Raw genomic sequence first — 121,896 nt, 5'->3', positions numbered from 1 at the left:
GACCTTGGTCAAGTCATGCCATCTATCCAGTGTCTCAATTCTCCAACTGTAAAAAGGAGATAAGACTTGCCAACCCCACAGGGTTGCAGTGAAGATAAAAATCCATTCGTAACTGTGGGGCGTTCAAATGATACAGTGATGAGGACTATATAAGCACCTAGACAGACGGGGGCAGAAAGGGGTGGCAATATAAGTTTCTCGGATCTTGGGGATGGGCTTTTAAGCAGCTTCTTTTGTGGGTCACTCCCTCCGCCTGACACTGCGCTTCCCAGAGAGCATGTTGTGGTGGGACAGAGTGAGAGAACATGTCAAGAAGATTTCCTGTTCAGACTCCCACTGGTGCATTGTTGTATCGCTGAGGAGCCAGCCTAGCCCAAATCCTGGGGCTTTCTGGGTGTAACTTTTCCCACTTTCTTTATATTTATACCCACACCACAGCTGCAAAATGTGAGGCTCTTGAGCCTGATGCTGACTTTACCACTTTCACTCCACTGAGTTCAACTGAATGACTTGTTGTTGACACATGTGAGATCAGAATCTGGCCCCTGGTGTCTCTCTCTGAAAAGAATCTGACAAGAACAGGAGTTAGTCTTCAAATCTCATTTCCTCTGATAACTGTAAAGCTTTTGGCTCTTCTGGTGCACTAATTTCAGTATGTTAAACCCCATATCACTCTGTCCAAAGCTCAGTCGGTCTGTTTGGGGAATTCATATAAAAATATGAGCAATTACTTTCAAAAGAAACCTGACTCATTTCTCCAGCAGTGATTCAGACCTAGACGAATGGTTTTCACTATTCTCTCAGAGTGTTTGGTAGTATTCCAGAAGATTCCCTGGTCCAACAGATGTTATAAAAGAGTGCACTACTGACTGATTTGAGCCACTGGCTTATATAACAATATTTATCTACATCTTCTAGAACTGAATACTGTCCTCATGGTGGGAACTGATAATTGATTGGAAATAGCAATTACAATTGCAGACACTATAGAAACCTCTAAATCAGATAGCCAGATCAGCTCTTTGATCTCCTAGTTTTTACCCAAAAGTTTCTAACCTGCCCCTCTGCCCTTTTACTGAAACATTTTCCTGCCCCCTTCCCAATTCTATTTCCAGTTATTAAATGTCAAGCATTTTCATCTGAAGAATGGAGTAAATCAGAAACTATTTATACTGTTTTGGCTGAATGCTAATTCAATCATGTATTTATATGTTTAGCCTAGTCCCCTGCCCAGACTAAAAATCTGAGCAGTTTTTTGAATTCTCCACAAGAACAATATATTTGCAATTTTTTCCAGTGGCCAAAGCATCATGAAACCATAAAGGTCACTTACAGTCACCTTTGTAGCTCTCTTCTTCCCTGAACTCCAAGCTGCACTTAGCTCCAAACAGGCTGCCCTGAAGATCTGGGAACCATCTAGTCCCTGCAAGTCGTAGTTTTCAATGATTTGCTCACATCATTTGTTGTGTGCCTTTGTTTCTATAGTCTCACCTTTCTGAAGTAACAATGAGGGATTGGAACTGTGCTACTGCTTTTAAAATTACATGTATTTGTTGATATTCCACAGATGTAAATATCCCCATATAGTAGTTGTCTTGGTAAATGTAATAGCATTTGTGTAAACTAGGATAACTGTCACCCATGATCTTCACATTGGTGTAAAACCACTTTTCCTTTCTTGTACCTCACATTTCCTTACAGCCATATGTTGCCTTCATCCTGGTCTGGGAACTCCCATTGTTAACAATGGGACCTTTGCACAAAGAATGGGGATGGAATGATGACCTTCAATATTTTGGTGTGTGCAGAGAAAGTGATGTTAGAAGTTATTCCTCTGGGCATCAGAGTACTTCTGCTATTGCATTGCACTCCAAGGAAATTCAGATGATACTGACAATCATATCCAATAATATGGATTCACCAAGGGCAAGTCATGCCTGACTATTCTAATTGCCTTCTATGACGAGATAACTGGCTCTGTGGATCAGGGGAAAGCAGTGGACGTGTTGTTCCTTGACTTTAGCAAAGCTTTTGACTCAGTCTCCCAGAGGATTCTTGCCAGTAAATTAAAGAAGTGTGGGCTGGATGAATGGACTATAAGGTGGATAGAAAGCTGGCTAGATTATCTGGCTTAATGGGTAGTGATCAATGGCTCCATGTCTAGTTGGCAGTCAGTATCAAGTGGAGTGCCCCAGGGGTCGGTCCTGGGGCCAGTTTTGTTCGATACCTTCATTAATGATCTGGAGGATGGTGTGGACTGCACCCTCAGCAATTATGCAGATGACACTAAACTGGGAGAAGAGGTAGATACCCTGGAGGGTAGGGATAGGATATAAAGGGACCTAGACAAATTAGAGGATTGGGTCAAAAGAAATCTGATGAGGTTCAACAAGTGCAGAGTCCTGCACTTAGGACGGAAGAATCCCACGCACCACTACAGACTAGGGACTGAATGGCTAGGCAGCAGTTCTGCAGAAAAGGACCTAGGGGAGACAGTGGACGAGAAGCTGGTTATGAGTCAACAGTGTGCCCTTGTTGCCAAGAAGGCCAATGGCATTTTGGGATGTATAAGTAGGGGCATTGCCAGCAGATCGAGGGACGTGATCGTTCCCCTCTATTCGACATTGGTGAGGCTTCATCTGGAGTACTGTGTCCAGTTTTGGGCCCCACACGACAAGAAGGATGTGGAAAAATTGGAAAGAGTCCAGCGGAGGGCAACAAAAATGATTAGGGGACTGGAACACATGACTTATGAGGAGAGGCTGAGGGAACTGGGATTGTTTAGTCTACGGAAGAGAAGAATGAGGGGGGATTTGATAGGTGTTTTCAACTACCTGAAAGGGGGTTCCAAAGAGGGTGGATCTAGACTGTTCTCAGTGGTAGCAGATGGCAGAACAAGGAGTAATGGTCTCAAGTTGCAGTGGGGGAGGTTTAGGTTGGATATTAGGAAAAACTTTTTCACTAGGAGGGTGGTGAAACACTGGAATGCATTACCTAGGGAGGTGGTGGAATCTCCTTTCTTAGAAGTTTAAGGTCAGGCTTGACAAAGCCCTGGCTGGGATGATTTAGTTGGGGGTTGGACTAGATGACCTCCTGAGGTCCCTTCCAACCCTGATATTCTATGATTCTATGATGTGTAACCCAAAATATTTCTTAGTATTTAATGAAGTCCTATGAATATTCAGGTTTCTCAATCTCTGTAATAGTGAGTACTTTCTTTTGAGCATTTACTCACTCTAATTGACAGTGTTGCTAGAGAAATGCACAAGATGTTCTGGTTTAATTATTTTTCTTTATTTGTAAACCTGATTGTATCTCATATGCAAGAACATTACAATACAGAATAACATGTTTGTATATTCTGGCACCACCATTAAAAAAGCAATCCAGTACAAAATAATCCGGAGGTTTATAAATGACTAGATAGGTAATAGTAACAAAGGGCCTTAGAGCTATACTGATCCATCATGATGTTGATCAGGTGATCAGGTGATCCTCCTTTACAACTTCTGATGTGCTGCAACTTCACATGTGGCTTTTTTACTTTTTGCATGCCATGTCAACTTAGGCCACAGTATCCAGAAGCCAGTCAAATGTAAAAGATGGCCAACTGTAAATGATAACTTGTGATGGATCAGTGTGTGTGCAATGACATTATCTCTTGGTAATGCAGAAGCTAGTGTGTCACTGCTGGAGGAGCAATTTGAATGGTGGGCCACCGAGTGGTGATAATTACATAGGGTCTCCATGTCTGCAAGCAGCTCATTATCACACCATATGTATATTTTTCTTATAAAAAATGGTAGCACTTTACCTAGATTTCTTTCTTATCATTGTGTCAGTCCTTGGAATTCAGATGCCGTGTAATCTTAAAAAGAAAAACATCCTTTTTTGGAGGAAAGGCAATCTTTTAGTATATAAATAGTCTTAAAAGTAGTAGTAACAAACATACATATGCAATCTATAACCTCTGTTCAATCTATTAGCTTTATTGTAATAGAGATTTTAAATTTAAAATGACTGTCCAAGTTTCCCTTGGTCCAATACTTTAACATTTTTTTCCTCCAGTGTTTTTCCATGATTTATATCCTCCAGCTATTTTTTAAGAATTGAGGAATTCAAACCAATCTTTGGCAAAATGTATCTAATTATTATATTGGCTTGTGCTGGCTCAACTAATAAAAAAGAGTTAAATTCCCAGCTTATGGAACATGATTTAAATCCGTTGACTTTGATTATGTTGTCCCTTGTTATGTCAGTGGTGAATTTGGCCCAATAAACTTACTACAGTTTGCATTGTCAATATGTACTAGCTATTTATGTAGTAATGTAGGAATACATTCAACAGTTTATTGGCTGCTGAAGTGGTGGGCAGTAACTTCAATACGTGACTTGTTTTTAGAGGAAAGAGAGCTTTTATATTATTAAGGAGATACTCCAGGTAGTTCAGACCCCAAACCTAGATTTTAGTTTAAAATAAAATGTGAGCAAAATATCATAAATTACTTTTTCAATATTTCCCTGTGGCATTTGCCATAGTGCAGCATTGTTCTAGTGCAAGAGAACCAGAAAGTGAAACTGAGTAGAAATCATTGAGTCTACCACTACTGGAGTGATATGCAAAAATGGTGGAAAAATGAGAATATTTCCATTTTTTGTCAATGATTCATTGACTTTTATTGTTTTTAGTCCAGCATGAATCAGTAACCTAGTGCCGAATACAGCCAAGCACATACACCAGTATGGATTGCTTGGTAAGGCCAGGGGCATACATATAAGAATAATGAATGTAGGTCACTCTTACAAGATGGGGGACTGTGTCCTGGAGTACAGTGACACTAGGAAGGACTTAGAGGTAGAGAGTCGACTGAACATGAGCTTCCAGTGTGATGATATAGCTAAGAGGGGGTGAACACGATGCTGGGATGCATAAGCAAGGGAATATCAAGTAGGAGTAGGGATGTGGTATTACCTTATTATACAGAATTAGTGTGACTCCTGCTGGAATAACATTTTCTTATCTGGTGTCCACATTTCAAAAAAGATGTTGAAAAATTGGAATGGTTCAGAAAAGAACTATATGCATGATTACAAGTCTGGAAAAATACCTCCTAGTGGAAGACTTAAGAAGCTCGATCAATTTAGCGTATTCAAGAGAAGATTAAGAGGTGACTTGATTACAGTCTACAAGCACCTATATGAGAATGAGACTATAATGGCAGAGAGCTCTTTGATCTAGCCAAAAAAAAAAGAAAGCTGTTACAAGATCTAATAGTTGGCAGCTAGACAAATTCATTCTAGCAATAAATCACAGATTTTACACTGTGAGGGGTAATTAATCATTAGACCAGATTGCCTTGAGACATGATGGATTCTCCATTACTGGAAATCTTTAAGGATATCCTTCTAGAAGATATAATATAGCTCAAACAGACAATACTGGCTTATTAGGGTCTATGGCTTGTATTATCATAAAAATATAGGGCTGCAAGGGACCTTGAGATATCATCAAATCCAGCCCCCTGAGTTGAGGCAAGACCAAATAAACCTAGATCATCCCAACAGGTATTTGTCCAACCTATTGTTAAAAACAGTCAATGATGGGGATTCCACAACCTCCCTTGGAAGCCTATTCCAGAGCTTATTTACTCTTATAATTAAAATGTTTCTTCTAATATCTAACCTAAATCTCCCTTACTGCAAATTAAGCCCACTACTTTTTGTCCTACCTTCAGTGGACCCAGAGATCAGTTGATCACAGTGCACTTTATAACAGCCCTTAACATATTGGAAGACTGTTATCAGGTCGTGCCCCTCATGTTCTTTTCTCTTGCATGTTTAGTATGTTCTTGTAGACTTTCCTCATAAATCTGGTTTTCTACATCTTTTAATCTTTTTTGTTGCTCTCTTCTGCACTCTCCAAAGTCTGGCATCCAGAATACTCCTGCTTAGGCCTCACCAATGTCCTGTAGAGTAGGACAATTACCTCTCAGGTCTCACATATGACATTCCTGTTAGGACACTCCAGAGTAAGTTTTTGTAAGTGCATCTTATTGTTGACTCATTCAATTTGTGATCCACTACTTCCACCAGATCCTTTCCGGCGGTACTATCACCGACCTAGTTATTCCCCATTTTGTAGTTGTGCATCTGATTTTTCCTTCCTAAGTGTAGTACTTTGCACTTACTTTATTGAATTTCATAATGTTGATTTCACACCAATTCTCCAATATGTCAAGGATGTTTTCACCTGTAATCCTGTCCTCCAAACTGTTAGTAACTGCTCCGAGGTTGGTGTCTTCTGTAAATTTAATAAGTGTACTCTCCACTCCATTATCCATGTCTTTAAGCTGGAGGTCAGACTAGATGATCATAATGTTCCCTTCTGCATTTGTCTGTACAGCACTTAGAAAAATGGGGTGTTGATCTCTGATTAGGGCCTCAAGGTGCTGTTGTTTTCCAGATCACTGGATAGTAGCATGTTAGCAATATTCATTGGGAGTCCCAGGCCTACATGCATACACACTCTGGGTACCATAATATATAAAAATAATTAGAAAAGGGTTGGGGTAAGGTCTTATGGTAGCAGATACAAGGAGTGTGTGAAATGGAGTATCATATTTCTCTTCAGCTTTATGATGAGCCTTTTCTTTTTGCTGTTCTTAGTATTTAAAAAGTTTATGAATAAAGCAGAATGTGCCATGAATATTTGATCATTTTTCACAGAATTCTCTCTCCTCATGGAAGGTCTTTTATGTTCATTGTAATAAATATAAGCATATTCAGCATCACAGTTGACACCCTGGCACCCCAATATTTACCACTATCGTGTAATTACGATATGTTTGTACAAAGTATGCTTTATGAGGTATCATTCTAAAAGTCTTGATCTGCTAGACATTAATATCTCATTGGGTTGTATGTGCTATCCTCATATGTGAAGTTAGGCTATGTATGTGTTACTGAAACATGTTATGAGATTGAAAACACCCACAAGTAGCCTTTCAGGTACAACAGTAAAAAGGCTAAACAATGTTAATGGCTCATTGAGGAAATGCACACAGACACAAGGGTTACCACAGGAACTGTGTAGAAAAGAAACCTCTCAGAGATAGCTCTACACAATGGAAACTGTTTGACCCAAGTCACAGTGAAAGAGCTTTCCAGCAAGTAGGAAGAAGATATAAAAGGGGAAAATGATGGTACCTCACTTTCCCTACAACACCACACCTGGCAACACCGGAGGGGCAAGGACTGAACTGTGGGAAGTGATGGTCCCAGGCTACAGGGCTTTTTAACCTGTGTATGAAAACCTGGGAAAGCCAAGGCAGCTTGTGCCTTAAGAACCTGTCAGTCTGTTTATCACTCAGAGTGAGAATTTGCTAATTCATATCCTACCTATTTAGTGTGTTAAACTCAGTTTGTGGTTTTGTTTATTTACTAAGGTAATCTGCTTTGATCTGTTTGCTATCACGTATAACCACTTAAAATCTATATTTTGTAGTTAATAAACTTGTTTTGTTTAAAACCAATGTGTGTGGGAATTATAACTTGGGGCAGAAAGCTGTTGCATATCTTCCTCCACCTTGAAGGAGGGTGCAAATTTCATGAGTGTAAGCTGTACAGTTCTCTGTGCAGCGCAAAATGGTATAATTCTGGATTTACCCGCCAGACGGGGGTGCATGCCTTCGTCACTGGGCAGTGCCTTAGCTGAGCCTTCCAATGTAGAGCTGATCTCAGCATGTGCGTATAGCTGCAGCTGGGTGTGTCCCTACCTATATGTGTGCTGGTTAAGTGCAGTCGGAAGCCTGATGGAGGGCTTGACAGGCTGCATAGCAGTACAGTGTAAAGGGAACCCAGGCTGGTGGGTCAGGCAGGCTCCGTGGTACCCCAGTTCCAAGTGGCACCCTGAGGGAAACCTGTCACAACAGTGTTAGTAGCCTATATATTGGGGTCCAACAAGTGTTTCACTCTCACAAACTTCTTTTTCATTCTAAAAAGTATAAAGCCTGAAACTATCAAACACACTATCATTGTCAGTTTTTCCTAAAGTGTGACTCTTCCATCTCTCAACCAGAAGGGGGAAAAATAATGCATATTTAGTCCAAGTAGATGAAAAGTGTCACACCATAAGTTAAAATAAGAACACAGAGAGAGTGTGAGAGAAAAATTTACCACCAGTTTTTCAATTAAAGAAGAAGGAGACATTTTATTTAAGTGTAGTCCCTCAAATCTTAGGTAACCAGGCTTATAATAATAATAGTAATAGGCAATAGTTTTTCTTTTAAAAGAGGGGAAAAGATCAATTTCACAAAAAATAATTAATTTAATCCTAAACTGTGAAGGCTGTCTAATGACCCTCAGCAGTACGTTAATGTAAGCAACTGTTCAGTACGTTAGCTGCATCCACTCAGAGGATGTCTCTTATAGTTCCCAAATACAGGGCCTAATCTCCAGACCTAGCCCAAGCTGCAGGAGTTCATGCTTTTAGCTTTTGAGGTTCCCTCATTTGTTCCCGATATCAACCAAGATGTCAATTGTCTCACTAGCAGTGGCTGAGTGAGGGGACTGACTTTAACAGAATACTCTTAAAATAAATAAATAAATAAATTAAATAAAAAAGACCGACATACTTGCTGCAGAGAGGGGACAAATTGTGACTGTCTTAAAAAAATTTCTGAACTGACTTCAGGAAAAGCCTGATGTGTGATTAGACGGGACTGATTCTAGCTGTGGTCGGTTTTGCCATCCAGACAAAATACCAAACAGAAGGTAAAAGGATGTTAGGGTTGGACGTCTCTTCATAGTATAAAACACAAAATGGCAATCAAAGGGTGCTGTGTTTTCAGCAGTATGGGTGAGTTTCCTTTATCTTCACCAAACAATATGTGGCCTTTACTTTCCCAGATTGAGTGTATTCCTAGATTAACATAGCAACAAAGGCAAAATGCATGGATGAAGTCTGAAAAATATATTCCAAGTCATATGGATAGCACATGGATTTTGCTTAGACTATGAAGTGATCCCTTCAAAGGTTGCTGATATTTCATGGAAAATCATTATCTGGAAAAGTGAGTCTTCCCTTTTATTTTATTTCACATTGTCTGCACTTTTCTATGCTTCTTTTACTTCTTTCCCGAGGACACTGACAAAAGCAGGAGGGTTATTTCTAAAAAATCCTTGTGTTCTGCTGATCTTCATCTAAACTTCTCCCTTACCTGAAGTCAAACTCTTCTGTTTGTGGTGTCATATTTATGTCCATAGGAACCTAATAAGTACTGTGATAATTCCTTTATAATTCTGAGTTGTACAGTGATTCTGACTGACAACCAATTGTGATGTGAGAGAAGACTCTGAACCGATCAGGAATAAACAGCAGCAGATGAACACTTCAATACACATCTTCATACAGATGTTCTTAAATAAAGAGCAAAGAGGAGGAATATAGAATTATATCTAAACAAGATACTACATTAAAATAACATTAAAGTTGTAAAAACAGGCACACAAAGGTTAGGAAATGCTAGAATTAAGAGGCAGATAAAATTCAAGTGGTAAATTGCAACAAATTTAGTTCATTCACCTTTGCTCACTACTCCAGATCCCTGGGGTTTATTCTAACTATTCAAAACCCGGAGCTGCTTCTAACAGCTAACATTAAACAAAACAAAACAAAAAGAGAAATGCTTTTGCCTCCCGCCAAAAATTTCCAAAATACTCATATGAGGGTTGAAGTTGGGACAGTGGACTTACTCTATATGTTGGAGTGTACACTCCCTCCTACAAGATTGAAGAGCTAAAATAGGCCAATTAATGTTATAGGCTACACTTGGATGTGATGGCTAATGGCTGATAAAGCCCAGCTGTGGGAGGAGCTGGGACAAGCTTATAAAAAGAGGTAAGAGACAGCTGAACTGGCCTGAGGGTTGCCAACTTTCTAACAGCACAAAACTAAACATCCCTGTTCTGACCCACCCCTTCTCTGAGGCCCCATCCCCACTCACTCCATCCCTCTCCTCTGTTGCTCGCTTTCCCCCACCCTCACTCACTTTCACCTGGCTGGGGCAGGAGGTTGAGGAGGGTAAGGGCTCTGGATGGGGGTGAAGGCTCTGGGGTGGGGCTGGGGATGAAGGGTTTTGGGTGTGGGTGAAGGCTCCAGCCTGGGGAGGGGGAGCGGTGCGGGCTCCAGGAGGGAGTTTGGGTGCGGGAGGGAACTAGGGTTGCCAGCTTTCTACTTGCACAAAGCCGAACACCCTTGCCCTGCCCTGCCCCACCCCTTCTCGGAGGCCCTGCTCACTCCATCCCCACTCCCTATGTCGCTCTCACTCCCCAACTTTACTCACTCGCTTATTTTCACTGGACTGGCTCAGGGGGTTGGGGCCAGAAATTAGGAGTTCAGGGTGTGGGAGGGCAGTCTGGGCTGGGGCAGGGGGTTGGGGCATGAGGGGGTGAGGGCTACAGCTGGGGGTGTGGGCTCTGGGGATGAGGGGTTTGGGGTGCAGGAGGGTGCTCTGGGCTGGGATCGAGGTGTTTGGAGGGTGGGAGGGAGATCAGGGCTGGGACAGGGGGTTGGGGTGTGGGAGTGGGTCAGAGGTGCAGGCTCTGGGCAGTGCTTACATCAAGCAGCTCCCAGAAGCAGCAGCATGTCCCCGCTCCAGCTCCTAAGCAGAGTCACGGGCAGGCCGCTCTGCAATGTGCCACACACCCCCAGCTCCCATTGGCTGCAATTCCTGGCCAATGGGAGCTGCAGAGCCGGCACTTGGGGGAAGCGTGCAGAGCCCCCTGGCTGCCCCAACACATAGGAGCCAGAGGGGGGGACATGCCGCTGCTTCCGGGACCCACGGCAGGTAGGGAGCCTGCCTTAGCCTCACTGCTCTGCCGACTGGACTTTTTAACATTCCGGTCATCAGTGCTGACCGGAGCCACCAGGGTCCCTTTATGACCAGGTGTGCCGGTCAAAAACAGGACACCTGGCAACCCTAGAGAGGACTCTGGGCTGGGCTAGAGGGTGGGGGTGCAAGAGGGGTTTTGGGATGTGGGGTTCTGGCAGCACTTACCACAGCTCCCAGGAAGTGGCCTCCAGGTTGCTGCAGCCCATAGGCATGTGGGCAGCGAGGGAGGCTCATGCCCACAGGTGCCCCCCCACAGCTCCCATTGGTCCTGGTTCCCAGCCAATGGGAGCTGCGGAGCCAGCACTCGGAGCGGGGTAGCGCGTGGAGCCTCTCTGGCGGCCGCTTCCGGGAGCCACGCGGATCTAGGGCAGGTAGGGAGCCTGCCTTAGTCCTGGGTCCCCGCTGCATCGCCGACTGGACTTTTAATGGTTTGGTCGGCAGTACAGAACCGGAGCTGCCAGGGTTCTTTTTGGACTGGGTGTTCCGGTTGAAAACTGGATGCCTGGCAACCCTAGTTGGGCTATGGTACTGTGGCTAGTTGGCTAGGGTAAGCTGAGAGCTTGGATGGGCTGAACAGAGCTGGAAATACAGGCTGAAAGAGAAAGGCTGAAAGTTATGCTGGCAAATGAGGAAGAAGCAAGGGATGAGAAATGGCTTCAGAGTAGGAAGAAGTGGGGGAGGAAATAGAAATATCAGTATCTGAAAAACCGGAAGCAGGCAGGGAATGGGAAAAAAAAAGAGTAAGGAATAGGATCAACATTCTAATCAACAAATCATTAGTGGAAGATATAAGAATAGGAGATGTTAATCCCTTGAAAACAGCAGAATGGGTCACATGAAGTATTGCAGATCTATTAAGCTCTAAAAGAATGCGGCATAGAGACTTATTAGTGGAATGTACACATAAGAAATAGGCTGAGAAAATTCTTAAAACTACAATTTTAGGAAAAAAAAAAGTAATTTGCCAGCCACTTAAATTTATGACAGAAGCAAGAGTGGTAACATAGAGGGATCCACTAGGCATGATTGAGGATGAAATTAAAAGGGCACAAGTCAGGACCAAGTGCTGTTTGTTAAGTGACTGATTAGCAAGAGAGGGGAGAACACACAACGTCTACAACTGTCTGAATAACATTCAAAGGTGCAGTGCTGCCTGATAGGGTTAATATAGGGTATCTGTTCTTCTGGGTTAAGCCACACAGCCTGGCTCCTTTGAGATGTTATAAATGTCGAAGATTTAGGCATGTGGTGGCTCTCTGTAAGGTGTGGAGGAGAACACTTGTATGAGAACTGTGTAGAAGGAACAACTAAAATGCAGCAGTGGTGGGGATAAGCCCAGTGCATCATACAAAGTGTGCGTGGCAGCGGAATGAGCCAGGGAGATACATAAAACTATCCATAAAACAGCCTATGCAGAAGCTACCAAAAAAAATTCACAGCATAATGTGGAGAAAGAGGAAAATGCCAGTGAAGGAAAAGAGCTACTGGTAAAATAATATGCAGTTCAGGGCAGGAAAGATAACATAAGGGGGATAGATGAAAATATATGGCTTGTAGGTAAAGATAAATTTATAGCATTTATGAAAGAAGTGATTAATTGTACTCTACAGACAGGGAAGAAGACTGAAAGAATAAAAATTATAACAAAAGCCACAGGAAAGTATTTGGATATAGCCAATCTCTTGATAGGCTGCATGCATGCAAATTTAAATGAAGGTAAAAATGTAGTTTAAGCAATGTGATTCTAATGGTGTTTTTTTTTTCCTGGAATGCACATAGTTTAATAATGCATGGACAGGAATAAAAGAAAACTGTTTTGTAAAATGGGAAAGCAAACCTGATGTGATATGAGTACAAGAAACCTAGACGGTGAGAAAAGTTATATTTGTTTAGACTGGCAGCTATGATGTCCTCAGATGTGACAGAAATAACAGGAGGAGGAGGGGATCTGTATATTTATAAAGGAAGGTCTTAGCTACATTCACATGGATATACAGAATATAAATCTTGAGTTCAATACTGTTGAGGGTCCTCTGCAGATAACAGTACCTTAATACCTATCTAGAATGTTTACAATCCATGTAAACAAACTAGGCAATCTAGAACTGGAAGAGATAGTTAAAGGTGTCATAGGCCCATATATTATTTGTGGAGACCTTAATAGCCATAATGAATTATGGGGAAGCAGAAAAACTTATTATAATGGCAAATGCCTGGAACAGTTCATTGACATACCCAATCTGGTATAGCTCAATACTGGAGCACCTTCTAGGTTTAATTCAGTGGCTGGAACATTTTCATGTTTAGAGCTGGGAATTGCAACAAGCAACATAATAATTAAATGTAGCTGGGAAATCTGTAAAGATGATGGAAGGGGAAGGCCACTGCAGGAGTTCCTACCTGGAGCCTTAGAAATGAAAACTGGGGACTCTTAAAGAGTAAGTGTGCTGAGAATCTAAGTACCAACTCTATAAGTAAAAATCTAGAGGAATTTCAATGATAATATAAAGGGAGTTGTAGCAGCAGCCAACCTCACCACAGGTAAGACATCAAATTGCCACAAACTCCAAAATCCAGTTCCCTGGTGGAACGAAGATTGTAAAGCAGCAATTAAAGAAAGAAATAAGGCATACAAGCAAGCAACGAGTACAATGAATAGCAAGGACTTACTGAACTATACAAGATGTAAAGCAGCAGCAAGAAGAATTATTAAAAAGGCAAAGAAAGGGTTGGAGAAAGCATTATGAGAAAATGAACAAAGATTTCAAGTTTTCAGAGTTATATAAATAAGTTAACAGAATGAATGGAATATGAAGTAAAAACAAATGTACACCTGTCTATCATAAATGCGGCAGCACCAACCATTCTTTCTCTCAGGTGCTTGGCTAGCGGTTTTCTGTTCACATGCTCTGGGTCTAACTGATCACCATATGTGGGGACAAGAAGGAACTTTCCCCCAGGTCAGATTGGCAGTGACTTTGGGGTTTTTTGGGCTTCCTCTGCAATGTGCAGATGCGGGTCATTTGCCAGGATTGTCAGCGTATATCTCACTTAATCATTTCCCTGTCTTTTCTGGGGGGCCAGAGGCAATGGTGCTCCTCAGGCCCTTCTGTTCTCTGCCAGGGGTAGACATAATAGTCTAGTCTTCTGGGAGCTGTAATACTTTGATCCGATTTTTGGTGGTTGTGTTTAGTGTGGGTGGTGGTGGCCTGTCACGTTTAGGAGATCAGACTAGATAATCTAGTGGTCCCTTCTGGCCCTAAACTGACTATAAGTATAAACACAGAATTTGACCCCTGGTCAGATGTTGATCCCTGCATGTTTGGATGCAAAGTTCACGCTTACATCTGCAATTCCAACCACGTGGGTTGTTTATTAAGAATCCTCTGAACGGAGAGAAGTACAGTACTGCAGTAATTTATAGTAGCTGGATACTATATATGACCAAAAGTCTTTGAGAATTCTTCCAAGTTGGGGGAGGAGAATGCATGGAGTCAGCTTGTGTAACTAGCAAATAATCGGGTATTACTTACATTATTTGGAATTTGTTATACTTTACATGTGTAAAAATAATTTTCCTAACTTGTATATTGCTTGACTGACAGGGATCATATTCTGTTTTAACACAGTAGTCTGTGTAACATTCGTAATTTCAGCATGGTTTCATGTGGTGCAAGTCCAGGCAGAGTTTAGCCCCTATGTTTTGTTTTTATAATAAAACATAAGAAATTTCCATTGTTGCACAAAGAACATTGATTTTCTTCGAAGGCAGCTGGATAGTTAAGAACATGATCCTTCAAGGTGACTCTACTGGAGCACTTCTGAAAATGTGGTCACTTGTTTACATTCCCAAATATTTATTTTGGAGCCAACTTTAAGCACTCATTTTTACTATTCTCAACTGAACTGTGTTGAGGACATGTGGCAGGATACTAGGGTGCCAGAAGTGTGACATTTGTATCCGAAAAGGCCTGTCCACAAACAAATATCAAGGAACTTGGTTACACTGTGTTTGTCCCCTAATGAGGTAATAAAATGGTTCCATTTTTGTAGTGTAGACTGGATCTTAACCTTGTTTCCTAACTAAGCTAAAAGCTTGGACACTGAGACAAGCCTTTAGATGTTTTTGTTGAATGGATGCCATTTGGAATACAGTACATTGTGCATGAATGAAAAGCACAATTATTTTTTATTAATGCATTGCAACAAAAAGTCACATAGTAATTTGTGACATTTTAAATCATTGCCAGAAATGAAGGAAATGCACTTTTCTAATGCTTCTCATGCTTCACTACAATGTCTGCTAATAGGTATTCACACTGAATAATGATAAAAGTACTTAATTATTGAACTGTAGGAAGCCACATTTTTAAAATATTTGACTAACCATGAAGAGTGGACATTATTCCATTCCCAGGCTAAAAGAAACTGGGGTTTTAAATAATTAAGCACTTTGAGTGGAAAACTGAGTGCAGGAAGCCATGACTTCTGTTTTTAATTAATATATTGCTCTTCTGGCTTACCACTAGGGGCTTAAGAAGTTGGTGATCTTTATATTTCACTTGGAGTTTCTTAAACTCCATTAAATGGACTATAGCAGAATGGCGACATTGTTGGTGTTGGTCAGTAACCAAGCAGACTGAGGATTATTCAGTTTTCCTTCCTGGTACAGATAATGTGTGAGATGATTCTACTTCTTGCTGTCAGCCAAGGAATAATAAAATATACTAGCAAAGTGTGCATCACATTCCTCTCTAAAGGCTCACCCATCATTGCAACCAGATCAAGGACTTACTCCTTGAAATCTGTTGTTGTAAAGATGACCCATGCGAGAGGTTCATAGTTTTGTGTTACTGCAAGAGGTGGCTTCCCTGGATTAAATTCTGTGGCAACATGAGGCAGCTTTCAACAGAAAGAAACAAATGGGTTCCATTTTATGTATTCTACTGATGCACACGGTCAGATACTCAGCTGGAAGGAATTGATGTAGCTTCATTGACTTCAGTAGTGCTACCCTGATTTATACCAGATTGGAGTTTGGCTCTCCATCTGTATTACACTATTCATGACAGAAACAAACATGTTTACACTATAATATTAGAATTTTATATGCACTTTAATTACAAGAGGGAGAGTAGGTTTTATTTTACAATGCACGTAAATTCATGTAAGTACGTTTTGCCTCATGAATAACTTGACCATTTAATTATATACAGCAAATACCAAATAGTGGCTACAAAATACCATATTACCACAAATTTATCTACATGGATAGTTGTCTTTTATACCAGAAAGCAGGTTACACAGCAATTGCTTCTGCACAGTGTTTCTTTTGTACATTTTAAAGTGCTTTAGCAGCCAACAGAAAATGGAAATAGAGACTACAATTTTATTACATTGATTAGAAAAACATAAATGTTATGGGCTTGGTTTTAAAAAAACAATTTACTTGCAAAATGTAACTTTACTGTTTTTCTTTTTAAAAAAGACCTAAAGTGAGTTCTGTATTTGCTTAAGCTCGTCACAGATTTAACAATAGTGATTCACATTTTATATAGGTCCTTTCATCCTGAAGGATCCCAGAGTGCTATACAAAAAATGAGTACTTGGATGTGTCTGAGATGTTACTGATTGGACAGGTGAAACTGGAGAAACTAGCTCAAAGAGAATTTATAAACACACTGTGCTAGCTCTGAAAAGATTAACAATATACATATATTCACAATGGAATTTACAGAAAAAGCTGCAGTCCCTTTATTGATCCATTTTACCAGCAACAACAACTCAGAGGAACATCAAACCTTTCCAACTGTTATTCCCACTTGCTTCTTCCTGAACAAATGACAATGCATTCTTTTTATTGGTAAAATATTTTTGTATGTTAAAAGTGGAAAAGGAGGTTAAGGTTTGGGTTTTTGAAGTGAGCATTGAAAAAAGTGAGTAATTTTCCATTAAAATGCTGAAAGGGTCATACTTTTTGAGAAAGTTCTCTGTGTGACACAGGTAGCTTTGATCTCCTTTGTTATTGTAGCTGATTAAGTGATGATTGTTCATATAAAAACCGTGTTGTAACCGATGCAAGAAAACACCATTAGAAAGCACATTTCTAGCTGAAACTGTTCCAAAATATCCCTTGCTGTGTTGTATGCAATTCTGCTTCCATTTATTAGAAAATGACCTCCATTAAGCAGCCTATATTTGTCCATCCCTTGAGTTTTTGCTTCCAACCTAATGCTACTGTAACCATTCAGAGCAAAACTCAGGCCATCTGACCCCACTAATGTCCAGTATTCCCCTTTTAGATAAATGTATATATTCTGGATGAATATGTATATTTGGTACACTGGAGCATGCTAAGCCCCCATTTCATCTGACTCTGCCTGCTATTAGGTTTCATGCTTCTGTAACGAGCCGTGCAGATTTGCTTAGTGGCAAATCACTTTTATGGATTTTAAAAGCAAGCACTTTCCTCCAGGAGGGAAGAAGTGTCTCCTACACATTCCCCACAAACACACCTTGGCACTGGTGTTGTGATTGCTTTGAAGGCTATGCGGCAGGACACCCTCTCATGGCAGTGGTGTGGCTTCAGCTTCCAGAAGTTCCAACTGAAAGGAAAGAAATTGTAAATACCATGAGTAGGTCATTGATTTCCCCTCCCATGTGTTTCTTGCAAATATTTTTTTGGGGTGAATTTACCCAGCATTTGCTGCTACTATCTCACTGTGCAAAGCTAAAGGCAAGAATTTCCTTTCAGTTTACATCAGGAAGGCAGAGGAAACTACCACAAAAATTGTGGTTTGAGCTAGTGATCTGACTCTGATTTCAAAATAAGCGTAGTTCTTCCACTTAAAACCTCTTGCTGGTTCTCAGTAACGTAAGGTGGCAACAATTGTGTTCATTTAATTGTTTACTCACATATTTGAGTGGGCTAGACTGGTGTGAATCGACATAGTGCCATTGAATTCCACTGAGTTATGTTGATTTACACCAGCTGAGGATCTGGCCCAATATGTTTACAACAGAGGAATTAAAATAGAGAAATGTCTTCTCCATGACATACACTATGTTACCATGTTTAAACTAGAATACATTACATGCCAAGTACATAATGGTGGCAGTTTTCTTTCTGTACGGAGAATCCTATGTGAATTTCATTAGTAGAGAACAACTTTGGTCCCTTCAATGCACTTTTTGTAGTCATTGCTGAAAAGTTAGTGTTCTCTGTGATACATGAACATCTTCTTCTAAGCTTTTGCTTCCTATTGTGCCAAATACAATCAATTGTCACTCTGCTAAATTAAGAGTTTTAACTTTTCTATAGCTCATCTGTAATAGTCCAAAAGTTCAGTCTGAGACGGGAATTAAATCCCCCGCCCACGAAGCCCCCAATAGCATATCATATGGTAGATAGCTATAGTTTTCTTTGTGATCAGTGCTGCACCTGTGCAGAAGGGCACTACCAACAATTTCAACAGCAAAACCTGCCAGTTTTTCTCTCCTTGAAAGCCATTTATCATTTCTATGCTCTGACAATGGGCTATATTTTTCAGTGTTGTAGCAAGTTGAAATCAAGGTGAAACACCTTCCAAATGAAGTGTTTGTTGCTCAAAAAGTAGAGCTCCTGATTAGACTTAGACCACTGGTTTGGTTGAAACAGGAAAGGAGAAGCTCTCCCTGCACCAGTCACAGAGGAAGAGGTGCTTCAGGGCAGCCCTGCTCACCCAGTGAAACACAGGAGAGGAGCCTCTTACTTTTCTTTTAGCAAGGAGGTGTTTTCTTTAACTCCTGGTTTAAAATAAGATATGACCTGAGGTCAAACCCGAGCTCAAATTTAGGTTTAGCAGTGTCAAAATTTCACAAGCTTTATTTCAGCTCTGTCTGCAACTCTGTGGTGGAAATTCCACTAGCAGCTACTTAGTTAGAAATGGATTATAATCCTCAGATCTGAATATTCCTATGCTTTGGGGAAATCTACATCCAAAAATGAATGTTGTGGCTTAGGCCCATCTCTAACTTTTATCGATCAGTTAAAGCTTTCCATTTTTCATATACTAATGAACATGTGTGTTTCCTGATCATTTAGTTCATTTCACACTTTTAAAAACTAGCTTCAGCAATTGCATGCATTTTTATAAGAAAATCAGTTAGTTCCAGTCCACCGAGTGTCATTTATTCTTGATTTTCTTCATGAGTAGTAAGCCAAACAGATTTGAGAATCACATACATTAGAGAAAAAGCAATGGGCTCATTTCTAGAGCCACTCCATGTACAACAGTTATAGAGCTTCAGAATAGGGCCCAGTTCTAAAGAGCTGCTGAATTTAGCAATAAACATTCACAAAAATGACACTTTTCTGCCAACCAGGTTATTTAGGAGTATTCCATTGGATCCCCCCCCCACACACAATGCTTTATAGTAATTGAAGTATGCTATTATTTATAGTGTGGCTATGCCCATTTTTAATAATATAAGGTGCAGTTCTCCCTTAAGATATACAAAGCAGAATTTGATCCACAGCATACTTCTGAGATGGTGCAAAATAATTTAACAGGGGAAAAAAAAGATAGGGGCTACTCTACCTTGCAAACACTGGGCATAATGTAAAGGTGGCATGCTCCGCTCCTGGGAGATGAAGCAACTTGTGTCACTCTTCGGTGGTTCTCCCTGGCTAACTCAAGGGATGGAGCTGATGGGTTCTGAAGTGAGTACTTGTCTAAACCTTCTTGGTTAAGGGAAGCTTGGCACACTTTGATTTTTTTTTTTTGACTGTGGGGCTGTATATAAATGTATAAATGCACTTACAGTGATGTATAAGTGAGGAAGGAATAAAAAGCAAAGAAGGAATGGAGGGATCCTGAGGAAGTCCCTTTCCCCAAATAAAACTGCTTAATGTTAAAGTACTTTGGACTCTTCTATGAATGACCCAGCATAGGTATGGAGTATAAAGGAAAGGTCAGACACTCAGCTGGTGTAAATGGCATAATAGCTTTTTGTTGAATTTGATGGGACTATTCGGGTTAATATCAGCTAAGAATCTGGTCCAAAGATTTTAAAATCACTTCTTACCCCAGTCAGGTGAACACTATCTGCAGGATTCTGTTTCCTAGGTTAAAATCTGCTTGAATATTTTTCCTGCATCAAGGATGCTAATGATCCTATTGTTACTGAAAAAGACCTTTTTATTATTCTTTTTGGCAGCTGCTGATTATCTTAACAAAGATCAGCTGTTAACAAATTGTGTTGATGATGACTGCTGAATTCTGAAAAGTCCAATTCATTTTGATGGATTCATTTCTAGCTAATTGATTGTCATCGCCACAGTATCTGAGCACCTACTTCAATGAACGCAAGTGAGATACTGCCATCTTTTCGGAACAATTCAATGAATTGTCACTTTCTGACACACAATTCTTTGTCAAATTCCCAAGCAGCTCAAGTCTCAAGCACTTTGGGCTTAATCTTGCTTGGGTTCTCAGTGCCTTCAGTTCTCATTAACTTTAGTGGGAGTTAAGAGCATTCAGTCAGCACTTTGTTACGGTCCTTTGTCTGTTCCACTGAAAATGATATGAATTGTGCTGAGCAGTCTAAGGAATTAGTACTCATACGAAATCCCCTCTAAGGCTTTGTCTACACTAGAAAGGCTTGTTGGTATAGCTATAGTGAGAGTTCTGTCAAACCCTCCTAGTGTACTGTAGATGCCGCTTATACTGGAAACAGAGTGCTTTTGCTGATTAAGGGTCAGTCTACACAAACACTTAATGTTTGCAGCAAGTTGGGGTGTGAATCTACCCAGCACCAGCAGGTTTTGTGCCCTTTTTCTTTTTTATGTGAATTGTAAAGAAGACTCAGAAGATCTTGATAAAGGTTTATTTTTCTGCTTCATTTCTTTGATCACAGGAACGTTACGTTTTTCTTTCCCTGTTTAGCTTGATGTTTCCCGGGGAAGACTCAGATGTGGAATAGAAGCTCTCAGACCTAATTACAGGGGCATGGGTGTTGAATCACAAACAGAAGAGCTTCTTATCCAGCAGTTTGACAATTGAATTAAATAGGTGTCAATAAAAAAAAAGACAAAACAAACCCCAGAGTTTTAAACAGCTTGAATAAAAATCTCTTCCCCTCTCAATAAATCCAGTTTGATTTCCTTGGTACCTGTGATGCCATAAACCTACTCTTTCTTTAAGGCCAGTCTTCACACACATGTTGTACTGCTTTAATTATACCAGTATAGCTGAAGTGGCACAGACCTCTTGGCACAGACCTGTGGACGCACTTATTTTGTCATAAACTTGGCTTGCATTGTAATAACTTATTCTTCTATGGGAAGGGGTTACAAAGCTTCTTTATACTGGCAGAACTGTGCCCACACTGGGGGTTTCACTCGTATAACTATATAGGTTAAAAATATCACACTTCTAACCAACATAGTTGTACTGGTACAAAAACTGTGTGACGACTGGGCCCAGGCTTGCATAGACTGCCAGGAAAAACAGGACCTTTCAGAACTTCTTCATAGACCATAAAGAAGCAAAAAGATTGCACAAATATATTTTCTGCCTTTGAAAATCATCTTTAAAATGGGAGGAGGATAGGGATATCTATTTGGCTTACCACCATGCACTAGTGGTGTGAATAGAAAAGTCTATGATCCTTCATCAGTCATTCACAGAATGTTCAGCAGTTGCAACCATTCTGTAAGTAAGACCATTCGGCTTCTTTCTGTGTGTGTGTGTGTGGGTGTGTGTGCGCAGCCACACACACACACACATGGCCTGATCATGCAAAGTCCTTTTGAGAGCCCCCTACTTCCAAACTTCATTGGGTATTGCGAGCACTTAGCATCTCACTGGATTGGGTTGTGTGTACGTGTACACCAGCTGTAAAGATAAACCAAGCTACCTCCTGATACCTATAAATCAGTAAAGACTGTAACTTCGGAATACATGTCATCTCCAGGAGGGAGGCCTGAATCCAGAGATGACATCTCCACTGCTAGTCATACCTGATGGTTAGTCCTATCCACAGTATTGGCAGTGGAGGCATGATCACGAGTGTTTTGTCGGATGCGGGTGGAGTTTTGTTGCTCGATAGTGGAGGAAGTGGGAATGCAGAATTCTCTGAAACATCTTTTGAAGTTTTCATCTAGAAATGCATAAAGGACTGGATTAAGGCAGCTATTTGTGTATCCTAAAGCGATACAGAAGTGCCAGGAGACTGTTTGGAACGTAGTTTCTGGAATATTGATCAAGGCTTTAATGATGACATAAATGTGGATGGGAGTCCAGCAGACAATGAACACCGCCACCACTACAAGGACCATTCTCGTGATTCTCCTCAGGTTTCTATCCTTCTCTTTGGAGCCAGACAGCATGCGGACACTCTTCAGGCGTAAAATCATCAAGCCATAGCACACGGTAATGATCAGGACTGGCATGATGAAGGCAAAGATGAATACACAGATTTTCAGTAGGTTCTCCCAGTACCAAGCTGGGTGAGAGAACGTAAGAGTGCAGTCAATGGAACCTAAAGTAAAACAAAATTATAGAGAAGAGTGAACAGTTCAGTGTTTAACTTGCTTTGCTTTAGTCTTTTCCTCCCCTCCCCGCGCCCCACAATATTGTACAATGCAATTTTATAAAATGAGTAACTGAAACAAAACAGTTTGAATGGCTGATGCATGTTTGTTTGCAGCCATGCAGGTACTTTACCACAGGTCTGTACATTTCCTGAAGAATGCAGTGTTATTGCTAGAGAGTTGTGACATTTTTGTTTGAAAGCCAAAACCAAAAGATTCTTGCTTTGTTTTTTTTGTCAAAAGGTTCACTTATGGTTTACAAACAAACTTGGGAACAATTTTCAGTTTCAGCATGAAATCTTTTGAAACAGGGCAGTTTAAACAGTGTTTTGTTTTGAGGATTTGGGGGTTAAAAGAACAATGAGGAAGGAGGATGGTTTTCCAGCTGTAGAAAGCAGCATGAAAAAGACACAAAAGCAAGAATGGGAGGAGGGGAGCAACAAGATGAGTGGGTGAAGCAGAGGGAGTGATAGGAGATGAGTTGCAAGCAGGGGATCTCAAAAGTCAGGAGAAGTTTGAATTTTATGCAAAATGAGACAAGACAGCATTGGAGAGATTTGGGGCTCAGTCCTGCAAGGTGCTGACCTGCATGCTATCCTGATCCAGCAAAACACATAGACACATGCTTACACACACTGAAATCAATTGGACCATTGTAACAGGGCAGGCATCTCTCCCTCCCTGGGGTCCCTTGAAAACAGTCTTGGACCACTTCTTTATTGTCAACACCTCTGTTTTCATTTGTTTCCTCCACCAAGCCATCATCAAAATTCCTGTGCAGCACTTTTACCTAGAGTGTCCTTCAATCCTCAGCCCTTTCTCCAGGGAGGAGAAGAAGACAAAGCAATCTCACCAGCCAGCAACCTGGCTTCCCCAGGGCCCTGCTAGCCCTCTCTCCTCCCTTTGCACTTCCTTCTTTTGGTTTTTAACTATCTTATTAGCGGATGGAATAGTTAGCTTCATAGCTTATCAGCCCACAGTCTTCTGCCCCCCAAGTCAGGCACTAACTACTTTCCCCAGAGAAACGTCTATGCAGGGATAAGAAACCTGTAACTGGCCCAGGTCAACTGACTCTGGCTCCCAGGGCTCAGGCTCCAAGCTGAAAAATTGCTGTGGAGACACTGGGCTCGGGCTGGAGCCTGAGCTCTGGGACCGTGCGGCCTGAGCATCTACACAGCAATTTTTCAGCCAAGAGCCCGAGCCCAAGCCAGTTGGCCCAGGCCAATCGCCATTTTTTTAATCCCTGTGTAAACGTATGCAAAGTGACCAGAGTGCTGGCTCAGCTGCTAGCTCCCAGCAGTCTGTCACAGTCACCTGCACGCTCACAAAAAGCACGTGCTTAAGTCCATCCCTAGTTACTACAGTGTTTACATTTGTGCATAAGAGCTGTGTTGACTCAGGCTCAGAGTGGTCAGCACCTTGAAGGTTTGAGGCCTTAAAGAAGTGCATGGATGGCTGAGGGAGGGAAAGGAAGATTAATTTAGCTGCTGATTGTTAGAGTAGAGCGGCAAGAGCCCAGGAGGCTGGAGAGGAGGTGATTATACCAGTCTTATTAAACATGGATAATAATATACACATTCAGAAACATAACTCGCTGGCTGAAATGATCAGGTAAGATGTCATCAATCAGATCAAATGTGATAAATATTTCCACTGAATGTTGGGAGTGAAGGTGATTTTGTGTGTTTATATGAAATCCCAAATGGTAGAATTCAAGAGATTCCCATAAATATTTTTGAGAGTGTTTTCTTTGCAATTTAATGTATTTAACACACATGAAATGTATTGGCTAGGCAGTTCTTTTTCTGTTATCCACATAAAGACAGCAGTTGCAATGCAAGATTTTCCACACTGCCCTCAAACCATAAAATGGGTATCTCCACATCTGTGGATTTTTCAGATTTCCCTCTCATTTGTATTATTGCTGCACTTGGAGTTCTTAATCTGCGTTTCTACATGTGTGTTTAAATTATCTTAACCATGACAACTCATCTTTTTAACTCTAAATTGTGACAATCATAGTGGCTACTCATGTTCCAGTGTGAAGTTCCTTTCTTTTGTTTGCTCTTTGGCTGGTAGCCACAACTCCCAAATGTCAAGCCGTAGAAGATACTTCTGCTCCACAGCATCAATATCTTAGCTCTCGTATCTTGTTGGCTTTTCTTTTTTAGTCCTGGATCTACTTCTGCGTTTGCTAGAATTATTATGCAGATGAGTTTTCTACATGGCTCTGGTGTTATTCTGGGTAATATTTCCTGTTAATGTGCTCGTTAAAAAGAAATTCTGAAATGCTAATATGCTATTATATTCTGGCATATGAGGGAAATGTAATGTTTTATATTATGGTGAATGTAAATCACTAGGTGAGTGTGCTTGATTACAAAAATAAGTTCTGTAATAAAAAAGGAATATTTTTATAAAGGCAGAATAGGCAAAATCTGAGTTGCATTGTAGGTGCTTTATATGTCATAGGAGAACTTTATTTACAGCATTTCTGTGCATCTAATATATGTATGTGTATGTGTGTGTGTGCACACACATACATACAACGAGAACAAAGCTCTTTAGTGATCTAAGCCAAAGTTCTCAAATATTTAAAGAGGGGAAGTGACATACAATGCCTTCCATATATAATATACACAAACAAGTTGTGCACACAGCTATTACCGTAATGCAAGTTAACATAACACCTTACAGTTTCCGTATGAGGAGAGATTAATAAGACTGGGACTTTTCAGCTTGGAAAAGAGATGGCTAAGGGGAGATAAGTTTGAGGTCTGTAAAATCATGGTTGCTGTAGAGAAAGTAGATAAGGAAGTGTTATTTACTACTTCTCATAGTACAAGAACTAGGGTCACCAAATGAAATTAATAGGCAGCAAGTTTAAAACAAATAAAAGGAGGTATTTCTTTACAGTCAACCTGTGGAACTCCTTACCAGAGGATATTGTGAAGGACAAGACCATAACAGAGTTCAAAAAAGAAATAGATAAGTTCATGGAGGATAGGTCCATCAATGGCTATTAGCCAGGATGGGCAGGAATGGTATTCCTAGCCTCTGTTTGCCAGAAGCTGGGAATGAGTGACAGGGGATGGATCACTTGATGATTACCTGTTCTGTTCATTCCCTCTGGGGCACCTGGCACTGGCCACTGTCAGAGGACAGGATACTGGTCTTTGGTCTGACACAGTAGGGCCATCCTTACGTTCTTAAACCATATCTTCAGATTGTGTGCAGTATCACTAAGCTAACTCATGCTCTTGTCTCTGTAATCCTATTCTTTCTATCATCCTTCCGCTGTCCTACCCCCCTCCCCGGATCATATTTTTACTTGGAACTTGATTGGCTATCTGAGACTCCTGAACCCCATGAGGAGTTCCAATAAAGTCAGTGTGGGGAAATCTGTTTGCAGGATTAGACTGTAAATGCTTTGGTTTGTACTAGTGGTGCCCTGCACACTTTTTGATAGTTAAGGCTTGATCCGGTGCATTAAGGCTCTTTCCTTTGAAATCAATGGGAACTTTGTTACTAGCTTCAGTTGGCTCAGGATCAGATCCTAGGTCAATGAGTGTCTTTCCACTGATTTCCTTGGGCTTTGGATGAGGCTCTTAATAGGTCAATAATAATTTTTTTTACATGAAAACTGGAAGCATATTTTAAGAAACAAAAGCTCTTGAAAGTATGTTCCTTACTTGTCAACTATAGTTTGTGTACATTTCATGACGTGACAGGCTTCATCTACATATGTGTTCATCTGCAGTACTTGGTGTATATTTTGTAAATATAGATTTTTGTTTTTTGGAGGGGCAGAGTAGATGTGGAGGATAAGACTTAAAACCATAAGTCTGGGGACCTTATGGTTTTAAGTGAGCATTTAAACATTCAGTTTAACTCAACCCCAGTTATGAAAGTCAGACTCACCGTGCCTGTATTTTGTGGTTGCCATGAACATAACTGGCAGACCTATGGTTGAAGAAAGAATCCAGTTGCAGACATTGACAATTTTGGCATTTCTGGGAGTGCGAAAATCAAGAGCCTTGACTGGGTGGCAAACAGCTATGTAGCGATCCACACTCATGGTGCAGAGTGTAAAGATACTTGTGAACATATTGTAGTAGTCTATGGATATAACGATCTTACAAAGGATTGTACCAAATGGCCATGTTCCCATCAAGTAATTCACACTCTGGAATGGCAGAGTACTTGTTGCTAGGGCATCTGCCAGGGCAAGGTTGAAAATATATATATTGGTGGCAGTCTTCATTTTGGTGTACCTAGAAAAATCAGCAAAGTGGGTGAATGAACACAGCTATCAGTATTAATCAATAAAATCAATACCAGTGACTTACCTGTAGGAAGCAACTGTGAAACAACAGTACTGGCTTTGAGATTATCAGAGACACATTTTATAATTAATTTTATTTAATCAAGAAACTGTCTAATGCACAGGCTTCAAATGAAATATTTTTACACACCTCCATGAATGTTTGTAAAACAAAATGAAGTATTGCTCTAATAAGTGACAATGCAATCTAGGAGAAAATTTGCAGAAGAACCATTATGGCTGAAGCAGAATTGAGACAAAAACTGATTCAACAAATATTTTTAGTATCCACTGGGCACTACACTAGATGAAAAGAACTGCTGTATCTACTAAGTATTGGAATTGCAGTATATAAAAGTGGAGACCTAAATCATATATATTGTGGCATTGCAATGGTTCAGATTCTTGGTGAAGAAGTAAACAAAGAGAAATGTCCAATATGTCTAAAAATCCAATTTTATTTTAAAAGTTTTTGGCTTGCTACTAATTTTAGGAAAGTTATATTTAAAACTTACAATATTACATAACAAATTTACTATAATTATGTTACAACAGTGGAAAATGTAAGACGATCTCATATCCTGACCTGGTATATTGGTCTGAGTGACTTACATAATTAGGAAAAATTGAATGAGAAAAGAGCTGCTGTTAATATAAGAACTAACTCTTTAGAAGTGTACACTTAGTAACCAGCTTTAAAAATCAATCAGTTAGTTTTAAATCTACCAAGTACCTTTCAATCACAGCTGAACAAGTAGGTTTTTGTTGTTGTTGTTAATTTAAATCTTAATTTGAGTTAGGCCTGGCCTGCACCTCAAATGTAGGTTCACCTAGCTACGTTGCTTAAGGCTGCAACAAATGTTGTGCCCTATATGACATAAGTAGGCTGACCTAATCCCGTAGACACAGCTAGGTCGATGGACAGAAGGATTCTTCTTCCACCTAGCTCCAGTCTCTCTAGTGGGTAGATTTACAGGGACGGTAAAACCCCTTCTGTTGCTGTAGCAAGTGTCTATGCTATAACTCTCCAGCGGCATCGCTGCAGTGCTACAACTGTGCTCCTGTAGTGCTTGTAGCATAGATAGACCCTTAATATTGCTCTGAGTGGTGCATTAACTTCCCCTTTTGTTTCATTAACCTTTGTGAACATCCTACAGTGTAGTATTCCCTAAGCCATTTGATACTGCATGAGGTCGTTGAGTTTAAAAGATTTGCAGTGGTAAAATGAAACTTTCTCTCACAAAGTAAGTTTCAGGCCATTCTGCTCGGGAATTCTGATTGCTTCCTAGGTTGCTAAGCACATTGGTTGTCCTGTTCTCAGTGGATCAGATGATCTTTTTTTAAATTAAACTCCTTTGTGGTCCCACAAAATAACATATAAAGTGCCTTACCAAACAGAAAATGTCTTTCATTTTAAGGACTGATTTGTAAAAGAAACAAATTACTAAAGATCTTTTTAGGAGGCCCTCTGGGGAAAGACGTAAAAGGTGTAAAGGAAGATATTCTGTGTTTCTTTCTCTTGCCTTGCTCTGTTTAGGAGTTTTACTGAATAGCTGCTGGTTGTAAGGAATTGGTGGCCACCATTAACTAGTGAAGGCAGATTTGTACAACCTGAACATGGTTTCAAGAACTTTGTTTAAAACTTCTGATCTAGCAGAATATCTGAAGCAGCTACTCATCTCCTAATTTTCTCATTTTATAGCACTGTGTATGTACAGCCATAAGCAACCTACATTTAATGTTTTTGTTTTTTTTATAGTTTTCTCATAGTTTAAAACTAAAACAGCAAGCGGTTGGTATCATACTCATTTTGCTTTTTTGGGGAAATTATGATACATAGTTATGTATCTAAATTATAAACCAAAGCACAGAATGAATTCTGCAACAATAAAGTACCCAGGCTGCTCATTCTACTGCTACTCCCCACACTGCCAGGACAGAAGGGTTAGTACATAGGTTACTCAACAAACATCAAGGTGATCAGAGAGAGACGTAGGTTCTGTGCGAGGTTCTCAGAGTACCCTGTGGAGACTTCTTTCCTGTGGAGAGGTACTTAGAAGAAGCTGCTGTGATCCTAAGAGATACTGAAACTGTTGGGGGAGATTCCATGTAGGAGAGATTCAGAAAAAGCCAGAGCTATCAAAACAACAGATAGGGAGGAGGGAGAAAAAATTGGCTGGTAGGTGATGGTTTGCTGGAGGGAAAGGGTTAATATGGGCCTGAGAGCCAGTTAACCAGCCTGTTTGCGCCAGAGGGTGGGCCAGTCCTAACTGGAAATAAATCTCAGATGGGGGAAAATAGAGCTTGTTGCCATAAAGAGGTGGGTGAACCCAGCTGAAGGAAGAAGACTCACAGGAATGAAAGTGGGAAGTGTGCATGTGTACTCACTTGTGTATGTATGTATGTGCTTGTGTGCGCTCTCTCTCTTGCAAGCAGCCTGAAAGAAGGCTGAAATGGAGGAAGGAGAGCAAACAAGCTACTCCAAAGATGAGCTGGAGACAAGGGTTTTGCCCACATGCTCAGGGTTCAGCTGATGACCATATTTGGGGTCGGGAAGGAATTTTCCTCCAGGGCAGATTGGAAGAGGCCATGGGGGTTTGTCCCCTTCCTCTGCAGCATGCGGCACCGGTCACTTGCTGGAGGATTCTCTGCACCTTGAAGTCTTTAAACCATGATTTGAGGACTTCAATAGCTCAGACATAGGTGAGAGGTTTATTGCAGGAGTGGGTGGGTGAGATTCTATGGCCTGCATTGGCAGGAGGTCAGACTAGATGATCATAATGGTCCCTTCTGACCTTAATATCTATGAATCTATGAAACTGTAGTCTCCATGAATCCCTGAGTGAGGGGAGGAGTGTGCCAGCCCCTGAACAGTAGGGTTGTTGAGGGAACAGGAGCTTGAGGCTTGGGATAGGGACAAACTGTAGCAGATTAAAGCTACTTGTGAGGAAGAGGTGGCTTGCTGAGCCCAACTGAGCTGAAGGTTTGGTTTTCTGTTTATTTTTTGTTGGACTTTGGCAAAGGAAGGCAAAGGCTGTCAGGGGTGCAGCTCTACAAAGGGGTTTGGCTGAGGGCCAAGGCACTTCTACAGCCATGGTACCTCAAAGGATGGGGGGGGGGGGTGGAAATTGAGGTAGCACTGCTGCAATGCCACATCTGGCCATGACGGGGCATGCTGGGACAACAACATGCCACACCACATAAAAGGGCTTTTCTACACTTAAATGCTGCAGCTGCACTGCTGTAGTGCTTCAGTGAAGAAATTGGCTATGATGTCATTTTGGGAGTTTCTTTTCAGGAAGAAGGTTCTTATGAAACTGGTAGGCTGCTGTTGTGCTCATTGAAATAAGGGGGCAGGCAAACCAGCCATTAGGAAATGTGCAGGAAAGACCCGTATACAAATAATGGACACGGTTCCTACAAATCTCTCTCTGCTGTGCTCGGGGACATTAAATTATCTCCCCAAACTAACACCCTCTGTGCACAAATGACGTGTTAAAACAAATGAGGACTTATTACGTTCAGATGGATGCATGCATTAAACTAGTTTATGCAGTTGAGGTCTCCTTGAATGGGCTTCAGAAGATTAAAATGCATGAAATACACCAAGCTGAACTAATTTAAATTAGCATTTATTTTCATGGCTGCTCTGATTAATCTTGTATACATGCCTAGATAATGTATCCCCCCTAATAAAGCAATAATTAGCAACAACATGTTTTCTTTTGGGGCTTTTACCATTGTTAGTTCATGGCACTTTAACACAAGTTGTACAACTTACTGAAGTTGCTGTTCCTTTGCTTACTGAAAGGAACTGCAAGGAATCGTTCTGTTCAGAGGTATTAGATGAGCGTTAGTTAGCACATGCTTTTTATATTGATACGTACAGCAAACCTTGCAGCACAATGGCGTGGCAGCAGCAGTGCTCTGTGTTATACTGTTAAAGAGCTGGATTAGGAAATAGACACTTCTCCAGGCCAGTCTTGTCCAGCAACTTAGTTTTGTACCTGACTGTATGAGGATATGTGCTACAGGTCCCCAAACCATACAATAAGCACAGTATTTGTGGCCTATCGTGGGCTCAGGGCCCAGTTCCGCATGGTCCATAGTGAGTCATTGAATAACAAATAATTTCAGTTCTCACTGGGCCCAGCACAAATACTGTTCAGAAATATTTTTACAAGCATCTGTCCGTTCTGCTGCCCCCCCCTCCCCCCGGCAGGAACTAGTGTCATTAAGAGCCTATTGAAAATGAAAGTTTGAACTCTAAAAATGCACACTCAAGTGGGTGAGGGTAAAGTCAGGTAAGGCCTGGGATGTGAGGAGAAACAGAGTCTCTGTGCCAAGGAAAGGGAGTGACATGGGCTTTCCATGTCATGGCTGCCTGGGTGTATTGGCATGCTGAAGCAGCAGTTTAGAAGGAGCTCAGTGTCTCTGCATTGGTGCTTGATGGGCTTTGTATAGCACTGTTGCTTTTGGGCTCTGAGGAAGTGAGGCAGAAGTACCAGGGCGAGCCCTTCAAATACCACTATAGTGGCAAAGAGACACTGGGCTTCCTCGCTCTGGGCCTCTCACACAGACATTGCCTCTGCACACAGGCTTCTCCACTCCAGCTAAACCCAGCCCCTGCCTCCCTAAAACTTGTACCCCTCATGCTCCCTGCCTGACTCACCAGCTCCTGCCATACCCCTTACTGCCAGGACTGCTTCCCTGTCTCACCAGGGGCATGTACAGAACACAGCTGGGGAGTTGGGAAGAGCCGGTTGAAATAGCATTTTGACAAAAGCTGAAAATGGACGTAGCTGAGAGACCTGAGCGGTTTCATCAACTTATCCTGACCCAACCCAGTTAGATGATGATGAGGAAGGGGGTTAACTAGCTATGTGTCTAATTATAAGAGTTCAAAAATGGCGTGTGTGTGTGTGTGAGAGAGAGAAGAATGTACCTCTGGGTTTTAGGGACTATGATTATTTAATTAGAGGAATCCAAAGAAGTGTGGCGGTGGTGAATGGGGGGGAAGAGAGAGTCAGGACAAATTTCAAAAGGGAGATTTAAATGTTTGTTCTGCAAAAGTTTAATAGATATGCAGCCACTTCTGGGATGGAAGGAGGCAATTTGCTGGACCGCATCGGTTAGGAGAAAGACACATTTTGAATAGGATGTTGAGCCAAACTGCTGTTCTAACAAAATGGACCATGCAATCCTTATGATCCACGCCAAGCTGTCAAGACCTCTGTTTTGTGTCTAGCTTTTAAATTTGCTAACCATAATCTAGGAAGCACGTGTAAATGCAGGGACAATAGTTGGTTTCTACTTAATACTTACAAAAGTGATAAATGCTGTATGGAGGCCAGGAAAACCGCACTGATTTTTAGATAACTACACAATATGTATAATACAGTCCAAATGCCTTCTTTGGAAATATGGAACTTATTTGTTTTCCACTACCTGCTCTGTAATTCAGTCATGAGCCAGGGAGCATCACAGAGAGGAAAGAGTTGCCAAGACATACGTGCAGCCGAGTGTTGGGAGGGTATACCAGAACTGAGATCACGCTGAACAGTTATAGTTCTTGCTGTGCTCCGCATGGAATGAAGTAGTGCCACCAAATAATCCAATTTCTGGCTTTACTGTTGGAGGCAACCCCCTTCTCTCCTTACATAACTGCTAGATGATGTGCAGCTTCCCAAAGGAATTTCTGCAGAGGCATTTGAAAAGATATACAGTAGATCTGAATGTAGAATGTACTGGACCAAAGCATAGCTCCTATATTCAGGGCTTTGGAGCTGTGCTCCGGCTCCGCTCCAGCCCCAGGCAAAAACCTGTAGCTCCACTGCTCCGGAGCTGCTCCGCGGGCTCCGCTCCAAAGCCCTGCCTATATTGGTGGAGGTCAACTGGTTAGGTTAGTTTAGACCAGTCTTTGTTCACCGAACTCCTCCCTCCCATTACTTTGGTCTTTTATTCTGTGGATTCCCCTCCCCACAATGTCCTTTCTTCACCTCATTCTTTCCCCTGGACTCTATTCCCCTTCCCCAAGGTGTCTCTTCCCCTAAATTTTCTTTCTTCCTCCAAGTCTCTGCCCTCCGAGCTACTCTCCTCCCATACTAGAGGGTGCAATGAGAGGAGGAGAAGCATCTCTAGGAGACAAGAGCAATGCTAACCCCCACCCTGAATTCAAAGAACACCTGCAGGATAGGAGAAGGAAGTAGCTTCAAAAGACTAAAATTTACTTTGGAGAAGCCTGTGTGTTCACTGCCCTTTCTCACGCATTCAGGGCCAATTAGCAGCTTCAGCAGCAACCCAGCTTCTGGAAAGGAGGGCATGAAAGCTGAGGTAATTGTTGGTTCCAGTTGATTTTTAGCACCTGCCACAGCTCTTGTAGGGAATGATGTGACACCCATTTGCATGTCTCACTGGGGGTGTCTGACTCATTCAGGTTTTTAACTAATTGTTTTAATATGTTTGGCCTTGGGCTCAAGCTGCCCATTAATTCACTAAAAGAAAAGGAGTACTTGTGCCACCTTGATTTTCATACACATTGTAAGGAGAGTGGTCACTTTGGATAAGCTATTACCAGCAGGAGAGTGAGTTTGTGTGTGTGGTTTTTGGAAAAAAAAGTGGGGGGGTGTGAGAAAACCTGGATTTGTGCTGGAAATGGCCCACCTTGATTATCATACACATTGTAAAGAGAGTGGTCACTTTGGATGGGCTATTACCAGCAGGAGAGTGAGTTTGTGTGTGTGGGGGGGGGTGGTGAGAAAACCTGGATTTGTGCTGGAAATGGCCCAACTTGATTATCATACACATTGTAAGGAGAGTGATCACTTTAGATAAGCTATTACCAGCAGGAGAGTGGGGTGGGAGGAGGTATTGTTTCATGTTCTCTGTGTATATAATGTCTTCTGCAGTTTCTACAGTATGCATCCGATGAAGTGAGCTGTAGCTCATGAAAGCTTATGCTCAAATAAATTGGTTAGTCTCTAAGGTGCCACAAGTACTCCTTTTCTTTTTGCGAATACAGACTAACACGGCTGTTACTCTGAAACCTGTCATTAATTCACTAGTTGCTTTTTTTTAATGGCTCCTCTCCCCCTACCTCCCATCACTTGCTCCCAATGGAGGGACCTCTCACATTTTGTCCATGACTTATTATGCATTATTTACTGATATTAGTCCTCCCCCAGATGGAACAAAAAGCGTTTTTCTTCTCAAAGAATGGCAGTTTGTCTCCATTCAGAGAGGAAATCTTATCTGCCAGCTGAGGCAACATTTTCTGCTTTGACTGCAAAGACTAGCAGTCAGAGAATAAGGAATTTATTTTAGCTAGCATGTGCCATTGCTGCAAAGCTTATATAATGTAATTATTTTATCACTGTTTTTATCTCATGATTTTATTTCCTCTTTTTTATTGCACATATATGTATGGAAATAGCCCTAGCAGGAGCCTGCACTAAATAAAAACAATCTGATAATGTGGTGTTTCTTTATTACAATACATCTCTAAAAGCGAGAGAACCGCCAGGGGAAAAAAATTCTTTGTTTTTTTATGTTTCAGTGCAAAAAAATTCTTATTGTCTTAATCCTCCTCTTTTCCCAGACTTGCAATGAAGAGCAATTTCATTTTAAAAAGAAATTACTGTAAAGTGAATGCTCTGATACACAAACTAATAAACAGTAAGAACATTTGGAGCCCTATCAACTCTAGTGTAAATGGGTGAAACTTCCCTGCAGTCAAAAGTGTTTAGACTGTTGAACTTCCCTGCAGTCAAAGGAGGTAAGACTGTCAAACCACCTTTAACTCAGTCCCATTATGACTAGGTAGTATGACACAAGGTGGGTCTCCAGTAGTAACTGTTGCTCCCATACGAGCTGTGTAATACACCACTGAGAAAAGATGAATGTTGCTAATACATACTTCAACTACTCACCTTCCCTCCCTCCCCCATGCTTCCAGTGAAACGTATTTTTGAGAAAAATCAGTGGTTGCACCCATAATAACAAATACAACATTTGCAGGAATACTCCACAGGACCTGTGTGCATATAAGCAATGCGTCATGGCTGCTAGGAAATTTTTTAATTAAAAATTATTTAATAATATTTTAAACACCAATCAAACATGGATCAAAACAAAATGCTTCCCTTTTGTCTAAAAGAACCCTTTTGTTTGCCCTAAAACAATTCAGTTTTTCTGACTTGTCAATTTGCCAAGAATTTTAAAAAAATTCTGATCTTGATAGCTGAACTTGATGTCTCAATGTCTTCCCATTAATTATAATGGTCCACCATTGACTTTTCCTGGGCTGGACAAGGGATGGGTAGTTGTTGAAGCTGGTTTCCTGTAAACAACTGGCTTGGGAGGTGCCCCTCCCTGCTGTGAGGTATAGCTGAAGCTGTACTGGTTAGGAGTAGTTTTCTACAGATTCATAATCACAATATATAATACATATCTCAGAATCACCATCAAGTTCAGAACATCACAAGCTTTCATAAAAGGCCTTACTCTTTTGTAGTACAATAATACAGTATGCAATCAGTTGGTTTAACTGCTCAATTTGGGGGTGGAAGTAAACCTGTTCTCCCCCTGTGCTGTGTGGACCCTGATTGACACAGTCATGATCAGACAGCACACTGGACTAGATGAATTATTGGTTTGAACTCAGAAGGAAATTTCCATATGAATCATGGTCCATAAAAATAGAATCATTCTGCATTTAACAGCTAATTACTTCATGCGTCCTGGGCTAAATCCTGTCCTTAGGCTTAACAGGGTAAATTCTGAGTAATCCTTCTGGAACAAATTGATTTACTACAAATTTCCATTAGCGGAGGTAAGAGCAGAATTTGGCTCAATAATAACTCTAATTTATTAGTTGAGAACAACATGTAGCAAAGTGGAGTGACTTTGGCTTTGTAATATATGGGTCAAAACTGGTCATCAGATGTGCATGCAGCTTCATGGATATAATTTGGTTCTTAGCTTTTAAGGAAAATCGGCAAACTCATCACTCTGAGTTGTATGTGAAGTGATTACAAATGCCTTAAATCACTTAGTATGATATTTGCAAGACAAATAACTTTAGATGATAAATGTTGATCTCATCCTGTCAGTGTTATCTGACCACAATTGTTATCATTAACATGAAGTTGCAGGATTTTTACACAGTTGCATCTAATGAGAAAGCTAAATAAAGCTAATTCGCACAGCCCAAAGTAAGATATGGGGCACAGATGTATTGCCCTGGGGGTGGTCTGGGAGGCATTGTTCTTCAGGGACATTCCTCAGAAGCACAGTTCTTCCTGGAGTTCGTGTGTTGCATGGTGTGGTAATTTGTGTAACACTCCTTTTATGAGACGCAACATTCTCTCCACCCAGTATTTCCTTTAAGGTATGATATCGTAACGTGCGTTGCACCAAATCATCCAGGGGTGTAGCAGAGGTATTAGATAACCTCACAGGATTGACCTCTAAATGGTAACAACAACTTTTGATCAGTGGCAGTCTGAACTAGACTTAAATAAGACGATAGCTTATGTGGACCATTACCAATCCCCCGAGGCACCCAATTTATCCTAAATGTGATATATCAATGTAAAAAATGTTAATATAGATTTTGTTAACGAGGCTGAATAAAGGCAGAGAAAAGAGCATTTGAGTCATGTTCATCCTTTGTTCAAGTCCTAATAAAATAAATACAAAGGTATAAATGCTTTTCGTCAATTTGGTTCCCTTGATCTCTAGGGGGAAAATGGCCTGATAGTCAAAGATTTACCAAGCTGTAGAGATTACACAGGCTAAATTTCAACCACAGGATGGTATGCAAACACAGACACTTGTCTTTCTGTAAATATAAAATATATGGATTGATAGACTGATAGCTACAATTGTGTTCAGGTTATTTAACATGAAATACCAGGTGGTATTTTCTCATAACTGTTCAATAACTTCATAGTAATAATGCTAGCCATATGGACTTTAATGCAACATATAACGGGTGCATTTTTCATATCATCACTGGGCTAACTGTTACTCAGGAACTGTGATGGTTTGAATTCTCAAAACATGCACTATTTTCTTCTCAGTTAGCCTATTTTTGATAGAAACAAAAATCACCCTCCACCCAACCCACAAATACTGAAAATGTGTTCTACATTAATTGCTATTTACCATTTATCTAACCTCCTAAGTGTGCTCGGTTTCTCTAAGAACATAGAAATGTCATGATCCGTGACCCAAAGAGTTTACAATCTAAGGGCTTACATTGTACTGACCTTGCTTATTTTGAATACCTTGGGGATAATGTAAACACGTGTGTCTGGATCTAAATAAAGAAGGGTTACAAACAGAGTTAATGACAAACTTAGGAGGGGTAAGTCAGAGGCCAGGGAGAATAATAATACAAAAGTAAGAATGTGTGGTACAGACCATGATATACCCGCCTCTTACTCCTCAATGTGTATACAAAGTAAAAAAAAAGAAAAATTTGGATCTAAAGTATTTCCAACCAGCCCATGAATATTGATAAAATTTCCTTTACAATAATTTTTGTCTGGTTATTCAACCTATGCCTGGTCCAAACAGTTCCCATCTTAAGCTATGGCTACACTATATACCGTGCCCCTGTAAGATCCGTAGCCACTCTATGCTGGTGGAAGAGCATAATTAATCCACCCCCAGTGAGTGGCAGTAGCTATGTCAGCAAGAGACTTTGTCCACACCTGCACTTTTGTCAGTGAAACGTATGTTTTTTCACACCCCTGACTGACAAAAGTTTTGCCAACAGAAATGCTAGTGTTGACAAAGTCTTAGAATGCCTTAATTCGTAATCCCTTGCTATCTGTCAGTTTTGGCCCCTATTCTTCCCTGTGAATAATGACTAAAGCTTTAAATCTTGTCAGAGAAAGAGTTGTTGAGTCTTCTTCCATCACACGCACAGCATCCTCCGTCACCTTCACTGACCTCCTATCTATATCAAAATTCAGTCCAAAACTACCTTTCTTGGGCCCAGTCACCCCATTCCCTTGTGCAAAGCACACAAAGGAATGAAAAGGTATAAATTGGTATGAAACAAAGGGTAATTCATACCAAATCAGCAGCACTGGCATGCTATCCCTGCACAATTGTAGTGCCAACAGTACAGGATGTCTGCAGCACTCCATTCTTGTGCAGCTTCAAGACAGTGAGCAAGTAAAAATTAGAGTTGGAAGAAATATTTTTGACAAAGTGTCATTGTGTCAAAGCTGAAACACATGAGAGAGAGACTTTCTCATACTCTATAGCCTTCTGATCACTGATTTGCACTGACTTGAGAGAGTCCCAGGTTCAAGTCCTTGATTCACAGCAGAGTCAAGGAACTTGAAGCAGGATCTCCCACAGCCCAGCCAGTGCTCTACCCAGCAAGCTATAGAACATGAGAGTTGCTCTCTGTGGTCTGAAGTATCCAGCGAGCCATGGACTCAAAACACCTTCCTGACCAGAAAACCTCATGTTTCAATCTGAAAACAGACATTTCAACACAATTCTATTTTTCATAAAAACATTCAAAAGGTTTTGGTTTTGTGCTAGTGTGGATCAAAAATTTTGAAAGCTGCCACAAACCAGAATTGTCCTCCAGACAGCTCTCATAAAATACTAGTATAGTCTTAAAGGAAAAGCTTAAGAAAGTCAGTACCCTGGTACGACTACTAAAACTAACAAATAATTCAGGCTGTCAAACCATTAAAAAAATTAATCACGCTTAATCGCAGTTTTAATCGCACTGTTAAACAACAATAGAATAACAATTTAAATGTATTATAAATATTTTGGATGTTTTTCTACATTTTCAAACATATTGATTTCAATTACAATGCAGAAAACAAAGTGTAGAGTGCTCACTTTACATTATTATTTTTATTACAAATATTTGCACTTTAAAAAGATAAATAATAGTGCAATCTACAAGTCAAAGCATGAAAGGGCATATGAATGTTTAGCATATCTGGCATGTAAATACCTTGTAATGCCAACTACAACAGTGCAATATGAGTGCCTGTTCTCACTTTCAGGTGACATTGTAAATAAGAAGTGGGCAGCATTATCTCCTGTAAATGTAAACAAACTTGTTTGTCTTAGCAATTGGCTGAACAAGAAGTAGGACTGAGTGGACTTGTAGGCTCTAAAGTTTTACATTGTTTGTTTTTGAGTGCAGTTATGTAAAAAAAAATTCTAAATTTGTAAGTTGTACATGCACGACAAAGAGATTGCACTAAAGTACTTGTATGAGGTGAACTGATAAATACTATTACTTTTGTTTAGCTTTTTACCGGGCAAATATCTGTAATAAAATTATATAAAGTGAGTAGTGTACACTTTGTACTTGTGATATAATTGAAATCAATAGATTTGAAAATATAGAAAAACATCCAAAATATTTATAATAAATGTAAATTGGTATTCTATTATTAACAGTGTAATTAAAACTGCAATTAATTGCAATTAATTTTAAAAATTTAATTAATTTGTTTTGAGTTAATCACTTGACTTAACTGCGATTGACAGCCCTACAAATAATAATACCATAAATAGAAAAAGGGATGTTAGTGTCCCAGACACTGCACATAGTTTTTATCCCACTTGAAGAAAGTTAAAAGTGCAGCACTATTGCAACCCCCTCCCCCAAAACATTCACAGTGGGATTTGGTTTTAGTGCTTTGCACTTGGAGCGATTGTTAGGTATGATTTCATGAAGTAGGTTGTCCAAATAGATTTCTGACAGAATTCCGTTGTTGATAACACATTTATTAGACCAGGGCTTTCGCACTGCAGAAACAAGCACAAAACATACAAAACCAAAAAAACCCACAGTAGAATTTGCTAATCCACACTCTATAATTTGCACAAAAATGCAGTTTCTTTCCGTTACTCTGCAAATGCCTATTATCAAATACAATTACAGTGAGGTCACATACTGCCCAGAATTAATTCATTTTACAAATTCTACTATAGTAGTGTATCCTGGAACATTATCCAGTAATTAATAACAATAAGTTTAAGTATTTGAATATATAAAACATATTTTGTGATACATCACCTTTGCTTTTTCACAGTGTTCTCCTACCGGGCCTGATCCAAAACCCACTGACATCAACTGAAAGAGTTCCATTGATTTCTCTGGGCTTTGGATCAGGCCTTTTGACAATTTCAATAATTCAGTAGTGGGTCTCTTAGTCATTAATAAGTTAATGGGATTCTAATGTACAGCATTCCAAACAACAAACACTCCCAAAAACACTGTTTCACCACTCAAAAAAGCAATTAAGAAAACCAAGCATGATAAACCCCCTGTTGCCATTAGGAAAGAAAAACACACATACCACATGTCAAAAGCAGAAAGAATCTGAAGAAATCAGCAGCATTATTTTCCACAAAATAAGCAAAGAAAAAATTACCCTCACAATATTGACACATAACACAAGAAAAAGAATCATTGAGTCCCCTTCTAAAACCCTTCCTATAAAAAATACACATCAGCATCAACATTTTCAATCCCTTCTGTACCCCACTCTGAGTCTGGATTAAGGCATAGGCACTTTGGCTCCAGATTTAGGAGTCCTGTGATTACATGAGAAACTTGTCTTTCAGTTAAAAAAAAAAGTTTCTAGTCTTCTTGGTTGTGAAGAAAAGTTTGAAAATGGCACCTGCAGTGCAGCTGATGCAGAGACATTAGTCTGAGTTTGCAGAGACCCTGAAATTATACTCTGAGAGGGATGAACCTCACAATGCATATCAATGAGGTGTTAACTTCCAGATCCCTGCTTTGAGGCACCCTACCAACACCAATCCAGCAAAGCACTGTATGGGTGGCAGGAGCAGACGAGTGCAGTGTGTCCAACCAACTCACCCAAGGAGATGCACCTCAATTACCGAGCTAAGTACTGGAGGGACCCCAGTGCTGCCACCCTACCTCTTCAGATAAGAGAGATGATCTTGGTGGCTACAAAAGGGGTGCCATAGCATTAGGTCAATTTCTAATAGTGTGGTGTGCTTACTGCCCTGGATAGGCTTAATTTGGCCCTAGACCTTCTCTCTGCCTCCCATCATGAGCTCCGAGGGCTCTTCCTTCTACACCACGGCCCCTCACTATCCCACTAAGCCCATTTCCCTCCTTTACTGCCCCTCATCAAAATCCTGAACAGCCTGTCTTCTGCCTCCTGCCTCTGATCCTTGAGGGCTCATCTTCCTCCTCTTCTCCTGCCCCATGCTAACACAGGATGACCTATCCTATTACAGACTAGGGACCGAATGGCTACAGAGTAGGGACCGAATGGCTAGGCAGCAGTTCTGCGGAAAAGGACCTAGGGGTGACAGTGGACGAGAAGCTGGATATGAGTCAGCAGTGTGCCCTTGTTGCCAAGAAGGCCAATGGCATTTTGGGATGTATAAGTAGGGCCATAGCGAGCAGATCGAGGGACGTGATCGTCCCCCTCTATTCAACATTGGTGAGGCCTCATCTGGAGTACTGTGTCCAGTTTTGGGCCTCACACCACAAGAAGGATGTGGATAAATTGGAAAGAGTCCAGCGAAGGGCAACAAAAATGATTAGAGGTCTGGAACACATGACTTATGAAGAGAGGCTGAGGGAACTGGGATTGTTTAGTCTGCAGAAGAGAAGAATGAGGGGGGATTTGATAGCTGCTTTCAACTACCTGAGAGGTGATTCCAGAGAGGATGGTTCTAGACTATTCTCAGTGGTGGAAGAGGACAGGACAAGGAGTAATGGTCTCAAGTTGCAGTGGAGGAGGTTTAGGTTGGATATTAGGAAAAACTTTTTCACTAGGAGGGTGGTGAAACATTGGAATGCGTTGCCTAGGGAGGTGGTGGAATCTCCTTCCTTAGAAGTTTTTAAGGTCAGGCTTGACAAAGCCCTGGCTGGGATGATTTAATTGGGGATTGGTCCTGCTTTTGAGCAGGGGGTTGGACTAGATGACCTCCTGAGGTCCCTTCCAACCCTGATATTCTATGATTCTATGATACTATGATTCTATCGAGGGGTCATGGCTACTTAAATTGCTAGATGCCAACTCACCACTGAATCAGAATTCCCAGCTTTCACATGGAAAATGTTGGTAATAGTTTTGATAAAAAAGTGGGATAACTGTGAAAAATGCCATGGCAAGCAAAATTCTTAGAGAAAGTTATGAGTTTTGTATGAAATGTTTGGTTTTAAAAAGGGCCATTTTTCAATCGTCACTTTTCTTTTACAAAAATTGACCTGTTTTAGCTGTAACTAACACACGGAGATCAGCTATGTGCAGGTTGGACTTGCTGTTGCCTGCTGCTTCCTTCTTCATCTGATCACAAAGGGATGACTCTGAAATATGTCCTGGCAATAGATTGGGCTCTAACCACCATGTCTTGACTGAAAGAACAAAATAAAATTTTCAATTGTTTGAATATTGTGATACAGCATGGCCAGAGGGCAGCAGGAGAGTACTAGAAGGGAGCCTTATTCCCTGTAGAGGGAAGAAAGTTTGCTATAGACTAATTAAAGCACCTCAAGCCAATTAGAGCACCTGAAGCCAGTCACATGATAAAACCCCCCTGCTTCAATCAGACCAGGAGCGGTTGGAGCAGAGAGCAGTTTGAAGGAGTTGGAGCAGAGGAGAGTTTGGAGAAGTGCTGTGGCTGGCTAGAAGACTAAGACCCTAGGTAAAGAGACACCAGGCTTGTGCAGAGAGAGAGGGCAGGAAGCCCCACAAGCTGAAGAGCAGGAGAGGGAAGTAACTCAGGGGCAGGAAGCACTAGTTCAAGTGGTTTACCACTATCCCAAGGGCCTCTGGGCTGGGACCCGGAGTAGAGGGCGGGCCCGGGTCCCGCCCCCTCCCCTCCCCTTCTCTGGGTTACTAGTGGGACAGTAGATACCCTAGTTCTGGGGCAGGAAACTGCACCCTGACCCCCCCCCCCCAGAGGAAGCGTGGGACCCATCATAATCGTACCAGCAATTTGCCACAATATATAAAGCATATTTTATGATAAAAACTAAAAGTAATGTTATTTTTTATTCATACAGAGCCTGATCCAAAACCCACTGAAGTCAACTGAAAGACTTCCATTGATTTCAGTGGGCTTAATCGTAGCTTCTCTTTCCTTTAAATCATTAGTAAAACAAAAAAAATGTCCTCAGAAATCTGAAGGGAGGAATTTTGTTTTCTATCATTTGGCAAAGACTCTTTTCATCTGGGTGTCCTAAGCGTCTGTCTGCCAGAAGCTAGGAGCGGACAACGGGATGGATCACTTGAAAATTGCCAGCTCCTGTTCATTCCCTCTGAAACACCGGGCATTGGCCGCTGTCAGAAGGCAGGATACTGGGCGAGATGGACCAGTGGTCTGACCCAGTATGGCCATTCTTATGTTGTAATTTCAAGTTTGTGGTACTAGGCAGATCATTTACCGTCAAGATACAAGGCATTTCTTGTTAAGAACACATCACCAAGGGAACTTCAGTCTTAATTTATGAGAAATGCAGTTAAGGCTTCAATCCTGAGAAGTGTGCTGTGCCTTCAGTTCCCATTGACTTTACTGGGTGTTGTGGGCACTAAGCTCCTCTCAGGAGGAGTTCAGTACCTTGCAGGATTGAGCTCTGAGGTAAATATTCCGTTTTTCCAGACATCCATGTAGTGTCAAGGATAATTGACTACATTTGTATTATATCTTTCTAACACTGGACATGCTAAAGTCTCAGATCCTCAAAGGTATTTAGGCAGTTACCTCCCATTGAAATCAGTGGAAGTTAGGTGCCTAAATAGCTTTGGAGATCTGACCCTTAGACGCAATCCTCCTCCCATGCACATCCATGACAAATCTCCCACTGACTTGAATGGGAGCAGGACAGGGCCCATAGATTGCTTTGGTAACTGAATTCATTGTGTTACTAATAGCACACTGTATCTATGTGCCACTCAATAGCTAGAAGTCACATATGTTGTTGCCTAACAATGTTTGCCAACGAAAATGTTAATTTAAGAAGAAAATTATAATTCACCTTCATGTCTTTTGAAAAGCATTACAGCATCCTATTCATTTTGGAATTAATATTTATATGGAATCCATAAAGAAAATAGCTAATATAGCACCAAAATAGTCAAGAAATCAATGGAGGATGATAAAATGGAGTTCTATTGTTCACTCAGAAACACAGCAGAGGAGCTGCTTGATCATCACTGAGAAACAACTTAGAGTTGGCTACACAGGACTTGATCTGACAGGATGCAGGTAAAGAATGGTGTACATATAAATTCAAGGTAAAGTGACGAGAGAGTCAGGATGTGCTGGAGAATCTGATCCTGCATCAATGAGAATGCTGCCGAATAGCTGCCAAGTCACTCCTCCCTATTGGCAAAAATTTTGTCAAGGAAAAGAGCAAACAGATAAGCAAAGCACCTAATTTGCAAACTGAGATTCACATTTAAGCCTATGTCTTTCACTCTTTGACTTGACCCCTTTTGCTCAGGAGAGTAAGGGAGCAGATGCAGAAGTGGCTTGAGTAGTAGTATGGAGGATTACAGTTAGACCTGAACATTATGCAAGGACTTGCATGATCAAGGCCCCAAAACCATAATTTTAAAACCCCTTTTCTTAATGTTATCAAACTTCCTGGAAAGATAATGTACCCAGGGATGAAATGTGGTGTGCAAAATTTCAGAAAGACCTTTTCTTTTTGGAGGAGCTAGGGGTAGATGTTTGACTACTTCTAATGGAGCTTTCACCTTAACTATGGGGCAACTCTACGTGCTTTCAACTACATTTCCAAAAGAGCCGGAGTTATTGAAGCTCAACACCTCTGAAGATCAAGTCATTACTGTTCTTGCTGGGCCTGACCCTCCAAGGTACCCAGGCCCAGTTCCTCAAAGGTATTTAGGTGCCTAACTCCCATTGAAGAAATAGAATATTCTGGTGCGTATCTCTCTCAATCTCTCCAATTGAAGTTGTTCCATTTTAATTAAATAACTGAATATTAATTGAGTCACAGACAGTTAGAATGACTCTACTGCTTAGTGGTTAAAGCACTTACGTGAAAGGTGGCAGATCCCTATTCAAATCCCTTTTACTTATCAGGCAGAGGGGTGGACTTGAACCAGGGGTCTCTTATATTCCACCTGCATACCCTAACCACTGGGCTAAAGGTTATAAGGGAGGCCTCTTCCCCTTCATCCCTTGCAGTTTTGTGTGAACTCACCTGAGGAGCTCAATGTGATAGGCAATGCTCATTGCAATGCTCATTGCATCAAATCCTGCCCTCCCACCCCAACTTAGGCAGCCAAACACGTATCTTCCCCTGGTTTGCAAATGACTCTGGGGCTTAGGTGGGAGATAGGTACCCAGATGCCTAGAATGAGGCAGCAGTGCACATGTCCACAGGTAGGAACATGGGCGCCTGGGGAACGTTTACTGCAAAAGCATACGTGCTGAGTGACTGTAGCCACTTATAAGGTTATGTGGCAGCCAAGTAGGAGTTTGGTGGATCTCACTGGTGCCTAAAACTGGGACTTAGGTGCCTAAGTACCTTTATGGATCCCACCCTTAACCTCTTTGTGCCTCATATCCCCATCTGTAAAATGAAAGTAATAATACTTCCTTTCTCCCACTCTTTGTCTTGTCTATTTAGATTGTAAGCTCTTTGGGGAAGAGACTGTTCCTTAAAATGCCTATGTACCATGTCTAGGACACCGAGGCTTCTTGATGCTGCTGTAATACAAATAATAATAAAAGCAAAGATTGTTAAAATGGTACTATCAGTTATTGGATATTTAACAGGTTCAGTCAGCATAACTAAACAACCCCAAACCAATACTTATTTGATTACAAGCATCCTTACTCTGTTATATTATGCATCTGATTTTCCCCAGTGGAATACATTCAATACATGCATCATACAATTACGGTCATCATGCCATTTGGAAGTATTTGTACAGCTGGAAAGTTGCCAGGAAATGGCATGTCTTGCTGATTGGATAAAATCACAGAGTGGTACAGAATCTTTCCAGCTATTTCAATTCAAAATTCAGTTCCTAAAGGGTTATTTGAAACAACAGCTCCTTGTCCTGGGATAGGACTACTCCATTTAGAACCACTGATGTATATTACTGAATCTCCATTTCCATTAACCCTGTCGGCCAAGTTGTCTTATTAATTGGTGTACCATAAATTCACTAGCATGATATTTCTGCTCTTAAATATATACTGTGGGTGAGACAAATTTCTACTCTCATCAATATCTCAAATCCTGTATTTCTGCAGTTAAGATTTTCAATATTGGGAAATATGACCACTGTGAAGTTTCTGTGGTTGCTGCTGTAATGCAAGCAGATGCTGTGGGACTGTCTCCATCCTGCTCTTTCAGTTACAAAACGGCTCTCATCACTAGCAACTAGTTTCCATGCCATTCTTGCTAATTGTGCCCTGCTGCACCAATCTGCCAAATTAGTCCCAGGTTGAATCAGACATTAAAAAGTTCCCTCCAGTTTGTATTCCCTGGAAAATACAAATTTATTTTAAAACAACAAAATTAAATTAGTGAAAAACATAACAATTTTAGAAAATAACTACTAATCTGGTTTTGCCTTTGGTAAGGCATCGTATTATTTTTATTTATTTAAAATACTAACTGTTTATAACTTCAGGACCACTCAGGAAAACAACATATCACCTTGCTTTAATATATAGAATTATTTCTATTTCCTCTTCTCATCACATCATGAAAACCTTTAAAAATTACATTAAAATTAATGCAAGAAAGGTGTTGTTTCTCAAGAGAATACGTATTCTAAATGAAACCCCAATTTCCTCTACAGCAATTCCATCTGTTGCGATCATTGCTTTCAATAGATGGTGCTGTTTTCTCAGAGAAAGTGATTGTAATCTGATTTCTCCCAAATGTTAGACAAATGTAATGAGCAAATTTCATTCCTCTCTTACTTGCCTTGTATTAAGAAATCTGATTTGCAAGTGTGGCAGGCTCACTCATGAAGCAACTGCAACTTATTTAAAAAAAACCCCTTTAAATCTTAAATGGCTCCTTTGAATAACAGTTGTCCCACTAGTAAATATATTTATCTGGAAGTGGGATTATCTGTGAGAAAGCTAAGAAAGATTGCAACAACATCGGAAAAACAGTAATTAGTTTTAATGGGCCCAATCCTTTCCTTAGTAGAGGTCAGTGGGAATTTTGACTTTAATTTCAAGGGGGAGACTACAGAACCCCAGGAAGAAAGGGCTATGTGTGTTAAAAAGGTTAGGTGTTATAATATTCACGAGTGTGTGTAGTGTTAAAGAATCATAGTTTTAAAGCCTTCTGTCTCTTTAGCTAGTATGCTAGAGTTCTGCGTGAAAGCACATCACAAATGTTCTGAGCAAATGCATTTCTCTCCACTTATTTTAGAGCATTGGTTTTGGACTCTCAGAGAGTATTTACCAGATTATAAATCACAGCCATGAAGATTACAAATTGCCACGTAAACAAATAGATGTCACTTTTGCCTCTGTGACACACTGTGCTAATTTCTTTCTCTCTAATTTAACATTATTCGTTTAGTTAGCTCACCTCTGAGCCTTGCTGAAATTTCCTTCATCAGGCAGAAAGGTCCGTTGCCTTCCTCTGATCTGATCTTTGTGAAATATTTTTCTCTCACTACCAGACCTAGAGTGCAACTTTTCCCCTTTGCCCCTGGCAGAGGCGTCATGCCCCCTCATAGGGTATTTTAGCAATACATTAATATCGTCTCGATTAGCCACAAAGCAGAAAGAAGAACACAGAGAGGTCTGTCTAAAAGATCCCCCCCCCCCCCCGTCTGAAGCAGGAAGAGGCAATTTGCGAGCATCTCAGACCCTCTCCAGGTGGCCAGCACAACCGCAGCGGGAGAGACGGAGCTTGGTGTGGAAAGTATCTCCAAGCAGGACCCTACTTTCAGCCGAGCCAATTCAAGAGTGATTAACGCCCCCCTTCCAGCCCGCCTCATCAAGGCAAAGACATCCTGTCCTCTCCCAGCCCCGGGGTCAAGCAATTGCACTGTCTGGCGCCAGGTAGCTACTCCCGGGTTGCGGGCAGTGCCGAGGACAGTGACTAAGAACAAAGTGTTTGGTGCTTTATAGCCTCCTCGGTCTCTCTCCCTCCGTGCTCCCCCCCCCCCCACCCCGGCCCCGGGGCAGCCTCCTTCGGCCCCCTGCCCAGCCCCTTACCTGATGATGACATACATGACCAAGAAGTTTCCGAAGAGCCCCACCACGCACACGACGGAGTAGAGAGCCATGATGGTGATGGCGGTGATCATGGAGGGGCTGACCCCGCTCGCCGGGCACGGGCCGCCGCCGCCTGCCCCGTGGCTGCTGTTGGCGCCGCTGCAGGCGTCGGACTGGTTCCAGCCGGGCTCCTCCGGGCGCCCGGACAGGTTGCCCCAGACGCCCGGCGGCAGGGGCGGGCAGGCGGCGGAGGGGGGCGCGAAGGGGCCGCAGGCGCTGGAGTTGGCGGGGAAGGCGCTGTCCATGGTGCTGGGCGGAGGAGCGCGCAGGACGCGCCGCCGAGCAGCAGGTAAGCCGCGGGGCGGGCAGCGGGCGGGCTCAGCGGCGTCCCTCGCAGGCCGCCCCCAGCTGGAGAGGGAGAGACCCCAGCCCGCAGCCAGCGAGGCGCACCGGGCGGCGGGGAGAGGCGAAGTGACACCTGCACAGCGCGCCTCGCAGCGCCTGACACGCCACTGTCGTCGGCTGGAAGCTGCCACCCCCCCTCGGCCCCCAGAGGAGCGGCCGGGAAGGGGCGGGGAGGGGGCGCCGGGGAGCAGGCGGCAGCCTGGCTGGGGAGGGAGAGCGGGATCTTGCGCCAAAGGAACCGCAAAGCTTCGCTCGCCCGCCCGCCAGATGCGCGCGCTCGCCCGCCCGCCCGCCGGCCGGCACGTGCGCTCCCGCAGCTGGATGGGCGGCAAGTGTGTGTGTTGGCCGGACCAGCGTGGAGAGGCGGAGCCTGCGGGGGGAGGGGAAGGGCCGTGAGTCGCCTTTTCCTCTCCTGGCATTTGTTCTTTTTAACGGACTTGTACCAGGGGGACACGATGTGACCCCCACTGCTGTGTCCCAGCCTCCCAAGACTGGGTGACTTTCAACTCCCCCCCGTCCCTCTTGTACAGCCCCCGGGCAGAGGAAACGCGGGGGGGGGGGGAGGCTGAACTTACAAATCTCCTTTGCCTTCATTACCTTCAGCTTTGTTCTGCTCCGCTCCCTCCTCACCGAGGGGTCCTACCTCATGGGAGGGGAAGGAGGAACAGAAGGGCAGGTACAGTACTAGGACAAACCACACCGCTGTCTTTCCCAAATGCAGCACATTCTTTTGGACCCAGCCCCTGGCAGCAATGGCATTTATAATAAAATCATTTCGAATCTGCCATTCCCCAGGAGCTTGTACCTGCTCCTGTTAGATCTTGGAGCACAAGAAGGCACCAGCAGCAGTACAGAGAATGCACTGAATGCATCCGACGAAGTGAGCTGTAGCTCACGAAAGCTCATGCTCAAATAAATTGGTTAGTCTCTAAGGTGCCACAAGTCCTCCTGTTCTTCTTAGTACAGAGAATGTGACCTGAAGCTAGGGATTCAACAGGCTGAGCTTATAAGGTGTTTACAATGCAATTGATTAACATAATGAGTCAAGGGATCTTAATGGGGGGTTGCCCTCTTATTAGATAGGATCACCGGGAGTTTGCTGTACCGAGTAATAAAATGTGATTTACCATATGGCAACAGGTTGTGAAATGATTGGCAAACAGGCTTGTGTTCTGCTTTTCAAGAAGCCTAAGACTGTGACCAGAGAAACTTCTGCTTGATCAATGTAATGATCATTTTATCAATGTGTGGAGATTTTAAAAGATTTGCTAACATTACCAGGAACGGACCCAAAGACACCACATTTGAAGGCTGTGGGCATGTATTTTATGTACACATTGCTTGTTTGGACAGGTTGGCATTTTTAAGTGGAACATTCATTCCAAAGCTAAACAGAGATACTCCTGTGCATTTCCAGAAGCAGCCTGCCCGCTCAGCATTTCTTGGACCAAATTCTTTTGCTGTCACATTCCTGAAGTCGGAGGGGCTCGAATGCAAGTGAGAGAGAAAAGTTAACTCCCAGTGAACAGGAAGCAGGAAACATAGCTGGCAGTGTGACTGCTCCATATTATGCATTACATTGCTCAGGCCTAGCTCAGCCACTGCTCAGTGTCAGTGCACCTCCTTCATGCAGAGCAGGGAAAAATTTCTAGTTTATTATTTGTAGTGGGGTAACACCCCTAGAGCCCCAGGCAGGTGCAGTATAAACTGCCGAGGCCTTGCCCTGGTAAGATGTTTCCAAAGTTAAATGATAATTTCCAAGCTTGGTGAACTCCAAAAAAGTGATAGAAAGTAATCTAGATTTTCTACAATTGTTTCAATTGTTGTGTTCAAGAGTTAGCAACAAATTAAAAATATACTGTGACAGGGTCAGGCCAGATGGCTAAAGGAGAGTGATCAAAGGCAGATATATTAGCCCCAGGTTAAGTAGGTCCCTTTTCCCTGGGTAAGGTAAGAGGGAAGGTTCCAGAACAATCAGGAACTTTCTGGAAACAATTAAGTCAGACAGGCTGATTAGAACACCTGCAGCCAACCAAGAAGCTGCCAGAATCAATTAAGACAGGCAGGGCACCTGGGTTTAAAAAGGAGCTCATTTCAGTTTGTGGTGTGTGTGCAAGGAGCTGAGAGTGAGAAGGCATACTACTGGAAGACTAAGAAGTACAAGCATTATCAGGCATCAGGAGGAAGGTCCTGCAGTGAGATAAAGAAGTTGTTGGGAGGAGGCCATTGGGAAGTAGTCCAGGGAGATGTAGCTGTCACACAGGCGTTACACAAAACACTACAGACACCTGAAATCCACAGGACCCTGGGCTGGAACCTGGAGTAGAGGGCGGGCCCGGGTTACCTCCATCCCCCCAACTCCCTACTTGATACCGGAGGAGTTGACCTGGACTGTGGGTTCCACCAGAGGGGAAGGTCTCTGGCCTGTTCCCCGATCCACTAGGTGGATCAGCAGAGACTGTGGGAATTGTTCTTCTTCCTTTTCCCCATGCTGGCCAGTGATGAGGCGAACTGAGTGAACGGCAGATTTGAGCCACGAAAGTGGCCAAATTGAGGGCTGCCATGAACCTCTGAGGCGAGCAAATTCGCCAATAAGCGCGGGACCCACCAAGGCAGAAGAGGAACTTTGTCACAATACATTAAAATTTTAAACCTAACCAGCATTCCTTAAGTGACTTGTCCCAAGATGTGAGAACATGTTAGTATTAGAGCTGAGTGGGTCTAATATTTATTTAATTCTGTTTTTTTTATATAGGAATTAGATACAGTGCTCCTATGAGCTAATTTCTAAGTTATTATTTAAAAAATAACAACCCTACAGTTTTCAGGTGCCTAAGTAGCCCCTGGAATCATGGTTAAAGTTGCCCCCCAAAATCTGAAATGGTGCCCCTGGTGTAAGGCTCCAAAGACTAGCCACTGTACATCCAGGAAAGGCAAGATGGCTGAGTAGCATCCATTTTGGGGGTTGGGAGTTATTTTCACTCCATACCAAGAACAATGTGTCCCATGCAGGTGCTCTATTTGCATTCCTAGTGGAGGTTAAAGTGGTTACCATAGGAGGGAGCAGCAAATTCTGATGAAGTACCTCGGTTCATTGGCAGTGGGAGGAGAAGGGGAAGAGAAGCTATAGGACTTCACAGTTGGAAAATAATTATTTGAGATATATAAATCTGGATAAGGGGGATTATTCTTCCTTTTTCAAAAGTGATGTATCATCAGGGGGTATTGGAGTTGTAAGGGAAATGGAGGGGAAAGGTCAAAGAACCTGCTGTGTGTGCAAACTGGTGATTATCAGCATGCACTTTTCTACACCCAGGTGATTATTTTCAAAAGCCCCATGGTCTGTGTGGATTGGGCATAGCCAGTTAGAATAATATTTTTAAATGGTGCTTTAGAATAGGAACATTCCTCTTCAGTGTGAAAATCTACAGGAGGGGGGAAAGTATAGCAACAACTTTGAGTTTTTTTCCTTTCAGAGTTGATGTCTCATTCTCCCTCATGAGAAGAGGGACTTTCTGGCATGCGGAATGAGTAAATGAGAAGGCCTTGAAACTAAGCCACTCTCAATGCAATGGATCTTGGAGCATGCATGCAGTGGAGCAGCCCCTCCTTTTGCTCCCTCAGCCCTCATCAAAGCCATCTGACAGCTTAAGTCAGGACTGGAGCCAGGTGGTCATTAATCTGTCTGATGTGCCATTGCCTAGGCCCCTTCTCAGAATAAGGTGTAGGGGAGAAGCTAATGCAGCTAGGAGAGCCTGTTCACATCCCTTCTCACTCCTTAATTATCACAACCACCTGTTGCCTGTTTTGGTCTTTGATTTTAATGAAGCTCAATGACTCATCAGACTGGTCATTAGGAAGACCTTTGACATTTTAAAATGAGTTATTGATGCCTAGATAAAGGTGGTGGTACATAATAATCTCTGTTACATGACACAGAAAAAATAGCACGTTAAATGAAATTAACCTTTTGACAGGTGAAAACCTTGACTGCACTGAAGACTGTCAAGAAGCCCCAGGGATTAGTCCCATTAAGAACAAGACTCATTAAGCAAAATTTCAGAGGTAAGTGAAAGAAAAAGAACACTGGTTAAACATAGCATTTTACAAACGCAGTACAAACTTCATTACTGAAGCGGCATGGGAGACACTGAATAAATCTGAATAATCAAGGTTTCAGTTAATTAAGTGGATTTTTAATATGATTAATGCATGTGACCCTCTTTTTGATAACAGGGGATTTAGGATAATTGAGGGCAGGATAATCAAAGTTCTGCTGAGTATACACTTGCAAAGTTGCTGAGTCAGGTGAGAAGGGCTAGCTGGCACACACAGGAGGTAGAGGCATCGCTTTTAGCTTGCACATCCCTGAGAACCTTTGGACAATGTAATTCTGAACCCCTCAGATTTTGGGGGTACTTGTGATATTTCCACTTAAAACAGGAATAGTAGGTGAACTCCTGGCCCCACTACTCAAATGGACCAGGGTTTCACCTGGTGTGTTGGAATCTCCAATGCTTTGCACATTGTAATTTACACCTGTTTAAAGTGAGTGTAAAATGCTACCAGAACAAAATACACAGGTGTAAATAACTATATAAAGTCAAAGGGGGTGGACAATGAGGGCCCTGTATCTCTTTATTATGTACAAATAATATAGTGTATCCACCCCAAATGTACAGAATGAATATTCCTAAGAATTTACAAATAAATAGGTTAATTGATTTAATAGATTATAAGATCAGAAGGGACCATTATGATGTGACCTCCAACATAACACTAGCCATAGGATGGGGAACTGAGGCAGAGGGGGTGGGATACACAAAGGTACTTAGGCATTGCAGTGTTGAATGTCACAGCACCTAGAAAATCCAGGAACAATACTGTGGTACACAAAGCTGAGTTAGGCACCTAAGCTCCCTCTATGTTGAATGGGGAGAGATAGGTGCCTAAGAATGCTACCCACAAAAGCCAGCATGCTAGTTGGGGAAGTCATCTAACTTAGCCACTGGGAGATGCCAACCAGAGTGTGGGGCCATAAGCTCTGCCCCTGCTCAGATACCAGTGTGTAAATCTGGGCTGCAGGCAGGTGCCTATGTCTGTTTAGCGATCCATGAATGGGAACTCCCTGCAGTTAGATGGCTTAGGCACCTAAGGCATTTCTTGCAGGAATGAGTTAGGATGACCTTTAAAAGGGTCCTTGAGTTATTTCAAGGAATAAGTCACCTTGGACAGTGCCAGTGTCCTCAGTGTCTCTCCTGCAGTGTTTGTCTCTGCCCATCTGGCCCAAGTCAGAGCATAATTTCTGGAAAAAGCCGCATTTGATCCATAGGGTGTTCTGTGTGAAAGCCAAGTCCCATATGTTCATGGCATATATTTTACATTTTGTATGAATTGATGAAATGATCAAACACTGAAGGAAATGTTGATGCCTGGAAATAAATGTGCAGCAATACAAACATAGCTGTGTACATTTATCTGGAAGACTGCACTTTGGCATGCCTTTGAAAGTTAAGGATAGTGTGGGCCTGGAGAGTTACAGTTCATAATCTCAGTGTACCTAGATCAATTTTCTTCGAATTGCTTGGATGATTACATGCGAGCAAAGTTTTCAGTTTAGAAAAACAAGCCATTCTGAATTGTCAGAGTGCAGAGGAAATGCTGAAAAATACGTATTTGTCCATGATACAGAAAAGGCCAAACAGAATTTTTTCAGACTTTCACCCCAAAATCTTCATCTAGACTCAGAACAAGCATGATGCATTTTTAATCAAAAGGTTTTTTTTAAAGGAATATTTTATGTGCCTGGATACAGGAACTTTAAATTCGTCACCTGTGACAGGGTAGACAAATCCTGCACCAGATAGGAAGGGGTTAAAAAGCAGCCCTTGGCTCAGTTTGCCCCATCACACTACACTTAGGCTGTGGGTGTCCAACTTTAGAGGAGGAATGCCAAGCAATTGAGGACTGTCAATGAAGGAGAGCAGGCAGGCTTCTCCTGTGTAGAACAAGGAGCCTGACTTGCACCAGGGATTGTAAGAGGTCTGTAGCCTGCTTGAGCACTAGGAAGGAAGGCAGGCCTGGCCTGGTTTGTAGATTTGAGAAGAGCCATATTGCTGGTCATAAGTGGGAAGACATGGGGATGCTCAGAGTGCTCAAGGGTTGGGGTGTCCCTATTGTTGACTTGTAAAGAGAAAGTGAGGGCTGTGGCTTGGAGGATAGTGCTAGCATTGTCAGAGGCTGGTGGTGCTGGAGAACTGACCCATAGCAGGCAAGGACAATGCTTCCTCATGTTAAGGGCAGGTGGTTGATAGTGAGATGCCTCACAATCCTGGGTATGCCCAGGAAGCGTCACAAGCGCCTTGCTGGGAGAAATGTAGAACTGCATTGTCCCAGTGGGGAGTCCTGGGAAGGACTGTGCTTTAGAAAGGCATGGTAGAGCATGATCAGTGCTTCTTGTGCCTTTTGCAGAAGCAAACACCGTCAGTAGCTTTTGTGCTCTCTTGAGTGCCATAACTCTCACTATGCCCAACCCAGTGTAAAGCTGAAAGATTTAATAAACACTAATTACCTTATTATTATCTATAAGTAGTCTTCAATATCATTGACCTCTATTTAATGTATACAGCATAGAAGGGTTGTAGTTTTAGAAATCTCTTAGAAGATAGTTTGTTTTTTCTGTCAGAGAAAGAGGCATAATTTAAGTCCCGTTGCTATTATTGCTTTGCATTATCTTACATGTGTCAGGATTGATCCCAGGTCACTGGGTCAACCCCTGAGCTTGTTAATATTCATTGAGAAGGTTGGCAGGATTTCATCAAGGAATCTTTTATGAACACATTTTCATTATTTATCCAGCTATAGTCAGAATTCAATCAATAAAAAGTCTGAAATGGGGATTTAGAAGCAATGCAATTAACATATGCTTCTCTCTTCAAGGAAGAGCTAAATTATACTCCCAGGAAGTTCAGTTAGGGACCAATAGACTGATGTCCCTGTAAAAGAATTCAATATGTCTCCCTTTGTAATTTTAATTCACCTTTCTTCCATATTCATAAGAATGGTCATACTGGGTCTGACCAATGGTCCATCTAGCACAGTATCCTGTTGTCCAACAGTGATCAGTGCTAGATGGTTCAGAGGGAATGAACAGAACAGGGCAATTATTGACTGATCCATCCCCTGGTGTCCAGTCCCAGCTTCTGGCAGTCAGAGATTTAGGGACACCCAGAGCATGGGGTTGCATTTCTGACCATCTTGGCTAACAGCCATTGATGGACCTATGCTCCAGGAACTTATCTCATTCTTTTTTGAACCCAGTTATTCTTTTGGCATCCCTTGGCAATGAGGTTGACTGTGTGTTGTGTGAAGGAATACTTCATTGTGTTTCTTTTATTCCTGATGTCTGTTAATTTCAGTGGGTGACCCATGGTTCTTGTCTTATATGAAGGGGTAAATAACACTTATTTATGCGTGCATCCGACGAAGTGGGTATGCACCCACGAAAGCTTATGCTTCAATACATCTGTTAGTCTATAGGGTGCCACAGGACTCTTTGCTGCTTTTACAGATCCAGACTAACACGGTTACCCCTCTGATACTTATTTATTCACTTTCTCCACACCATTCATGATTTTATAGATCTCTATAGGTTTCAGAGTAACAGCCATGTTAGTCTGTATTCTCAAAAAGAAAAGGAGTACTTGTGGCACCTTAGAGACTAACCAATTTATTTGAGCATGAGCTTTCGTGAGCTACAGCTCACTTCATCGGATGCATACCATGGAAACTTCAGAAGACATTATATACACACAGAGACCATGAAACAATACCTCCTCCCACCCCACTGTCCTGCTGGTAATAGCTTATCTAAAGTGATCATCAAGTTGGGCCATTTCCAGCACAAATCCAGGTTTTCTCACCCTCCGCTCCCCCACACACAAACTCACTCTCCTGCTGGTAATAGCCCATCCAAAGTGACCACTCTCTTCACAATGTGTATGATAATCAAGGTGGGCCATTTCCTGCATAAATCCAGGTTCTCTCACTCCCTCACCCCCATACACACACAAACTCACTCTCCTGCTGGTAATAGCTCATCCAAAGTGACCACTCTCCCTACAATGTGCATGGTAATCAAGGTGGGCCATTTCCAGCACAAATCCAGGCTTTCTCACCCCCCCCCCGCCCCGGGGAACACACACACACAAACTCACTCTCCTGCTGGCAATAGCTCATCCAAACTGACCACTCTCCAAGTTTAAATCCAAGTTTAACCAGAACGTCGGGGGAGGAAAAAACAAGGGGAAATAGGCTACCTTGCATAATGACTTAGCCACTCCCAGTCTCTATTTAAGCCTAAATTCATAGTATCCAATTTGCAAATGAATTCCAATTCAGCAGTTTCTCGCTGGAGTCTGGATTTGAAGTTTTTTTGTTGTAAGATAGCGGTCTGTGATTGCGTGATCAGAGAGATTGAAGTGTTCTCCGACTGGTTTATGAATGTTATAATTCTTGACATCTGATTTGTGTCCATTTATTCTTTTATGTAGAGACTGTCCAGTTTGACCAATGTAAATGGCAGAGGGGCATTGCTGGCACATGATGGCATATATCACATTGGTGGATGTGCAGGTGAACGAGCCTCTGATAGTGTGGCTGATGTTATTAGGCCCTGTGATGGTGTCCCCTGAATAGATATGTGGGCACAGTTGGCAACGGGCTTTGTTGCAAGGATAGGTTCCTGGGTTAGTGGTTCTGTTGTGTGGTATGTGGTTGTTGGTGAGTATTTGCTTCAGGTTGCGGGGCTGTCTGTAGGCAAGGACTGGCCTTTCTCCCAAGATTTGTGAGAGTGTTGGGTCATCCTTCAGGATAGGTTGTAGATCCTTAATAATGCATTGGAGGGGTTTTAGTTGGGGGCTGAAGGTGACGGCTAGTGGCGTTCTGTTATTTTCTTTGTTAGGCCTATCCTGTAGTAGGTGATTTCTGGGAACTCTTCTGGCTCTATCAATCTGTTTCTTCACTTCCGCAGGTGGGTATTGTAGTTGTAAGAAAGCTTGACAGAGATCTTGTAGGTGTTTGTCTCTGTCTGAGGGGTTGGAGCAAATGCGGTTGTATCGCAGAGCTTGGCTGTAGACGATGGATCGTGTGGTGTGGTCAGGGTGAAAACTGGAGGCATGTAGGTAGGAATAGCGGTCAGTAGGTTTCCGGTATAGGGTGGTGTTTATGTGACCATTGTTTATTAGCACTGTAGTGTCCAGGAAGTGGATCTCTTGTGTGGACTGGACCAGGCTGAGGTTGATGGTGGGATGGAAATTGTTGAAATCATGGTGGAATTCCTCAAGGGCTTCTTTTCCATGGGTCCAGATGATGAAGATGTCATCAATATAGCGCAAGTAGAGTAGGGGCTTTAGGGGACGAGAGCTGAGGAAGCGTTGTTTTAAATCAGCCATAAAAATGTTGGTATACTGTGGGGCCATGCGGGTACCCATAGCAGTGCCGCTGATCTGAAGGTATACATTGTCCCCAAATGTAAAATAGTTATGGGTGAGGACAAAGTCACAAAGTTCAGCCACCAGGTTAGCCGTGACATTATCGGGGATAGTGTTCTTGACGGCTTGTAGTCCATCTTTGTGTGGAATGTTGGTGTAGAGGGCTTCTACATCCATAGTGGCCAGGATGGTGTTATCAGGAAGATCACCGGTGGATTGAAGTTTCCTTAGGAAGTCAGTGGTGTCTCGAAGGTAGCTGGGAGTGCTGGTAGCGTAGGGCCTGAGGAGGGAGTCTACATAGCCAGACAATCCTGCTGTCAGGGTGCCAATGCTTGAGATGATGGGGCACCCAGGATTTCCAGGTTTATGGATCTTGGGTAGTAGATAGAATATCCCAGGTCGGGGTTCCAGGGGTGTGTCCAGCAGGAGAGTGAGTTTGTGTGTGTATGGGGGTGGGGGGGTGAGAGAACCTGGATTTGTGCTGGAAATGGCCCACCTTGATTATCATGCACATTGTAGGGAGAGTGGTCACTTTGGATAAGCTATTACCAGCAGGAGAGTGAGTTTGTGTGTGTGGTTTTTGCAGGGGGGTGAGGGAGTGAGAGAACCTGGATTTATGCAGGAAATGGCCCACCTTGATTATCATACACATTGTGAAGAGAGTGGTCACTTTGGATGGGCTATTACCAGCAGGAGAGTGAGTTTGTGTGGGGGGGCGACGGAGGGTGAGAACCTGGATTTGTGCTGGAAATGGCCCAACTTGATGATCACTTTAGATAAGTTATTACCAGCAGGACAGTGGGGTGGGAGGAGGTATTGTTTCATGGTCTCTGTGTGTATATAATGTCTTCTGCAGTTTCCACGGTGTGCATCCGATGAAGTGAGCTGTAGCTCACGAAAGCTCATGCTCAAATAAATTGGTTAGTCTCTAAGGTGCCACAAGTACTCCTTTTCTTTTTAGATCTCTATAATATCCTTCACTAAGCCTTGGTCTACACTGGGGCAGGGGATCGATCTAAGTTACGCAACTTCAGCTACTTGAATAACGTAGCTGAAGTCGATATACTTAGACCTACTTACTGCGGTGTCTTCACTACGCTCCCCCGTCGACTCTGCTTGCGGCACTGGAGTACAGGAGTCGATGAGTGAGCGCTCGGGGGTCGATTGCTGCCCACTGATCCGGTGGGTAGTGTTGACATACCCTTAGTTAGTCCTTTTCTAAGCTGAACAGTCCCAATCTTTTTATCTCTCCTTTATATGGAAGCTGTTTCATACCCCTAATAATTTTTGTTGCCCTTCTCTGTACTTTTTCAAGTTCTAATATATATTTTTTGAGATGGGGCCACCAGAACTGCATTCACTATTCAAGGGATGGGAGTACCATGGTATTATATAGTGGCACTATGATATTTTCTAACATTGCTAGTTTTTTGACTGCCTCTGCACTTTGAGTGAATGTTTTCAGAAAACTATGCACGATGACTCCAAGACCTTTCGGGAGTGGTAACAGCTAGTTTGGACCCTATCATTTTGTATGTATAGTTGGGATTATGTTTTCTAATGTGCATAACTTTTCATTTATCAACATTGAATTTCATCTCCCATTTTCTTGCCGAGTCACCCAGTTTTGTAACTATCTTGAATAATTTTGTATCATCTGCAAAATTTGACACCTCACTGTTTACCCTTTTCCAGATCATTAATGAATATGTTGAACAGCGCAGGTCCAAGTACAGATCCTTGGGGGTACCCTGATATTTACCTCTCTTCACTGTGAAAACTGACCATTTATTACTAACCTTTGCTTCCTGTCTTTTGATTAGTTACTGAACCATGAGAGGACCTTCTCTTTGCTTAAGAGCCTTGGGTGAGGGACCTTGTAAAAGGCTTTCTGAAAGGACAAGTACACTATGTATTAATTTGATCACCCTTGTCCATGTGCTTGTTGACACCTTCAAAGAATTCTAATAGATTGGTGAGGAATGATTTCCCTTTACAAGAACTGTGTTTGCTCATTCCCAAATTATTATGTTAACATATGTGTCATAATTCTGTTCTTTACCACAGTTTCAACTAATTGGCAAATCTAACTTTAGTACCAAGCAAATCTGTAATTGCCAAGATCACCTCTGGAGACTTTTTTTAAAATTTGGGGTTACATTAGCTATCTTCCAATCATCTGGTACAGATGTAGATGAAGTACAGTTCACCGCATTTATCAGGACCTGTGTTAGTTTATGGGAATAATTTCAGAAGTTCTAATAGACTGAAAAAGCAGTGATCCATAATAATAGCTGCAGCAGGTAGCAATAATAAGGACAAGTGGGTGCAATTAAGCATATGCATTACATGGACTTGTTTCTCATCATTCCAGAGTGATCTGTGTTGTCAAGTTGAATTTCCTTTAGTCTAGTAGATAAATATTTAGGTCAATTAGTACAAGAGAAGGTTCTTTATTGGACTTGGCCATCTCGTGACTGTAATCATTGTTTTCTACTTGATTTGCCTGCCATTAAAATAAATACTGAGAATGCAAACTCAGTGTCTCATTGTAGAGTGTGTGTGCGAGAGAGAGAGAGAGAGAGAATGACCGAGAGTCCTTACTGGAGGCAATGTGCCTTGCTTTTGACCAAATGAATTTGGAAGACTTCCGATTTTCTGTGCTTGTCCATTTTGCTTGCATTTTACAGAGGGAGGCCAGACGATGGAGGAAGGAGAAGATGCTAAAGACAAAATAAAACACAAGGAGTGGTCTACTGTTTAAATATGCCTTCCAGAGGGAATTTTCTGAAGACTCTCATTTCATACTTCTGTAACTGCCTCTGGAGACCAGGTCTATGCCTGAAAGTGAAATAGGCCTTGCGACCTTGATCAAAGCTGTGGAAAAATGTTGCATCGAATGCAATGTAGTTAAGTCAACCTAACCACACCCACCCCTTGTAATTGCAGCTAGGTTGATGGAAGGATAGCTACTGCATCTCAAGGGGGTGGATTTACTACAGCAATGGAAAACCCCCTTCTGTTGCTGTAGCTAGTGTCTACACTAAAGTGGTATTGGTGCAGCTGTGTCACTGTAGTGCTTGGAGTGTAGACAGGAATTTTCTAGCTCCCGGAACACTGAACTTAGCCTCCGAGATGCTACCCTTTGGACTACAGCAACAGTGGCTCTATAGCCTCCACATACCATCTCCCAGACTGCTTAGGATCTTGGGTGGGGACAGAATAGACTGGAAAGGCCTACCAAAGCCAGCGGGGAGCACTGGATGGAGTGATTTATATAGGCAATTTGCTAGGCCAATGAGAAGTGAGGGCTGCTCAGTCTAAGGGGGTAGGGATGGGCGAATTCAGGCTGTCTCAGAGACAAAGGGACTCATTCAGATTTCAGTTTCAGGCTGTTTGAGTTTGGAATACTAAAACATCATTGGCATTTCTAAACATTATAGACAACAATTTCCTAACTCAAAAAGCATTGCAGCCACCCCAGTGGAATACTTTATCTTAACAAATAAAGAAGAACTGGTCACCTCTCTGAACCTCAAGGGTTCTTGGCCATATGCCATTTAACATTTTTGTCAATGATCTGGAAGAAAACATGAAATCGTCACTGACAAAGTTAGCAGAAAGCATAAAAAATTGGGGAAGTGGTAAATAATAAAGAGGACAGGTCACTGATTCAGAATGATATGTATCACTTGGTAAACTGGGCACAAGCAAACAATATGCATTTTAATATGCTAGCATAAATGTATACATCTCGGAACAAAGAAGCAGTCCATACTTATAGGATGGAGGACTCTATTCTGGGAAGCGGTGACTCTGAAAAATATTTGGGGGTTGTGGTGGATAATCAGCTGAACATGAACTCCCATTGGGAGGCTGTGGCCAAAAGGGCTAATGTAATTCTGGGATGCATAAACGGGAATCTCGAGTAGGAGTAAAAGTATTATTTTACCTCTGTTTGGCACTGGTGAGACTGCTGCTGGAATACTGTGCCCAGTTCTTGTGCCTACAATTCAAGAAGGATGTTGATAAATTGGAGAGAATTCAGAGAAAATCCACAGGAATGATTAAAGGATTAGAAAACATGAAAGAGTTCAATTTATTCAGCATAACAAAAAGCAGGTTAATGGATGACTTGGTTGTAGTCTACATGGGGAACAAATATCTAATTATGGGCTCTTTAATCTAGCAGAAAATTGTATAATAAAATTAATTGAAGCTAGACAAATTTAGACTGGAAATAAGACAAACATTTTTTAACAGTGAGAGTAATTAACCATTGGAACACTTTAACAAGGGTCATGGTGGATTCTCCACTATTGGCAATTTTAAAATCAAGATTGGATGGTTTTCTACAATATCTGCTCTATGAACTATTTTTGCAAAATTCTCTTGCCTGTGTTATGCAGGAGGTGAGACTAGATGATTACAATGGTCCCTTCTGGCCTTGGAATCTATGAATCTATGGAGCAGAGAGAGGAGCAACTGTCAACTCCCATTCCTCACACAAAAGGAGACTTTGAATTATTGTGGGATTTAGTATGTGGTCAAGTTGTGCCAGCCCTTCAAAAACCAGCAATCAGGGAGGCAGAGAACCAATCCACTACTGACTACCTAGAGCCAGCCAAGACCTCCACATGACTCCAGATTAGGGATCCAGGAGAGAAACCGGTCCCAGGGGTGAAGACACAATAAGGGAAGCCCTTTCTTTTTGTCAAGCTGCCCAACATTCACAGTGCTGCAGCACTCATCACAGGATTTATCCTCTGTGCCCCATCTGCCTGTAAAGGTGGTAGGCAGGGAATGGGGGTATATGTGCAGTGGGGAATGTAGGGAGAAGGGGAATTTGTTATATTGTTGATCTAGTATTTTAGTTCATCTTAATCCTTTCTTTGCCTAGAGCCTTTGTTTCCTGTCTCCAGTCAAGTCCCCTGTGTTATATTGTTCTAATCTGAGTGTGGCATTTAATTGGTGGGGTATTGTGTTTTGTTATCCATGTGCTGGGTTATATTCCTGGTGAATAGGGAGATGATATTAGTTATTTTCCCAATGGACAGCACCTCTTGTGTCCCAGGCACAGAGAGGAGTCACCTTGCATGGAGGCACCAGGCTGAAATAAAGGACCCAGGACCTAACCCCTGCGAGGAGTGGAGAGAAGCCTCTCTTATTAGTGAGCATGAGGGAAGAAGTTTAAGCCAGGCCTTGTGGGAGGGACTACTCTTGCTGCTAGCATAGACTAGTACAATCAAAACAAAAGCAATATGTCTGGATACTAGTGAGGACTATTAAACCTAAATTTTGTGTCATTTGTTTGAAGTGCAATCAAATGGGTTATGAGGACACAATACAGTTCAGTACATCTTAAATTTAAAAATTAAAGGTCAAACCACACTCTCAGTCACAAAGATATTTTATTTTTGCTTCCCCCCCCTACTTTTTCTCTCTTACATCTTACCTCGTTAATTTTATAATAGCGAGCAGGTACATTTGGGAAAATAAGTCCACCACTAAAAGACAAATGCCTAGATTTGTTGCTATGCTTTGGCTGCTTTTTGCTATCCCAGTTGATACAAAACAGCTGTAAACCCATCTTAACCTGCCAGGTAAACTGGGTTTATGGGTGCTTTTGCATCATTAGAGAAATGCAAAACAGCAGGCGTGTGCTGCTGAATCTGGCCCAAGGTTTATATTTACCATTTGCTAAAGTATTGTATCCCGCCCCGCCGTTTTATTTCACATTCCCTCCGTCCTGTAGAGTTACGCGTTCACAGATAATATGACATTTAGGTGGGGGTACCTCAGCCCACCTCTCCCCTGAGCTTTGCTTTATATCTTATGAGGAAAAAATCACTTTCCCTTCAGATCTTGTCCTTTTCTACTCATTCCTGCTGTATTATAGAACACTCAAGATTGCATAGTAACCTCTATTCAAACTCATTGAAATGTGTCTCTGTGCCTTACCTTGCACCAAGGACAGGCACATAGATCTCCTATTTCCTTCTTCGGTGCACATAGTTTTCTTTGGAATTGTGCTTCCATCTCTATGACCAGCTAGCTCCATGGGCTGAAGAAGGGTGTTTGTGTGTGTGAGAGAGACAGACAGAGAGAGATTATGGCTCTGCTCCTTATGTATCCATCTTTGGGTTACTGACACCCCTCAGGAACTCTAGGAGGAGTGGTTTTCCCAATGCTCTTTTCTTTGTGTAAGGGATGCCTCACCTTAGCTCACCCATACTATAGCCAGGAATAGTCTGGTCCATAATCATTAGTGGGAGCTATTGGACTGAACACTGGAAGCACTTGAGCCCTTGCACAATGTGTACAATTTAGGAACATGAAGTACTCTATCTCTCCCTGCACTATATGGCAAGGGACTTCAATGGAACTCAAAAATCTGTGATGCTCATTCAGCACATCAGTGGGTGCATCGATTCTGAGTGTACTCTTCTCTGGTACTTAGGGCACTAATGTGCATTATTCTCTTCATGCTATCTGTGAACCAGGCACCCCATGTTGGTCACAGATGGGGGATACACAGTCTATACCCAGGGACTTGCCTAGATATGGCCCACGTTTCCCCTGGGTTCATCATCTTCACAATATTTCACCAAAGGGGGACATGTATGGCCCCTGCCAATAGATAAGTACTTGCTGGTTACCATGGCTATTGCAGGATTTATGTACATGAAATATTTTAAGAGTTATGTAACATGTAGACTAATGTATTCCAAAGCGGCTGAAAGTTGAGCTGGTCACTTGGAGCAGTGTGGTTCTGAGAGCTAACTCAAGGAAAAGTCAGAATAATTAGCATCTTTTGACCCAGCCCAGCCAAATGTTGACAATCTTGACAAGTTGGAGGCTTGCACCTTTCCAAAACACAAAAGAGCCCGGGAAAAAGATCTCTAATAGGGAACCATCAGGAAGTGAAGTTAACCAAATGCCCTGGGTATGAAAAAAGACAAAAGGCCGGGAACTGCATAATAGAAAAAATAAGGGTGCAAGATGGTATCTATTATAGAGGTAACACTCAGCCAGTATGAGAGTCTCATGAAAAGTGGATCCCAGCTATCTTGACTGGACAAGTGCTGTTCAGACTGACTATTGGGTGAGAAAAAAACCTGATTAGGCAGGAAAGGGTCTTGTTAATAATTATAGGCTCTAGATTGCATTTGATATTTTTCTTGTTGCATTTTTTCTTCATGTTTCTAATCCCTATACTTACTTCTATTTGAATCTTTGTCTTAAGCTTTGTCAAATAAACTTGTCTTTGTTTTTACTATAGACACGACTAAGTGAAGTGTGCTAAGGTTAAACTAAGGCAAAATTAGTGAACTGGCTTTCATGAAAGCAACAAATCTGTGTGCATTGTGGGTGTTCAGAAGTTGAGGGACTGGCACTCGAGTGTAACAAAGTGGGGTGTACTGACAGGTTGGAGGGACCTGTGCCAGAGCAGAACCCTGGGGGCTAACTATCTCCATAGATTTAGCCACAGGTTGTTATCTTTGCTTTGTCCCAGGGACTCACTTAGGGGCCTAAGGACTGGGGTGTACAAATTGCTAGCCTGCAGAGGGAAAGAGCAGAGCTTGTGGATTCCAGCCTGGGGGTTGTTGTTGCCAGCAGCTGATAGTTTTGGGGGAGTTTCCAAGGGTGGACAAACAAGGCTGGTTTGTGTTATAAGCAGATAGTAGCAATTCACCCTGTGCAAGTCATTTAACCTCTCTATGTTCTAGTTTTCCCACCTGTGTAACGGGGATAATAATACTTGTTAGGCTTCATTAATAATTGTAAGTATCTTTTGTGAAACTTTTTTCTTATTACAAAATTTTTCCTGGAAAATTTAAAACATTTTCAGATTTTTCAACAAAGAAGAAAAGCTGGAAATTTTTCAATTTTTTTGTTTTGTTTTTTCCCCCTTTTATCTCCTTCCCCACCTTTTTATTCAGCCAAAGTGGGACCTTAAAAAGAATTAATTAATTACAATGGAATACATGGATTTTGCATGGGGGGGGGGGAAGTGACAGGGTAGGCAGTCCCACACCATCGGATAGGTCTAGCTGCAAGACATGGTAACACAGTAGCCAATGGTCAAAAGGTTACATAACGTCTCCACCCATTGTTTTAATGGTAATAAATTAACATTTAGTATTTAATTAGTACTTTAATAAATGTATTAGAATAGAATATATGTTGAATTTAATTTGTGGTTTATAGGAATGAAGTAGCTCCTTTGATTGTTTCATAGATACATATTTAGGGGTAAAAGCAAAGAAACAGTGAAAGTATATGGCAATAAAGATTGTTTTTTAAGTTGCTTATTTGTGTTTTAAGGCAGGCATTGGTTTCTGGGAAAGGGAGGTGGGAGGAGGCCATATCTTATACTGACATGTTCCAACCTTTTATAAACTCAAGGTTGGATGTGTGGGAAGAACATCTCCCTACAGAAGAAACTAACACAACAAAAACAGGGCTTCTTTATTCTATTTTCAACTTTGAATAAGACACAATTATTGCCCCTAATATTTGGCGTTTTGCTGACCAGACATATTTTAACAAAAACAAGGTTATCTTTGGTTATTCTGCTTTTTCTTAGCTAATCATTATTTGCTAGGCCTCTGACCTCTTGACCAAACTCTGGACTTTGAGCCTGTACACAAATCCATATACCAGGTTATTACATCAACAATGGATTTTAACCCTTCAAGGGGTTAAGAAAAAATGGGGAAAGGGAAACAAACCCCTTTGCTTTCAAAAACCCTTTTAAAAAACAAAAACAAAAAAGAAACTGGAACATTTTTAAATGTTTCCAAAAAGTCATTTAGTTGAAAAAAGTTTCAAATGAAACTTTTCAAATGAAAAAAAAAATGTGACTAGCTTTAATAACCTCTGTATCACAAAGCATGGTGAAGTTTGATCAATTAATGTTTGTAAGCGACTATAAAAACATGAAGAGCCATGCAGGAGCTGAATATTATTGCTTAGCAGGTCAAGTAATCTGGGTGCTAGCAGCCATTAGAAATAATTAGGTTCCTTGCTCCCTAAAGAATACTGAAGTTTCAAGGAGAGGAAGATCATTATTTTTGTATATTAACCCTAGAAATGATAAAAATTTTAATTGTTTTTAAAAATCATCCTTTCAAATGTGAAGGAAACTACCGGTATTACCAAAGTGGCTTCTTCTCTGTTTTCCACTCCCTCTGGCTCATTATGAAATGTTTGTAGTCTAGGTCTTCTTTGAGCTGGGATTGCTGGAGGTTTATGGCCTCTGGTGCATGAGTATGATACTTGTCTTTGCTTGAGAGAGTTAAGAGAGTCACGAAGTGTCTGGATTTATGCCTGATGGGTAAAAGAGCTAGTATGGGGAATATAGGGGGAGGAGATGCAATGATAAAAAGCATGGCTGGTCTCATATTCACATGATTATTTTTTATAATTCTTTTTGTATGAATTCAGTGCCTCTGAGTGGTCATTGAAATGAGAGATTAGCAGCATTTGTGTTACTCCAGTGAATACTTGCTTCTGCTAAGCTACTACTTGCAGCTGACTTGGACTAACAGTAATTAATCAGTACTCGGATGCCATCATCTTTATGTACCATATATAATATGAAGGAACACATTTTGTCATGACTAAATTTAATGTGGTTGAGTCAGAAAGGCCTAATTCTGCTCAGTTATGCTGGGGTAAGTAAAGAATAACTCAGTTGAAAGCAATGCAGTTACAGTGTGTGAGAACAGCATCAGATGCATTATTCTTACCTTGGGGAAGGCTTCTAGTGAGTAATCTTATGTATTTAGATTGTAAAATTTTTAGACAGGTATTATCTTTTTGTTATATGTGTACAGTGCCTAGCACAAAGGGCTGTGATCCTTTGATTGGGGGCCTCTGTGCACTACTACAATACAAACAAATAATAATGATAGCAGGAAACACTTTCTCTACACTATATTATCTGTAGCCATGCCACCTTGGGCTGTGATCCTGTTAGATCACACAAGGTCAGGAGTTGAGCTGAATCCGTATTTAGACGTGACGCCTCCAAGAAGCAGTGATGGCTCTGCAATAAGTGGTGTAGGCGTTTCAGTAGCTGACCCTCTTCCATCAGAGTTCATGCCAATCCAATACCCCAATTTTAGAGGGCACTGCTGCTGGAGATGGAGCCTTTCTGATAAGCACTTATGGTCATTAATGATTCCATGGTCTCATATGTAAAAATAAGATTGTTAACTCTGGTGTCCTGTTTGAGGCCTCTACAAACTATTGCTACCACAAAACAGGTAATTATATTCCACACACTCACACATGGTTTCAACTGGATACGTTGTTCTTCATTTCATGGACTAAAGCTGTTGTGTGCTGTCAAGCAGTAGCCTTGTTCCACCCCAGAGGTGGCTGCATTTAAATGGTGGTTTAGGGATCTCTGTGTATCCTTTATCTACCTTCTAAGGATGTTATGTAGTTTAATTAATATTTGTAAAGTGCTTTGTGCTCCTCAGATGACAGTTGATGTGGAAATGCACAGCATTATTATTCCATATCATATGCAGAATTTTTCATACGTGTATATACCATTTCATAAAGTTACTCTTGGCAAAAGCATTCTCTTTGGTTACAATACCACGTGAAGTTGTGCAGTAGCACTAATCAAAACCAATTTGAAGAGGTTAAGGATTTCTTTTGCTAATTGAAAACCATCACTGTTTGACATGGAGATATTCATTATTCAGACAATTTACTCACACATGACTAATACGGGTTAAGAATTCTCAGTCTTGAAATTTGCAAAAACCTAAAAGGTCAACACCAATCCTAATGCAAAGGAAACAAAGGCTAAAAAGCTGGCACTGCGATTCTAACAGCTGGCAGCCAACTTGTAGATTCTGCTTGACTTGAGAATCTGTCTGCCAGTTCCCTGCAATGCTTCTTAGGTCAGGAAGAACAGACACAATAATTAGAAAAGGGATTTGAGATCTCAGGTCACTACCAGCAGACAAAAGTTTGCCCTTTGATGTGGCTGATTGTGGAAGGGTAGACTGGGGGGGAACCTGAAGTGTTATTGCTGCGTTAGTGACTGATTTGTGCAGTTGGAAATCTTGAAGTAGGGTTGCACTCTTTGATATATAAGGGTTTTCTCTGGTTTGGAGAAGCCGGTTTGAGAAAGAGGTGAAAAAAGCACCCAATGACTCATTATTATTACCAATAACTCATTCAATTAGTCAGTCACTTCATTTTATAGACCTCCCTTAGTACAAGCACCCTTCCAGAGCATTGCACCATCAACTAGAGTTCATGAGCAAAGCACAAGCACAAAATAGAAATCTAAGCAAATGCTCAGACAAGTATATAATACAGAAGATGCAACAGCAGTCAGGGTCTCTCATTCTCAGATACAAAGCTAGATATTTCTAGAGGCAGATTGAGTGGGAGTGGGGTGCACAATTTACCACCACTATTGCAGAGAGCAGCAAATTGCAACTCATTGAGACAGCAATGGCATTCCCTCGCCTATGGGTTCTGGTGGGGAGGGAAGCTTTCATTTGTGGTTGAGATACCATAGAAGTGTCACCAACAGAGATTAACACTACTGCTATTGTTGTAGTATTACAACTGATTTCAATGAGACTCCACCAAAATCAGGGCCACCTTGTGCTAGGTCCTGTACAATCATACAGTGAGACACAGCCACTGCACCAAAGAGGAAACAGAGGAACAGAAAAGCAAAGTAATTTGCCTGGGGTCACACAACAGTTGAATGGCAGAGCTGGGAATACACACTCAAGGTATGTCTTCATGAACATTTAGTTCATGGCACACCGGGTCTGAATCTACCCTATACTAATGTGCTACAGACCAGCTATCAATGTGGACTCTGTTGATGTACATTAACAAACTGTTAATGCATTTTAATCTAGTTGTTTCAAAGAGAACCAGATCAAAATGCATGAACAAACTGTTAATGCATGTCAGCGGAGTCTACATGGACCGCTGGTCTGTGGCAGGCTAGTGCAGGGTAGATTCACACCCCAGCTGGCCACAAACTAATTGTTTTTGTAGACAAGCCCTAAGGCTATGTCTACACTATCACTTTTGTTGGTATAACTTATGTCGCTCAGGGGTGTGAAAAAAACCACCCTCCTAAGCGACATAAGTTACACCGACATAAGCAACGGTATGGACAGCGCTATGTCAGTGGGAGAGCTTCTCTTGCCAATGTAGCTATCGCTGCTTGTTGGGGGTGGTTTAATTATGCTGATGGGAGAGCTCTCCCATTGGTACAGCAATGCTGCTGTAAGCTCTCTAGTGTAGACATGGCCTAAGTTTTCTTACTCCTTGCGTAGTGCTCTATCCGCTAGATCATACCGTCTTGATCAGCACATACTCTACCCTATCTTCTGCCTATAGCTCTTTTCAGAAACCTTCCCCCACTCCTCCAGGCACACCTACACTTGTGGTATTATGCTAGCTGGGTTCAGGGTGCCTCTAGGTGGAGTTTCTGCTGTTGGGACCATGAACCTTGAGTTATGATCCACTGGGATTTCTTACACACACATCCATATTCATTCCCCATTATCTCACTTGGTGTTGTAAACTCTACATAGTGTCAGATCTTCCATGGGTGAAAATTGACCTAGCTCCATTGTTGTCATTGAAGGCATGCTTCTTTACAGCTACTGGGGATCTGGCCCATAATATCATCTCCCTTTAATTATTTCTATAATCTACTCATGTCTTCATTATAATTCTGTCTTGTAACAGTCTAACAACTTTTTTTTCCCTTAGATTCTGGCTTTTGTTGCCAGAGGCACAGTGAGTGGGAAAGCGATATAGAGGAGCTGGATTAGCTGCGTGAAAGCGTCATGAGTCATTCTGCCTGCCAGGGAGCAGCACACTCAGCGGCACTTGTTGAGAAATGTCCAAAAAAATAATTGTGCATTACACTTAGTTTCTGCTTCCAGGCACTGCCAGGTGTGCAGAGGGGCCAGGCCCTGGGCCATACCTCCAGCTGCATGTCTGCTCATGTTCCCTGTGCACTAAGAGAGCACTGCTAGGTATATTAGCGTGCACAAAACACCCAGCCTAACACTGCTTCAGTGGAGCATAAAATGACCATTGTAGCCGGTGCCTCTTCTAGCGCACACACCTAGCGCATGCCAGAGCTTAGGTCTATGTTTACATAATTTTTCTTCCTAAAAAATGTCTTCCTGGAAAAATCCAGAAAACATAAAGACATTAACATAAATGTTGTATTATCCAGTGTTGTTCGATAGATATATACATACATACTTACTGTAATAGTCCTGATCTTTTGTTTCTGTGTATTTATGAAACATCATTAAAGGGATAGAAAATGTCAGAAGATAATAGTCTTCTACTACTAGATAGTACAAAACACTTATTTTTCAAAGCAGCAGCTATTGATTTTTGTAATCATTTTCTCTTTAAATGAGCTAATTTCTGCTATTTCAAACTAACAAGATTATATCTATCTTTCTGTCAAACAGATGTTTGTATAGTGGAATGATTGAGGTTTCATTTGTGTCAGTGAAGCATTGTCACATTGTAGCCAGATTTTGGTGGTTTTGGGGAGAGAGAGAGAGAATTGTGTGCTTCTGGCTATAACATGAAGCTTATTTGGAAAAGTAGGATTTAATTTATCATTATAAAATGTATTTTAGAAGAGTATAGGCTTGTGTCAGAGTAGCAGCCATGTTAGTCTGTATTCGCAAAAAGAAAAGGAGTACTTGTGGCACCTTAGAGACTAACAAATTTATCTGAGCATCAAATAAATTTGTTAGTCTCTAAGGTGCCACAAGTACTCCTTTTCTTTTTGCATAGGCTCGTGTGTAGTTCAAAAGGATCTTTACTGTAAAGATGCATCCAGCATAACATTATTTTTTCATAGAACTGTAGGGCTGGAAGAACCTTGAGAGATCGTACCATCCAGCCCCCTGCACTGAAGAAGGCCCAAATCCTAGATCATCATGGATACGTGTTTGTCTAACCAGTTGTTAAAAACCTCCAATGATGGGGATTCCACAACCGCCCTTGGAAGCCTGTTCCTATGCTCAACTATCTTTATAGTTAGAAAGTTTTTCCTAATATTTAACCTAAATCTCCCTTGCTGCAGATTAAGCCCATTACTCCTTGTCCTGCCTTTAGTGGACATGGAGAACAATTGATCATCATCTTCTTTATAACAGCTCTTAATATATTTCAAGACTTTTATCAGGTTCCCCTCAATCTTTTCTCAAGACTAAACATGCTCAGTTTTTTTAAACCTTTTTTTATAGGTCAGGTTTTCTAAACTTTATATTATTTTTGTTGCACTCCTCTGGACTCTCTCTCCAATTTGTCCACAGCTTTCTTAAAGTGTGGCACGCCAGCTGAGGCCTCACCTATGCTGGATAGAGTGTTTTACATATGGCACTCCTGTTAATGCACACCAGAATGACTTTAGCCTTTTTCGCAACTGCATCACATTATTGACTCTCATTCAATTTGTGATCCCCTATAATTTCCAGATCTTTTTCAGCAGTACTACTGCCTATTCAGTTATTCCCCATTTTGTATTTGATTATTTTCTTCCTAAGTGTAGTACTTTGCACTGGTCTTTATTAAATTTCATCTTGTTGAATTCAGATCATTTTTCCAATTTGTCAATTTGAATTCTAATCCTGTCCTTCAGAGTGGTAGCAACCCCTCCCAGCTCAGGATCATCTGCAAATCATAGAACCATAGAATCCCGGGGTTGGGAGGGACCTCAGGAGGTCATCTAGTCCAACCCCCTGCTCAAAGCAGGACCAATCCCCAATTTTTGCCCCAGATCCCAAATGGCCCCCTCAAGGATTGAACTCACAACCCTGGGTTTAGCAGGCCAATGCTCAAACCACTGAGCTACAAGCGCACTCTCCACTCCTTTATCTAAGTCACTAATGAAAATACATAATGGTACTAAACCCCAGACAGACTCTTGTGGGATACCATTAGATAAGTTGCCGTCCTATGAGTATGTTCTTTCAACCAGTTTTGTACCCACCTGCTAGTAATTTCATCTAGACTACATTTCCTTTGTCTTCTTATGAGAGTGTCATGTGAGACTGTGTCACAAGCCTTACTAAAATAAAGATACAGCATGTCAACAGCTTTCCTCTTATCTACTAGGCCAGTAAACCTCTCAAAGAAGAAAATGAGGCTGGTTTGGCATGATTTGTTCTTCACAAATCCATGTTTCCATTACTTATCACCCTGTTATACTCTAGGTGCTTACAAATTGATAGCTTAAGAATTTCTTCCATTATCTTTCCAGGTATAGAATTTAGGATGACTGGTCTGTAATTCCCCAGATCCTCATGGTTCCTTTCTCCTTTTTGTTAATTTTAACAACTAACATTAACAACAAGGGGGAATGAACTCAAGCCAAAATAGGGATAGAACAGGTTAAAGAATATTTAAATAAATTTTGAGGTATTCATGTTGGTAGGGCCTGATGAAATTCTCCCTATGATAATTAAGCGACTAGCTGAAGCAATTATCTTTGACAACTCATGGAGAACAGGTGAGATCCCTGAGAACTAGAGAACTCATGAAGGACAAACATAGTACTTATCTTTAAAAAGGAGAACCAAGAGGACCCAGAGAATTATACACCAGTCACCCTATATTTGGTACTGGAAAAAAGACCAACAATTTCCTTCATCTTTCTCCTAATGTATTTACAGAACCTTTTTTTATTGCCTTTATGCAGGACCGACTTTAGGCACCAGCAAAGCAAGCACGTGCTTGGGGCTGCACATTTCCAGGGGCGGCATTCCGGCCAGCCTTTTTTTTTCCAGGGCAGTTGCGCTCTTGGAGCTGTGCCACTTAGAGGGGGCGAGGGCGCCGCACCCCTGGCTGCAGTGGGAAGGGGAAGCTCCAGCCCTGGGATGCTGAGCTGCCAGGGTCCAGCCGCTACCTGGGGAGGAGAGGACGAGTCCTGCTGGGGAGCCGGGGCTGCACCACCTCATCTGTGCACTGGCTGCTGCACTGCCTTGTGCCACCCCTTATATTGGGGCTTCACTGCGCGGCTGGGCAGGGAAGGGGGGAAAGCCCCTGCAGGCCCTGGGAGAAGGTGACGTCACTCCCTCCGCTTCCAGCGCTGCCTGCAAGCCCCAGACCAACCTGAGTTAGGGGTGGCAAATTTTTTACTTGGGGTGGCAAAAAACCTATAGCCGGCCCTGCCTTTATGTCCCTCACTAGGTGTAACTTATTTTGTGCCTTAGCCTTTCTGATTTTGTCCCTTTGTGTTTGTACTACTCTTTTGCAGTCATCCTTAGCAAAGCAATTGTCATAAATATAAAGGGAAGGGTAAACCCCTTTGAAATCCCTCCTGGCCAGGGGAAAGCTCCTCTCACCTGTAAAGGGTTAAGAAGCTAAAGGTAACCTCGCTGGCACCTGACCAAAATGACCAATGAGGAGACAAGATACTTTCAAAAGCTGGGAGGAGGGAGAGAAACAAAGGGTCTGTGTCTGTCTGTATGCTGGTTTCTGCCAGGGATAGACCAGGAATGGAGCCTTAGAACTTTTAGTAAGTAATCTAGCTAGGCATGTGTTAGATTATGATTTCTTTAAATGGCTGAGAAAAGAATTGTGCTGAATAGAATAACTATTTCTGTCTGTGTATCTTTTTTGTAACTTAAGGTTTTGCCTAGAGGGGTTCTCTGTGTTTTTGAATCTAATTACCTGGTAAGATATCTACCATCCTGATTTTACAGGGGGGATTTCTTTATTTCTATTTACTTCTATTTTTATTAAAAGTCTTCTTGTAAGAAACTGAATGCTTTTTCATTGTTCTCAGATCCAAGGGTTTGGGTCTGTGGTCACCTATGCAAATTGGTGAGGCTTTTTATCCAACATTTCCCAGGAAAGGGGGGGTGCAAGTGTTGGGAGGATTGTTCATTGTTCTTAAGATCCAAGGGTCTGGGTCTGTAGTCACCTAGGCAAATTGGTGAGGCTTTTTACCAAACCTTGTCCAGGAAGTGGGGTGCAAGGTTTTGGGAAGTATTTTGGGGGGAAAGACGCGTCCAAACAGCTCTTCCCCAGTAACCAGTATTAGTTTGGTGGTGGTAGCAGCCAATCCAAGGACGACGGGTGGAATATTTTGTACCTTGGGGAAGTTTTGACCTAAGCTGGTAAAGATAAGCTTAGGAGGTTTTTCATGCAGGTCCCCACATCTGTACCCTAGAGTTCAGAGTGGGGGGGGAACCTTGACAGCAATTTGTCAGGAATTCTACAAACAAATAGAAACATGTTTTGATTTTCAGGTCATTAAAGAGCTCCTGATAGCAAGAGAATAGCAAGAGGCCAATAGGACTATCTTTTCTTCCCATCAGAATAGTTTGCGGTTGAACCTTTAATATTGTCTCTTTGAAAAAAATGCCTGCTCTCCTGAACTCCTTTTTCCCTTAGATTTTCATCCCATGGGACCTTATCTACCAGGTCTTAATGACATATAACTCTTTGGAGGCAGTGACTCTCATTTTGTTGTTTGTACAGCATCTTGCATAATAGGGTCCTGATCCATGATGGGGCTTCTGGGTGCTATGATAATGTAAATTAATAATTTTTCTGAAGGCAGAATTTCTCTCTTTTCCCTCATTACATATAATTTCCGCCAAATATATTTTTCCAACCCTGTAAGATCTCAGAAAAGGGCCGGATAAAGCAAGCCGTTATTCATTACATTATGACATTGAGCCCACTGAGATTCATTCATGACATTTAAGTTCCTTGGGACAACTTGCACAAGCGAGGTTTTGAAGGATCAAGCGAGAATCAGTACTTTTCCCCTACCACATCAACAAACAAAGCAAACTATTTCTTATTTGAAAAGACGACTGCCTGTTTCCATAATTTCCTCAATAGGAAATGCACAGTAGCTGATATTAATACTGTTTACCATTCAACTCATGTTCTTTGTTTATTTAAATTTTTTATAAATTTTTCCATTAACAACAAATATATCAGAATCATCATAATGCATAAAGTAAATAAGAGAGTTAGAATAAAGGGAGGGAGGGAAAGTGACATATCTTAGACCTCTAAAAAGTCCGCCCAAATTGCTTTGCATTTTTCAGGCATTCCCTTTCCACGAAATGCTAGTCATTGTTCGCTGCAAGGTCAGCCATATCAATGAGGTAGGCATCTGTATTTGGTATCATTACAGTTCTTCATAAGCAGTAATTTGTTCTCTTTGAAATTATCTCCCACTTCAGAAATTCTGCATTCTGTTTCACTCATCTGTCTGGGTAGAGCTTACAGTGCACTCTGAGTCTCAGTCACGGTGGCTTGTGGGGTTGAAACTGCAGGTTTACCTTCAACGCTATCTGCAGACACCTGTTGTAGTATCACCGTCGGCTGTGTTCCGTCGGGCAGAGGCACTGTTTGGTTTGCAGAAGGCGTGGAAGCAGAGCTCTATTTTTTCAGTGCTTTAAGATTCAGAGAGGAAATGCAGAGCTAAAGGGTATCTTAGAGGTTTCAGGAACCAGGTGCAATATTTCTTGGGGTTGGATGGTGGATTTTAGGGAATGATGTTTGGAGAGTCCCTGTGGGCTGCATCAATTCCCAAGCAACCTGCATCAATCTTGGTCACCGTGTCCTGAACTCACATTCTTAACCTTTTCCTAAATTCTTTATTCTTTCAATATTCTGTCCCCAGTTCTGCATGTGAGAGTTGTCTATCTCCTCTAGTAGCCCACCATATCAAATTTAAATTTCTCTTCTTTGCTTTAGGGCTCTAAGTGAGTCTACTCCAACCTACATCTCTTATCTCATCTAATCATGTTCTCTTACCAGCTACATGCTGTCAATGGGACCTGTCTCAATGTCCCATTTGTCTCCTTCTCTCACTCTATATTATGCTTTTTACCACATTGCTCTTCTGCATGGAATGCCTTTTCCATACCAATTCACCACACTCTCTGTATCTAAGTCCAGCCTTAAAGATTGCTTTCCCCATTATATTCAAAAGTAAACCAACAATAATCAAACAAATAAACAAAAATTACAAGTTTCCTTCTCCTTTGGGTTTCCCAGAATGTCTTGTCTCCTCTATCTTTTAGCACATAAGCTCTTCAGACCAGAGAGTAACTTCATTTTGGCCCCATTTGAGAAACAGTATTTAAGCACATGCTTCACTTGAAGCACACGTGTTCTTAAGAGCTTTGCTGAGTAGGACTGGTCTGCTGAATTGGAGCCTGCAAAGCACTGCTCTTGCTAGCGTTATCCAAGCATGTGCTTAAAGTAGAGCATGTAAATAGTCCCACTAAGCCAATGGGACAATTCAAGAGCTGAAAGTTAAGCTCATGCTTAAGTGCTGCGCTGGATTGGGCTAGAGAGTTCAGCACTTTGCAAGATCAAGGCAATAGTGACTTGTAGAGAGCCAAGCACAGTCTTGCTGTTTCACATGTAAGACAGCATAATAAATAAAATAGTAATGATAAATCATAATAAGAAATGAAGTCCTGACAATGGAACTGCTCTTGCTGCCATTGAAGTGTATCCTTTCATCTGTTTCCCAGTTCTTCTTATCTTTCTTTAAAAACCCTACTAAATACAGGATGAAGGTGTTGGAATCAGCTAGAGATGTGAAACCGCTCTTCCTCTGTCTGAAAATAGCCTTGACCCATGTCCCATTTTATTTCCTCTGATTTGTCAGAAATCCACCCTCAATCACAAATGATAAGAGAACTAATCAGGTACATATTACATTTAGCCATCGCTTGTCTGAAAGACATTAAACTCTAGCTATACTTACAGTATTTCCAAAAGTATTTCTTTTCACGCACACTGTTATTGCAAGTAGTTAGTGTAATTAAGGCAGGAGTTTAACAGTGTTCAAAGATTTAGCACTTTTGCAAAAACCTTTTACAGAGCAGTTCATCTCCCTTTTCCCCCCACCATAGATAATATTGCAGCTTTTTGTTGGTGGTGTCATTCACTGTATATAACCACTCAATATTTATTGTTGACCCATGACTGGTTGATCTGATGTTACTCTTAATTCCAGTATCAGCTTCGGACTTAAATAGATGTTCCTGGAAAGAAGCCAGGGTTTGGTTTTAAAATTTTGGCTCTGATTTGTGTGAGATTAACAGCATCTATTTTAATGTTTTTGGCAGATGGAAAAGCCAGTTACAACAGAAGTTATCATGACTATAAATGTATATAATTTTGCATAGTCTAGGATTAAAAAATGCACAGAGTAGAAGCTAGAAACATGTTCAAACCTTTCAGTTTTATTCCCAGAACTCAGATACACGCACCATTATGAGACAATTGTTAGCTGGAAGAATATCCTGGCTGACATACAAATGAAAACACCCAGCATCCCAGTTGCTTTAGAATACTATTCTGTACTGCCACAATAAGTAGTTTTTGTAGTGGAGACGCATTTTCACATTCATAATTTATGCCTTTGGAGAGGCAGTTAAAGTTGCATATAGTTTTCTATCAGAAGTCCAATTTTGTCTCTTACCATGCCAAAACTGAACTTAATATGTTTGTAATTAGCTCCACTGTCATTCTCTTTTTAGAGGAGCACTGCATGAGGAGGTGGGGTAAGGGTAGGAGTGGGGGTGGGGTCAGAGGGTAGTTGTAGGCACTTGGGGCAGGGGTGATTAAACCAAACACTAGTCATATAAGAATTTGAAAAATCATAAATTTTCACATTTGGAAAAAAATCCTTAATTTTTTTTTGGCCACCCCGTAACGTGACAACACCACATCCTAGAAATGCCATATTTATGTCGTTTTGGTCTTCATAAGAGTAACGCGTTTCCCTTTTTTGGGGAAAGTTTGCTGGGTAAATGTTGAAATTATTTGTGTTGATCCAAATCTGTGAGAAGTCAACAGAGGTTGTAAACTATACAATCATGCTAAATGAAGTTTGGGAAATCTGTAACTTTTATTCTGCAGACTTTTCAATGTTTGCAGTTGAGGGATACATGTGTTTCTATATAGATATTATACCTACATAAACTAGTTTTCAGATATATAGCCTTAGACTGCAGATTCATTAAAGTCCATATTTGCTCTGGTGTAATATATGGGGTTAAAGCTGTCTGCAAGTGACAGCTGCAAATAGCAAGTAACAACTGCATGGAAGGAACTCCTTTGGGGGATACAATTACATCAGGCACTTTCTCCTGCTGACTGTCATGGTCACAGATTCAGTCTGTGTAGCAGCCTCTGTATCCTTCAGTGCTAGGAAATTCTCAAGCTAGACAGCCAGCTTTGAGAGGGGAGGAACATCTTTTGATTCTTCTTCTATCAGTCTGTTGTATTAGCAGTCTGATCTTCAAGTAATGTCAGATGAGCTCTGCAGTCAATAGGGCAACTCTCATGTTTCAATCTTTCCTGGTCTGTGGGCTTGAATCAAAGGAGGGCACAAAGGTTGAGGGATGTGGTTTTGTCTTTGTTCTTAAAGTGCTGTTTCAATGTTGATGGATTAGTTTTGTTCTGTAAGAGCTGAACTCAGGTGCAGATTCTATAAGTATCCTAGTGTCTTAGGAGTAAATCAGTGCTTCAAGGTACAGCCTGTGATAGGGGATGCTTGCTAAGGCAGTGTAGAAATTCACTGCCCTAGTTGATGCTTAGTGGGGTATCACAGGCAGGCACAGTGGACCCAGAAATGTAGGGGGGGTGCTCCCCACTGCTTGGGCCAGCTCTTCTGGTCTGTGATGGAGATGTTTATGAAGCAGTTCATTCTTGTACAGGGGATCTGATAGCTAGTGCTAAAATTCAGGTTCTCTTGATGGTTTCCAGTTTAACTATTTAGTCATGACACAGGATGCTCAAAGTCAGGTATATTTTTTGGTGCAATCCCTTTTATTTACAAAGTCCTGTTTCCCTGAACACTGTAGAAATCAACAATAGGAGCCAGTTTTTTTGCTTAGGAATCCCTGAAACCTAATTCTCTAGTGAATTCTGTGCCCAAGAAGCTTTGTCTCTTTTTTGCTGCTCTGAGTACCTCTCACTACTGCTTCTCTCACTTTCTTCTGGCTTACTTCCTAGTTTCTCTACCTCTGACCCATATCCTACAAATCTGAGCTCCAAAGCCCTGCCTTTGCAATCAGGGAACCTCCTGTTAGTTTACTTAGATTGTTTGTTTGTTTTTTTTCCCCTCAGGTCTTATGTGGCCCATTGCCTTAAGTGGTGGCTTCTATTGTTTTCAGTTATCTCACTACATAAAATAGGGTTGCCAACTTTCTTCTTGCACAAATTCGAACACCATTGCCCTGCCCAGTCCCTTCTCTGAAGCCCTGTCCCTTCTCCAAGGCCCCGCCCCTCTCACTCCACCCCTCCTCCCTCTGTCACTCTCTCTTCCCACCCTCACTCACTCATTTTCACTGGGCTGGGGTGAGGGATTCAGGATGGGGCCAGAAATGAGGAGTTCAGGGTGCTGGAGGGGGCTCCTGGCTGTGGCAGTGGGTTGGTGTGATGTTCCCCTCTCGTGTTGTCTGGACCAGTGATCGGCTAGGCCTCTCCAATCCTTGACTCCGGGAGCCAGCCTTACCCTGCTCTGCTGTGAGAACCCCCACTCCTGGGCTGTTCACACACAGCCTCTGGCATGTAAACTGCAAGCATATGACACTAGCCAATATCTCCGGTCCCAGGCACAACCCTGGGAACCTCTGTCTTGCAGTGTCCAGTTATGCCCACTGGACAATGCAAGCTTATATGAGTTTGTCAATTTAACAAAGAAATTGATATGTACCAGGCTTGTTCTCCCAAGGGGAGTCTGACATACTGCAAACCAAATGCACTGCTTCAGGTAGAACAAACAAACAGATTTATTAACTATAAAGGTAGATTTTAAGTGATTATAAATCAAAGCATAACAAGTCAGATTTAGTCAAATGAAATAAAAGCAAAATGCATTCTAAGCTGATCTTAACACTTTCAATGTCCTTAAAAACTTAGATGCTTCTCACCACAGGCTGGCTTTTCAGTCAGGCTCTCCCCTTTGATCAGCATTTCAGTCACTTGGTGGTGGTGGTATCTGTAGATGTAAGTGGAAGAGAGAGAGAGAGAGAGCATGGCAAAAAGTCTCTCCCTTTTATCGTGTCCTTTCTTTCCTCTTGGCTTTGTCCCACCCACCCCTTCAGAATCAAGTAAGCATTGCCTCATCGAAGTCCCAAACTGCCTAAAGAAAGGGGGTAACTCCCTTGAGGGTCTAACAGATTCTTTTGTTGCTGACAGTGTCCATTATTCCTGTGAGGCTGGGCTGGGTTTGTCCCATCCATGCTCTGATGAGGTGTGAGCTGCCCCTCTGTTCTTGGAGAGTTTTTGCATGGGCTTGCTTTAAGCCATGAGGGATACATTTTCAGCCTCATAACTATATACATGAAATTATAACCTATAACATTACTGTAACAATTACTATAACAACCATGCTCAGTGCATTATGAGCCTTCCGAAGACACCCAACATGACAAACTTTGCATTGGAAATCACACAATCATTTTATAAAGATGAACATGGGGATGTAGGGTGTTCCCACGAGGTACAGAATGTCACAGTTGGGATGTGGGAGGGGGTGAGGGCTCTGGCTGGGGGTGCAGGCTCTGGGGTGGGGCCAGGGATGAAGGGTTTGGAGTGCAGGAGGGGGCTCTGGGCTGGGGGGTGAAGTCAAGGATTTGGAGTATGGGAGGGGGCTCCAGGCTAATGCAGGGGGTTGGGGTGTGGGAGGGGATACAGACTCTGGGCTGGGGGTGCAGGTTCCGGGGTGGGGCCAGAAACGAAGGGTTCAGGGTGTGGGAGGGGGCTCTGGGCTGGGGCAAGGGGGGTGAGCGCTCTGGCTGGGGGTGTGGGCTTTGGTGTGGGGCTGGGGATGAGGGGTTTGGGGTATAGGAGCTCTGGGTTGGGACCAAGGGGTTCAGAGGGTGGGAGGGGGATCAGGCCAGGAGCAGGGGGTTGGTGCAGGGGGATTAGGGCTCTGGCTGGGGGTGTGGGCTCTGGGGTGGGGCTGGGGATGAGGGGTTTGGGGTTCAGGAGGGTGCTCTGGGCTGGCACCGAGGGGTTCAGAGGGTGGGAGGGGGATCAGGGCTGGGGCAGGGGCACAGGAGGATGTCAGGGGTGCAGGCTCCGGGCGGTGCCTACCTCAGGCAGCTTCCAGAAGCAGCGGCATGTCTTCCCTCAGGTTTCTAAGCAGAGGTGCAGCCAGGCAGCTCTGTATGCTGCCCTGTCCACAGGCACCGCCCTTGCAGCTCCCATTGGCTGTGGTTCCCAGCCAATGGGAGCTGCGGGGGCGGAACTTGGGGTAGGGGTGGCATATGGAGCCCCCTGACTGCCCCTACACATAGGAGCTGAAGGGAGGACATGCTGTTGCTTCCGGGAGCCGTGCGGAGTAATGGCAGGCAGGGAGCCTGCCTTAGCCCTGCTGCGCTGCCAACCGGCCTTTTAACAGCCCGGTCAGCAGTGCTGACCAGAGCTGCCAGGGTCCCTTTTTGACCGTGCATTCTGGTAAAAAAACTGGACACCTGGCAACCCTAACATAAAAGTGTCATGACCCCCTGTCTCAAACCGAGGCCCAGGGTAGCAACCACACTCCAACCTTCCACCTGGCAGCCTGCTGACAATTGCTCATCTGGGACCCATGAAGCCCAGCCCCAGTGTGAGGATTCACCCCTGAGGTCCAATTGGCAGAGTTCCAGACTGGCTGACCGGTCCACTGGCACTACGTAAGTCAGCAGCAGGAACAGGAAGATGTCTGAACAATCGGGTTCCACCTTGCTCTGGTACATCTGCCTTGTGCTTCCTGCACCCTCTTCCCCGGCTTGATTTCCTGGCCTCCCGACCCAGCTTGACTCCTGGCATATGACATATAGAATCATAGAATATCAGGGTTGGAAGGGACCTCAGGAGGGCATCTAGTCCAACCCCCTGCTCAAAGCAGGACCAATCCCCAATTAAATCATCCCAGCCAGGGCTTTGTCAAGCCTGACCTTAAAAACTTCCAAGGAAGGAGATTCTACCACTTCCCTAGGCAACGCATTCCAGTGTTTCACCACCCTCCTAGTGAAAAAGATTTTCCTAATATCCAACCTAAACCTCCCCCACTGCAACTTGAGACCATTACTCCTTGTCCTGTACTCTTCTACCACCGAGAATAGTCTAGAACCATCCTCTCTGGAACCACCTCTCAGGTAGTTAGAATCATAGAATATCAGGGTTGGAAGGGACCCCAGAAGATCATCTAGTCCAACCCCCTGCTCAAAGCAGGACCAATTCCCAGTTAAATCATCCCAGCCAGGGCTTTGTCAAGCCTGGCCTTAAAAACCTCTAAGGAAGGAGATTCTACCACCTCCCTAGGTAACGCATTCCAGTGTTTCACCACCCTCTTAGTGAAAAAGTTTTTCCTAATATCCAATCTAAACCTCCCCCACTGCAACTTGAGACCATTACTCCTCGTTCTGTCATCTGCTACCATTGAGAACAGTCTAGAGCCATCCTCTTTGGAACCCCCTTTCAGGTAGTTGAAAGCAGCTATCAAATCCCCCCTCATTCTTCTCTTCTGCAGGCTAAACAATCCCAGTTCCCTCAGCCTCTCCTCATAACTCATGTGTTCCAGACCCCTAATCATTTTTGTTGCCCTTCGCTGGACTCTCTCCAATTTATCCACATCCTTCTTGAAGTGTGGGGCCCAAAACTGGACACAGTACTCCAGATGAGGCCTCACCAATGTTGAATAGAGGGGAACGATCACGTCCCTCGATCTGCTCGCTATGCCCATACCTATACATCCCAAAATGCCATTGGCCTTCTTGGCAACAAAGGCACACTGCTGACTCATATCCAGTTTCTCATCCACTGTCACCCCTAGGTCCTTTTCCGCAGAACTGCTGCCTAGCCATTCGGTCCCTAGTCTGTAGCTGTGCATTGGGTTCTTCCGTCCTAAGTGCAGGACCCTGCACTTATCCTTGTTGAACCTCATCAGATTTCTTTTGGCCCAATCCTCCAATTTGTCTAGGTTCCTCTGTATCCTATCCCTGCCCTCCAGCGTATCTACCACTCCTCCCAGTTTAGTGTCATCCGCAAATTTGCTGAGAGTGCAATCCACACCATCCTTCAGATCATTTATGAAGATATTGAACAAAACCGGCCCCAGGACCGACCCCTGGGCACTCCACTTGACACCGGCTGCCAACTAGACATGGAGCCATTGATCACTACCCATTGAGCCCGACAATCTAGCCAACTTTTTACCCACCTTATAGTGCATTCATCCAGTCCATACTTCTTTAACTTGCTGACAAGAATACTGTGGGAGACCATGTCAAAAGCTTTGCTAAAGTCAAGAAACAGTACATCCACTGCTTTCCCTTCATCCACAGAACCAGTAATCTCATCATAGAAGGCGATTAGATTAGTCAGGCAGGACCTTCCCTTGGTGAATCCATGCTGACTGTTCCTGATCACTTTCCTCTCATGTAAGTGCTTCAGGATTGATTCTTTGAGGACCTGCTCCATGATTTTTCCGGGGACTGAGGAACATATGGTTCCTGATATCCAGTTTGGTTCCTGCCTCTGAGTTCTTGGTATCATGATCCAGCTGACTCTTGACTCCTGTTTCCTGACTGTGGGACTGTGACTACTACTACTGGGTCTGGCCACCCACGACGCAGCCATGACATGAGGAGCTTATTTGGTACCTTCCATTTAGCCTGAAAGAAGGGTGCTTAGTACATCCATTGATTTTTTACCAAGTCAGTTATTGTCTTTGCATCAAAGTCTCAATGGGTGGCAGGCATTAACATCATCCAGTATAACTGTATCTTGTAGAATTTATTTGGGAAAGCATGAAACATTTTCTTCAGAGAAGTACAAAATCAGTGCTAGTGATTTTGTATGGTCTTTTTTCTGCTGATTTAAAAATACTGCTTTTCAAATATGTATGTAGGGTACTTTTTTAAAAAAAAATTTTTTAAAAGGCGGTACTAGGGGGGAAAAAAGCAATCCAAGATAAAAAACAAAAGATGGCTCATTCATTACAAAAAGTACTCTTTTCAAAATAAAAAATAAAATATACAGATTGCAGGCTCAGTGTGCCCACAGCAAGGGAATCAATCTAATGTGTACTCTTAGTTTTTGGACAGGTCCTATACAGCTGTAGAAACTAGTGTAATTCTGCCAACAAGTATATATAGCAACACAAGTCACAGTGGGTGTGCTGCCTCCAAGGCACTAGACTCTGTCGCAAGGAATAGATGTCTTTAATACTTTGATTATAGCTTTAATCCAACATATCATCAAAACTTGCCTTCAAAATACGTGACAACAACAAATGAAGACTATATTTCGCAATACATCATCTAGTTTTTATATTTAACACAAGTGGCCTGGCCCCATTACATTTTAAACGCTGTGAAATGTAGAAGGAAGAGGAAAAGACCTGCTGTGTAATTCTTTCTTGGTTGGTGCATGAAAGATTAGCTGTAATAAATATTGCATAATATTTTCAAGATAAACTTCTATATTAAATAAAATCTGGACCAATCTGCCAAGCTATTTCTCTCATATATTTTTGAAAACTGAAAGTTCAGAGATCTTGATATTTTTACTCAGCTATGTTATTTTATCACCTTTCAACCATGAAATGGCATGAGGTACATATCAGTTCTCAGTTCCTTGGAATCTTATTCATAAATAGAGTTATCTGAAATGGATTTTTTTACTGATATCATATACAATATGCTAATAAAAATAAAATCTCACCTGTCTGGTTTTGCAGTGCTATTTTTCTTGGTTTCTTGTCATTTCAATGTCTCATACTGGTTTTCAGAATATGCCTAGGTATGGACCTATGGCCTGCTCTACACTTAAAATTTAGGTTGACAGGATGTGAAAAATTCACCCACCCGAGTGAGGTAGATATGCTGACCTAACCTCCAGTGTAGATGCAAATAGGTCAATGGAAGAATGATTCCATCTGTGTAGCCACCATGGCTTGTGAAGTTGTTGTTCCTACACCTATGGAAAATCCCCTTCCATTGGTGTAGGCTTTATCTACATGATGGGGTTATACTGGCATAACTACCATGCTGTAGCTATGCTGGGATAGTCCCCATAGTGTAGATGTTGTGTCAGTTACAGAATTGTAGCATATATATACAGGCTTCTCTAACAGGATGTGGTACTTGCTGGTGTATTTGTTTTAAGCAAGCATACCTGATACTTCTGATACTTGCATGTTCAAATGTTGAATTTAGTGCAAAATTAGCATTTATGATTACAACTACTTATCATAGAATTACAGTACTGGAAGGGACCTAGAGAGGTCTTCTATTTCAGTCCTCTGCACTCAGAGCAGGACTAAATATTATCTAGACCATCTCTGACAGATGCTTGTCTAACCCGCTCTTAAAAATCTTCAATGACAGAGATTCCACATCATCCCTAGGCAATTTATTCCAGTGCTTAACTACCTTGACAATTAGGAAATTTTTCCTAATATCCAACCTAAACTTGCTGCTATTTAAGCCCATCACTTTTTGTCCTATCCTCAGAGGTTAAAGAGAACAATTTTTCTACCTCCTCCTTATAACAACCTTTTATGTTCTTGAAAACTGTAATGTCCCTGCACCAGACTGAAAAATCCAGTTTTTTCAATCTTCCCTCATCAGTCATGTTTTCTAGACCTTTAATAATTTTTATTGTTCTTCTCTGGACTTTCTCCAATTTATCTGCATATTTCCTGAAATGTGGCACCCAGAACTAGACACAGTACTCCAGTTGAGGCCTAATCAGCATGGATTAGAGCAGAAGAATTACTTATCACGTCTTGCTTACAACACTCCTACTAATACATCCCAGAATGATGTTTACATTTTTTTGCAACAGTGTTACACTGTTGACTCATATTTAGTTTGTGATCCACTATGACCCCCAGATCTTTCTGCAGTACTCCTTACTAAGCAGTCATTTCCCATTTTGTGTGTGTACAACTGATTGTTCCTTTTTAAGTCGAGTACATTCCAATTGTCCTTACTGAGTACATTCCATTTCATCCTGCTTACTTCAGACCATTTCCCCAGTTTGTCCCGATCATTTTGAAATTTAATCCTCTCCTCCAAAGCACATGCAACTTCCACCCCACCCCCCAGTTTGGTATCATCTGAAAACTTTATAAGTGTATTTCTGTGTCATTATCTAAATCAGTGATGAAGATATTGAACAGCACCAGAACCAGGACTGATCCCTGTGGGACCCCACTGGATATGTCCTTCCACCTCAGAGGCTGGACCACTGATAACTACTCTCTGGGAATGGTTTTCCAATCAGTTATGCACCCACCTTATAGTAGTTCTGTCTAGGTTGTATTTCCATAGCTTGTTTATGAGAAGATCATGCAAGACAGTATCAAAAGCCTTACTGAATTCAAGATATACCACATCTGCTGCTTCTTGCCTATCCAGAAGGCTTGTTACCCTGTCAAAGAAAGCTATCAGGTTGTTTTGACACAATTTGTTCTTGACAAATCAATGCTGACTGTTACTTATCATGTATTATCTTCTAGATCAGGGTGGCCAACCTGTGGCTCCAGAGCCACATGCGGCTCTTCAGAAGTTAATATGCAGCTCCTTGTATAGGCACCGACTCCAGGGCTGGAGCTACCGGCGCCAACTTTCCAATGTGCCGGGGGGTGCTCACTGATCAACCCCTGGCTCTGCCACAGGCCCTGCCCCCAATCCACCCCTTCCCGCCCCCTGCCCTGAGCCGGCCGTGCCCTCGCACCTCCCCCCCCACCCCGAGCCTCCTGCATGCCACGAAACAGCTGATTGGGAGGTATGGGGAGGGAGGAGGAGGCACTGATTGGCAGGGCTGCCAGTGGGCAGGAGGCACTGGGAGCGGCAGGGGGGCTGCTGACATATTACTGTGGCTGTTTGGCAATGTACTCTTTGGCAATTTAAACAAACCTTAGTCCTCCACTGACCCATTAGCCAAGATAATCAGGGACGTAACCCCAAGCTCTGGGTGTCCTTAAACCGCCGACTGTCAGAAGCTGGGGCTGGGTCACTTGATAATTGCCCTGTTGTGTTCATTCTCTTTGAAGCAGCTGGCACTGGCCATTGCAGGAAGACAGGACAGTGAGCTTGTCAGGGTTCCCTCCCCACTCTGAACTCTGGGGTACAGATGTGGAGACCCGCATGAAAGACCCCCAGCTTAGGTTAAAAACTTCCCTAAGGCACAAATTCTTTTCCTTGTCCTTGGATGGTATTGCTTCCACCACCAAGCGATTTAAACAAAAATTCAGGAAAGGGTCACTTGGAGTCCCCATTCCCCCAAAATATTCCCCCAAGTCCCTTCACTCCCTTTCCTGGGGAGGCTTGAGAATAATATACCAACCAATTGGTTAACAATGTGAATGCAGACCAAACCCTTTGGTGTTTAGGACACTGAAAATCAACCAGGTTCTTAAAAGAAGAATTTTATTATAAAGAAAAAAAGTAAAAGAATCACATTTGCAAAATCAAGATGAAAGGTAACTTTACAGGGTAATAAAAAGATTTAAAACACAGAGGACTTCCCTCTGGACTCAGCTTCACAGTTACAAAAACAGGAATAAAATTACCCCTTAGCATAGGGAAAATTCACAAGCTAAAACAAAAGATAACCTAACGCATTTCCTTGCCTCACTTAGAATTTCTGTAATTCTTAGATGGATTATTCCAGGTATATTTTCAGGAGAAATTGTCCCCGCTTGGTTTCTCTCTCCGTCTGAAGAGGGAACAACAAAAAGAGCACAATCAAAACCTCCCCCACCAGATTTGAAAGTATCTTCTTTCCTTATTGGTCCTTCTGGTCAGGTGCCAACCAGGTTATTTGAGTTTCTTAACCCCTTACAGGTAAAGTGATTCAGTACAGCTGCCATGGAGGGATTTTATGCTACTCTTTTTTTATATTTATGACAGAGCTAGATGGATGATTCGTCTGACCCAGTATGGCCTTTCTTATGTTGTTATAAATGAATCAGTAAGAGTTTTGCATTCCTTCTGTGCGAATAATTCTCACTGAAGTCAACATGAACTCTGAGGGTTGACTGAATTCTAAGTAAGGACTGTCCACTGCTGTATGCTTTGGAAGCTACAGCTATGAGGAAATCTAATCAGTTTTCCAGGTACTTTATTTGTTTGTAAATGTTTAATCAAATGGGTGTGGATAGAAGGTTGGGATGCTGGGGTCTCTCTGAGCTACTGCCCATTTGGACCCTCTGAAGCTGCATAGAGAGATGATGATAGTGACACAGGGAAAGGCCATGCACGTGATTTTATAACACCTTCAAGAAAGTCAGAGATTGATGAAAATGGCAAGAGAAAACTTGGTGCAAAAGTAAACCACTGTTTGGTGTATAGTTTGGGTCCCTCTCCATGCCTGATCCATCAAAGATGTGAATTTTATACAGGTGCCCATTTAGTCCTTTACCTTAAGCCGTAGAGGTTTATGATCTTATCTCTACAGCTCTTTGGTTCAATTCTCACTGACAGCCAGCTTGATGGTGATAATGCAAGCAGGTAGGTGTTCCACACACAGCAAACTCCTATATATAGTAGATCTAGTACATCTAAATAGGTTTCAGAGGAGCAGCCGTGTTAGTCTGTATCCGCAAAAAGAACAGGAGGACTTGTGGCACCTTAGAGACTAACCAATTTATTTGAGCATGAGCTTTCGTGAGCTACAGCTCACTTCATCGGATGCATTCAGTGGAATAGTGACTCCGAGTTTCACAAATTTGATCCTCAGTTGAACTAAAGTGTCTGGTGTTTTGTGATGTTTTCAAATATCTACTAATGACAGGATTTAAACTATTACATTCACTCACACATTTTAAACTGGGATTTCTGTGATTCTCAAATGGTCACCAGGTATCTACAAATCTTCTGTAGCTTGTCTTCAAAATTAAAAGAGTTTAAGAACTAAGCCTGAGTGACCAAAGTATTGAAAGGGGAGTCACAAACAGGGTATTTCTTTCTCAAAGTACCTCACAGCGTGAAAACTTTGGAGATGCATCATCCTAGGATGTACTTGAGTTGGAAAAAATGTAAGCTTTATTTTTATAGTGAATCAGAAATCTAAGACAAGCTTGTCAATGTGTCTTAGATACTCAAATTATTTAAGAAAATCCTGGACACAATCTCACGATCCTGAAGAAAAAGTTTTATCATTTTTTCCTGTACTAACAAAGCAAAGACATGTACCACTGAAACAATAGGAAATACACTAAACAAGACACAGATCTGACAATACCACCTTGTCAAGACATCATTCAAAATAAGAACCCATATCACAGACATTTTTTTAATTGAGCCTCTATAAGAGGAGCTATAGGTAAGCCAATACAAATGATTAATTAAAAGGAACCAGCAAGGTATTACATTATTTTCTGAGTCCAAGAAAAAACTTTGTGAAGAGCTGCAAATTTTTTTCATCCACATGAGGTTTGTTTGAGCTGGTGGAAGACATTCCCTGAAATGTAATTATGTCAAACAAATTATTACTATATTTATTTTTTTGCAAAGAACCACCTTGAAGCCCCAACCAAGACTGGGGCTCCAGTATGCTAGCCACTGTAGAGCCACACAGTAAACAATAGTCCCTGCCCCATAGAGCTTACAGTTTAAATAGACAAAAGAGTGAAATGGTGGGATGGCAAATGGAGATACAGAGAGGTGAAGTGACTTGCTCAAGGTCCTCCATCAAGACAGTGGCAGAGCAGTTAAGACCACCCAGGTCTCCTGTATCCCTGTCACCAAATAGTTTTACTCGTATATTTTTCCACAGCAAGAGAATTACCCTTTAGACAGCTTTAGCTTAAGAATGGCTGAGGTTCTCCAAAGTGACTGAGTGCTTTGCGCTCCTGAATATGAACAATTCAAAGAGAAACAAAAGCCCTCACGTGGAAAAAAGTTCATCCTAGTCCTGACTTCTTTCCATCAGGATGACCCTAGGAGCACTGCCATCAATATGTGTTAGAGGTTGTTGCTGAATACTATTTCTGACATCAGTGGATGCTATGAGATTGTATTGGATAGCCCACGATGAGGTGCCCGGAACACCTGTGCATTTTGCAAAGAATAACATTCCTTGCAGTTTTTTAGAGTTGAGGACTAAATAATTTTATGTGATGGGGCCTCTTTGCATTGTCAGAATCTGGCTATAGAGCAAGTGCACCCGGGCGAAGAAGAATTAGCCTGGTGTAAGGAGGATCCTATCGTGGTCTGGAGCCAACAGAGAGGCTCCAATGCTACCCTCTCCCTCCTGCTGGCATGGAAGTGGAGGGGCATGTGGTCAGGAGTTTGTGTTGATCCTTGGCTGCAGTTCTGGTTCCTTGGGGCAAGTTAGCAGCTGACATAAATTGGAGCAGCCCACAAGCTCATCAGCTTCCGCTGGGAGACCTAGGCCTGCAGACAGTGAATGTGCTTGGCTGCACCAGAAGTTTAAGCCTGAGTCCTCTATCACTTCCTACTGCCAAAATAACCCAAGAACAAGGTACCAAGTCACCTAGACATTAGCCTGTTTTTTGCTCCCATTTATCTCTGAGCCATGAAAAGAAGGTTTTCAAACCCAGGGAAAGAATGCTTGGCTTTGAAAAGGCTAGAATCTGCTCATTTCACCAGATGTTTAATCATGGTAGATGCTGGATCTTGTTCAACTTAAACTGGAATACAGATGCTCTGATCTGCCATATTTCCAGTTCATACAAATTAGGTATTACATTACATTACCCAGGGGAAAAATAGAGATGCTCTAAGTAGAGATGTGTCAGAGAGAGCTTCATTAGCAGTAACAACAATAAAAAGGGAACAGTCTGAAGCTTATACAACAAGGCATAAAAACCCTATGAATGCAGATAAAAGGACAATATTTATGACACAGCAGGGAAAGTCTTGAATCAAAAAATGTAAATAGCTAAACAGGAAAATTGACATCAGGTTGCTTGGTAATGAGAGGAAATTTGTTTAAACTGGCTGATTGAAACAAGTGAAATAAGCAGGGAAAGTGAGGGATAAATGCTGGAGATTATGTACGAAATTTGGGGTTTGATGCTCTGCTGTGTTATTCAAGTTTTACACTAGTGTGACCTGATTCTTTTAATGGCATTACACTAGCATAAAACTGGAGTAACACAGTAGTGATTCAGACCCTTTATCCAGACCAAAAACTCCATTAAAATAGAGTTAAAGTTGAAAATATATATCAGTAATTTAGGGTACACTACATTATAGGGATGTTGTAATTATCCCCAAACCAAGTGTTTATACATTAATAAAATTCACAGTTAAATTAAACTCAAAAGAAATCCAAACATAGCAAGGTACGGGAATGCAGAGTTATGACATCCAAAGTACCTTAACTCTGCCCTGTCACATAGCATTCCAATCTCCCTGCAGTAGAACTCTCTGAAATCTTGTGCACTGGCCACATTTGATTATATAAGGATTTATGCCCATTTCCCCCTCCCATTATTTTTCATAATTGAACTTTTCTTCTTCAGCAGAAACCCTAACTCTGCCCTCTAGTGACACCATTCAAAAACCATGAGATTATGATTCTGATATTTTAGTGTTTGGGGACCTAGATTAGATTAAATTGCTATTTTTTTAAGACACATTAGATTTCTTTTTCATTCCCCCTCTTCATGGTGTCACTATAGAACAGAGTTATGGTTTTAGAGGGCTGTTGGGACATTGTAGGGGATGTGTGCTGGTGAAACAGGTAAATTCTGGGGCTCCTGTAGGTTAGAAGATGCTGGGGATAGGAGAGGAGGCCTGGGTCTCCATAGTTTCACATTCAAACATGCTAGCTTTTTTGATACATAGACAAATGAAAAAGCTACTAATAGTAGGTTATCCTCAGTCCCCCAGTAGAGTTTTGAGGACTTCACTTAAGACATGAAGAATGAATATCACATGGACTTCTGGCAGCCAGGTGTTCTATCACCTATTATGAAGAAGAGAAAATGACAACTACTCTTATTCTAAGAGGGCCTGATCCTGCAAACACTTTGGCAAAGCATGTACACTCTGGGTATGTCTACACTACGAAATTAGGTCGGATTTATAGAAGTCATTTTTTTAGAAATTGTTTTTATATAGTCAATTGTGTGTGCCCCTACACAAAATGCTCTAAGTGCATTAAGTGCGTTAACTCGGCGGAGTGCTTCTACAGTACCAAGGCTAGCGTTGACTTCCGGAGTGTTGCACTGTGGGTAGCTATCCCACAGTTCCTGCAGTCTCCACTGCCCATTGAAATTCTGGGTTGAGATCCCAATGCCTGATGGGGCAAAAAACATTGTCGCGGGTGGTTCTGGGTACATGTCGTCAGGCCCTCCCTCCGTGAAAGCAATAGCAGACAATTGTTGCACACCATTTTTCTTGAGTTACCTGTGCAGACGCCATACCACGGTAAGCATGGAGTCCGCTCAGCTCACTGTCACCGTACGTCTACTGGGTGCTGGCAGACATGGTACTGCATTGCTACACAGCAGGAGCAACCCATTGCCTTGTGGCAGCAGATGGTGCAATAGGTCTGAAAACCATCATCATCGTGTCCGAGGTGCTCCTGGCCGTTTCGGTAAGGTCGGTCAGGAGCGCCTGGGCAGACAAGCGCAGGGACTAAATTAGGAGTGACTCAACCAGGTCATTCTCTTTAGTCCTGCAGGCAGTCCTATTGTACCATCTTATGGTGAGCAGGTAGGAGATGAGGATGGTTAGCAGTCATATTGTACCATCTTCTGCCAGGCAGGCAGGAGATGTGGATGGCTTGAAGTCCTACTGCACCGTCTGCTGCCAGCCAAAGATGTAAAAGATAGATGGAGTGGATCAAAACAAGAAATAGACCAGCTTTGTTTTGTATTCATTTGCTTCCCCCCTCCCTCCCTCCGTGAAATCAATGGCCGACAATCGTTTTGGTGAGGTCTGTCAGGGGCACCTTGAAAACTTTAATAGAGATTCAGTCCTGCCTGAAATACCAGAGGGAGGGATAGCTTACTGGGTTGAGCATTGGCCTGCTAAACTCAGGGTTTTGAGTTCAATCCTTGAGGGGGCGATTCTGTGTAACGGTTGTTTTTGTTTCTCCTTGATGTAAAGCCATCCCCTTTGTTGATTTTAATTCCCTGTAAGCCAACCCTGTAAACCATGTCATCAGTTGCCCCTCCCTCCGTCAGAGCAATGGCAGACAATTGTTCCGTGCCTTTTTTCTGTGCAGACGCCATGCCACGGCAAACATGGAGCCCGCTCAGATCACTTTTGCAATTAGGAGCACATTAAACACCACGCGCATTATCCAGCAGTATATGCAGCACCAGAACCTGGCAAAGCGAAACCGGGCAAGTAGGCAACATCAGTGTGGTGACAAGAGTGATGAGGACATGGACACAGACTTCTCTCAAAGCACGGGCCCTGGCAATGTGGGCATCATGGTGCTAATGGGGCAGGTTCATGCCATGGAACACTGATTCTGGGCCTGGGAAACAAGCACAGAGTGGTGGGACCACATAGTGTTGCAGGTCTGGGACGATTCCCAGTGGCTGCGAAACTTTCGCATGTGTAAGGGCACTTTCATGGAACTTTGTGACTTGCTTTCCCCTGCCCCGAAGCGCATGAATACCAAGATGACAGCAGCCCTCACAGTTGAGAAGCGAGTGGCAATAGCCCTGTGGAAGCTTGCAATGCCAGAGAGCTACCGGTCAGCCGGGAATCAATTTAGAGTGGGCAAATCCACTGTGAAGGCTGCTGTGATGCAAGTAGCCAACGCAATCAAAGATCTGCTGATATCAAGGGTAGTGACCCTGGGAAATGTGCAGGTCATAGTGGATGGCTTTGCTGCAATGGGATTCCCTAACTGTGGTGCGGCCATAGACGGAACCCATATCCCTATCTTGGCACCGGAGCACCAACCCGGCATAATCCGCAAGGGGTACTTTTCAATAGTGCTGCAAGCACTGGTGGATCACAAAGGACGTTTCACCAACATCAAAGTGGGATGGCCGGGAAAGGTTCATGACACTCACATCTTCAGGAACTCTGGTCTGTTTCAAAAGCTGCAGAAAGGGACTTTATTCCCAGACCAAAAAATAACCGTTGAGGAAGTTGAAATGCCTATAGTTATCTTTGGGGACCCAGCCTACCCCTTAATGCCATGGCTCATGAAGCCGTACACAGGCAGCCTGGACAGTAGTCAGGAGCTGTTCAACTACAGGCTGAGCAAGTGCAGAATGGTGGTAGAATGTGCATTTGGACGTTTAAAAGTGCTTTGGCGCAGTTTACTGACTCGGTTAGACATCAGCGAAACCAATATTCCCACTGTTATTACTGCTTGCTGGGCGCTCCACAATATCGGTCAGAGTAAGGGGGAGACATTTATGGTGGGATGGGAGGTTGAGGCAAATCGCCTGGCTGCTGGTTACTCGCAGCCAGACTCCAGGGCGGTTAGAAGAGCACAGGAGGGTGCGGTGCACATCAGAGAAGCTTTGAAAACCAGTTTCATGACTGGCCAGGCTACGGTTTGAAAGTTCTGTTTGTTTCTCCTTGATGAAACTTCCCGCCCCTTGGTTCACTCTACTTCCCTGTAAGCTAACCACCCTCCCTGCTCCCTTCGATCACTGCTTGCAGAGGCAATAAAGTCACTGTTGCTTCACATTCATGCATTCTTTATTAATTCATCACAAATATAGGGGGGATAACTGCCAAGGTAGCCTGGGAGGGGTGGTGGAAGAGGGAAGGACAAGGCCACACAGCACTTTAAAAGTTTAAAACTTATTGAATGCCAGCCTTCTGTCTCTTGGGCAATCCTCTGAGGTGGAGTGGCTGGGTGGCTGGGTGGCCAGAGGCCCCCCCACCACGTTCTTTGGCGTCTGGGTGAGGAGGCTATGGAACTTGGGGAGGAGGGCAGTTGGTTACACAGGGGCTGTAGTGGCGGTCTGTGCTCCAGCTGCCTTTCCTGCAGCTCAACCATATGCTGGAGCATATTAGTTTGATCCTCCAGCAGCCTCAGCATTGAATCCTGCCTCCTCTCATCATGCTGCCGCCACCTTTCAGCTTCAGCCCTCTCTTCAGCCCGCCACTTACTCTCTTCAGCCCACCACCTCTCCTCCCGGTCATTTTGTGCTTTCCAGCACTCTAACATTGTCTGCCTCCACGCGTTCATCTGTGCTCTGTCAGTGTGGGAGGACAGCATGAGCTCAGAGAACATTTCGTTGCAAGTGCATTTTTTTCGCCTTCTAATCTTCACTAGCCTCTGGGAAGGAGAAGATCCTGTGATCCTTGAAACACATGCAGCTGGTGGAGAAAAAAAAAGGGACAGTGGTATTCAAAAAGACACATTTCATAGAACAATGGGTACACTCTTTCACGGTAAACCTTGCTGTTAACATTACATACATAGCACATGTGCTTTTTTTCCAAGGTTGCATTTTGCCTCCCCCCAGCACATGGCTAGCCCCCCACCCTTCACCCTCCCCGTGGCTAACAGCGGGGAACATTTCTGTTCAGCCACAGGCAAACAGCCCAGCAGGAACGGGCATCTCTGAATGTCCCCTTAAAAAAAGCACCCTATTTCAACCAGGTGATCATGAATGATATCACTCTCCTGAGGATAACACAGAGAGATAAAGAACGGATGTTGTTTGAACACCAGCAAACATACACTGCAATGCTTTGTTCTACAATGATTCCCAAGTACATGCTAATGGCCTGGAGTGGTAAAGTGTCCTATCATGGTGAATGGAATAAAGCTGCCCTCCCCAGAAACTTTTTGCAAAGGCTTTGGGAGTACATCCAGGAGAGCCGCGAATGCCATGGCAAATTAACCATTAAACATGCTTGCTTTTAAACCATGCATAGTATTTTAAAAGGTACACTCACCAGAGGTCCCTTCTCTGCCTGGCGGGTCCAGGAGGCAGCCTTGAGTGGGTTCGGGGGGTACTGGCTCCAGGTCCAGGGTGAGAAACAATTCCTGGCTGTCGGGAAAACCGGCTTCTCCACTTGCTTGCTGTGAGCTATCTTCCTCGTCCCCAAAACCAGCTTCCATGTTGCCTCCATCTCCATTGAAGGAGTTAAACAACACGGCTGGGGTAGTGGTGGCTGAACCCCCTAAAATGGCATGCAGCTCATCATAGAAGGAGCATGTTTTGGGCTCTGACCCGGACCAGCCATTTGCCTCTCTGGTTTTCTGATAGGCTTGCCTCAATTCCTTAAGTTTCACGCGGCACTGCTTCGGGTCCCTGTTATGGCCTCTGTCCTTCCTGCCCTGGAAGATTTTGACAAATGTTTTGGCATTTCGAAAACTGGAATGGAGTTCTGATAGCACGGATTCCTCTCCCCATACAGCGATCAGATCCCGTACCTCCTGTTCGGTCCATGCTGGAGCTCTTTTGCGATTCTGGGACTCCATCATGGTCACCTCTGCTGATGAGCTGCACTCATCTGCAGCTTGCCACACTGGCCAAACAGGAAATTGAAATTCAAAAGTTCACGGGCCTTTTCCTGTCTACCTGGCCAGTGCATCTGAGTTGAGAGTGCTGTCCAGAGCGGTCACAGTGGAGCACTCTGGGATAGCTCCCGGAGGCCAATACCGTCTAATTGCATCCACAGTACCCCAAATTCGACCCGGCAAGGCAGATTTCAGCAGTAATCCCCTTGTCAGGGGTGGAGTAAGGAAATCGATTTTAAGAATCCTTTAAGTAAAAAAAAAGGGCTTCGTCGTGTGGATGGGTGCAGGGTTAAATCGATTTAACACTACTAAATTCCAGGGCTTAGTGTCATTGAAAGAAACAGAAACTGGGGATTATTGGCATATTGGCACCTTGCACGGAACTTCATGCAACGTTCTCTAGTGTAAATGAAATTAGCTCAGGACCCCTGCTTTATTTTATTCCTTCTTACATTGCCTGGCCCTTACAACTAAGTTTTCTTGCCATGTCCTCTCCTCATTCCCTCTTGGACCCTATTTCAAAATCCACTGAAGTTTATGGTTAGATTTCCATTGACCTCAGTGGGCTTTGGATCAGTCTTTTGGGCTGTAAATTGCAATCAGCTTACTCTGATAACCAATTTAGCGCACCATTTATGCCACCTCTGAATTTAGCCTACTGTTTATTTAAATGAAACTACCTGAAAACAATCTGAGAAGTAATTTTAAAGCTATGAATGTCTAACAGGCTGAAGCCTTTTCAATCACAGCTAAAGGCAATTCTGAGTTTTTTCTTACATCATTAGTTGTTTTTCCAGCAACAACCTCTCCTTGCAGCTTTTCAGCATGCCAGTTACACTTGCGGATGCTGACCTAGCATCATTGTTTCTTGACTTTAGCAAAGCTTTTGACACGGTCTCCCACAGTATTCTTGTCAGCAAGTTAAGGAAGTATGGGCTCGATGAATGCACTATAAGGTGGGTAGAAAGCTGGCTAGATTGTCGGACTCAACGGGTAGTGATCAATGGCTCCATGTCTAGTTGGCAGCCGGTATCAAGTGGAGTACCCCAAGGGTCGGTCCTGGGGCTGGTTTTGTTCAATATCTTCATAAATGATCTGGAGGATGGTGTGGATTGCACTCTCAGCAAATTTGCGGATGATACTAAACTGGGAGGAGTGGTAGATACGCTGGAGGGGAGGGATAGGATACAGAAGGGCCTAGACAAATTGGAGGATTGGGCCAAAAGAAATCTGATGAGGTTCAATAAGGATAAGTGCAGGGTCCTGCACTTAGGACGGAAGAACCCAATGCACAGCTACAGACTAGGGACCGAATGGCTAGGCAGCAGTTCTGCAGAAAAGGACCTAGGGGTGACAGTGGACGAGAAGCTGGATATGAGTCAGCAGTGTGCCCTTGTTGCCAAGAAGGCCAATGGCATTTTGGGATGTATAAGTAGGGGCATAGCGAGCAGATCGAGGGACGTGATCGTTCCCCTCTATTCGACATTGGTGAGGCCTCATCTGGAGTACTGTGTCCAGTTTTGGGCCCCACACTTCAAGAAGGATGTGGATAAATTGGAGAGAGTCCAGCGAAGGGCAACAAAAATGATTAGGGGACTGGAACACATGAGTTATGAGGAGAGGCTGAGGGAGCTGGGATTGTTTAGCCTGCAGAAGAGAAGAATGAGGGGGGATTTGATAGCTGCTTTCAACTACCTGAAAGGGGGTTCCAAAGAGGATGGCTCTAGACTGTTCTCAATGGTAGCAGATGACAGAACGAGGAGTAATGGTCTCAAGTTGCAGTGGGGGAGGTTTAGATTGGATATTAGGAAAAACTTTTTCACTAAGAGGGTGGTGAAACACTGGAATGCGTTACCTAGGGAGGTGGTAGAATCTCCTTCCTTAGAGGTTTGTAAGGTCAGGCTTGACAAAGCCCTGGCTGGGATGATTTAACTGGGAATTGGTCCTGCTTTGAGCAGGGGGTTGGACTAGATGACCTTCTGGGGTCCCTTCCAACCCTGATATTCTATGATTCTATGATTCTATGTAGCTTACTCCACCATTTTCATGAAATCCTGGCCTAATGAGAGCTGCAAAATACCTGGGCCTATGTAAATAGATCTGTTTCCGACTTCCAGGGCACTACACATACTTATACCAGCTGAGGAGCTGATCTTTGTAGGAAATCAGTACAGCAATTTTTAAATTATGAAAATTTCAGATAGGCAAATGGGTCAGAAGAGCTGTGAAGCCGGGAACAGTTTTTCAAAGGCATTGAATAGTACATATACTGGTGGAAGACACAAAATTCAATATCTATAATCTGTCTGATATTAACAATAGACTGACAAAGTAAGGGAAAGCAAAAAGTATGGGGAGATGTGTTTTGTGATACTGAGGAACATCACTGTGAGCTGGGACACCCTAGGATTTGCTGATGGTTCTCTGACTGGGAGTTTCTCCACAGAATGTAGTTACAAGGAACTAACTTTGGAAAACAAAGGAACAGCCTAGGGCAGAGGCTGAAAGGCAACAATGTACTGTGAATATTTTAGCAAGGGAGTTCCAGACACATTTCTCCTTAACTTGTGACCTCCTTAATCTGTCTACCTGGGAAATCTAAAAAATGTGTGGTGGGCTGAAGACCTCATACGTGGGGTCTGAAATTCTTCCCCCATTTTTGTTTTGTGTGAGTTTGTATTCAGAAGAGATCAGATTTCACCAAAGAGCTTTGTCTTCATAAATAATTTGAGTCCCAGGGATGTCATCTCTAGCAGGGCTAATTATCTCACCATGGCTGATCACTGTCACCACTGCTACTACCTGCTGGGATACAGAGATTTACTATCACTTCATTCAGCCTTTTTTCCCCTTCTTCCTGGAAGATGATCTGACTATACAAGACAAAGAAAGGGAGCTAGAAGGACCATCTCCATTGCCATGTCTGGAGCAATTATCTAAGACAGGGGATGGGGGGGGGAGGGCAACTTGAGCCTGAGAAGAAGCCAGAATTTATCAATGTACATTGGCAAAGAGCCACAGTAATATGTCAGCAGCCTCCCATCCATTCTCCCCACCCCGCTCCCGGCGCCTTCTGCCCACCGGCAGCCCTACCGATCAGCACCTCCCCCTCCCTCCTCACACCTCCCGATCAGCTGTTTCATGGTGTGCAGGAGGCTTAGAGGGGGATGGGGAGGAGTGAGGACATGGCAGGCTCAGAGGAGGGGGTGGGAAGGGGTGGAGTGGGGGCAGGGCCTGTGGCAAAGCCAGGGGTTGAGCAGTGAGCGCCCCCCAGCACAATGGAAAGTTGGCACCCATAGCTCCAGCTCTGGAGTCGGTGCCTATACAAAGAGCCACATATTAACTTCTGAAGAGTCACATGTGGCTCCGGAGCCACAGGTTGGCCACCCCGATTTAAAATGTGAACTTAAAGTTTCTGTTAATTCCCCCTTTCTTGTGTGTTATTTTTACCTCAGCTTTTACCTCAGTACCTTCCCCTTTTTGCCGGCTGTCTAACAAGAGTCCATTGTAGGCAGCCAGGAGAAATGTCATCTAACAACTCCCTGCTGTGACCAGTTACAGCTGAACATAATGACAGAGAAGCCTGTTAGCAGTGTAAGTTTTGCCTTCTAAAGCCTGGTGAGAAGAAAACTGGAGCAATCGAGCCAGATGTTTGTTTGGGTTTTTTTTTTTACAACCAGGAATATGAAGCCAGGGTCCAGGAGTGGCTAGTTGGGTCATATGCTGTGCTTGTGGTCCTCTAGAAAATGAACTGCAAAAACTAGAGGCAGAATCTTCATTTTCCTATCTTTTGTCATTCTTCACTCCATCCCCTTTGTGTGCATTTGTCTTAAGAAGAAACAGCAAGAAGAGAAACTAGGAAATGAAAGCGACCAGCCTTACTCTCTCCTTTTCCCGATAGAGACATTTGATGCCATTTGAAAGACTTTCAAGCAAGAGATTTTCCTGTTAAGAGACTGTGCAAGTTGAGAGAGAACGAGGGAGTTTGTTAAAATGCAGATTCATTTGATTTTTTTTTGAGCGTTCAGTGTCCTTTTTTCCCTTTCTGATTTAATGGGTGTTTATTTAAATAGCTTGTTAAGCAAAAACAGGTGCCTGGCAACAACAACAACAAAAAATGGGGTAGCTTTAAAAACCCCTACCTAAACCTCACAACAGGAGGAGAGAAATAAGTGAGTTACAGAGTAAGCAGAGTGTCCTGGAGTGTTTCCAGGGGGATTTGGTCAACTGAGGGGGATGTGGATCCTGTGCTAACGGGGGCAAGCAATTACTGGAAGGTCTTGTGGGAAGAAGGAGAGGAAACGTGTGACAGATCTGGTGGGGGTGGTCTTTGAGGAGCACATTTGTTAGCCAACCTCCGATCAATTGCACTGGTGGAGCTGACACTGCAAGGTCAGCGGACCTGATTCTGAAGAGGGCTTCATAGAAACTGGGACAAAATGCTGCTTTTTGTAAAACTGGCAGGGACATGGTTCTGGTAGCACACCTGCACTGACCAACCTTTTGCCACTTTCACCTGCTCAGAAGGCCAAGAGCTGCTTCTGGTAGCCAGTCTCTGGAGGGTAGGCTTAGGGGTTATGTAAATTAAAGCAAAACACTTTTAGGGTTTTTTTTGTAAATCCTCCCAGGGCCTGAAAACATTGTTTAAAGGACACCCGATTAACCTACCACAGCGCGATCCGAGAAGCTCCAGAAACCTCACAGTTCACAACACTGCAGTTGCAGTTTCAAACCCAACAGGTGGCAATCACACCACAGCCTGTTCCTGTTCATAGAGTGTGCTGAAAAGTGACTGCCTTCTTAAGTAGTCCCAAAAAAGAGCAAAACAAGAGAGAGGAAAGAATGCCAGCTTTTTGAAAGAAAGCCTGTGTTCGTCAAGATTTCTGGCCATTTTCTGAGCATGGTACTTACAGTACTGGCTCCATGTTAGAAATCTGAATCAAAAGAAAGCAGCAAACTATGCTTGTGGCCAGATTCGTGCTTCATTCCAACCATTGCAGTCACATTGAAGAAACAGAGATTGCACAGTGTCCAAATCAAGGCAGAATTTACCCATCCATGTTCTACTTTCATGTATACATTAGTTCAGAAACGAAGAAAGAATTCAATAATGCGAGAAAGAGAGAGGGAGAAAGGAATTCTAGCTGTCAATGCAGCTAGAGAGTTCACCTATTGCCATGGAAACATTCACATCCTAGCAACAGCTTATTGATACTACGATGACGTGGAGAGACTTGAGCTGATGCCTCCAAACAGGGAGAAACAAGCTATATTGTTTTTAAGAAGTGCAAAACCATTTAACATAACCCCTCCACCCAACCATGTGTTATTTTTTTCCTAAATTGTCCAGGCACTGCATTGAAACATCACCAGCTAACAGTGTATGATTCATTTGAAAAATTATGATGAATGATTAGCAGGCCAAAGCAATGATACCACTCATAAAATACAGACACTAAATTAATTTAGCATCTACAAATATTTAGCATATATTTTCTCAGTTGAATCTACAAGCACATGTAAGATCAATTTGCCATTTTATTTCACTTGCTGTGCTCTCTAGGCCCAGTCGTGCTGTGATTGATGTCAGTAAGAGTTGTTTATTGACACATAGGAATGGGACCAGGCCCTTTGTGGGCTAGATTTTACCTGGCCCTTCTGCACATGTTGCAGGGGGGAGAGGGGAGTGGAGCACGGGAAACTGAAGGGCCTTTCCAACTTGTATGGCCTGCTTTAGGACTAGGCAGATTTGCACTCTGGTGCTCTCCCCTCCCTGGAAAAGTGCAGCACCATGCCATCCCTACTGCAGGGTAGTGCATAGGCATGGCATGGTCTATCCCACAAGTAGCTTGAGTAACAGAATTACACACAACACTAGATATCAAAAGAGAGGTTTACAATGGAAAGTATTAGGCAACTGTAACTACTATTGTTAGTATAGCTATTTTTACTGCAATAGCACCTAGGATCCCGTGCACCAGGACCCCATTGTGCTGGGCTTTGTACAAGCACAGAACAAAAAGAAGGTCCCTGCTCCAAACAGCTTACAATGATGCCAGATCCTCCTATAATATGCAACTTGGGGTGGGGGGGAATTCTTTCACTGATTTGTTTGAAACTTGGACTATGTAGGTAGCTCTTGGAGTGATTTCTATTTTTTTTTCTATTTACCATTTTTGAAAGCCACGAAAGTATGTAATCATTCTGTATATGAAATCTGTGGGACTGAAGCATATGTTTAAGTGCTTTCCTGAATTGAGGCCATTTATTGTTGTTTTGGAAGTGGGGAAAGTAAGGAGTTCTAGTAATCACACAGTCCAAGAGATCATGTTTCAGCAATATGGCTCTTTATCTGTCACACAATAAAAATTAGGGGTGAGAAAACACCCAAGAAGATGCCGATACTTATTGCAGGCATAGTTCCTAGTGACCTAACTTCCTGAACTGATAACAGAAATCTAAGTCCGCTTGAATAGCAATAGCAGTGAAGCTGTGGCAGCCCAGGCAGCCTGCTTTCATGTGTACCTGGAGCCCTGAGTAAACAGGATGAGCTGGTGCAGCTGTATGTTTCCACTGCTCCACTGCTTTTGTTACTCAAAGTTAGCTTGGGTACATCTACAGGTGCTGCAATCACACCTGATTGTGGTGTAGACATGCGCAGAGACAAAAAGTTTGGGGGGGGGGAGAAAATTAAGACTAAAAAGCAATTTGTGGAAATACTATAATTTCTATATTTTGGGGGGGGGGCAACTCCAGTCAGGCCAATGGGGCTGCGTGTGGGGAGGGGCAAATTCTATGCCTGGCAAGGCTTGTAGTTTGGGGGTGCAATGCCTCCTCCAGCCTCCCAAACTATGCCCGTGGTTGCAAGTAGTTGTCTTACCCTATACCATCTTTCAAGGAGAGAATTTTGAGATGAAAAATTATATACAGTAACCTATAAGTTTAAAGTAAACTTTTTCCCACTGTACCTTCCTATCCTTTGGAAAAACTCCATATCATCATTCATTAAGCTATCATCGCATCTTCTTTTAAGCACCTCCTTAAAACCTACTTCAAAAGTGATGCCTGGAGATTTCTCCTGTTTAACACTGGTTAGGCAAATGATAGGCTGTGATTTCTGTTACCTTCTGTTTGTTTGGGTACCTTGTCCTGCCTCCCTGTTTGTCTGTTTTTTTGGTCCTGTCTGTCACCTATATCATAAACTCTCTGGGGTAGGGGTTGTCTTTGTGTTTGTATGGTGTCATAAATATAAAGGGAAGGGTAAACCCCTTTAAAATCCCTCCTGGCCAGAGGAAAAATCCTCTCACCTGTAAAGGGTTAAGAAGCTAAAGGTAACCTCGCTGGCACCTGACCAAAATGACCAATGAGGAGACAAGATACTTTCAAAAGCTGGGAGGAGGGAGAGAAACAAAGGGTCTGTGTCTGTCGGTACGCTGCTTTTGCCGGGGATAGAACAGGAATAGAGTCTTAGAACTTTTAGTAAGTAATCTAGCTAGGTGTGTGTTAGATCATGATTTCTTTAAATGGCTGGGAAAAGAACTGTGCTGAATAGAATGACTATTTCTGTCTGTGTGTCTTTTTTGTAACTTAAGGTTTTGCCTAGAGGGATTCTCTATGTTTTGAATCTAATTACCCTGTAAGGTATCTACCATCCTGATTTTACAGAGGTGATTCCTTTACTTCTATTTCCTTCTATTTCTATTAAAATTCTTCTTGTAAGAAAACTGAATGCTTTTTCATTGTTCTCAGATCCAAGGGTTTGGGTCTGTAGTCACCTATGCAAATTGGTGAGGATTTTTACCAAACCTTTCCCAGGAAGTGGGGTGCAAGGATTGGGAGGATTTTGGGGGGAAAGACGTGTCCAAACTACGTTTCCCAGTAAACCCAGTTAGAGTTTGGTGGTGGCAGTGGATATTCCAAGGACAAAGGATAAAATTAATTTGTATCTTGGGGAAGTTTTAACCTAAGCTGGTAAAAGTAAGCTAAGGAGGTTTTCATGCAGGTCTCCACATCTGTACCCTAGAGTTCAGAGTGGGGGAGGAACCTTGACATGTGGTATTGCACACAATGGAGCCATTACCCTTGTTTGGGGTCCCTAGGTGCTACCATAACTTTGATAATAATTAATGTAAGTAAGTGGCAGTCTTTTGAAAATAGACTATGGCTGACATATTTATAGATTTCATTCTCAAGATGCCTGAAAATTTGTGACTCCCCAGAAATTAGAAATCTCAGCAGATGTGCCTGCAAGATCACAAGACAAGTTCAAAATAGAGGAAGATTTACAGCTTTGCCTATTATTTCTAGACTTGCAAAGGTTCCTGTGATTATGATGCTATTTCCTTGCATGAGGCAGTTCTGTGTGGTAAAGAATGAATGCAGTATTAGTACTGTTCAATTAATACACTTTTTCCCCCTGGAGGCTCATATGATTTTATGCCCTTCCTCTCCTGCTTGTCTGCAAGTGGAGGAGAGCATGCTACTGTGGATCCTACTTAATGGGGTTGTGATAGGGCATGGTCTGTCCCTGTTCTCAGATGCCTACGCAACTTCTCAGACTCTTTCCACTGTGTGGTCACTTCATGTGATTTATTTACATTCCCATTACCTACACCAATACAGTCCTAGCTGAAATATTATATGCAGTGTTTCTCTATCTTTAGGCCTTTCTCATGGAGCCAGGATGGGAAAGAGATCTCCTTTCCTTAAGATCTCTATACACACTGGGCTCAGCTAGCCCTGGTTATACCCTCTTTCCTCCAGTATGTCCTTCCCATGTCCTTATATCCCGCAGCTGCTGGACTACTTGGCTCACCCAGCCTCCCAGCCTGATCAGCCAATTAGCTTGCCCAACCCCAATCAACCTTCTGCAGCAAAGCTGATTGATGCCTAAGTGATCACAGTGCTGGGTTACTTGCTAGCTTCCAGCACACTGTCACATGGATACACAACTCTGTCACAGCCTCCCCTTCCACTTAAACCCTGGCACAGGTGGTCTACAAGGTTTCAGTTCCATGAGGGAGGGTGGGAGGGGTAACAGGACCGGGAAGGATGACCATGTGGACTGTAGTGGAATCTTCCCATCTTCAATGCCTGCAATCCAATGCAGTATATACTAGTCAGACAGGCTCTGCAGTTATTCATACGCCATACCCCTCTGTATATTGGAACCACGCCCCACCCCCCCACACTCCACAGATGGATGTCAGAGGTAGCCATGATCAGTGAAGGCCATGGCAGAACTGTTGCTGTGCAAGCCTTGCTGTCCATGGGTATCTGGGAGATGGACTGACCTGAATGGCAGTGAAGTGTCAAATAGTCTTTGTGCAAATGTGCTTTGCCCCCATTGAATCCTTTCAGATCTTTGCAGATCTTGGGTATATATGGGTTTGAGGGGAGCATCCCCTATGGAGAACTAATATGCATAGGAGAGAATACAGCCTTTCCAGCAAGTTTGGACATTTGGTTTTCTTATCCAGCCCCCTGTGGTTATAGACATATGGACTTTTTTTGATGGAAAACCCAGATGCTTATGCTATTAGCAAATATCTCCAATGGCTGGAGATAACACACTAGATGGGGAGAGCTCTGAGGCCTGGTCTACACTAAAAAGTTAGATACCCAGCTATATTGCTCAGGGGTGTGAAAAATCCACATCCCTGAGCAACATAGTTAAGCTGACGTAATCCCCACTGTAGACAGTGCTAGTTCAGTGGAAGGATTCTTCTATAGACCTACCTGCCACCTCTTGGGGAGGTGGATTAACCTACCCTTATGGGAGAACCCCTCCAACTGGCATAGGTAGTGTCTACAATGAAGTGCTACAGCAGTGCAGATGCAGCTCTGCAGGTGTACCACCATAGTGTTTCAAGTGTAGGCAAGCCCTGAGTTACTACAGAGAATTCTTTCACAGGTGTCTGGCAGGAGGATCTCACCCACATGCTCAGGGTCTAGCTGGTCACCACATTTGTGATCAGGAAGCAATTTTCCTCCCAGGTCACATTGGCAGAGACCCTGGGTTTTTTTTGCTTTCCTCTGCAGCATGGGACGTGGGTCACTTGCTTTTTTGAACTAGAATAAATTGTGGAATATTTGTAACTTGAAGTCTTTAAATCAAGATTTGAGGACTTTAAACTTAGCCAGATGTTATGGGTGTATTACAGGAGCGGGTGGGTGAGGTTCTGGAGCCTGCAACGTGCAGGAGGTCAGCCTAGATGATCATGATGGTCCCTTCCAGCCTTGAAGTCTATGAATCTAGTAGTTCATATTTATTCAGGACATGTGATACTCATTGAATGCTACTGTGATCCAGAGAGAGACAAGGTAGGTGAGACAATATCTTTTATTTTATTTAGTTGGTCCAATAAAAGATATTACTTAACCTACCTTGTCTCTCTCATAGTCTGGGACCAATACGTCTACAGAAACACTGCAAATTACAACTGGAATCTTGATTTAGCTTGATTCATTGACTACTTTGGGTAGGCACCATTTTCCTCTATTTCATTTAGAGGTGTGTTACATGTTCGTAGCAGATTGATTAGTGAATGTTTGCATTTAATTAGGAATGTCACTTTTTAACAGCCACAAGCATGTCTAATATTGGATCATGATATATTCATTACTGAATCTCATTTTTGCTCTTTTTTTTTTTGGCTATATCTTGACTGAAGAGAGATAGCAAGGGAATTTCAGCTCTTAAAAATGTTGATTTGTTTTACATATTTGTAAGCTTGTTGGCACTGTTACACTAGATCTGTGTTTGGCCTCCTTGTAGATGCTATCTTGCCTCTGTGTTATGAGGATAAATATTCAATAAAAACTATTAAAGATGACAGGCCAGATCCTGAACTGGTGCAAATTGGAATTACTCCATTGAAATAAATCATCACTCATTTTATAGCTGCCTTGAAATCAGTGCAGCTAAACTGATTTACATCAGTTGAGAATCTACCTGATAGCTTTAGAGGATTTCAAAGTCTTGCATATATGTCATGTTCTATCAAAGTCAAGGATATTTTTAATGCTATGTACCTCTAGTGGAGGTAAAGTAAATAAGGGCCAGATGCTCTATTCAGAAATGATGTTGTTATTACTCAAGCATTTTTGTTCTAGTTTTGTGTTATTTATTACAATGGGAATGGAATCAATGGGAAGTTCAGAGAAAAACTGGGAACTACTGATAAATAATATTTTTCTATTTTTAAGATAAGAAAAACGGATGGAACTACTTGCCTTTTAATTGAAAAAGTAATAGGCCACATCCTACTCTCATTTGTCCTGGTACATAACTGGAATAATGCCACTGAAGTCAGATTTACTTCAAATTTACACCAGTGTCAATGAAAGCAGAATCTGGCCCACCATCAGCTATAATTTAGAAGGTGAAAGCTTTATTATTAAAAAAATATCTAGAGTCAGTCAGGAGAACCGTGTGGTAAGATACAATGGGTCAGATCTTCTGGCTCTTCCACTTGGAAAAGAGATGACTAACAGGAGACATGAAAGAGGTCTACAAAATCTTGACTAGTATGGAGAACATGAATAAGGAAATGTTATTTACTCCTTCACATAACACAAGAACTAGGGGAACAAGAACCCAATGAAATTAATAAGCAGCAGGTTTTAAACAAACAAAAGGAAATATTTCTTCACACAATACACAGTCAACCTGTGGAACTTGTTGCCAGAGGATGTTGTGAAGGCTGAAACTATAACAAGATTAAAAAAAGAACTAGATAAGTTCATGGAGGATAGGTCCTTCAGTGGCTATTAGCCATGATAGTCCGGAATGCAACACCATGCTCTGTTTGCTAGAATTTGGGAGTGGATAACAGGGGATGGATCACTCAATGAGCACTTGTTCTGTTAATTCCTTCTGAAACACCTGGCATTGGTCACTGTTGGAAGACAGGATACTGTACTGGGTTAGCAGGAGCATTGATCTGATCCAGTATAGCCATTCTTATGTTCTTATGTTCTCTGCTGGTATAAATTGGTGTGACTTCATTGAAGTCAGTGGAGCTATGATGATTTGCATAAGCTGATGATCTGTCACTACATTTTCATGGTACGAATTTGTGGAGAACAGTTTGAAGTAATTTAATACGATTTCTTGTGTTCACGTAATGAGGTGCTGTTGCCGATCTGAGGCGAGGAACATCTAGATTTGATTGTGTCAAATAGGAAGGAACTGGTTGAAAATTTGAAAGTGGAAGGAAGCTTGGCTGAAAGTGATAATGAAGGGAAAACAGCAGAATAAAGATAATGGATTTCAGGAAGGCAGACTTTAGCAAACTCAGGGAGTTGGTAGGTAAGATCCGATGGCAAGCAAGTCTAAGGTAAAAATAGTTAAGGAGAGTTGGCAGTTTTTCAATGCAATTATTATTAAGGGCACAAGAGCAAACTATCCCACTGTCTAGGAAAGATAGAAAGGATGGCAAGAGGCCACCCTGCCTTAACCAGGAGATCTTCAGTGATTTAAAACAAAAGTCCTACACAAAGAGGAAACTAGATCAAATTACAAAGGATGAATATAAACAAACAACACAAGCTTGTAGGGACAAAATTAAAAAGGGCCAGGCACAAAGGGAGATTAAACTAGCTAGAGACATAAAGAGTAACAAGAAAACATTCTACAAATACATTAGAAGCAAGGAGAGGGTAGGTCTATTACTCAATGAGGGGGAAAAGACAATAACAGAAAATGTGGAAATGGCAAATGTGTTACACAACTTTTTTGTCTCCGTTTATATAAAAAGGTTATGAGTAACTGGACATCTTACACAGTGAACACCAGTGAAAATGAGGTAGGATCTGAGGCTAAAACAGGGGAAGAACAAGCTAAAAATTACTTAGACAATGTAGATGTCTTCAAGTCGGCAGAGCCTGATGAAATACATCCTAGGATACTCAAGAAGCAAGAAGCAATGCGTTTAAATTGCAGCAAGGGAGGTTTAGGTTGGACGTTAGGAAACACTTCCTAACTGTCATGATAGTTAAGCATTGGAATAAATTGCCTAGGGAGCTTGTGGAATCTCCATCATTTGAGTTTTTTAAGAACAGGTTAGACAAAAACCTGTCAGGAATGGTCTAGCTATTACGTAGTCCTGCCTTGAGTGCAGGGGACAGGACTAGATGATCTCTTGAGGTCCCTTCCAGTCCTACACATCTATGATTTTATGATCTAATGCATGTTCCCTGTTGTTTTCTTGGGGTCTTGTTTGTAAAGTTCATAACAACAGATCACCCTAAGAGGGGATTTACTAGCTTCAAGTGATACTGGTGATTTAGTAGGTGTTTAGAGGCACCCTGTCCTTCTGCAAATATTTGTCATATATGACACAGATAAGACATAAACCAAAGAATCTGACCATTTATGGTAATTAAAGATCCTGTGGGAGAAAAGGTGTTCTGGTCAGAGTCCTCTATGTGGAGTTGTAACATCCTTCTGCAATTTCAACTGAATACAGTTTTTTCTTTCTTTTTAATAAATAAATCAAAATCTCACTATCTGTCAGGCAGACCATCTGTCTATTAATGTTTCATACTACACCCATCATTATAGTATCTGAGCACCTTTGGTCATAGGGATGTAACCTCTTTGTACGTTCTGAAATGTGTTGTACCATGGTATAAGAATAGCAGCCGAATCAGGCAGTGATACAGATGGCATCTTTATCACCAAGAGTTTCCCCCAGGCTCAGTTCTCAGTTTTATTGGTAAATTCTCAGCAGAGCGGAGTGTATAACTTGTAATGAATAATTTATTTGACCAGCGTCACCCCTTTTCTGTTTGTAGATTGTCTGCAAACACATCATGATTTTCTCAAATGTATTTATCTGAAAGTAGTCAGTAAATAGATTTTGTAAACTTCATTAAGTCTATGGCTTGCTATTGAAATTTAAAATCCATGCTACATAGACTTGACTTCGCTCAGCCAAAAACTAGGCAAACACTCAGTTCAATGGCATTTCTCTGGCTGGCTGGCTGGCTGCAACATGAGAACTTTTGAATGCTGCACCTGATCAGTTCACAAATTTCAGGCAATGTTCTAGGCATTAATGGGCAGAACCCTATTGATTTTGGAGAAAACCAGAAAAAGCTGAAAGGGGTAAATGGGAGACACATGGAAGCCCTGGCATCCTTCAGTCTGATGGAACTCATTAACACCTTCCTGCTTAACAGTACTCCATGTCTCTCCTCTGCAGAGCCTCACAATACAGTTAAAAAATTGACACCCTAAGCGACTTACTTCCCATACAGAAAGAAAAGAAATAAGAATGATGAGGGGAAAGGGAGAATGGGGGGAAGGAGATAATGGGAGCCACACAAAGCCCTTGGTGTGGATGGAGGAGATTGGAGGCATGGGGGACACTTAGAGACCCTGCCACAGTGGGGAAGGGTGAAATAGGGGCTTTTGGCACAGAGCTTCTGGCATGGGGTGTGGGAAGAATGAGGAACCCCAGAATGGGGGGAAGTGGGAAGAGAAGGCACACAGAACCAATGGCAGGGGAGGGGAGAATGGGAGACTCTGGTAAGGCGGGGGAAGGAAGAAATGGGAGGCATGGAGAGATGGGGAAATGGAAGCCATATAGAGCCCCTGGTGTGTTTGTGGGGGGAGAATGGAGGACAAGGGAATGGGGGAGAGGGATATGAAGGGATAGAGAGCCCTAGCATGTGGCAGAGGAGATAAATGTGGGGGCACACAGAGACCCAGCCATGGTGGGGAAGGGGGGACTGAGAGATATGAGGCTGAAATTGGGAACAGGGGAGCACACAGAGCCCCTAGTGTTGGGGGAAAATGGGGAACCCTGATATGGGGAGGTTGACAGGGGGGCACACACAGAGGACCCCTAGTTGGGGGAACTGGAGACCGGTATAGCCCTCAGCACAAGGGAAGGAATGGGGGTGTTGTAGGGAGCCCCTGAAATACGTGGGGAGGGGAGAGTAGCACACAGGGAGCATACGATGAGGGAATGGAGGAATGCAAGGAGCCCTTGTTGGTGTGTGCTATTTGCTTAGCCTTCAGAAGCAACAAAGTGTGTGATCCTCTAGTTATTGGTGCTAACAATCACATCAGATTATTTCTGTTCCACACTGAATGAGGCTAGCTATTATAATCAAGTTTCCTCTGTGAATTATTTTGAACAGTGAATTTAAAATTCACTTCCCTCAAGTTCTCATGCATGCATGCTTAAAATTTGCTTTCTGCAACCAGCCATGCTACTGAAAGTCAATCACTTGTTTTTTAGCAGAAAGTGAGCACGAAAGGAAGGGAAACACATTGCAAGCAAATTATTATAAGACAAACAAAATATGGAAATGTTTGTCATATTCTCCCTGCTGTAGCTCTCAAGTAAAGCTGTTTTTCTGCTGGGCATGGGCTAGCACAGTGACGTATAATATGCTCAGATTTATTTTTCATCTCTTTCAGTTGCTTTTGGGACTAAAGTATGGATTGGTTCATTTGTAATCCAAGCCTAGCTGCTTAGCACAGACTTGAATTTAAAGAGCTGGAAAACAGATCTTATGATGTAGTGCTCTCCATGGTTAAGGATGCTGTAATGCATCATAGAATCATAGAATATCAAGGTTGGAAGGGACCTCAGGAGGTCATCTAGTCCAACCCCCTGCTCAAAGCAGGACCAGTCCCCAACTAAATCCCCATCCCAAATATCCTTTTAGTATTTATAAATTGTAAGTCTGCCGTTTGTAGTTGAACCAATTCCCTTCTTTTTGGTAAACCATTTAGATCCATTGATATGATTATCAGTTTACAATGTGAAGAAAAACTATTGCATTAAAATGTTATGAAATCTGAGATGCAGATTCAGCAAAGAAAGAAAATGTGAGTTATGGCTGCTACAGCATGAATCTCCAAGTAGCCTTGGGCCATACACAGTTCCCAGGATCTAACCTGTGATGAAAGTACACAATTACATCTAAGAGCATCTTTACTCTACAGCAACTACATTGACACAGCTATGGAACTGTAGTGTAAACGCTTCCTACATTGACGGAATGGGTTGGTCCATCAATGTAGTTCATCTATCTCTCTGAGAGGCAGTAACTAGACTGATGGAAGAATTTCTCTGCCAACCTAGCTGTGTCTACACAATGCTCGGAGAGCAAAATTGTTCATAGCCCTGTCACTACTTAGTCACTACTTCTGGCATGGTGTGGGGAGAGGAGAATGAGAGACCCTGGCATTGTAGGAAGTGGCCTGGACTACGGCCTTTAGACTGAAAATCCTAAGCAGGGAGGCTCCAGACACTCTTATTCATACTTCTTCTTGGAGCTCAAAGATTGTTTCACCTCCTAAAGAAACTCTGTGTTAAATGGCCGAGTGAGAGAGTAAAAATGCAACGATCCCTGTTTTGGCGATGCCACACAAGATTACACAATAGTGCACAATCATTGTGACAGAGGGACTCATATTTTTTAATCGTTTTCCCTTCCCACTATTTCTGCTCCACATCAAACATGAATTATGGATAAAATAACTGTTGTTGCTTTAAAGACAAACTGAACTTGACTTGGTCTAACAACTCTAGCCAATGATAATTGACGTGCAAACCAGGAACTAGGCACCTTTGCTCTTCAGGCTGATGAAGGTGCAAGGAAAAGCAAAGTGGCTTTTAAAATGCTAGCTTTGGAGAGGGGAAATTAGGAAATACTACCAGTGTTAGATGGGAGAGGTTAAAAGACATAGAGAGCAGAGATTGCTACATTGCTTCTTATATCAAGCATTACATTGGTGAAATGCTCATGTAACCTTCACCAGCATGCCTGAAATAATAATGAATTCTGTCACCTCTTTACTGTAAAAATGGTCACAAGCTTTGAAAAGACTGAGATCTGAGGTCTCAATTCTGTGACCCCAATTTTGTGTTGTCCCATTCTAGCGGGTCTGCTGGATGAAAGTGGGAGGAAGAGGAGGAAAGAGACTGGAGATGTGTTTATTGGCTCTAGTTCCTTGGTACAGACAAATAAGGACAGGTAAAAATAAGGATTGGGAACACCCCTAGTTGTCACCTACCACCTAACAATAAAACCCTTACAGGCTTTTATTAAACAGTTACAATCCATACTTCATGAGGACCATACCCTGAAAGAAATCTTTCTTGAACCCTCTTTTCTGGCCTTCAAACAACTCTGCCCCTCCAACCTCTCCAAGCTCATCATCAGAAGCAAGCTCACCACAGACCAGGACATGCCAACTGAATGCAGCACCAGACCTTGCCATAACAACAGGTGCAAAACCTACAGACATATCTCTGAGGCTACGATGGTCAATACCCTCCACATCACACCTTCCAGGATCCACGGGTTCTACACATACCTATCACAATATGTGCTGTACCTCACCCAGTTCATTAAATGCTCCAAATAACAACTATGTGGGTGAAACCAGACAGAGATTATGCTCTCAAATGAATTCACTCAGAAAAATGAAAAAAGATAAAAACACCCTATCACCTGTCGGCGAACATTTTTTTACAAAGCTATCACTGTATATCTGACCTCTAAGTCCACAGTTTCAAAGGAAATCTGCAGAACACCTTCAAAAGAGGAGGCTGGGAGCTTAAATTCATAACTCTGCTAGACACTAAAAATCGTGGACTGAACAGAGACTCTGGATTTATGGCTTGTTACAAAAATCTGTAACTCACTAACCCTCCTTTTTTGTCCTATGACTGCAGAGATGTTAATGGGCCACTTTACCTGGAATGAACTCTTACAATGTGTGTTAACTACTTATGCTAAACAGTCTGCTCTACCTTATATTTAGCTTTGACACTCTGAGGCTTGGTCTACACTAAAAAGTTAGGTCAATCCAGCTACGTTGCTCAGGGATGTAAAAAATCCTCACCTCTCAGCAAGGTAGTTAAACTGAATTAACCCCCAGCATAGACAGTGCTAGGTTGGCAGAAGAATTCTTCTATTGACCTGGCTATTGCCTCTCGGGGGTGGATTGCCTTTGCTGATGGGAGAACCCTTCCCATCAGCTTTAGGTAGCATCTATGCTAAAGCACTACAGTGGCAAAGATGCAGAGCCGTAGATGTGCCATTGTAGCACTTCAAGTATAGACATACCCTCAGTACCTTTCCCAGACCTGAAGAAGAGTTCTGTGTAGTTAGAAAGCTTGTCTCTTTAACCAATAGAAGTTGATCCAATAAAAGATATTACTTCACCCACTTTGTCTCTCAAGTAAATTATAGTCATCCTCAGTGAGGTGGATGTTCAGATCTGGGGTTTTGGTTTGGCCCATGACGGTGATGAAACTTGGATCTTGTTCCAGTGGTTGGTTCTTACAACACCACTTTCTCCAGGCCCCCATTACACACACTCCACATTTCAGGGGACGTTCTAATCGTAATGAGGCTGAAGTGAAATGCTGCAGGCAGTGCTATATTGTTAAAGGAAAACATACATAAAACAGAACTGATCTTAATGTTATTACAGTGCAGTGGGAGGAAATGTGTTCTAGCCACCTAGATTAACTTTTCCCATTAGAAATCAGCCCTGATTTTCTCTTTGTCAGTTTTGAGTCAGATCATGATCCATCAAAGCTCTGATAACTTTGTTCTGCATTTATAAACCTGCATGACAGTTTGAGCTCTCCCGTGTGTTGTGCATTTCATAGTTTTTCTATTTGGAGGCAAGCTTGTACTTTCTACTAATGGCCAGAGGTAGTGCTGAATGCTTAAGTACTGCATGGTGAAACTGAATCAAAGCTCGAACAGAAGAGATTTAGGTTGGAGAATTGGGGTGTTAATCATAAATGTACTTAACTACCACAAACTAAGATGCTGAGTAAAGTTAAAAGGTAAAGATAACTAACAAAAGTTCAGGGAAGGAGGGAAGGGGGATGTGCTATTTCTACAATATTCAGCCAAGCAGCATAAAACAAAAACTGCCAGAAGATGGGAAAGTGAGATAAAATAGAAACCTGTATACTTACGGAAACTTTGCTCCTTTTCAAAATGAAGGTATCAGACAAGACAAAATCCCCTGCAGGTGAATTGCTTGGAAATTTGCCACGAGTAGATGGAAATAGCAATCAGGATTAACTATTGGTGGGCCAGTGGTTTCCAATTCCTTTATTGTTGAAGGCACCTATTAATTACTTTCTCCACTCTTATTTCTCTCTCATTCTGTTATTGAAGTCTGTAAAGTTTTTAGGGATGCAGTGCATATGAAAAGATGCAAACGAGGGTCTGATCCCACAAACAGTACCTCACTTCCTAATCCTTATGTAGGTTTCAGAGTAGCAGCCTTATGTAGTCAATGACAGCATTCATAATGGGTAGGGATTGCTGATGTAAGTGTTTGCAGGATTAGGTTTTAAAATTGGACTGCTTTATATAGTTCATTGGTTTCCTCCATCTGATTATTTGTCACTGAGTCTTTATCTATTATCCATTTCTTTTCCAGTACATTTAAATGTCCCTAAATTGTCAACTCACATGGAAAATAATTTGGAAATTGAGTTTTCATAGCGTCATTTTTAACAATTTTTCTTACTTGTTTATTTGTTACTCAAGCCATTGTATTGATCCCTTTTGCTGTCAGTTCTCCACTGCACCTACTGTGCTCTTATTGTCCATAAACAGCAAAGGGATCTTCCCTGCGTGTAGCTGGAAAGTCTGACGGCAGATCAAGGTGTTTCCCCCATCTTCTCACTCAATGTGAATGGGCACTGAAATAGTAACCCAGGATCTTCTACATCACCATTGTTTCCTAATTGCCTGTCTCAGCCCTCATAAGGCCCCCATCCCTGGAGTACCTGAGCACCTTCGAAGTGTTTAAAACCAGAAATGATAACAGTCTCTCTCCTTCCCTTTCCAGGCTGTAGGAGTGACAGCATGATTCATTTTTTCAAATGTACCTGTGTCAAGGTTCCTCCCCAACTCTGAACTCTAGGGTACAGATGTGAGGACCTGCATGAAAACCTCCTAAGCTTACTTTTACCAGCTTAGGTTAAAATTTCCCCAAGGTACAAATTAATTTTATCCTTTGTCCTTGGAATAACCACTGCCACCACCAAACTCTAACTGGGTTAACTGGGAAACGTAGTTTGGACACGTCTTTCCCCCCAAAATCCTCCCAACCCTTGCACCCCACTTCCTGGGAAAGGTTTGGTAAAAATCCTCACCAATTTGCATAGGTGACCACAGACCCAAACCCTTGGAACTGAGAACATTGAAAAAGCATTCAGTTTTCTTACAAGACTTTTAATAGAAATAGAAGTAAATAGGAGTAAAGGAATCACTCCTGTAAAATCAGGATGGTAGGTACCTTACAGGGTAATTAGATTCAAAACATAGAGAATCCCTCTAGGCAAAACCTTAAATTACAAAAAAGACACACAGACAGAAATAGTCATTCTATTCAGCACAGTTCTTTTCTCAGCCATTTAAAGAAATCATAATCTAACGCATACCTAGCTAGATTACTTACTAAAAGTTCTAAGACTCCATTCCTGTTCTATCCCCGGCAAAGCAGCATACCAACAGACACAGACCCTTTGTTTCTCTCCCTCCTCCCAGCTTTTGAAAGTATCTTGTCTCCTCATTGGTCATTTTGGTCAGGTGCCAGCGAGGTTACCTTTAGCTTCTTAACCCTTTACAGGTGAGAGGATATTTCCTCTGGCCAGGAGGGATTTTAAAGGGGTTTACCCTTCCCTTTACATTTATGACAACCTGGATCAGAGTGTATCCCTAGATCATAGAATATCAGGGTTGGAAGGGACCCCAGAAGGTCATCTAGTCCAACCCCCTGCTCGAAGCAGGACCAATTCCCAGTTAAATCATCCCAGCCAGGGCTTTGTCAAGCCTGACCTTAAAAACCTCTAAGGAAGGAGATTCTACCACCTCCCTAGGTAACGCATTCCAGTGTTTCACCACCCTCTTAGTGGAAAAGTTTTTCCTAATATCCAATCTAAACCTCCCCCACTGCAACTTGAGACCATTACTCCTCGTTCTGTCATCTGCTACCATTGAGAACAGTCTAGCGCCATCCTCTTTGGAACCCCCTTTCAGGTAGTTGAAAGCAGCTATCAAATCCCCCCTCATTCTTCTCTTCTGCAGGCTAAACAATCCCAGCTCCCTCAGCCTCTCCTCATAAGTCATGTGTTCTAGACCCCTAATCATTTTTGTTGCCCTTCGCTGGACTCTCTCCAATTTATCCACATCCTTCTTGTAGTGTGGGGCCCAAAACTGGACACAGTACTCCAGATGAGGCCTCACCAATGTCAAATAGAGGGGAACGATCACGTCCCTCGATCTGCTCACTATGCCCCTACTTATACATCCCAAAATGCCATTGGCCTTCTTGGCAACAAGGGCACACTGCTGACTCATATCCAGCTTCTCGTCCACTGTCACCCCTAGGTCCTTTTCCGCAGAACTGCTGCCTAGCCATTCGGTCTCTAGTCTGTAGCGGTGCATGGGATTCTTCCGTCCTAAGTGCAGGACCCTGCACTTATCCTTATTGAACCTCATCAGATTTCTTTTGGCCCAATCCTCCAATTTGTCTAGGCCCTTCTGTATCCTATCCCTCCCCTCCAGCGTATCTACCACTCCTCCCAGTTTAGTATCATCCGCAAATTTGCTGAGAGTGCAATCCACACCATCCTCCAGATCATTTATGAAGATATTGAACAAAACCGGCCCCAGGACCGACCCCTGGGCACTCCACTTGATACCGGCTGCCAACTAGACATGGAGTCATTGATCACTACCCGTTGAGCCCGACAATCTAGCCAGCTTTCTACCCACCTTATAGTCCATTCATCCATCCCATACTTCTTTAACTTGCTGGCAAGAATACTGTGGGAGACTGTGTCAAAAGCTTTGCTAAAGTCAAGGAACAATACATCCACTGCTTTCCCTTCATCCACAGAACCAGTAATCTCATCATAAAAGGCGATTAGATTAGTCAGGCATGACCTTCCCTTGGTGAATCCATGCTGGCTGTTCCTGATCACTTTCCTGCATACCCCTGTGAACAGGTCTCCCTCCCTTCCATGAAGAAGTGGAGTTCAGGTGCCACAATGTTAGCCTCCCCCATCCACACCCTCCAGAAACCAGGGTAAGGGTGTAGACTAGTCAGGATGGGGGAAAGATGGGTGGATGCATATTAGTTTCCCCCTCAGGCTGTGAGAACATTTGTTAGTTTTTTGTGGATGGTGGAGGCGCTACAGCTAAGAGGGGAGGAGTGGGTTCCTTCTTAGCATGGACCTGGAGGCCAAAGCCAATGCAGAAGCAAACAGCAACTGTATTGTCGATCTTGACTTCCTGTGGATCACCCCAAGGTCCATTATGTTTAGAATTAGTCCCTATGGCCTAATATGGCAAGGGGAGAAAGCCACTCTGCGCCTCAACCCTATGGGAGTATGTGGGGAGATCTCTACATGTGGATCCTCAGTGAAGATTTCCTACTGCAGGATCCCTCACATGGGTTTTTCTACAGCAGGGGATGGCCCAAACCTTTATATTGTGGGTGTGGGTGTGAGTCAGAGAGAGAGAGAAGAATGTGTTGAAGGAACCCCAAGTCAGAGATGAATTTCCTATGTCAGCAGACTTTGTAGTGTCATTAGCACTTGAATATGACCTAATCATGGAAGAAGTCAAAAGGAAAAGGTGAAAGATGTTGGAGATCACACAGATCTTCATTAACAGCAAAGGAAAGACAGAAGAACTGGCCAATTTAAAAATAAAGTTAAAAGTCTTTGGAGAAATTGGTTTTACTTTATTTCAAGTTTTTTGGTAGGTGAAAAGTGGTACCTGTTTTATTTAAAATGAAATGCTTGAATTCAATCAGTGAAAAGCCTTTGGAAGTGATTTTCCCAGTTAATTAGACTGACAGAATTACTGAGACTGTAATGAGCTGCTGTGCATCAATCAGTACATGTTCTGTCACGCTGCTCTGTTGAGAAGTCTGGATGTGGCGTAAATGGGAGATGGAACATTCCACTTCTGTGCTGCTTGTGGGAAGAAAACAACTGCAGAGCTTCATGGGCCAATAAAAAGAGCGGCTTTCTTTTTCTCTCCCCCTTTCTTTCCCCGAATGTTATGTGTTGATGAAAATGGTTACAAATCAGGTTTAACTGCAACTCAAAGACATTGGGAAAAGAAGGTGAAATTGGGTTGTATTGGGTTTAGTTACAAGCCCTAAAGATAAGCAGAGATAAGATAAGATGAACAGAGATCATTAACTTCTTCACTCCTGAATTATTTATTTCTACATGCAAAATGAGGCATAAATGTGGTTGAGGAGATAAGCATCTAGTATGATCTTTTTTCTATTTTGTACATTCTTCTGCACACAAAAACGACAAATCTCTGAAACTCTAGGGGGTAATTACTAGCTCGAGATTTATTTCAAATGTTTCTACAGGCACAACATGAAAGGCTCCTTGATACTAATGAAAAAGCCAAAGTATTCATAGATCATTTCCTACGTTGCCAAATATATCTTGGCACTTTTAAAATCCATGTTTTCACTCCTTGACAGTATTGGTTTTGGGCACAAAATAATAAATGACTCACACCCCTTCCTTAGATGTCTGTGAGATCATTTTTCTCCACCATGTAATTTGCACAAAGTTACATGCATAGACTAGTTTCATACAGGGTACAAATATGACCTAATATATTCACTACACTAGTACATTCAAACAATAATTTAAAAGACCTTTCATCTGTCTTAGAATATAAATTATTAGCTACTTGTGAAAGCTAGTGGAATAGGTCTTCTACTAATTCAGGGCTAGATTCACAAAAGGATTTAGTACCTAACAGCCACTTTAGGCACCTGAATACCAGAATCAGGCCCCACTGGGATTCACAAAACTCCTGCTCAGCTGCTCCTGAACTCTGAAGGCATCTAAAATCACTCAGTACTTACATTTTTGCAGTAAGAGTTTTCTAGGTGCCTATGTATCTGTCTTTGAATTTGTATACTGCAGCCCTACACCAGACATCCTGGTGCATAATCCCCAGAGCGATATGGGAGAAAATAGGTGCTCCTCCACCTAACTTGCCTGCAGGACCCAGTCTGGTAAGTGTGCTCAGGCCTCCCTTACCAGATCAGGCTCCTATAGGTGACCCTATAACAAAAAGGCCAAGCAGGAAGACCTCCCTCATAACTTTTAGCCCAGTGGTTAGGGTGCTCCTTTGGGATGGGGAACACCCCTGCTTCAAGTCCACCATCTGAGTGGGAGAAGGGATATGAACTAGCACTCCTCAGGTGAGTGCTCTAACCACTGGGCTCTGGCATAGTATAAAGTGGGTCTCCTATATCTGAACTGGGACTCTCTCCTGTTGAAGCTGTTCAGTTTTGGATAAATAGTGAAATATATATATATGTGAGAGAGAGAGAGAGAATATGAATATGCATGAGAATGATTCTGTAGACTTGTGGTTAGAGCACTCACCTGGGAGACTCAGGAGCCAATGGATTTTTTATTTATTATCCAAAGTAGGACAGGTTCAACAGGACAGCCTGAGGGAGCCCCA

The 121,896-nt window shown here is 42.5% G+C and overlaps 1 protein-coding gene across 1 annotated transcript; it reads right to left on the bottom strand.

The window, feature by feature from the left end:
- Positions 1-16,013: 16,013 nt before the first annotated feature.
- On the bottom strand, positions 16,014-48,543 carry OPRM1 (opioid receptor mu 1). Its single transcript, XM_073335232.1, has 4 exons — positions 48,008-48,543; positions 26,389-26,741; positions 21,895-22,415; positions 16,014-17,497 (listed from the first exon to the last, which is right to left on the bottom strand). The coding sequence occupies exons 1-4, from the start codon at positions 48,310-48,312 to the stop codon at positions 17,459-17,461; spliced, it is 1,218 nt and encodes a 405-aa protein (XP_073191333.1). The 5' UTR covers positions 48,313-48,543; the 3' UTR covers positions 16,014-17,458.
- Positions 48,544-121,896: the final 73,353 nt, after the last annotated feature.

This window comes from Lepidochelys kempii, chromosome 3 (assembly GCF_965140285.1).
Source record: "Lepidochelys kempii isolate rLepKem1 chromosome 3, rLepKem1.hap1, whole genome shotgun sequence".
In the NCBI taxonomy this organism is placed as follows: Eukaryota; Metazoa; Chordata; order Testudines; family Cheloniidae; genus Lepidochelys; species Lepidochelys kempii.
This window is presented reverse-complemented; position numbering and strand designations above follow the sequence as displayed.

Excerpts from the sequence above, each read along its gene's own strand:
- OPRM1 (XM_073335232.1), bottom strand. The coding sequence starts at position 48,312 with ATGGACAGCGCCTTCCCCGCCAACTCCAGCGCCTGCGGCCCCTTCGCG. Across the intron at positions 26,742-48,007 it reads GTCATGTATGTCATCATCAG|GTACACCAAAATGAAGACTG; the intron begins GTAAGGGGCTGG and ends TGATTTTTCTAG. Across the intron at positions 17,498-21,894 it reads TGGATAGGACTAACCATCAG|TTGGAACTTCTGGAAGCTGA; the intron begins GTATGACTAGCA and ends CTTTCCTTTCAG.